This window comes from Tenrec ecaudatus, chromosome 7 (genome assembly GCF_050624435.1).
Source record: "Tenrec ecaudatus isolate mTenEca1 chromosome 7, mTenEca1.hap1, whole genome shotgun sequence".
NCBI classification, from domain to species: Eukaryota; Metazoa; Chordata; class Mammalia; order Afrosoricida; family Tenrecidae; genus Tenrec; species Tenrec ecaudatus.
Window position 1 is genome coordinate 4,689,576 of NC_134536.1, and position 144,179 is coordinate 4,833,754.

General features: G+C 47.7%; 1 non-coding gene across 1 annotated transcript; it reads left to right on the top strand.

Annotated features, from left to right (window-relative positions):
* The first annotated feature begins 91,984 nt into the window (after positions 1 to 91,984).
* TRNAK-CUU (transfer RNA lysine (anticodon CUU)) lies at positions 91,985 to 92,057 on the top strand. The gene has a single exon. It is a non-coding gene; the product is annotated as a tRNA-Lys (tRNA).
* Positions 92,058 to 144,179: the final 52,122 nt, after the last annotated feature.

The following is a 144,179-nucleotide window of genomic DNA, read 5'->3' on the forward strand; positions in this document are numbered from 1 at the left end:
GGACAACAGGAAGGGTGTGGGGTTACTCAGACAGCCACAGGCTTGTGAGACCACCGGGACTGGTTTTGTGCACCCTTAGTATGAAGTGTAAAGGGGAGCTCCTTCAGCTTCACCGTGTCGGTTCTGCCCACACCCCGTGAAATCGCAGCCAGACACAGCTCTGTCATGAGCAAACTGCAATTCCATCTGGGTCGCCAACTTCGAATCTGTTTAATCCCTTGCTGTTAAAACGCTCCCTTTGCTCGAGTGCTCTCCAGCGGGAGTACATTTCCTTTAGAACCGGCAAGCTTGTCATACGAGAAGTCATAAATGGGTAGGCCTGCTCGTCTCAGAGTTCGTTGGATTTTATTCTGTCTTTTTCGCCCAACTGGTAAGAGAATGGCGGTGGCACTGGCCTCGCTCAGCCCCGGAGCCCCTGCCTTGCACCTCCCGCATCTGCCGATGCCGGGGCGATGGGCTGTCCTCCGCGCCCCCAGACGCCTGAGAGATGGATGAGTCCGGGCCGTGGCAACATCTGTTAGGGAAACAGGTCATTCCTCCGCAGACATGGAAATGGATGCTGTTGACTCAAACAAACGCCTAGCGCGGAACTGGGCCTATAAATCACGTGCGCACTCGTGCCACCAGAGGTCCCAACGGGGGCAGGTGGGCGTCAGTGTCGGCGTGAATGGCACCTTGGCTGCCTTGACTCTCAGCCACTAAAGACAGTTACAAAGTCAGAGCATGCTGGCTAGGGCCGACGTGCCTGCTGTAACCCTGGGGGCCTCAGGAAGACTCTCAAGGAGAGGGATTGTCACAGCGGCTGCGGTGAAGGACAGGACAGCGTCTCCTGGTGTTCAGGGGTCACTCGGCGTAGGCGCTGCCTGATAGGGTCTAACAACCACAACAATCCGGGAAGTAGATGTGCCCCCTGGAAGCTTAGTCCACCTAAGAAAGGGGCCGTTCCTCTCGGGGAGCTGGTGACACCTCAGAATGCCTGGGTCCTCTCAGGAAGGACCCACGCAGGACCTCTCAGGAACTTGATGTCCAATGAGTGTGGCAGACACTTCAGTGCCCACTAAGGGAACTTCGACATACACTGGGCCACAGGGTAGCAAACCTCAGTGGACCCAGGTCAGCCCACGTAGGGCCTCGGAGGGGCGTGGTCTGAGGGGGTGTAGGAGAGTTCCACACACCTTTCTCTGCCCATGAGCCTCAAGACAGTAAAAAGAAAAACAGAACACTAGCCAGTTGAGGTCCCCCACGTGTGTCAGCGTAGACTTGTCCTCTGTATGGTTCCATGCTGCATTTTTGGAAGTAGATCATTGGGCCTGTCTTCAGAGGTACCTCTGAAGACTTGAACCTCCAGCCTTTCAGATGGCCGCCAGCAGGTGGTCCATCTGCACCACTAATCACAATGATGTCTGTCTTACAGCAGTCACACCACCTCCTGACTCTAACAAGCCTGTGGGCTGGGGCACACTGAGAGGGAGGAAATATTCCCAAAGTCACATGACTGAGACCTGGTGGGCCAGGATTTGAACCCCAGCATCTTGGCTCCAAGGCTACCCTCTTAGCTGCTAAGGACATGTCTGTTCCACAAACTGTGATGGTGCCAGAAAAACCACTGCTCCATTATTTGGGACACACTCCATTTCCCTTGACTATTGGTCTGCTGCCCAAGACCTCTTTAGAGTGTGGAAGAATAAATTCCTTTGAAGACTGGGGGGCACCTGACCCAAGCCATGATCTTCTCCATTGCCTCATATGCATGACAAAGTTAGACATGGACTGAGGCAGCCCAAAGAAGAATCCATGCAGTTGCATATGGTGCTGGAGAAGACGGTTGAAAGTACCAAGGACTGCTATTATCATTACGTCTCCGGTATAATGTTTTAGAAAGAGAGCAGGAACCAGCAAGATTTCTAGAGACTTTGCTGTATGCTACAGTCCATCCTTCCATCATGGACACTCTCAGTGCAAGGAGACACCAAAATACTTCACCATGTGGAACCACATAGCCTCAGTAGAGTCCAAGGGCCTGGCAGTGTCGGTCCACTTCACAGTGCAAGCGTCTGGCCTGTGCTCACCTCTCTGTGTGGCTGAGTGGGTTGAGACTGCCCTTAGCATCTTCCCAGGCTGCTCAGGATCAACTGCAGAACAGAATTTTCTATTGTGGATCAGATATCCCGCCATTCTCCCTTCCAATCTGTGAGTGCCTCCGCACAGCACTCAGAGCCTGGGCTCTGCAGCTCTGAATCTACACCTCCAGGTCTCTCTGTGCTTTAGCTTCTTAGCCCACTTGTCCTCTGGCTGCAGAAGTGGAAGTGCTGGAAACAAGTGAAGATTCAAGGATGCTTGAAAGTTGGTGGATGAGCATGCACCCACCTTCACGGAAGCAGCACTCATGCAGAAGCACAAAACCTCGGGCCCAGGAAAACGTGATGAGTCAGTGGAGGTTCCAGGAATAGACTGCAGAATTCCGGATCCTATTACTGTCCTTCATCCCCACTGAAAGATTTCCGTGAGGGCAAAATGACCTCACACGTGTTCTGATCTCAAAAATAATGGTCTTAAATGCTTTCTCCATTCTCCTGGGTGGTAATGAGCAGATCTTTTAGACTCATTTTATTTTTAAATTTGTCATCAGAAAATCAGTGTTGAACTCCTCCTGATATATCCTGTGTGTATGGATATATAACTTTTCTTGCTGCTATTACCCATAAACGCTAGGTGTTAGAGTAGATTCACTAGAGTAGCAAACCAGTGATATATGTTGGTGTGTCCAACTTATTGCAGTCCCTTATACAACAGAACTATATATATAATACATATATAAAAGAATAAATATGGATAGATGGATAGATAGATAGATAGATAGATAGATAGATAGATAGATAGATAGATAAGTAACCAAGTCCAAATCCAGGCATGTATCAAGTCCATGGATTTCTACATTCGACGGTACACTGGACTCTTCCAACTCACATTGATGCTGGGGTTGATAAAGCAAGAGAAGTGGGAAGGCCAAAAGCTGGTAACTTCAAAAGCCAATGAATCCAAGGTCAACCGGTCAGATGGCAGGTGACTGAAGACTCCTAAGGTAGATAGACAATATGGCAGGTGGTTGCCTCAAAGCCAAATAACTAGAGGTCAATGGACCAGCTACAGGATCCTGCAAGGTTTCCACAGCAACTGTTTAAGAGATGGGCCATCCTCCTGACAGAACCTCCTTTCAATTGTATCAGGGCTATAAATTCACCTTAATCTTCTTACAACTGCTTGTCTACTCAAAGTAAATCACCTCATGAAGTTGATGACATTATATTAGGTCACATCATATAGTACTGCTAGGCCTCAACTGGCAAACTGCTGAGAATCCTGTGGCCTAGCCATGTAGACATAAAACTCAATTATCCCCCTCAGGATGTAAAAGGTCCTTCTTTCTGGAGACATGATGGAGAATACTGGAGGGACCAGAAAGCTGCATGTTTGCATTTGGCGAATCAGCAAATTACTCCGCACGACCTTCCATTAGACAGAGAACTTTGGTGAAGGCTGGAAATGGATGTATCTCCACTCCGGTGAAAGAGGACAGCAGGGCAAAGGGGAGGAAAGGGGCGAAGAAAGAGAAAACGGAGCAAGGAGGCTTTGTGGTATAATAATTAAGTGCTCCCTTGCTAAGAGGTCAGCAGCTAAGACCCAGCAGAGGTTTCGCAGGAGGGAAGACCTGATGATGTGCGTCCATTGACCTGTGTGGTTGTTCTTGGTGTGGTTGGATACTGTCAGGTCAGTTCTGATTCACAGCTTCTCACCACACAATATCACAAGCACAGCCGGATCCTGCCCCAACCTCAAATGGTTGCTACATTTAGCCAGTTGTTGCAGCCACTGTCAATCTACCTTCGTGAGAGTCTTTCTTTTCCCCTCCTCTAACTCTCTACTTTATGAAACATCATGGTCTTCTCCAGGAAAAGGTCTTTCCTGCTAATATGCCCAAAGTGAGTGTGTGAACAAGTCTCTCCAACCTCACTTCTAAGGAGCATTGTGGTTATACTAAGACCTTTGTTCAATTTTCTGGTATTTCATGACTTTGTCAATGTACTTTGCTATATTACCAATATGCTATATTTCAAAGGCATCAATTCTTCAGTCTTCTATATTCAGTGTCCGGCTTTCACATGCATATGAGACCGCTGAAAATACCAGTTTCAGCGAGGCACACTTTAGTTCTCAAAGTGACATCTTAACTTTAAAAGGGTCTTTTGCAACAAATTTGCTTAATGCAATATATTGATTTCTTGACTGATGAAGTGAAATTGCTTGGTATGGCTCTTGCAGATATCATCATTGTAGCTCCACCCAGTGACTAGGTAGGGAAATAGGGTGTAGAGCACTGTATTAGGTATGCAAATAAGGTGTACAGCACTGTAAGTCCGGGATTGGTCAGTTTTACAATTTCTTGGAATCTGCGCACCAAGGAAGAAGAGTCACCAGTAGAGCACGTGCAAGATCCCTAATCCCAGTCTGAAGTGCGGAAGAAAGCAGAGGCCCCAAAGAACAAGGCCAAGATCAAGCAGAGGAACTGCCAGACCAGGAACAGTGAGAAAGAACAGTGGTCAGCCTTCCCAGCCCATCGACCAAGGAAGAGACTCTTATGTCCAGGAGTCTGAAGACCAGAGACACACATTGCTGTAGGCAAAAGACAGAATCCTAGAGGTGTTTTTATCCTAGCTTGGAGTAACCTCTTAATTCCCATGAGAGACTCTCATGATCGTGAGTTATCTGTGAGTTCTGTGTAGGCATTGTAGCAAATCTTATCACATCAGGGACGGAGCGTGTCATGGGAAGAACCATTGGTGTCAGAACAGGGTAAACAAAAGTTGAAGGGTGGAGGCATGGCTGACTTGTCTTGTAACGGTCAGCCGTGGGTTAGTGTGGACTTGGAATTTCTTTCTTCCTGCTGGAGCCAGAAGAGGTCGGATGTGGCTTCCATGCCATTTCTCCATTTCTTCACTCTCTAATGTTGCCTGTTGGTCTAGTTGCGAAGATATTTTTTTTCTTTATACTAAGTTGCAATCCGTATTGAAGGCTACAGTCTGTTCTTCAGCAACAATCATTTCAAGCCCTCTTCCCTTTCAGCAAGCCAGGTTGTACCTTCATCTCATTCTTGACCTCATCCTAATAGCACATTCTTCTTCATACAGTCCAGCTTCTCATCTTGTTCGCTCAGCATGCAGATTAAATAACTATGGGGAAAGGATATACCTTGATACACACCTCTCCTGTTTTTTAAATCATCCACTTGCTCCATTTGAAAATTTGCCTTTTGGTCTATGTACAGGCTCTGCCTGAGCAAGACGAAGATCTGAAATTCTCCATTTCTGCACTGTTCCCCATAACTGGTTACGATCCACAGAGTTAAATGCCTTTGTACAGTCAGGAAAACACAAATAAACATCTTTGATATTTTCCATAGTCAGTCACGATTCATCTGACATCAGCAATGCCTTCCTCATTCCACTTCCTCTTCTGATTCTGGATTAAAATCTGTCAGTTTCCTGTCAATGAACTGAATTGCTGCAACCATTTTTGAATTATCATCATTCATATAGTACTTATGTTTGATAAAAATGACATTATTTGATAATGTCCTAGTTCTATTGGATTCCCTTTCTTTGGAATTGGCATATATAAATCTCTTCCAGTCAGTAAACTAGGTAGCTTTCCAAATATCTTGGCATGTATAAGTGAATGCTTTCAGGACTGCATTCCTATGTTGAAACATTTGTTGAAACATCATGATTAACAGGGAAGAGAAACACATGTTGATTGCAGCCTCTGAAACCCTTTGGGGGAAGTTCCACTCTGAGGCATGGGCCACATGAGTTGGAAAGGATTCAACAGCTCCCAACAGAAACAGAAATATAATCCAGGGGAGACCGCCGTAGCAATAGCTGGCCAGTCAAGGAAAGTCGGAAGTCGAGTCAAACACTAAAACATTTAAAGAAGGGTTTTTGATTTTTTTTATTTTTTGCAAGAGCTCATTGAAGGACACGATGGAAAGGTGGGAGAAAACCACTTCCATTCCAGCTCCTTCTCCTGACAGGCCTCAGATTAGGAACAGACAGCCCGGGCACAATCTTATCTCAGAGAGTGAGAGCTTTGAAAACAAAAGAGAAAGACATGCTCTGGGACAGCAGTTCTCAGCACGGGGGTCGCGACCTTTTCACAGGGGTCACCTAAGACCATCAGAAAACACATATTTCCAATGCTCTTAGAAACCAAGACACCGCTCCTCTATCCGTCTCCAGGCAAATCCACCCAAGTGGATACACCCAAGTAAGAGTACCCAGCGTGAAGACTGTTACCCATGCTACACCATGCTTCAAGACAACATTTCACTTATTTGTCATTAGAAATAAATATTTCACAATATATAACTATATATCATTTTGTGATGAATCACTGTGTTTTAATTATGCTCAATTTGTAACAATGAAAAAGGGGAAACCAATTACAAGGATCTACTTTTAACCTCCTCCCTGGGGGATGGAAAACAGAAAAGCGGGTGAAGGGAGTAGCAATGAACATACTTTTATGGTTGGCGGGTCACCACAACATGAGGAATGGTATTAAAGGGTCGTGGCAGTAGGAAGGTTGAGAACCACTGCTCTGGGAGTCTGAGACAGTCCCATGAAGGTTTGAGGATGCTGCCAGCAGTGATGTTTCATCGATGCTCCTCTTCTCAGTCGTTCCTCTTCCATCTATTCCTGCTCATGCCATCCCTTCCCTCTTTCCATGTTCACATGTGTGATGGAAACACAATGTAAATGGAGGGGTGGGAGAAGTTGGGAGAGGCTGAGGACACGCATTCTCTCCCTGATCTCATCTCTGTTGGGACTTGATAAAGAACACCCAGCTACCAAGTTGGAACTCAAGAATACTTGCAATGTGACCTCGATGGAAATGATAAACCAGCCCTAGGAACACCAGGCATGTTAGCAGAGACCCAACGTGGGGTGAGGGAAGGAGGTTTACAGTGCTGCATCACTGTGCTGACTGACAAGAGAAGACCAGATATCCTGTTGCCTTTTGAAAAACTGTTTTGTTGGCATATCATTCGCATGTTGCACAGTTCACTCGTTCAGTCATCTCAAGAAGATTTGTGCAGTTAGCATCACAGTCAATTTCAGAACATTCTCCTCTTTCTCAGAACCATTGCTGTCAGCTCGCATAGCCCTGCCCCTCCCCCCAAGCCCCCCGGCCATACTTCTAAGCACTTATTAATCCAGATGGCATCTCTACAGATTTCTCATCCTGGATTTCATACACAAACCAAAACAAGAAACAAACAAGAGAAAATAATGACCAAAAAAACCAGTAAAATCTCAATCATAAAGAAAGTAGAAAATATCAAAAACTAAAACAATTTTAAAATGGATATAAAAGTGATGATAAGATGTTCAATATGTTTCATAACTATGATTTTATTGGTTGTTTTGAGGATCGGTATGGAAATATTGGGACCAATTTGTAAACAATTCTTTTTTTAATCATTTCATTGGGGGCTCATACAACGCATCACAATCCATACATGCATACGTCGTGTCAAGCACATTTGTACATTTATTGCTCTCATCATTCTCAAAACATTGCTTTCTACTTGAGCCCTTGGTACCAGCTCCTCATTGTTGCCCCTCCCTCATGAACCCTTCATAATTTATAAATTATTATTATTTTGTCAGGTCTTACACTGTCCAATGTCTCCCTTCACCCACATTTCTGTTGTCCATCCCCCAGGGAGGGGGTTATATGTTGATCCTTGTAATTGGTTCCTCCTTTCCACCCCACACTCACAGCACCATCCCAGTATCGCCACTCTCACCACTGGTCCTGAAGGGATCACCTATCCTGGATTCCCTGTGTTTCCAGTTCCTATCTGTGCCACTCTACATCCTCTGGTCTAGCTGGATTTGTAAGGTAGAATTGGGATCATGATAGTGGGGGTTAAGAAGCATTTAAGAACTAGAGGAAAGTTGCATGTTTCATCATTGCTACACTGTACCCTGACTGGCTCATCTCCTCCCCGCGACCCTTCTGTAAGGGGATGTCCAGTTGCCTACAGATGAACTTTGGGTCCCCACTCCGCATTCCCCCTCATTCACAATGATATTATTTTTTGTTCTTTGATGCCTGATACCTCATCCCTTTGACACCTCATGATCGCACAGGCTGGTGTGCTTCTTCCATGTGGGCTTTGTTGCTTCTGAGCTAGATGGCCGCTTGTTTACTACCTTCAAGCCTTTAAGACCCCAGATGCTATATCTTTTGATAGCCGGGCACCATCAGCTTTATTCACCACATTTGCTTATGTACCCATTTGTCTTCAGGCGATTGTACTGGGAAGGTGAGCCTCATGGAATGCCAGCTTAATATAGCAAAGTTGTTGCCTTGAGGGAGTACTTCAGTGGAAGGCTCAATGTTCATCTGCTACCTTAATACTAAGCCTATAAATATATTCACATAGATCTATATCCCCATCATCATATATAAATATATTTACATATGTGCATGCCTGTATTTAGACCTCTATGAATTCCCTTTGCCTCCTAGTTCTTTCTTCTATTTCCTTTTACATTCTTCTTGTCCCACTATCATGTTCAGCCGACATTTGGGTTTCGGTAATTCCTCTCTGTTACATTGCCCTTGATCAAGCCCTATCAGGCCTCTTATACCCTCCTTGCCACTGATTTTGGATCACTTGTTCCCTAGTCCCTGGGTTTGTTAACACCACTTCCTTTCCCCCACCTCCCCCTCTTCCATGTTTCCCCAGAACCATCAGTCCCATTGTTTTCTCCTCCAGATTGTTTATCCAGTCTAACTTATCTAGATAGACATGCAGAGATAATAATATGCACAATACAAGACAGAGTAAACCAAAGCAACAAAAGAAAACAAAACAACAACAGCAACAAAAGCAAAAAATAACCAAAAGAAAGCCTGTAAATAGTTCAAGGTTTGTTTGTTGACCTTTCGGAGTGGTTTCCAGTCCAGTCTGATGAGGTGCCACACCCTGGCCCCAAAGCCTATTTTTGGTACTCCCTCGGGATTTCCTTGCTCTGCTGCCCTTGCTGTTCTGTTGCACGCCCTTAGTGTTTTGCTTCGGTGTAATGGGGTCAGAGCAGGCAAAATTCCCACACTGTGTCTCCAGTGTTGTCCCCTGTAGGACTATTGGTCAGTGAGGGACATCATGTCTCAGCGTGGGGTCGGCCCTATGGTCCTCTCTGTGCATTGGCTGCTCTGAGCGGGGACATCTCCTCAAAGTGTGGTGGGCCAGGATGTGCTCTACTCTCTCTTCCTTCCCCTTCACTTGCTCCCATGTGCTCTGATCAGACAGATCCCTCTCCTTGAGTTGTAACTTCAGTACTGTCCTCTGAAGTAAATTCTTCTGGGGGGAGGGGCAGCTGGCCACATAGTTGGGATTGGGGCCAGCCCCTCAGACCTCTCTACTGGTTCCCTGCTTCATGGCGGCACATTGCATTCATATCTTGGAGCACTGGGTTGAAGTCTGGTTCCTCTTTTCCTATGGAGATATAAAGAACACCTCCCCTTGGGTGGGTGAGTGCCCTGTTTCCCCACTGCCTATTTCTTTTTTTTTCTTTTCCCCCTCCGTATTAGTTGGTCTGGCCCCTGCCATAGTACCTGAACCTCACTCCAAGAATATTTGTATACAGTAGCTTTTTCCTTATGCCCTTTTGCATTTTTTAAAGTTTACCTCAGTGGACTCATATTGTTGCACACAATTCTTTTTTTTAACGTTTTATTAGGGGCTCATACAACTCTTATCACAGTCCATACATATACATACATCAATTGTATAAAGCACATCTGTACATTCTTTGCCCTAATCATTTTCTTTTCTTTCTTTCTTTTTTTTTCTTTTTCCCTTTTCTTTTTTTACATTTTATTAGGGACTCATACAACTCTTATCACAATCCATACATATACATACATCAATTGTATAAAGCGCATCCATACATTCCCCGCCCCCAATCATTCTCAAAGCGTTTGCTCTCCACTTAAGCCCTTTGCATCAGGTCCTCTTTTTTTTGCCCCTCCCTCCCCGCTCCCCCCTCCCTCATGTGCCCTTTGTAATTTATACATCGTTATTTTGTCATATCTTGCTCTATCCGGAGTCTCCCTTCCCCCCCTTCTCTGCCGTCCCTCTCCCAGGGAGGAGGTCACATGTGGATCCCTGTAATCAGTTCTCCCTTTCCAACCCACTCACCCTACACTCTCCCAGCATCGCCCCTCACACCCTTGGTCCTGAAGGTATCATCCACCCTGGATTCCCTGTGCCTCCAGCCCTCATATGTACCAGTTGTATACAATTCTTAATGCACATACCAAAATCCTAAAATGACATATGGATACAATTCTTTTCTAAATTCCAGTGGCTTTCCAGCTTTAAATTTAGAGGCAATTTTCCTTTCAGAAAATATCAAGTACCAGTATCTACAAATGTTGATAAGCTTATTCCATCCTAAATCCCACTAATTCACAATTTAATGTGTCACGCATACTACATATTCGATTTTCACAGCACATAACAAAGTTGTCCAAAAAAGTGGACTCCTGTGACCAAAGGTGTTACCGAATGCACACAGCTGTGAGGAGAGTCATGATGAAGGAACAGTTCCCAGATACAATTCTACTAAAAACAACATGGAAACCATTTAAAATATTCAAGTTGTACAAATGCAGGACAGTGACTCTAAATTGCCAGGCAGTATGCTTTGTATGAGGGATACAAAAACTGCCCCCATCCCATAGAATGTCACACTGATTGACACCCAGGACAGTTGATTCTTCCCACAATCCAAAAAAAAAAAAAGCAGTAAATGAGTTCCCATCTTTAAAAGGGTGGGGGAGCATGTATATTTTCCAAAAAATGATATAAAGCAGGATTTTGTCCTTTTTAAAAAATGTTTCTAGTGCTACTGAAAAACTTGCATTCCCGACCTAATTGATAGAAAAACATTCCTGTGGGTTGTGCAAGAAGGGCGAGAACACGCCCATTCATAAGATGTGGCAGGTCAGCATTCTTCAGGCTTGGCTTCTTTTTCTCCTGCTCCATCAGCGCTGCCCTTTGCTGGTTTTCATTTCTCCTTTTGGGGTGCATAACTCTTCAGTTCTTGGGTAGCCACTTATGCCTGTTTTTCCTTTATTTCCCCTTTGACTTGAACTTTTGGGCTGGAGATGGATCCTTTCCTGCTTCTTTGTTTGGTTTCATCTCCACCCTTGAAGGTGGACGTTTCATCACCAACCTCGCTGACCATGGAGCTGACCTTCCTTTGGGGTGTCCTGGCTGGGGTGGGGGGTTTTTGCTTGATACCTGTGGACTGCAGCTTGCTGAGAGCTTTTGAGAAGATGGGTTGCCTGGCTGCTGCCGTTCGCAGGTGTGACATTTTAACCTTACTGCATCTTCCATATTGACTTTACAGTGCTCTCTGTCCAACAGCAAGGCTGCTCACAGCCCTGCACTGTGGTCAGAGGGGATTCACCGGAGGCTTAATCCAGTCACCTGGGGGCCCTGAAAACGGATGTAGGCCTTCCCTACTCCTTCATAGCTTTCCACAAGCCGGTGCTGAGAAGTTAAGCTGAGATAGCATTCCCTCCTCCAGATTTAGGTTTTATTATGTAAAATCACACAGGCTGGCATATTTCTTCAATATGGACTTAATTGATGCCTCATTTATATGGTGTTTGTTTTAAGATAAGGCTTTACCATAGTGAATGAAGGGGGGAGTGCAGAGTGGAGACCCAAAGCCCATTTGTCGGCCACTGGAGATCCCCTCACAGAGGGGTCTAGGGGAGGAGATAGGTCAGTCAGGGTGCGATGTAGCACCGATGAAGAATACAGCTTTCCTCTAGTTCCTAAATGCTTCCTCCCCCCTCCCCAACTATCATGATCCGAATTCTACCTTGCAAGACTGGATAGAGCAGAGGTTATACATGGGTGCATATGGGAGATGGAGGCACAGGGAATCCAGGGTGGATGATACCTTCAGGACCAGGGGTGTGAGGGGCGATACTGGGAGAGTAGAAGGTGAGTGGGTTGGAAAGGGGGAATCGATTACAAGAATCTACATGTGACCTCCTCCCTGGGGGACAGACAACATAGAAGGGGGTGAAAGGAGACACCGGATAGGGCAAGATATGACAAAATAATAATTATAAATTATCAAGGGCCCATGAGGGAGGGAGAGCGGGGAGGGAGGGGGAAAAAAAAGAGGACTTGATACAAAGGGCTTAAGTGGAGAGCAAATGCTTTGAAAATGATGAGGACAAAGAATGTACAGATGTGCTTTATACAATTGATGTATGTATATGTGTGGATTGTGATAAGAGTTGTATGAGCCCCTAATAAAATGTTATTAAAAAAAAAGACCTGACTCAGATGATCTTCTTTCTGATAGCCAGGCACCATCTGATTCCTTCAGCACACGTTGCTATGGCGCCCGTATCTTCAGAAAGTAGACTTAGCAAAAGTTTGCCAGGGAGGAGCCCAAGTTTTCCTTCCTAGGGATTGTTGGTCTAGCACCCCTGCTGAGTCAATACTGGGTGTTTTTAAAGTGCCCATTTCTAAAGTGCCCATGAATATCTGGAGGACTTCATCTCCTTAAAGCTAACTATTCCTCCCGACACTTGTTGTGCTTTATTGATTTTCTAATAAATAACCTCGTTATAGACAGTGCAAAGATGCATGTTAACCTAGTACCCAGTAAATTACCGCAGCTTCCTAATTGCTGTGGTTTTTAGCTGCTATTGAGTTGCTATCAGCTCTGCCTGCCCATACACAGGATGACACGCTACCCAGCCCTGTGCCACACTCATGATAGGATGCAGATCAGAGCACGGGGACCCACCGAGTTTTCCTTGATGGATTCCCGGAAGTCGACCACAGCCTTTGTTCTCAGTCTGTCTTAGCCCGGAAGCTCTGCTGAGACCCACTCTTCAACACAGCAACACCCAACCCTCCACACAGGGACCTGGGGCGGGCTGGGGGCTGGATAGGGGTCCTCTGGCCACCAGGCGAACTCAGCTCACCTCTGTGGAAAGAAATAATTCTGCTACTGAGCCATCAACGCCCTCAATGTCTGTGAGAAGAAGGAGGAGGTGAAAAAGAAGAATTACCACCCTCGAGACCAACTGGGCTCATTGCAACCCCATATGAGATTTCCGAAGCTACACATCCTTTCGGGAGCAGACATCCTTGTCTTTCTCAAGAGAAGCTGCTGGGCTCAGACTGCTGACCTTGACTTAGCTGTCCAGCGCTTACCTCACTCACTAGGTCTCCTTACAATGTCTAATAAACGTAACATAAATGAATGAAGCCTGATAGAGAGAGTCCCGGTGGCACTGTGGATTGGACATTGATTGGGCTGCTAACCTCAAGGGTGGTAGTTCCAATCAACCAGCCCAGGAGAAAGATGGGGATATATCTGCACCTGTACAGATTTATAGTCTCAGAAATCCTACATAGTGTTGTGCGACACGGAATCGACTCAGTGATATGGGTTGGGTTTGGAAGAAACAGAAGAGATAAGCCAGCATTCCCCCAAATTGTATTACAATAGAACTCTAAGACCAAAACCAAATTCATTGCTCTCAAGCTGATTCTGACTCATGGTAACCATAGAGTGCAGAGTAGAGCTGACCCATGGGTTTCCAAGGCCGTATGTGACCTTTCCAGAGCAGACTGCCTCCTCTTTCTCCTATGAGGTGACTGGTAGATTTGAACCTCTGACCATTCAGTTTGCATGGGCTGCTCAATGCAACTCTAGTTCTAAGTAATTTGATGAGGAAATAGAGCTATAAAGACAAATGTAGATATAACCCCCTCCCTCGGGGATGGACAACAGAAAAGTGGGTAAAGGGAGACATCGGACAGTGTCAGACATGAAAAATAATAATAATTTATAAATTATCAAGGGTTCACCAGGGAGGGAGGATGGGGGAGGGAGGGGGAAAATGAGGAGCTGAAACCAAGGACTCAAGTAGAAAGCAAATGTTTTGAGAATGATGAGGGCAACAAATGTACAAATGTGCTTGACACAATGGATATATGGATTGTGATAAGAGTTGTACAAGCCCCCCCCACAAAATGAATGTCTTTTTAAAAAAAGACAAATGTAGAAACAATAAAATATCAACAAAGCTACACACACACTGCTAGTTGCCAACGTATTCAGGAAACTCAACCTGTTTTCTCTCCCTTTTAACAACATACAAGAGCTAACTGAGATATTAAAGTCTTTAAGTGGTCCAGCACAAAAGAAACCTATTTGATTCTGTTTATCCTGATACATTCTAAATGAACCCTCTTTCTGCATGACATCTATTAGCACCCGTTGGTGTGACATGCTGAGCTATAGTCCTTCATCCGTTCCACAAACATTAATAGGCTACTCCTTTTGTAGAAGCCAAGAAATCAAATGATCTGTCGCACTGGGCAAACACAAGGCCTCTTCAAAGTGTGGAAGAGCAAAGATGTCGCTTTGGGGACTCGAGTGTGTCTGACCCAAACCATGACACTTTCCATCTTCTCAGAGACACATGAAAGCTGGACACTGAGAAAGGAAGACCGAAGAAGAGCAGATGTATTTGAATACTGGTGCTGGGGAAGAACCTTGAAAATGCCATGAGCCTCCAGAAGGACAAACATGTCTGTCTCGGAAGAAGAGCCAGAATGCCCCCTAAGGGCAAAGATGGTGAGACTGTGTCTTACGTACTTTGTGCATGTTGTCGAGCAAGGGACTTCCCTGGAGATGGGCATGATGCTTGGTAAGGCCGAGGGGCAGTGAGAGAGAGGGAGGCCTTCGACAAGCTGGATGGACACAGTGGCTGCAGCATGGGCTCCCACAGAAGGACAGTGTGCAGAGGGCACGGGGACAGCGGTGTTTTCTTTCTGTTGTCCTTGCGATCGCTATGAGTCAGAACCGACTGGACAGCACCTAACAACAACAAGCCTTTTGCCAAGAAGACAACTAAGAACAATGTTTTAAAAAGAGAGAGTAGACTCGCAGGCGAGGGCTAAAGATTCGCATGAGACCCATGGTGTCAAAAGAATAATCCAACCACCCGTAGGACGCAGGCGTGCTTACGTAAGAATCTGGAGAGCACAGCAGAGGCCAACGTGGTGAGGGAAGTTCAGCCACACACTGCTCTGGCCAGTGCAGGTCACAAGCTGCCTGCCCCTTCTAAGCACCTCGCTGCGAAGCCGGTGTTTTCTGAGATGCTCCATCCCTCAAAGTAAAACGTGTCTTAATTCTCTTTAGGCAAAGATCCCAAATCTCATCAATCCCCTTCAAGTGCAAAGGAAAATGTGTTCACACTATGGAAAATCCTGGTCTTGCCACTTAAAAGCAAGCATGGGCCACCTGGAGAAGTTACAGACTTGGCTGTCTCCTGTTATGGGATTTACTGCCTTCTAACTGTGGTCGGTTAAGTCGCGTGAGACCGGCGCTTGGACTAGAGCACATCTGGAACTCCATGCCAGACCTTTAACTACGACTGTGCAAGGATGCAGAGTAATAGCAAAGAGCGCACACTTGTGTGTGCGTGCGTGCGCATGTGTGTGAAGATCAGTCTGATATTAAATGTCAGATCCCAAAGTAACTCCCGCTTTTATGAAGGGAATGCACGGAACAGGGGGAAGATGCCTATGACAATTATCACTCCGTCCCGGTTTATGTATTGGGTACAATTTTCACTTTATTGTATCTATTACACTCCAGTACAGCAATTTCCACTTCCCCAAAGCAATCATTGAGAAGGCCCAATTTATAGTCAGAACCCAAATGTCAGAGTCCTCATTCTCTTAAATGGTGTCAGAGCCCTGAACCTTTGCATTTGAAATCCTCTCTTATTTAAATTCCACCAAATCAGGACAACCATTGCGGTTGCCCCCGGGGTTTAAAGACTCTGCACTCTACTCTTCCCACTTGATTCAACGGGGACCTCAAAAAGCTTCGGTGGATGCTTGTGAAAAGGCTATCCCATGAAATGCTGTGCTCTGCAGGCTTGGAAATAACCAGATCCCGTGCAAGCAGAGTGAAACTCATCTGCTCAAGTTGCCAAGTCGATTCAGGCTCTTGGTAACCCCTGATAGGAATTCTGAGAGCTGACAGCATTATTTTTCTCTCTCCCTGGGAATGGCTGATGGATGTCATCCACCCTCCTTGGGGTTAGTGGCCAATGCCTGAGACGCAGAACCACCAGGACTCAATGCAGGACAGAATCTACTGAGTCTATTAGGCTCCTGGTGTTCAGCTTTGGAAAGGACCGCACTGCTGAGAGTGCTAAAGCAGAACATGGTCACTCGCCTGTGTGATAACAAGAACATCAGGAGGGCACTTGAGTCTTATTTGTGTGTGTGTGTGTACAGGTGTGTGTACAAATACACATGCATAGACCCCAGCTGAACATCGGGGTTCTGGTCCAATAGCCAATGAATCCATTGTAAGTCAATTGGGATGTAGGTCAAATCTCTCGCAAGTTTTCATTATTTTTGTCTTTCATTATCTCAGTCTTTATAACTCTGACCTCTATTTGTCTCTGAAGGTTGGAAACATTATAGGTAAAGTTACCAGTCAAAAAAATGAACTCCCACGAAGAGGCAGATGACATTGGCATGTTTGTCAGTTGGGATAATAATTCCGCTTCTGGAAGGTTCTGGATTGTCTAAATTACTCCTGGGAATGGGAAAGTTTCTTCTACTCAGAAAATCAGGGCGAGTCATATGTAATTTCCTTTGCCTTTTTTCTTTATATGTTTTACAGTAACACCTCGGGTTTCCGGAATCAGCCTATGTCGTTGCTGTTAGCTGCCATCAAGTCAATTCCGACTCATAGTGACTCTGTGCACAACAAAAGGAAACGCTGCCCAGTCCTGCTCTAGCCTCAAGATTATTCTATCTGCTTAGGACCTTTATCAAACTGACCAGTGTTTGGGGCCACATGTTCAACCCCCTAAAGCCCTTAATTAATTTAGGAATGGCTCCAACGAATCATTTCACTATAAATTTATGTCCTCCTCTTCTTCCTCCGCCTCCTCATCTTCCTCTTCCTGTTCTTCTTCTGCATTTCTTTTCTCTTCAAAATCCATTAGGTCTCAATCTGTCGCTTCCCCTTCTTTCTGATCTATGCATTATTCCACACTGGCATGTCAAGTTCTAAATTCAAGGTTCTTGCCATATGGATGCTTTTCCCACCAGGTGATCCTGCTCGAACATTTGGAGTATGTCCCAAAACTTGGTGATTCTTTTCCGAACTCCATATGGAAAACAAACTCACTGCCATCATGTCAATTCTGACCAATAGTGACCTTACAGAAGAGGATAGAACTTCCCTTATGGATTTCTGAGCCTGTAACTCCTCCTCAGAGTGGAAAGTCTCCTTTGTCTCCTGAGCAAAGGCTGGTAGTTTCGAACTGCTGGCCTTCTAAACCACTGACCTTATGGTTAGCCACCCAATGCTCAGCAACTACACCACCAGTACGCTCCTTACAAATATAGACATATATATAGCACACACACACACTAGATAGTAACACACACAAAGATAGATACATACATACATAGATCAATCGATAGAAGATAGATAGATAGATAGATAGATAGATAGATAGATAGATAGATAGATAGATAGAGACCATCATTATATAAACTCCTGTACAACCTTCCAAGACTAGGGCCAGCTGTGATTTGTTCCAGAGCCTCCTTGTTGCTGTCACTGCTGGCTGCCAATGAGCCAGATCTTGCCTCACAGTGGCACCATGCGTGCACGACAGAATTGGACTTTTGAGATGCATAGGGTTTTTACTGTATATTTTCGAAAGTAGATCACCAGGCCTTTTTTCCTACTCTATCTCTGCCTGGAAGTACCATTCATACCTGCTTAAATATCAGAGCAACGTACAAGCCTGAACTGACTGACAAGTAGTGGCTGTGAAAGAGATGGGTTGGCCAGGAATTGAACCTAGGTCTCCTGCATGGAAGGAAGGAGAATATTCTATCCACTGACCTACCAGTGACCCCTAAGGTCTCCTTACCCAACAACAAAACACACACATACTCCAGATCCCAGGATGCCTGCTGCCAGTCACACACAGCCTGCATCGACTTATCCAGAGTTCTATCTTGTCACTCATCCTGATGCACTAACTAGTGTCTACATGCAAATGGCCCCCTTGACCACTAAGGTGAGGAAGCTGAGCTTCAGGCATCAGACGACATAGATTCTGCTGCTTCTTATGCGTGCACTTAGGGATCCATGGAGAACATTCTTTGAGTAAATCTTACTTAAGATGGCTGATAATCAGCTAGATGAACCTAGGCGCTACATGAGACGTCCTTGAAGTGTTGCGGGACAAAGATGTCACTGTGAGAAAAAGGTGTGCCTGAACCCCGCCATGGTGTTTGCAATCACCTCACATGCGTGCCAAAGCTGGGCCTCGAATGAGGAAGAACTAAGAGGAATCGGTGCGTTTGAACTAAGGTGCTGGCAGCAACTATTGAAAAGACCATGGACTGCTGGAAGAACAAACACGTGTGTCTTGGAAGGAGTATAAGAAGGCCCCTTAGAAGTGAGGATGGTGAGACTTCATCTCATTTTGGACATGCCACCAGGAGAGACCAGTCCATGGAAAAGGAAGACCCCTCCCCCAACCTACCCACCCACCCACAAGGAGATGGACTGACACGGGGGCTGAAAAGTGGACTCAAGCGTGAAAACAATCGTGAGGATGGCACAGGCCCGGGCACAAATGACCCAACGCCACGTAACAACTTGGGTGGTCAGATGAGGCTTTCTGCTCCCAAAAAGAGTGAGTCCCAGAAACCAGAGAGACGGAGTTCTTCTCTGCCTTATAAGGTCATATGAGTCAGGAGAAACTCAGTGGCAGTGGGTTGGATTGTTGTCTATGTCCAAAAAAATCATTTGGTTAGTAGCTCCACTACAAAGGGCATTTTCAAAATGTGTGTGCACAACATACCATCCCTTTTAGCAGCCAGCGCTTCCAAAACCGGGCTTGGAGGGGGTCTTTATTTCTCATAGAAAGGCTGGGCGTGTTCTGCAGAGTCTGGAAGATGTGTTGTTCATCTCCCCGCGAAGCTCTACAAGGAGCCCTGGTGATACCGTGAGACAAGCAGTGAGATGCTAACTGCAATGTCAGGGGTCCAAGTCCACCAGCCCCTCTGTGGCTGATCTCTTAAAGATTTCGTCTTGGAAACCCTAGGGAGCAGCTCCACACTGTCCTAGAAGGTCTCTACAAGTTGGAGCAGACTTAACAGCCAGGGGTTTGGTTCTCAGAGTTGACTGTGTTCCTGCCAGAAGGCAGAGTGAGGGACTGTCATGTGTACAGTAGCATCAGCCCCCCTGACCCTGTCTCCATGGCTGAGCTCATTCCTGCTCAGGGAATGTTTGATTTGATGCCTTGTGAAGGAGAACCAGAAAAAAATTTTTAAAAAAACAACAGCAAATTTCCAGAATATTCCTTCATTGTTAGCATTTCCTCCTCCAGCCCTATTGTTAATCTTCCATGTACCAGACCCTTGCCCTCAGTAAAATCCAGGTAATTAGAATGATTCTAACTCACTGGTCTTTCTTGCCAGCTGAACACACATTTTACATTCCTCTCTGAGCTTCATCAACCTGAAAAAGCCATTAAAAGCCAGTGGTTCCCCTGGTGAGGAGGTAAACCTGCAAGTCTTTTTACAAAACCTCTAACTTCCGTTACTGCACAAGCCATCCTTTATCTGCACAAGACTCCTTTCCTCTCCCCCAAATGTTTGCATCCCAGCATAAGACCTCCCTGTCACAACCAAGCAGCTTTGAAAGGTAGAAATGGAGTCAACTTCCTTGATCAGGTAAACGCAATGTATGACATCACAGGTGCCTGGATATCATTTCTGAGAAGTTGGAAAATCTTGATAAAAATCAAAGGAAACTCACAATTATATGAACGTGAGGAGGTGGGGAATACACCCAGCAAAACTAGATATAGAATTATTTTTAAAGGGAGTAAATGAATTGCCCAAAGATAAGTGAATGCCACACATTCGGTGCTTGTAAGTGCTAGGTAATAACATGAAGATTGATATTTGGATGAGTCCCCTGTCCTATTGTTCTTTGGCAGAATCCTGTGCCACCAGGCATGACCTCGTCTGGTAGAACTGGCATGGAGAGCAAACTTCCTTTTCTGTGAAATGGGATGTGTTTCATTGTCCAGCGTCCCTGGCTTCTTTCACGGAGTGCATGATGCGTTTTACCTCGTAGGAGCTTAGACCAAGTCCATAATTTAGCTCAAAGACAGAATTGACCTTTGATGGAGAGACCTCCCTTTAATCTCTAAATTGATCACTCTCTGCATTGAATTTCAAAGGGAAGAACCGTGTTCATCACAGCCCTGTTCACAATCGCAAGAAGATGAAACAACCCCAGTGCCCATCAGTGCACCTGGCTCAAAACCCATGATGAAACCACAAAGCACCTGATAGCATGGACCGACCTGGAGAACACTGGTGTGCGTGAAATGAGTCCACCGCAAAAGGATAAATATTGCATGTGACCACTGTTATAAAGAAGGGAGGGGGAGGAGTATAAAACAAGTCAAAGACTTTCATACCAAAAAGACCAGGCGTTGGTGCCCCAGCAGAGCAGGGCCAGGGAGGGAAGACCAAGCAATAGGCCGGAGGGCTGATGGGTGTTCCCTTGGGTGAAAGGGAGGACAGTGATCCACAAGGGAGAGGAGAAAAAGCAGGGGACAAATCTTCTGCACAAGACCTCTTTATTTAAATTGTTCAACAGCCAAGATGTCATATTGAGAACTAAGTTGCACCTGACCTAAGGCATGATCTTTTCTTTTCTTTTCTTTTTTTATCATTTTATTAGGGGCTCATACAACTCTTTACACAATCCAGCAGATTTTTTTTCTGGCTTTTTTTCGGGTACCCCCTCATACATATATGAGTGTGTAAGTGTGTTTATGTGAGTGTGTGTGTGTCCTGGTTTTGTTTCTCTAAAATACTCAGACCAACACAATACTTCACAAACCCTTCATGTCAAATTGCACAGCTGTGAAGTGGAAAGTCAGCAGTTCAAACCTCCGAGCGGCTCCATGAGAGAAAGATGAGACAGCCCGCTTCTGTGAAGACTACAGCCTTGGCATCTCTATGGGGCAGTTCTACTGGGTCCTCTATGGTCATTAGGAGGCAGAATCAAGTTGGAGCAAGAAATGAGCCTGCCCTGATGTCTTTATGGTTCATTGATACATCAAATAGTTTCTCTTTTGCCTGGAAGGAAGAGAATGTGGAGCATCCAACAAGATTTAGTTCATACGCTCCAGGGAGATCTGGTTAGCGTTCTTCATTACTCCCACCCTTACTGCTCTCGCCGGGCATAATACTTCAGTCTCATTCCTGAGTGGAAACAGAAGTTGCAAAGAAATCCTGAGCAAAGTCACTTACAAAGACAAAGACCATGAACATCCTTGTTCCCACCGATTCAATCACTTGTGCAAAACCCAAGGAGCTTCACGAACTCAAATCAGACTGTGCACAATTAATGACCAGAAACTCCAATTTCATGTTAATTGGTTTTAATTAAAAATGCTTTTCCCCCTATGCTTATCTACAAGGGCTTATTGTCAGTGTACCAGCAATCTAATCTTTGAATTCCCTGCATCATAAGCTTTACCTTTGAAGTATAACAATAAGACCAATCTCAGAACAGCCCCGAATGGCCCATTAAGGAGCAGGGAAGGAGCTGGTTAGAGGACACAAAGAAGGGTCACAAAAACATGAACTGTACAATGATGCACGGAGATCTTGTGCCACCCAAGGCACAAGAAACTCATTTCAAAGCCGGAGTCAAATTCTCGATTCGAAGAACACAGCAACAACAACAAAACTGGCCCACACTTTCCAAGGTGGTTCCTGCTTTTACCAAGTCACATTATTGGAACGTCAACACCAAACCAAAACATGACTGTCCGGTCACTTCTTTCTGATGGCGACCCTGTGTGCTGCAGGGTAGAAGCGATCGACAGATTATCTAGGCTGTAATCTTTATGTCAGAAGATTGCCATGGATTGATTTCTTCCGATGCCACTGGTGGCTTTGAACAGTCAACCTTTCAGTTGGTCATCTGGTACAATCCACTTGTGCCTCCCAGAGACATCGGAGATCCAGAAGTCATTGTTGCCCTTGTTGTAAGAAGCCCTGGAGTCTGTTGCAATTCACAGCAGCCCGGTGTTCAACAGAATGAAGCGCTGCCCTGCCCTGCACCAGCCCCACAGTTGCTGGCTTCTTGCCCCATTCCCACAAGCCCTGTGTCAAAGCACCTCATGGAAGATCTTCCTCCTTCTCACTGACATGATGTCATTCTCCAGGGACTGGGCCCTCCTGATCACGTGTCCAAAGGACCTGAGACGAAATCTCATCATCTGAGCTTTTAAAGAGATACTCTGGGTGTACTTTTTCAAAGACAGATTGACTTTTTCTGGCAGTCCACGGCACCCAGAAATTTGAAGGTTATAAATGGAGAGAATTCTATCAGCTGTCAAACTACATGGAACCCCGGCAGCAGAGTTGGTTAAGCACAAGGTCAGTGGTTCAAAACAACCGTCACTCCCCAGTAGAGAGACAAGGTTCTCTGTTCCAGTAAAGATTTACAGCCTTGGATAATAAATAGCATAAGGAACAATTCTACTATGTCCTATAGGGTTGCCATAAGTCAGAAGCAAAACAATGACTGGTTTGAGCTTTCTTTTTTTCAGACTCTGAAATGCACCACCTTTAAGGATGGGAAGCATCTATTTCTGGCCATCGGGGAAGCAGAGATCCACTTAGTAATATTAAAAAATGACCAAATAGGTACTGCTGGGTATAAGAAGCAATTTGGTCAAATCAAAGTCAACAGTACAGAAAGGATTTAGCCAATAAACTCAAGCTATCTCTCCCCACTGCCTTCATGGACTTTGTGCAAGCAACCAGAAATAGACAAAAAGATAGTCTCAGTTGAAATGGTATTTTATAAACATCGTTCTTTGTGAAATTTTCACCGGGATCCATTTCCAGGAAGGACAGCAGAAAGCATCCAAGTGGGGTCTCTCATTTGATTGGAGGTGTTAAACGCCGATGTTCTCACACCCTAACGAAGCCCCGGCTGTCTTCTACACCCCAAACAGTCACCTGCACTCCAGCCAAACACTTCCTGCGCTCGGGTTTCTGTGCATCCGCTTCACTGTATGGTGTCTCTGCACGCTCCAGCAGCTCAGCCTTACCAGGGGAACTAGTTTTCCCTTGAGCACTCAAGTAATGATTCTTCGAAGGCAACAGCTGTGCGCGGATAAAGCCTCGATATTTCTGTGGAAGCTACAGTTGTTTAGAAGGTCAGTCATCAGATGGGACTCATTTTTCACTGGTGACAAAGGTGGTGCCAAGGTCTTTTCAATTTGTATGGAATTAGACTGGTTTTTCAGAACCACAAATGCAGTTTTCTTTATATATATGGAAAGATTTATTCCTTTAAAAGCTCATGAAACATCGATCAAGCAGCAGAGTTTTAATGAGATTTGTAAAATAAATGATAAAGCAAAAGGTATGGTTGTTTGTAAAGTAGGCCCTTATTAAGGAGCAATATTATTATAGAATTTACTCTTTAGTACACTGGAATTATTAAAATTAATGAACTATTAGGTCTGTTAGGCGGGAGGTGGAGGTAACAGAGAGGCCTAAAACAGCAGTTTTCCACGGTGTGTTTGTGTGTTAGTTCAAGGACATCTACGATAGCAAAGCATCGTCACCTTTACCCGTTTGAAGGGAGCACTGAGCAGGTAAGTGGGTATGCCATACCAACGCTGCTCTCTGTGTGCATATTTCCTTTCTTATGCAGATATTAATTTTTGTTTGTTTGTGTTCTGGGGGTTGTCCTACGAACTCCATGACAGTGCTCTATGAAGCACAAACATTCTTCGTTTCCATTATGCTCAAATGACCTTTTGAGGCCACAGCTAAGAACCCAGTGGGGCACCCACGAGAGGGATAACTGAAGAACATAGGAGGGTGCAAGGCTTCTAAACTGACCCTATGGAGTGTGGGTTTAAATATCTCTGTGAATATGCTAAACACTATTGAATTGGACACAATTGGGTTTCATCTCAAAAGTGTTGTTTTAAAAATTAGATTCCTGGAAATGCCTATCTCTGAAGAACTGACTTCCCATTCCTATTTAGGGTGCATGGGTGCATCTCACAGTACATCTTTGGCCATAGGCCTAAGCAGGGGAGACAGGGAAGAGTTTGTCCTTGGAAGGCAGACTCTTCCATTAGTAGCCCGGCTTTCTCAAAAGCAATGACTGCAGGATCTGTATGACAGAGTGTTCACAAATGTTGTCTACAGCCAATTTGTTGTTGTTTGGTGTTGCCGTTGCTAGGGGCCATCAAGTCTGTTCTGATGCATTTCAAGCTTCACGTACAACAGAACAAAACAATACCCCATCCTGCCCGTCTTCACGATTGTATTTAGGCTTGCGCTCGCCGTTGCTGTCCACCCCGTTCGCGATCCAAGATGATCTTCCGCTTTTCACCGAGCCTGTTTCACAAAGCATGATGGCCTCCTCCACGACTGGTTCCACCTGGTAACATGTCTTAAGTATATTAAATGACATTTTACCATTCTCATCCCTAAGGAAATTTTGGCTGTACTTCTTCCCGGGTAGATTTGTTGGCTGTATCACTGGGAAGAGAAGGTGCAGAAGTTCAATATCATTAGCCAAAACAAGGCCAGGGCTGACTGTGAGACAGACCATCAGTTGTCCCTATGTAAATTTAGGTTAAAGCTGAAGAAAATTAAACCAACTCCATGAGAACCGAGATAGAACATTGTGAATATCATAGCTGAATTCCAAGAGCCCCTCAAGGATAGGTTTGACTCATTGGACACTAATGATGGAAGACCTGATCTTTGTGGGAGGACATCATGAGATCATACATCAAGAAAACACAAGGTCATTGAAAAGACGGGGAAGAAAGAAAAGATCAAAGTGAACATCAGAGAAACTCTGAAACTTGCTCTTGATCACAGAAAAACAGCTAAAGCAAATGGAAGAAATGACAAAGAGAGTTGAAAGGAGAGTTGAAAGGAGAATTTCAAAGGGTACCTGAGAAGACAAAGTAAATAATTATAATTAAATGTGCAAAAACCTAAAGTTAAAAACCAAAAAGGAAGGGTATGCCCAGCATAGCTTAACTTGAAAAAATTGAAGGAAAATTCAAGCCTCAGGTTGCAACGCGCAGGGGCTTCCTACTCCGATAAACAGTCACCGTCGCAGAAACGCAATTCTACCCTTTCCTATATGGTCTCTATGAGTCAGTGTCCACTAGAGAGCAGTGAGTTATGGGCAAAACACTGGGCAATGCACGAAGTATTCAAATAAGATGGAAGGTATACATTGAGTCGCTATATCAAAAAGAATTAGTCAACATTCAACAGTCCCAAGAGATCGCATATAATCAAGAACCAGTGGTACTGAAGGAAGAAGTCCAAGCTACTCTCAAGGCATTGGCCAAAAATAAGGATTCAGAAATTGATAGGATACTGATTGAAATGTTGTGAAAGATGACTCACCAGAATGCAGAAATTATTGAGCCATGTCATCAATGTTAGATGAGATACAATTTTGCTGATGATCATTCACCAATGGTTGCAGCTGTTCATTGAGAGGAAGCTGCCAGAAATTCAGACCAGATTCCGAAGAGGACCTGCAACAAAGAGTACCATTGCTAAAATCAGATGGATCTTGACTCGAAGCAGGGAACACCAGGAAAAATGTTTACATGAGTCTTATTGATTATCCAGAGACTTTTGACTTTGTGGGTCATAACCAACTCTAGGTACCATTGAGAAGAACAGCAATTCCATAGCACTTTGTTGTGTTCGTGTGGAACCTGTGTGTGGATCCAGAGGCAGCCATACAAATAGAACAAGGGTGTCCTGCTTGGCTTAAAATCAGGATAAGCATGCATCAGATTTGTATCATTTCACCATACTTATTCACCCTGTATGCTGAGCAAATAATCCAAGAATCTAAACTATAGGAAGAAGAAGAACACAGCATCAGGATTAGAGGAAGGCTTATTAACAAGCTGCAATATGCAGATGGCATGGCCTTGCTTGCTGAAAGTGAGGTGGACTTGAAGCACTTACTGATGAAGGTCAAGAATTTAAGCCTTCAGTATGTATTGCAATTTAATATAAATGGAACCAAATTTCTCATATCTAGACCAAAAGGAAACATCGTGACAGCAGAGAAAGTTGCATATTGCTTAGCTCCACAAGCAATGCTCATGGAAATAGCAAAGAAATCGAATGACACATCGCATTGGGTAAATCTGCTGCACAAGATTCCTTTCAAGTGTTGAAGAGCAAGGTTGTCACTTTGAGGAATAAATTGTGCCTGACCCAAAACACGGAATTTTCAATTGCCTCATATGTATGTAAAAGTTGCACATTGAATAATGAAGACCAAAAAGGAGTTGATGCATGTGAAGCATCATGCTGGCAAATAAATACATAAATGGAAAGTACCGTGAACTGCCAAAAGAACAAATAACTCTGTCTTGGAAGAAGTACAGTCAGAATGCTCCAAGAAGTGAGAACGGCAAGACTTCATCTCGTGTTTTGGACATATCATCAGGAGAGATCAGTCCCTGGAAACAGACATGTTTGGTAAAGTGGAGGGACAGAAGAAAAGAGGAGGATTCGTGATGTAATAGATTGACACTAGGGCTTCCACAATAGGCTCAAAAACATAGGGACAATTACAAGGCTGACTTGGGAATGGGTGGTGTTTTAGTCTATTGTACATATGGTCTCCATGAGTTGGCACTAACTCAAAGTCACCTACCAAAAACAACAGCCAATGCCATCATTCACACGCATCAAATTCTATCCTTCTTGTTAATTGTCCACTTTCACATACACATGAGGTCACTGAACATACTAAGGCTTAGGTCAGGTACCTCTTATTTCTTTAATGAGGTCTGTGCAGCACAAGACAGTCAACTCTTTAGCTGGCCAACCTCGAGACCTATACATCTCCCTTTGCATTTCTCTATGTTTCCTTGTTTGACTCACCTAACACGAGATTGTCATTTCTCCTCCAGGCCACACAATCCCAGGTCTTTCCTAAAGCATTCAGCCAGGAGTCTCATTCATCAGCTTCAAAGCTAGCTCTGAGTCAGTCATTTTTGCAAGATGCCTCATCTTTGCCTGGTTCCATCACTATGTCTCTCGATATTCTGTGAATTGTGAACAAATCATAAAGCAAACCAGCTTGCCTCTCATGCACTATATAAAATGTGCTAGATTATAAAAACGATATATGGTTAAAAAGGAAATAAAGGGCTGGTTTTAAATATATACACACAAGGAATAACAAAGATCAGGAGTGCGGCAGGAAAACAGAAAGCACGGGGTAAATGCCAGAGTCCCCCTTTCTACTGCTTGATGTGCGGCTACTGTTGTCGATTAATCCTTGCTTTAACCATCCATTTATGCCCAGTAATTAAGCCAGTGCCTAAATAGCCAAGATCTTCCCCTGGGCAGGTGTCTATGTTTCCATTCCAAAGTGGCTGGAGCCCTTTTAGTTCTGCTTCCTCCTAAGAGTTGCAGTTTGGGGAACCCACAGGTGCAGGTCTAACCTGTCTTGTAGGGTCTCTGTAAGTCACAATCAACTTGATGGCAGTGATTATATGTTCTTTTGTTTTGCTGTAAATTTGCTTTCAACTTTATTTTTCTTGTTCGACCATTGGATACCGCAGTGTTAGTTAGCATCTCCCAGGTACTGCCTGTGGTCCCTCCTCTTCATTTGTGCACCATTTACTCTAGTTATCATGACAGTCAAGATCCATTACCTGCACCAGCACACTTCCCCTGGTTGCCAGTGGCACCAGACGTGGAAATGGGCAGGTGGCCACCTCAATTTCCAACCCAGGGAAGCCATCCCAGCAAAATCGTTCCTCTCTTGAGGTGCAAGCATAGATTGATTGCTGGTGATTAGAAAGCAGATCCTAGCCCTCTCCTTTCAGCACATGGGAAACCAGCACCCGACACTGCTCAATAGTTCAGAGGCAGTGTGATCAGCTACTCACAATGATGCCCAGACTTGCCAGGAACTGTTTCCCAGATGATGCAGTCACTGAGTCTCCAATGAACCTTGTCTCCATTCTGCACCCTAGTTGCTTTTGAGTGACGGAATATGATGTGGCCCGTGAATGTCTCACTGCTTGGGTTATAAAGCACGTTCTGTGGTCAGAAGCAATGTGGCATGTTATATGATGGCCAATAGACACTCAGAAAATCTAACGATGATGACTACTGGCAGAGTGTGCTAAGTCAGGAACACAGAGTCATTCTAAAACAAGTGCCTACTCTGCTGAAGGAAACAGCACAATGGAAAAGACCCAATTAAAATCAACCTATTACTAGATCTGAGTGTGGATGCATGGTAGTCTCATTACTATCTGCTGACGTGTGTGTGTGTGTGTGTGTGTGTAGCTTAATTTTGCCACTTATGAAAGAAAAGAGCTACTTCATTTTAATGTTAATTATGATTTTCCTAAAAATTATTAAACTTGCACATTTTTCAAGGGTTTATTGTCAATTTAAGTTTGGCTCCTTTTGGGAGTTGCTTGTTTCCACATATTTGCCCATTTCTTCACTGGGTTGATTTTCTTCTTAACAACTTGTGAGAGTCCTCCGTGGGTTCGCAATAATAATCTTCATCGATCTTTTGAAGTCCTCTGCAGAGGTGGCTGTATCTGTTTACCTGCCGCAGTCAGCAAAACAAGGAGTCTCGGCAGGGTAGCGGTCATGTATTGGGCTGTAGACCATAAGACCAGAAGTTCAAAACCACCAACCAGCATGAGGGAAAGATGGAACTTTCTACTCCCTTTAAGAGTGACCTTCTCTGTATATGTATATATATACCATATTAAATGAAGGGGGAAGTGCAGAGTGGAGACCCAAGGCCCAAGTGTCGGCCAATGGAGATCCCCTCATAGAGGGGTTTAGGAGAGGAGATGGGTTAATTAGGGTGTGAGGTAGTATCGATGAAGAACACAGCTTTCCCCCAGATCCTGGATGCTTCCTTCCCCCAACTACCATGATCCGAATTCTACCTTGCAGGGCTGGATAGGACAGAGGCTGTACACTGGTACATATGAGGGTTGGAGGTACAGGGAATCCAGGGTGGATGATACCTTCAGGACCAAGGGTGTGAGGGACGATGCTGGGAGAGTGGAGGGTGAGTGGGTTGGAAAGGGGGAACTGATTACAAGGATCCACATGTGACCTCTTCCCTGGGAGAGGGACAGCAGAGAAGGGGGAAAGGGAGACTCCGGATAGGGCAAGATATGACAAAATAACGATGTATAAATTACCAAGGGCACATGAGGGAGGGGGGAAAGGGGAGGGAGGGGGAAAAAAAGAGGACCTGATGCAAGGGGCTTAAGTGGAGAGCAAATGCTTTGAGAATGATTGGGGCAGGGAATGTGTGGATGTGCTTTATACAATTGATGTATGTATATGTATGGATGGTGATAAGAGTTGTATGGGTCCCTAATAAAATGTAAAAAAAGAAAAGAGGAGAAAAAAATGATTAGGGCAGGGACTGTACAGATGTGCTTTATACAATTGATGTATGTATATGTATGAACTGTGATAAGAATTGTATGAGCCCCTAATAAATTGTTAAAATTAAAAAAAAAAAAAGAGTGACCTTCTCAGAACCTCGCAGGGCAGTTTCACCCAGTCCTATCGGGAGCTACGCGTTGGCACCAACTCGATGGCGGTGCGCTTGTTCTGGGGTCCTAACAGTTGACATCTCGGGTGCTAACTAAAAGGTTTCTGGGTCAAACCTACCCAGTGGCTCTGCAGAAGAATGGCCTGCTGAGCTGCTTCCACCAAGAATGCAACCAGGGTCGCCGTGTGGGGAAGCAGTCTGTCACACGGTGTGCTCGACGTCAGAACAAACTTGACAGCACCGTGCCCCAACAGCAGCAGGCTACATTCCAGCCCTTGCCTGACCGACCAAGTCTGAATCTCAGAACTTATCTACAGTGCCCGAGAAAGAGGGGTTTTCCAGAAGTGAGTAAACTATGGATCTCGAGACGGTAAGATTGTCCTGCGTGATCTACGATAGGCCCTAGAGGCAATCACAGATATGGCAGAAAGACACGGAAGGAGATTTGACACAGGCTCAAGCAGAAGGGGAGGCAGTGTGGAAATAGAGAAGAGCTAGCTTTGAAGGTGGTGGCTGTGACGTCTGACGTGACTTAACCACAGCCAAGGAATGCAGCAAGCCTGGCCACTAAAGGGGCCATGAATGGTTTGTCCCCTAGGCCTTCTAGAGGGAGTGCAGCCCTCTAGGCATTTTAACCCTGTCATACTGCCTTTTCACTTCAGGTATCCACAACTACCAAGAGAAGAAATGTCTTCATTCAAAGCCATGGAACATATAATGACTTGTAACAACAGCCAAAGAAACCCATGTACCCTTCCACCAGTGACATGTGAGGGTCACTATTGTTGATGTGCCCTGGAGTCAGTTCTGCCTCATAGCAGCAGAATAAAACACTTCCCTCCTAAGTGTTATATTTGAGCAGAACCAAACACTTCCCTCAAAGCCTCCTCCTAACTGTTATATTTGAGCCCATTGCTGCAGCCGCTGTGTCAGTCCATCTGGACGAAGGTCTTCCTCTTTTTCACTGCCCTTCTCCTTTACCAGAGCACGGGGTCCTTCCCAGGGCGGGGCTCTCCTGGCAACATACCCAAAGTATGTGAGACAGAGGCTTGCCACTCCCAGCCCTAAGGAGTATCCTATCTGTACTTCCAGGACAGATGCATTTGTACCTTACATTATCCATGGCTCTTCCAATGTCCTTCCCAGCACCATCATCCCAAGGCATCATGTCCTCAGTCTTCGCGTTCCTGTAGTTATCCATATTGATCAAAGCTTAATATTATTGGATTTTAAAACCTCTTCCAGTACAATGGATGTTAAAAAGACTTTCAATTATATTTAAATGTATATTTCTACAATTACACCTGAAACTGAGTGTCTTCTTATATGAATATTGGCTAGTCAGGGTTGGGTTTTTTTTGTAAATTATTCATCTTTTTTCAGATTATTTATTTTTCTTTCTTGAATTCGTAGAGGATTTTTAGATATGAAAGTTAATACTTTATTGTATGCTATGCTAACACTTTTTCCTAGTTTTTGTGAACTGGCAAAAATGGTCATTCAACTGTTATTTGAGCAAAATCCAGTTAAGAAGAGCACATTTGTATCTACTGCTGGATTTAAATATTGATTCCATCAAACTTGGAAACTGTTTTGTCTAACTTTAGAGAAAATGCTAAGAAATAAACCAAGAATTAGCTATGGGGAATGATAATTGCGATTGTAAAAGAAAACAATGATCCTTTATTAGAAAATAAATATGGCCGCTTTTTAAATCTTTTCTCCAAGAAGAACAATTTCTAATGAGGCTCCCATGTCCACAAAGATCTATAGCCTCTGAAACCCCGTGTAAGCTTGCCAAGAGTCAGGATCAACTCAATGGTTGCAGGGTGGTTGTTTGGGTTCAAAAATACACCAGGATTTTTTTTTTTGCTAGTTATAAGAGTAAAACAGAAGGAATAAATGAAAGAAAATAAACCATATAGAAAACACCTTGTAGACCACTTTAGCCACCATCTACAGCTCCCTAAAATGTGGTTACAGCAGAAATTACTGACTCTTCCTCTTTTAGTCTCACCAAAGTCACAAAATGGGATACCCATCGACTATGCCCATGTTCTTCACCCCATGATTCAAATTGACTGAGGTCTTCAAAAGTTCTACAAGTTACTTTATAAAATACTATTATGGTGTTCATTAAAGTTTTTGAATGATCAGTAAAGTTTCCATATGAAATGTCCTCTGTTACTAAGAACTGAATTTTAAAATGTAAAAAGAAGTGAGAAAAAATGACAATAAACAATAACTTTGCCCACTAAATAAATAGAAGGCATGTAATTAGCCAATTTAACTGTAACATCCACAAAACAAAAAGGAGCTATCACCCAGTTCATCAAACAACCACACGCGAGATAGTTCGGTCCCCTAAAGTGTTCAGACGTGGGTGTTGATGAAGTTCTGGATTGACTATACATGCAATAAGCTGAGGACCTCCAGAGGAATAAACTAATCAATATTAGAAGAAATACAAGCGGAATGTTCCTTAGACAGAAAGATGGAGAGAGTTTGCCTGGCTTCCTTCAACACATCAACAGGAAAGACCGATCACTGGAAAGGAACACCATGTTTGAGAAGCGGAGGGAAAATGAAACAAGGAAGGCCCTCAGGAGATGAACTGATGCAACAGCCACAGCAATGGAGTCCAACAGAGCTTCATGAAAATTTCACAGGATCAGAGAACTTTTTCACTCTGTTCCATACAAGGACATCGTGAAACCGTCAACTTGATGGCAACTGACAGCAATGACACATAAATGACATTTTAAGAAGCAACTATTTTTGTGTCTAACAAGTAACACTATAATAAACCAGCCATGGATTGCATTGAGCACTGATCATTGTCCCATGCTTGGTATCTTACTGGGTTCCCTAGAAAAGCAACACTGATGAAATGTTGCGGGGGAGGGGGGGTTAGTTGTAGAAGTCACGGGTCAGATGTCAGTCTGGAGACTTCTCCTGACTGGTGTAGCTGCATGGAGTTGGTTCATGAACCCAAGATGATCTTGATAGATGGCAGAATTTATGGGCAAATGAATCCAAGGTGGGCAGAAGAGATAACAGGCAGCTGTTGACTCTGAGGATTGGCTGGTGATATGGCAGACGGTGGACTCCTGTCCAAAGACCTTGAGGGTGACCAAAAGGGTGACCAGAAGTGGGATCCAGACACAGCAAAAAGCAAGCAGTCTTTACCACGGTGTCTACTGATCCTGGAAGCACACTATCTCCTCAAGGAGGTCTCATCACAGAGGATTACCAGGTCTCAACTTCTAAACCAGTGAGAATCCTGGCATCGCCAAATTGATGTAAAACCTGAGCGCTCACGCTTGGTCCGAGATCAGCACTCATAAGACCTAACATAGGTTAAAAATCTCCATTGAGATTTCTTGATAAATGTGGACCACTTGGCTCCCGGAAGAACGGGAAGGAAAGTTGCCTCTGAGTATAAGTGCACCTCCTCTTACACAAGAGTTTTATTCCGCAAACTCGCTGTCATGGAGTTGCTTCCAACTCATAGCAGCCCATGTGGGATTTTGAGATTGCGGCTCTTTACAGGAATAGAGTGGCTGGGGGTTTCAAACGGCTGGCCTTGCAGGGAGAAGACTACCACACAATCACTGGGAAAGGTTTCTGTAAAGCAGGTTGTTCTCAATCAAACCCTATTTTGCATGCACCTGAGATGGTGCCAAATAAAGATACATTACAGCAAATCCTCTTAAAACAAAGTGTCCTTGGTGAATAACAATCGCTCTTCAATTAATCCGTATGGTCAATTTGGGTTTTCTGAAGGTAGGACAAATCCTGGAAAGCTATGGCAGCTCACACGGGATGTTTGACAGTGAAGGGGGAAAGGATCAGCCAGCCTCGGGTGTGGCTTTGGACCCTGCCCTCTGGGATGGCGCTAGAGGTGAGCACCTTTGACAGCCACATTCACCGAGAACACCCTTGGGAAACGTCAGCAGGGTTCGGCGATTCTACCTGCAGCAGAGAAAGTTAGAGACTAACTTTCTCACTGTCTTAAAAAGTATACAGACTAGGAACAATGTTTACAGCTAAACATGAAAAAAAGAAAGAAAACATAATCGCAGCTATGTACAGAGTAAAATATGGACAAATAATGCAGACAAATCATACAGTGAAAGCAATTGGCTACAGTGGTGAGATTATGGCCAAAATATGTTTCAGCTTAAAATTTACATTACTATTGTCATAATACTGAGGATCCCTGCTGGCATGGTGGGCTGCTAACCACACACCAGTTCAAACCCTCCAGCCCATCCTAAAGAGAAAGCTGAAGCTTTCTACTTCTGTAAAGACAAGGGATGTTCTACCCTGTCCTCGAGGGTCCCTATGAGCCAGAATTGAGTCCGCACCAGTGAGTTTGGTTTGGGTTTTGTCATGATACTAGACTGTAATGCACCATGCTCTACTTGCATAGGATATGAAAACATGTTGCTGTTATTGTTTCATTGGTTTTGGCTTCCTTTGTTGTTTTATTTGGCTTTGTCTGGTTTTGCACTTATTAATGTATCTGCATGTCTATCTAGATAAGATAGGTGGGATAAATAATTCAGAGATGAAAAGAATGGAACCACTGTTTCCAGGGGGATACGGGAGAAGGAAAGGTGGGAGAAAGGAGCATAGAGGTAGTGGGGAGGGGGGACCAATCCAGAGACAAGGGAAAAATAAGTGAACTAAAATCAATGGAAGGAAGGTTGTAGGATGCCTAGTGGGGATCAATCAAGGGCAACGTAGCAGCGAGGAATTACTAAACCCGAATGAAGACCTAACATGATGGTAGGACAAGAGGGAAGTAAAAAGGAGATAGAGGAAAGAACCAAGAAGCAAAGGACATTTATAGAGGCCTAAATATAGGCATGTACATATTTATATATATACATATATATAATGAGAGGGAAATAAAACTATGTATTAATATCTATATGTTAAGAATTAAGGTTGCAGATTAACATTGGGCCTCAACTCAAGTACTCCCTTAACTCAAGAACACTTTGCTCACCTTCCCAACACAATTGCTGAAGACAAAATGGGTGCATAAGCAAAGGTGGTGAAGAAAATTGATGGTGCCTGGCTATCAAAAGATATAGCATCTGGGGTCTTAAAGACTTGAAGATAAACAAGTGGCCATCTAGCTCAGAAGCAACAAAGCCCACATGGAAGAAGCACACCATCCTGTGTGATCATGAGGTGTTGATGGGATCAGGTATCAGGCATCTGAGACCCAGAATGAAACCATACCCAAGGTGAATGGGGTGGGGGTGAGGAGGATGGAGTGGAGATCCAATGCCCATCTGTAGACTATCGGACATCACCTCGAAGAGGGGTCACAGGGAAGAGATGAGCCAGTCACGGTGCAGTATAACACTGATGAAACACACAACCTTTCTCTAGCTCTTTGGTGCTTCCTTCACCCCACTATAATGACCTCAATTCCACCTTATAAATTGGATTAGACCAGAGCATGCACACTGCTACACAGATAAGAGCCTGTGACACAGAGAATCCAGGATAGCTAAACCCTTCAGGGCCAATTAGGAGAGTAGAGAACCAGGAGGATTTGGGAAGGGGAGGGGAAGAAAGGGGGATTCGATCACAAGGATCAACCTAGAATCCCCTCCCAGGGGGACAAATAATGGAAAAGTGGGTGAGGGGTGACAATGTAAAATATGGAAAAAATAATCTACAACTTATCAGGAGTTCATGAGGGAGAGTGGGCAAGGGAGGGAGGGGAAGAAAAGGGGAGATGATATCAGGGGCTCAAGTGGGAAGAGAATATTTTGAAACTGACGATGCCAGCATATGTGCAAATGTGCTTGACACATTGGATGAATGTATGGATTGTGATAAAAGATGTAAGGGCCCCTAATAAAAATATTTTTTAATTTTTTAAATAGTGCAATGTTGTATGTGATATATAAGGAGCCCTGGTGACACTGTGGGGTGGAAATTGAACTGGTAACTACAAGGTCAACAGCTTAAATGCACCAGCTGCTCCATGGGAGGGGGGGGGAAAAGAGGCTATCTGCACCTGTAACAATTACAGGCTCTGAACCCAGCATAGGTTTGCTCTGAGCCTGAATTGACTAGACACTGGATTATATAGCATATAATATGAAAAGAAAATGAAGCCAGTGAATCTGTATAAACACAGGCAGTCATGGACCAGATAATGAACAGGAACAGAGAAAGGGCTCCCTAATCTTTTTCCAGGAGTCCCTGGGTGATATCAATTAAGGGCTTAACTACTGGCTCAAAAATGGAAGGTTTGTAGCCACTCACGGATGTCTTGGAAGAGAAGTCTGATGTTCTGCTTCATGGGGTACCAGGTTTGCAATCAACTCAACGCAACTAAGAAGCACCCCAGCCCTCTCCCTACCTCACTCTTCTATGCTACAACTCCACCCCCGTCAGCCTCAAAGGAATAGTCTTCTTCTCTTGGCTAGCTAGGGATATTATTCAATAACATTTGTTGATGGAACAGTACTAGTTAACCACCTTCTGTATGCCGCTGGTCTCTGCACTTGTGAGCTTCCATGAAACGAGTTCCAACTCATAGTACAACTATGGACACCATAACAAAACAGTGCTCAGTCCTGTGCCACCCTCGTAACTATGGCTACGGTTCAGTCCATTGTTGTCAAAATTTTGTCAGTCCATCTCCTCGACGGTCTTATTCTTTTCATTGACCCTCCACTTTACCAAGTATGATGTCCTTCTCCAGAAACTGGTCTCTCCTGATAACCTGTCCATACAAGAGACAAAGTTTGTCAGCGTCACATCTAAGAAGTCTTCTGGCTGCACTTCTTTGAAGACCAAAAAAAATTGTTCTTCTGACACCTCGTGGCACTTTCAATATTCTTCACCAACATCATACTTCAAATGCATCGATTCTTCTCTGGTCTTGCCCACTCAGTGCCCAGCTTTCACATGTATATGAGGCTGTTGAAAATAACAAAGCTCGGGTCAGGCACACATTCGACTTTACAGTGACACCTTTGCTCTTTAATATCGGGGTTGGAGTCAACTGAAGGCCAACTAGTTGGTTGCTATAATACAGTCCATTGAGTGGTGAGGTCAATATAACACAGGCCATGTTCAAACCCAAAACTCAGAGGCTGGACATCAATGAAGTTTCCAAGGATCACAAGATCTAAATGAAGCTGTCAAGTCCTGACATGAGCTTCAGAAGGAACACAGGAAAGGAGATGCTCAGCAGAGAGCGAAGTCTGTGAGAAACCATGGCCAGGAGATGACCTGAGAGTGAGCATGAAGACAAAGCAGCACAGGTCATGTGAGCTCCGAGTAGATGCCCCAAAGAGCAGGGAGTGTTGGGACATGAGATTGGAGAGGTCAGAATAGGGTAGGGATATAGAAGACCTTGGATGTCACGGTAGATGACTAGAACTTTCTTCATGGTAGGGACAAGCTTTGAGGAGTTGGAAAGCAATTGAGTAATATGCTTAGATATGTGTGTTCTGAAGGCCTCTAGCACTTTTTCTGTTTCTACAGATGGTCAGACATAAGGAGAGTGATCGTAATGATAGCATTTTTAAAACAATAGGCAACTGCTCAAAACCCATTACCCTCACGTAGATTCTGATGCATCGCATCCCTACAGAACAGAGGAGAACTGCCCAGCAGATGATCTCTGATGGAAGCAGACTGCTTCATCTTTTTCCCATGTCAATATGACAAAGACTTTTTCTAATTATGGAAGTGGACATCAGGAGACATTATGAAATAACGTGATCCAGACAATTATTCTTAGATTATAGTCATGTACATGGTCCAGAAGTCTAAAGGTACAAGATGAACATCAGTGGAAAGTGAGCCTTCCTTCCACCATGGCAAAGACCATTGATTCTAGTTTCTTAGGGATTGTGTTTGTCTGGCTTGACTAGAGAAACAAATCCTGAGACACTCATATGTGTGTAATAGAGAACTTTATGTCAAAGAGGAATTTACAGATTTGTATTGAACATATTGGCTAATATTGGACTTATGGACTTGATCTGGACTGGGTCAGGATGTTTTCTTGATTTATAATCTGGATTGACTTGAGGAACAAATTCAGAGATGCTTGTCTCTGGATCTGTTTCTCTAGTCAGCCTGAACTAACACAGGGATCAATTGTTAAATTCTGTATGAATTTTTAAAAATTATGCAGATGGTGGCCTAGTAAGGCACCACTTGGTCACTTTTTCACATAGTATCTCTAAGAAGTAACTGCCCACACTAAGACATGAAGGACTAGATCGTGCTTATTATCAAGTGCTTTGATTGTCTTCTCGTTGATGGGCTCTTGATTTGATTGACTCTTCTGCTACCAGAAAGAGAGTTCGGCAATACAAAACCATGTGCACATGCTGTTTTGAGTAAGTTTGAGGCATGTGTGTAGGATAAATTCCTAGTAGTTGAAAGTGCAAAATTCTTTGTTCCTAAGGAAGTATCGGTAATTTTCACGGTGACAGATCTTGCACACTTGGTACAGTAACGCACTCACTGCCATCAACTTGATTCCAACTCAGAACCGCTCTATGGAACAACAGAGAACTGTGCCTGTGGGCTTCCAAGACCGTACCTTTTCATGGAGGTACAAAGCCTCATCTTTCTCCCATAGAAAGTAGTTTCCAATTGTTGATCTTAGAATGGGAAGTCTGACACGTAGTATACTATGCCACCAGGGGTCCTGGGAAAAGTGAAGGGTCATTGAACAAGAGTATTTCGTGTATTGAAAATGCAGCTTTCCCGTGGGTGCAGGACATAATATATATAAGATTCAAAATATGGGTTAATATATCAATAAAACTAATCCAAAAAAAAAAACTTGACCATTGGTTACCATGGGTGAAGAAGGAAGAGTTTTAGCTCAGGGGGCATTGAGTTTATGTTAATGGTGGTGGGAAAATTTGGAAAAGGATGTCAATAATGAATAAACCCACCAAGAGTATAATAAATGGCACTGAATGATACATGGAGAAGTTGTTGAATTCGAGAGTGTTTTGTTGCGTGTATTTTTACCACAATTAAAAATAATAATTACAGTAATAACAAGGACTACACGGAAGAAGAAAGTGTCCTAAAATTGATTTGGTAATAATTGTACAAATCTTGATATGCTAGAACTACTGAATTGTATGATATGCGAATGAAGTGCCAATAAAATTGTTTAAAAAATAAAACTTCCCATCAGGTATGATTAAAAATGTGTTTGTATGTCAATTGACTATCTCGTCAACAAAACAGCTCCCAGTCAACAGTGAACTATTAGGAGCTGCACTCTGTGGACTTCTGACTGCGCAGGGGCTCAGTGTCTCTGCTCCCACCTGGTTTGGGGGTTCACAGTAGTTTTATTTCCGGCCCCCATTTCCTCTGTGGAGCCCTCACAGTCCAGCCTTCACTCCAGGCCCCTCACCACCACACCTCTCATGGTTCTTCTTCCTGCTCCAGCTCTATGGTGGTTGCTTCACTTATTCTCTCCTTCCTTTTGCTTTTGTTTTAAAATCCCTATCTGTGAACTGGCCACAGTTTTAGTCTGCTTTACAAAAACATTGTATTTTTATCCCAATTTTTCTTGTTTGGTTTTGCTTATGAATTATCCTAAATATATAGTATAACAGAACACCTGCTAGCTCAACATCCTGCGCAAGCACGATCCATGGTGGCCACGTTCATCCTGTGGCTTCCAAGTGGCATTCCTTTATGCTTCTTTCTCATGGCGTCTTCGCATCAGCATGTGTCCTCGTCTCTTCCGTTACTGCCACCACCGCCACCCTGACCAGACCAAGTGGTTATAAAAGTTCATTCTGAGGAAGGGCTCAGGGATCAGCTAGTTGGAATTCACCTGATGATAGAACATGATACACATATTTTACTTCTTGTATTTCCCCAGAGCAATGAGACGTACAACAAATCCTTTCCTGGAAGCATGGCCACTCTTGGTGTGTTCTCATTCATCCCATCTTCCTTGATTTCCATGTATCCTAAAAAGGGAAGGGCGGCTCCTTTTCCCTGAAGGTACAGGGTCCTTATATTTGCCCTGTGGTAGTTATAATCTGTTGTCAATATCAGAGGGTTAAGCTCAAAGGAATGGTATTTAGCCTGTCAATCATGTCTCAGCTTGATGACTTCATTTGGAGACACTAAGGAGATAAACAGCTCGCTGGAGACATAACTCAGATTCACTCACTGTGAGACATCCCTTGTTGAGAAGACACATAGAGAGAGGCTGATGGAGCTAGAACTCTGGAGCCAGAAGATCCACATGGAGACCCCTGCCAGCAATGAGTTGCTTACACCACCACTGGATCCATAAGACCTTCCACACACTGGCCTGTGATCTTCCTGCATTCAACGTCATTGCATGCATTTTGTGAGTCTCAAGAGGACTTTATAGATTGGTATCGGACATCTGGGCTAATATCAGACTTATGGATTTGATCCGGACTGGGCTGGGATGTTTTCCCCTATACAATTACTCTTTTATGTAAAGCTCTTTCTTATACACATATGAGTGTCCATGAGTTTGTTTCTCTAGTCCACCTGGACTGACACTTGCCCCTTCAGCACTTCTCATACCTTGGAGGACTCATAGTGACATTTTAGAAAAGGGTAGATAAAACTGCCCATGAGTTTCTGAAACGGAAAATCTTCCTCCCGAGGCTGGTGGTTTCAAACCGATGACCTTGCATCACCACTGTCCCAGAGATCCAAGAATCCTGTGGAGTCCTCTTTCTCACCTATACCTTCCTCAATACACATAATGGGAAATGCCACAAAACCACACCTGTGCTCTTCTCCTCTCTGATGCCTTGATATGATCCCCACAGAAGACCAGGACACACCTTAGGTATCCCATCCCTTCATACAAAGAAGCCCCCCTTCAGCCTTCACAAGTCTTCTTACCTAACTGCCATCTAACAAACACCGAGGTAGAGTCCATGAAATGCTGGATGTTAGTAGGTGACCTCGTGAATTTGTATTTAAAAGGGAAAAATGGAAATCCTGTCTTCTAGTACTTCAGATAAGACTCGGGGGACTAAGCAGGGCTTGCTTTGAGCTGGCAAAACCTGAAATGACCAAAGGCCTTTGGATGGGTTGCCTAACCCACAGAAGTCAGCAGCTGAATCTCAACAGAGCCATGCAGGATCAAAATATGGTCCTGGAGCCAGCATTGTACTTTGGTTTGGAATCTAAGCCCCAGGCGGCAGCTGTTCTGACCCCATGCCTAGGATGGAGTCTTTCCCACAAATGGTCCTCACAGCTGGGAGTTTCAAACAGGCTCTTCTTTCAAAGCAGTTGTTCCCTGAAGCATTTGTCTTGTCTGCCGGGGATTCCAGAGCTCTGACCAGCAGGGTTGAAGTCAGTCTGCAGTGGCCTGAAGAGTCGAAGCCCAGACCAGCTGCCCACCGAGGCCAGCAGGACTCTGCAGCCTGGCCCAAACAAAACCGATGTCCCTGCAGCTGTCCACCAGAAGCCCAGCAGGATCTCAACATCATTCCCTCTCTGTTTAAAAAGAAGAAAAAAACTTCCTTTCTGTGCTAATGTGGGAGACACAGTAGTTATATCTCCCTTGTGTAACTGAGAGCCAGCATTCCACAGACTCTACCTCTGTGTTTGTGAAGTGAGGGAAGAATGGACCGAGTTAGGTCCAAAGACCCGCGAAGGTCAGAAGGGGACTTCCTTGTATTGAGTGATGGAGTCAGGTGTTTCCTTGTCTCCAGTGGGGATCATACAATGGCAACAGAGAGAAGGAGAGAAAGCTGGGGGGGGGGGGGGTCCTTGTGGTGATTCCTGCTCTCTCTATTGAGAAGGAATAGGTGATATTTCTGGATCCCTGCAGGCCTTCTTAGGGGCCTGGTGGTATAGTGCTTATAAGTTGGGCTCATATCCTTGCTGATCTACAAGGTCAGCAGTTTGAAACCATGTTCCCTCTGAGGTAGGAAGAGGGGGCTTTCTACTCCTGTAAAGAGTTACAGTGGCAGAAACCTGCAGGGAGCAGTTCTGCTCTGTCCTGTGGGATTCCTAGGAGTCAGTATTGACTCGAGGTCATCAAGTAGGGCTTTGTTGTTGCTACGGTTGTTTGGTCAGCCTCCAAGGCATAAGAGGTGTGGCAGAGGCAAATACAACCAACGATCCCTTCTCTCTCTCTCTGTAGAGGAAAGGGGCCTCCCTACCCTTTTGAGGATACACGGACATCAAGGAAGATGGGGTGAATGAGAACTCACCACGACTGGCCACTTCCGGTTTAGCCAGCTCAAAGCAAGCCATCCTCAATCCACACAGGGTCTTATCAGAAGTACCAGAAGCGAAGATTTCACTTTCCTGCTTTTGAACATAAACTCACCATGCCGCCTACTGTGCAATGCAGTGTCTCTGGGCACAGAGGTGGCTAGTGAAGCAGTTGCCTACTAATGGAAAGGCCGGCAGCTCTAACCCACCCAGAGACGCCGCTGAAGGACATTTCTGGTGGTCTACCTCGAGAACCCAGTCGCTGAAACCCCTCTGACACATGGAATTGCCAGGAATCATCATCAACGTCCAGTCAACTGGCTAAAAAAATCCAAACACCCAAACTCACTGTCATCGAGTCAATGCCAACTCACAATGACCCTACACGACAGGGTAGAACTGCCCCTGTGGGTTTCTGAGACTGTAACTCTTTACAGGAGTAGAAAGCCTCATATATCTCTCTCAGAGCAGCTGGTAGTTTCAAACTGCCGACCTTACAGTGAGCAGCCCAGTGAGTTACCACTCCACTCCCAGGGCTATGCTATGGAAAATTGATTGTTCATTATGCCCGGGTATTGCAATCCACTCTTAACTTAAGGATCTAGAACTCCCCTACCTGGCTGTTCCCATCACGATCAGATCAGTAGACCTGATGAAGACAGGTGTGCATTGACTAATGACTGCCATACCTTCTGTGAAACAGGACAACCTTATTGGTTTGAACGTTGTGATAGTTAGATTTTATATCAACTTGGCGGCCCCTGTGTGGAGGTAGGGGTCAAGTCCAGTCTCTCCACCAGGTAGTAACCTAGTGATGCTGTGTGTGTGCATGTGGGGGCAGGGGTTGCTAATGAGAGACACTGAGAACTTCTCTCCCTTGCACCTCTTCCCCTTCTTTTCTGTTGGGATTCTGTGTCCTGCTCCAGGTGCTGCCAAGTGGCCTCCCATCCCTGGGAGCTTCGAGCACCCTGCTAGGCTCAGTCAAGTTCTTTTTTATACTCAGAGGAGTCCCATTGGTTTTGCTGTGTGAACACCATCTACAAGCCCTATGGGGTCTGTGCTGTTGCTCCTGTTGTTGAATCTGTGGAGAGGGCTGGGAGGACAGGCTATCTGAGAGGCGTTGGCAGGATGAAGCCAGAAGACAAAGCAGAACAGGCCCAGTCTAAGCAGCAGGAACAACTCTTACCCTGCTGCTGCCACCCTCCTGCCTAGGGGACACCGCCGGAGAGCCCACACCCAGACCGTGTCCTCTGCCTCATGGCACTCCAGCTGCGGTCCACTGTTCTAAGAGTCTGGGTCTAGGGACTTCGAAGCCATTGGGATTTGGGATTTTAAAGCCATTAATAAACAAAATATGTTCTTACATTCTTTGGACATTTTTCCAGCAAAGAAAGATCCATCCCTGGAGAAAGACATTGTGCTTGGTAAATTGGAGGTGCCGAGAGAAAGAGGAAAACCCTCACGGAGATGGATTGATACAGTGGCTGAAACAACAGGCTCCAATATAGGAGCAAGTATGGGGACTGAGCAGCAGGACGGGGCAGGATTTCGTTCTGTTGTGCACAGGGTCACTATGCATGGAAAACTGACCCAACAGCATCAAGCAATGACAGCAATAAACCAAAACCAAAGACAGGCTGTTTTCCTTTAAGGCCAAAACCTCCCCAGACCATTGAAATACACACGACGGGACGCTGCCCAGATGTGAAGCCACCCACACCCGTGTGCACACGTGATCAACAAAGACGCCGCGTGATTGATTACCAGAGTGGAAAAGAGCAAAGAGCGGGATATTATGCGAGGGATTTTGGATGATCAGCTATTTCGACACAAAGGAAGAAGGAGGTCCTTGATTAGGTGAGCCCTGATAATTAAGGGTGACCTTCACAGAAGGGGACTTGTTCATTGTATCCAACAGTTAATAACAAGATGCTGTCGAGACGGAAGAGGATGCATGGTAAGCAAAATCAGCCACCTAGCCCAGGAAGCCCCACAAATTGGGAACTCCACTTTGGCTCATTTAATTTGATGAGAGCCAGCTAATCATCTGCATTTTTCTTTCCATGGGTCTAATGTTGTTTTCTTCTTGTTGTTGTTCTTGCTTTTCCAGGCTCTTCGAAGGCATTCTTTTTATAGTACTGCTCACTCAATCCCTTAGGAGTGTTTTTAGTATATCTGGTATTACCTTGGGTTGCTAACTGCAAGGTCAGCAGTTCAAGTCCACCAGCCACTTTGAGGGAGAACGATGTGGTGATCTGCTGTGGAGATTTTTACAGACTCCGCTATGCAAAGGGAAAGTTCCGCTCTGTCCTCTGGGGTCACTTTGAGTCAGGCTGGACTTCACAGCAGTGGGTTTACTCAATCTCTGACCTCTTAACGTTTTAGGCTAATCTGAGCTTGACTCCTGATGTTAAATTCCCTTCTCAGTTGAAAAAGAAAAAAATCAACAACAACAACAACAAAACAATCCTGAAGATGTGTTTAGGGATCAGAAAAATGTATAGATGTGCTTACAGAGAAAACAAAACAAACAGAAAAGACAGGACGCTCCTGAAGCATTTTAAAGTAGTATTTCTAGAACTCAGAGGAATAAGATTTGAAGGCGAATCGTCTTACTGACATCCTCTCAGCACCAAAGAAAGACCTTCGAAACCAACTCCAGAAATAAGCTACTAATTATCTTTGAGCAAGGAAAGCAAATCTATGCAGAGGACACAGTTCTTTTGTTGTCCATTTTTCTGGAACAAACAGGGAGGGGGAGAAAACAACCCTCCCGTTTGGCAGCCTCGGTACCTTTCCTGTAAATCCAGAAGATCCCGTTTCTTTCCCCTTGTGAGGAAGCGTGTGGGCAACATGGGGTACGAGTTCTGCCTCTCCCGCCATGCCTGCGAATTTCTCCAGCGAGGCCACGTGCGGCTCAGTGGCTGCCAAGTCAGCTGCCCTTGCTGGTGAAGGACATGAGGCCTGGGTCTGTGCCCCCTCCTAACTGGGGAGGATGGTGGGTGGGCAGCTCAGCCCTGACACCAGACACTGGACACGGAATTCCCAAAGAATTCCGGACTGTCCTGTGTTGCAGAGCCCTGCCTCCCTTGAGTGTCGGCCGTAAGGACTCACGGACTTCCTTCCAACACCGGGACAGGATGGAAGGCAAGAAGGGTTGGTTCGGAGATGGCAGGTGGGGCTTCCCCTCTGTTCCTCAGAAGGCTGGCTTGGGGGAAAGCCAGCAGCCAGCAGCCATGTGGTAAGGATGCCCTGCAGAGAGCCCTCTTCGTGAATGAGCTTGAGAAAGGGTCTCCTGCAGTCTGCCTACTGTGGGAGAGCCCAGAGCCAGTGCCCCTGGGCTGACCCAAAGGACAAGGACCACTTCAGCCAAACCCCTAGTGTTGATTGTGATCAGGTGCCATCAAGTCACTTCCAACTCATAGCGAACTTATGCACAACAGAAGGAGACACCTGTTCTGCGCCGTCCTCCCAGTGGTTCCTGGGCTTGCATCCTTCCTTGGATCCACTGTGTCCATCCATCTCTCGGAGGGTCTTTCTTTGTCGCTGCCCTTCCGTTTGACCAAGCATGGTGTCCTCCGAGACTGGTCTCTCCTGACAATATGTTCAAAGTATGTCAGAGGAAGTCTTGCCACCCTTGCCTCTAAGGAGCACTCTGGCCGTACTTCTTCCAACGTAGATTGGTTTATCCCTTTAGCAGTCCATGGTACGTTCAATATTCTTCCCCAGCACCACACTTCAAATGCATCGATTCTTCACTCCCTTTATCAGTGTTCAACTTTCACATGCCTACGAGGCAATTGAAGATGCCAAGGCTTGGGCCAGGTGCACCTGAGCCCTCACAGTCACATCCTTGCTTTTAAACACTCTACAAAGGTCTTGTGCAGCAGATTTCCCTAATGCCACACATCGTTTGGTCTCCTGACAGCTGCTTCCATGAGCATTGATTGTGGAGCCTAGCGAGACAAAATCCCTGACAAGGTCAACTTTTTCTCCATTTATCTTGATGTCACCCATTGGTCCAGTGGTGAGGGTTTGGGTCTCCTTCACGTCGAGTCATAATCCACACTGACAGTTGTCATCATTTGCTGATAAAACCTTCCAGGCAAAGTCTCAGGCTCAAGGATTGGGACTTCAGTGTGTCCTCTGGGGGCCTACCGTTCAATCTAGTGCCATGATACATTCTCTTCTACTCTTGTCCATGAAGCCAGAGTCTTGCTGATATCAGGGGTGCTGCCTTCCTGGGCTCCCATCGCATTCCCGAACACAACACCCACATACTCTGCGTGGCAGCTAAGGAGAACAGAAGAACACCAGTATTGTAGGTATGTCCCTTGGGTGCCAGACACTTAATAAATGTAACCTCTGCCATGCTTGCAGCAATCCTCCGAGGTGGGCCTCTGTGTCTGTACTTAACAAGCAGGGACAAGAATCAATTCACTTTCACCCTCGAGGTAGGGATGGAGAAGAAGTGAGAATCTGGGGAGGGTCAGCATGCTCTTCCCTCTGACTACGCTGGCCTCCTGTGCAGGTATGAGGATGTAAGGAAACTTACATTCCAAGACAAGGACGTGGAGGCCCAGGAGCACAGGTGGAGAGCAAGCCTTTGTCCTCGGGCAAGTCAATTGATCTCCTCTGTGTATCAGGTGGGCAATGGAACCTAGCCCTGGTTTGTGAGAGATGGAAGGACCCACTCCCTGGATGGACTAAACAGTTGGAGAGATTGCCTGCTACCCAAAAGGTCAAAGGCACCTCAGAAGAAAAGTCTGATGGGCTCCTTGGGAAGGACCAGCCGGGTGGAAAGCCTGTGGAGCACATCTGTCTTTGGAAGGCCCAGGGGTAGGCTGAGTGGCAACTGCCCTGATGAAGGCGCAGTCTCAGCCCTCACAAAAATGACAGTGCTTTTTGGTCTTTGTTTACCCTCCTGCCTGTCGCAGAAGAAGCCTAACTAAAGCCCATAAATTCTGTGACTTTCCAAAGATCGTTGAAAAACCTACTCAAAGTTATATTGGTTTTTGTTGCGATTTGCTATTTCTTTTCCTGTGTATTGGTTTTTGTTTGTGATTTGTTATTTTTTCCCTGCATTTTGCGTTCACTCTGCAATGAAGTCAAAGCAAAATGCCAGCAGTCAGAGTGCCCAGCCATCCAGCTGCGTTGACCAATGTAAACTCTTAAGAGTAATAGATATTTTCAACCCACAGACACACAAAAAGAACACATTTTGCTCCTGTTGAGTTAAGACAAATAATGGCAGTGTTTTGGCAAGTAGACTCTGGAGAAATGATAGCTAGTATATAGATAGATAATAGATAAATAGGTGTAGTTAGCCAGACCTACACTAGATAGATACATAGATAATAGAAATAGCTGAACAAAATAGATTAGATAACTAGATAGATAGATAGATAAACAGGAGGAGCAGAATTAAAAGCTAGATTTTTCTCACCAATAGTTAGAAGCAATTATAAAATGAACATAAAGCAATAACACTTTGGAGCCTGAAGCATTACTATATTTCCTCATGGCTCCATCCCATCCCACTTGACCCAACATTATTGGTGAGGAAGCAGAAGCAATGAGCACTAAATGGCTGTCCCATTCATGTAGAAAGGAGGTAGGTAGCCTACGGTATATGGAATCTGTCACCACTACCTGCTAGGCAGCCTTTCCACTTCCTGATTTCATGTTCACTCTCTTAGGTAAACTGAGGCCCATTTGTAGGCACTCACGTTGCACTACCAATGTGTATGCACTCACACCGCAGTGCTTTGTTCCAGAGCGACATCTTGTTCTTCTTCCTCCACATGTGGCTCCACCAAGGACTCCCGTGAAGGAACGGAGAGTAAATCGTCTCGGTTTTATGAGTCATGCCTCCTCTGTTGCGACTACACACAGCTCCTGTTGTGAACCCCAAAGCAACCCATAAAGCAAGAGACCCACGTGATTAACAAAAGCGGGTGTCCAGCCAGACTCCCCTGCAGGTGGTGGTTGGCCAACACTCCCCCAGCCTGCTCAGAGGGGCAGTTATCTGCAAAGGAGGTACCGCCACACACGTTCAGATGGGGTTCCAGTCTCAAGGATAAGACCCCGGTTAAGTGATTGGAGTTTCAATTTAAGAAGAATATTGAAAGAGAGCCGTGGGAAGAAACTCAACACAGAGAGCCCTAGAGAAATGCTGTGCCAACACCTGTGCCCATCACCACTGAACTAGGATTCGAACGGAGTTCACTGAGAGGTCACTGGTAGCCTCATAAGAGGATGACTTACAAAGCGACAGCGATGTGGAAGGTGGTCATCAGTGGATGGAGATCCAAGTACCTGAAAAACAAACCAGGGACTCTAGGGGGATGGGGACCTGGATGAGAAGTTGACATCTGTGGGCAAACTTCCTCTGAGCAGCAGACCTTGGAAAGACATCGTCACCACCACCGTCTGTATCCTCCTCATCATCAATATTTTATAAAAGCATCCTTTGTTGAGACATTAAGCCCTATTGCATGAGTTTTCACAATAGTATGCAGAGGTCAGGTTGTGGTCTTGATGATATGTTAATTTGAAGATATGTTAGAGTGTAGGGGTGGTATCCAATCTGTCAATCAGTTCACAGCCCAATGGTGCCTCTTGGTGAGTGTGGCCATCTCATAAGGAGAGTCCTGGGAATGTCCTCTCTCTCTCTATTGTCACTCTCCCACCAGCCTGTGATCTTCCTGCATTCTGCAGCACTGCATGTGACTGCGGGAGTCTAAAGAGGGACCTGCGGACTAAAATCAGACTTGTGGTCTTGAGCTGAGCAGCGCTGGGATGTCTTCTCGACATATAATTACATCTTGATATCAAGGTCTTCTAACACATAGGAGTGTCACTGGATTTATTTCCCTGGTCGACCCAGCCTGACACATCTACATCCAAAGCCAGGTCTCCAGGCATCCAAAGACTTGTCTCAACCAGGAAAGAGAAACGGTTACTCCTTCAGTTTTCAATGTAGTCTATGAAGGCAGTCCTAAAACACCCAAGACCAAAATTCCTTCTGTCCATCTGGCCCATCACAAGCAGTTTATAAAAAGCTCTAGATACAAAGCGACAGCAACGGCTCCACCCTTGCCAGCTCTGCTTTGAGAGGTGAAGGGCCAATGCTTGTGACCTGAGCTGATCTAATTCATGGGAAGATCGCCAGCCACTGCATGTCAATGCGCATGTACAGCCCTCATCTGGGTCACGAGCCATCCATGGCTCTTGTGTCTGTGCATGCATGTGCATGCGTGTTTGTTAGGTTCGGATGGGTTTTCCCTCAGCCAAGAGATGGCTAAAAGCCAAGCAGGAGGGCACTGGGGCACACCCTGGCATGCTCTCCTGCCTTGTAAACAGACCGGGTACAAAACAGCATCTGCTCTCCAAACAATCACAGAGACACAATGGAATTCCACTTACAAGCAAAACTTTAAAAGCACTGCCTGGAATTTACAAGGGTTTCCTCAGTCAAGCAAAACTATTTTAAGGGCCATTGATCTTCTGAGCAGCTATCAATGGTTACAAATGGATGGTGGCAGTGAGCAAACAAGAAGCACACCTTGTTTGTCATCAGGGGGCTTTTATTTCAATGGGATGCCTTTTGGGATTAGCAAACACCCGGTGATATCTCAGAGATTAATGAGTCCCTCCTTGTCCGAGCCTTCTCTCCACCTGGGTGTAGCCACCCTCCACCTCCTCGCTTCCCACAGCCCAGAGGGGGCTGTAGGAGGGCATGAGACACATCAGGTGCTGGATGAAGGGGGCATAGCGGGTGCTGCTTCTGACCGACGCATCCCTTTCTCCACATCCCAGCTCTCTGCACCGAGTGCACCACTTGAAAAAGAGATAACCACGAAAGAAGGTTTGCTGAGCAAGAGAAGTCAAAATGTTGACTCTGATTCAGAGTGAAACTCTGTTAAGGAAGCAATAGCCTTAGTCATTGCGATGTGCTCGCAGAAAAACTCATCCCCACCAGTCCCATCTCTCACGATTGAGGGCCAACTGCTTCACAGTGTGTGAATGGTTGCATGTGGCCCCACCAGGCAGTTTGCTGGGGCTTAGCTATGAAACATATTTTCAGAGAAAGATTAGACTTTTGATTGGACTGAGAAGTGCAGAGTCATTGATGATGTGGACTTAACGGGGGTGATGTTTCGTGTTAGAAGACCTCTCCCCAAATTTCTGAGGGAGGAAAGAGGGAGAAAATAGTACTCTGATAGATGGAAGCCATAATAGGTTTTTTACATGAATTCAAGCTTGAAACAATAAATGCCGGATCTGGTTTGTTTTCCTGTCCCTCCTTTTATTAGTAGGGAAATGACTAGCATCTGCCAGAAGAAGAAACAAATCTGGAAGAAGTACAGCCAGAATGATCGTTAGACATCAGGACGGAACGACTGTACCTCATCTCCTTGGGACTTGTGATCCAGAGGGACCAGTCCCTAGAGAAGGACAGCATGCTTGATCGAGAGTCAGTGACAGAGAGGAAGCCTGTCCATGAGGTGAATGGACAGTGGCTGCAACAACGGGCTCAAACACAGAGTGAAGCTGGCACAGAGCGAGGCCGTGCTTCATCCCACCGTGCATAGCACGCTCCGCATAGGAGCCCCCTCGATGGCACCTGACAACTGTCAGCACAGCACCGTGCCAATCCTGCATGGAAGTCCAAGTGATGCTTTCGATGCGTGACGGCGAGAACAGACGAGAGAGACGTGAGAAAAGGAGGAAGAAGGAAGGCCGCAAACGTGTCGGTCACCACCCAGTCGGCGCCGACTGTGGTGACCTTAAATGTAAACACTGTGCAGCATCTTCTGGATGTCGCTTCGTTAGCGTCTTCGTCCGGCCATCCATTCTGAGGGCTTCCTCCACTTCCGCTGCTGGAGCTCTCCTTGACCAGCCAGGTGTGCTTCCTGGATGATGCGTTCAAGTTGGAACCATGTTGTCTTCAGGTGAGCGCGTGTGAAGGTCCAGCCCCCTGATAAGTGGCCCCTAAGGAACCCATTTCCTCCCCGTGCCCTTTACGAGCAAAGGCAAGCTGGTGTAAATGGAAGGAATCCTTATACTACAGAGTTGCCAAGGGCAGGTCTGCTGCGAGATACTCTCCCCTCAGAGAGTGAAAACACCAACTTTTTCAGGGCTCTGTTGTCCCTCCAGCTGCCTTCCCGCCCACCCTTCACCCTCCGCCCAGCCCAGACATCAGGATACCGCTCAGCCTGCTGCGAATAAGGAACAGCCCGTGAGGGCAATCGTTCTTCCACCTAGCTTCAAGGCATGAGACCTTAGCCTTTCTAAATGGGGACGTTTTCAGACTCATCTGATTAGCAAGGAAAGCATGCACAAAAGCAAATGGGTGGTAGAATGAACTCTCAAGTACCTTCCGACAGCTTCAACAAGGACCCACCCAGAGGTCGGCTTACCTCATCTGCGACCCTGCTGCTGCTGCTGCTGGTTGGTGTTGTTGGCGGTCGCACTGATTGCAGCTCACAGAGACCCTTCAGGACACAATCGGGCTGCAAGTCTGGGCTGTAATCTTCATGGAACAGATCACTTTTCTCTCCTGGAGTCACTGGTGGGTTCGAACCCCCGACCTTTTGGTTAGCACCTGAGCACTTAACCATTGCACCTCCAGGGATCCTTGAACCTTGCTGACTCCCTATGTCTGTGGGATTTCACCATAATGGCTCCTTTCTGCTTGCTGGCCTATAGTTACCTCACTTCTGCTGTGGGACCCCTTGAGCCAATGGGATGTTAGCCAGTGTGACACATAGCAGAGGCTTGAAACTCAACTTGTGTCCCCTGTCATCTCCCTGAGAACATGTCTGAATAAAACTGAAGAGGACAGGCATGGTGAGGTCCACTCAAGGCCATCCCAGACCACCTGACAGCCATAGAAACAAGTCAAACTGACAGGAGATCTGTAGGCCCACCTCACTAAGCAATGCACAGTGGAGAACAATAAGCGCCTACTGATCTACCCATCCATGCTTCATAGTGGTCCTCATTGTGTGGTTATAGATACCCGGGGAAAATATGGATCTCAAATAAGTGCAAGCAATATTTAATTATAATGCCATTTCACATTCCCAATAATCCCTTGAAGTCTCCGGACTCTGGGCAAAGGGTTAATACGCTTGATTATTAGATGAAAGGTTGGAAGTTCGAGTCTTCCCAGGGCACCTCAGAAGAAAAGTCTGGCAATCTACTTCTGAAAGATCAGCCCCTGAAACCCGACAGAGCACAGTAGTACTCTGACACACATGGGATCACCATAAATCCAAATCTAACTCGTAATAATTCTTAAGCAATGACATGGTGGTCATGTCAACTTCAAGGTCAGCAGTTCAAAACCACTGGTCCACTCCGAAAAGGAAAGAAGAGGCTCTCGGCTCCCATAAAGAGTTACAGTCTTGGAAACCCATAGGGGAAGTTCTCCCCTGTCCTATAGGGCAGCTATAGATCAGAATCTGCTGGATGGCAGAGAGGTTTTTTTGGGTGTTTTTTGTTGTTTCCTAAAATAAATCTTACTGATGTTCATGTTCCAAGTAGTCTCATACATGGATGTGTGTTTTCTGCTTGTTTGAATCAGGCTCTTCATATTATGAGTCACCTCCTGGGATTGATTGATATGTCTGTGTACTCGGTTGGGTTATCAAGAGAAGCAAAGCCAGTGACTCTAACGTAAGTATAAGAGGGCCCTGCACATAAAGAAGTAACTGCCGCCCCTGGAGACAGACACAGAGTCCCTGCAAGGGTGAAGGTGAAGGGTACGAGAGGAAGGGAGGGGATCTCTGTGTCTCATATAAAGGCTGCGCCTCTGTGTGTCAGGCTGTGCCCTCATTGTCAGCATGAACTCTGCCCCTCCCCAGGTGCAAGTTGACATAAAATCTCACTCCCGCCGGACGTCTTCCCCATCTTTCTAATCTAGGGCTCCTTGTCACACGTCCACTTGCTATTCTTCTTGCACGAGCCTGGTGGGAGCATCTCATTACAGCTGTTTGGTGTTGTATACCTGATGTTAATGCTTTAAAACTTGAGAACTTGTATGTGCTTTTTGCTATTTCAGCTTATTTTCACGTATAGTGGTTTATATCCTTCCTCTCTGTCAATGATGGATTTGTGAATCTATATGCAATCTGTCATTTTTTCAGGAAAAAAACTGGTAATGCTACCATCTCTAGGGTATTTACTTTTCCCAGAATCCAGGGGGCACCACGTACCTGTGGTCACTCTTGACCTTGTGGGGAGAACTGACTGAATGTGACATTCACCTTCCATGCCACTGCCTGCCCAGGGCCCAGGCTGGTCTAGATATTTGATTTCAAGGTCACCTTTGCTTCTTGTTCAACACCGCTCCTGCGGTCTCAGATGCCTGTTCTTTGACGGTTTCTATCTGTACTCCGATACTCCCCTGGAGTTCAGAAACCTATTCCAAACCGTAGCATTGTCACCCACAGACCCATAACCTAGTATTGTTACTCAAATGTCCCTTCAGACGACCTATGTTGCAATGAAGCCAAAGGCACACATCCCAGCCCACAAAAGGGGGTTGTCAATATGGAAATGAGTGATCTAGAAAGGTGCTGAAAGATCCCACGCAGGGAGGGGCAGTAAACAGAGAGTGTCTTCCTAGAGAAAGTGAGAAAGAAATTCCTTGTCTGACTTACAGTCTGAGGTGCTCAGAGCTGACAAACGTCCACAGAACAGAACTGTCTCTGGACCAAGAACACGCTGTTGTGCAACATGGCTGCATAAACAAAGACAGAAATAAGCCTTGTTCTTACAACATCGTTTAGTTTAGGAGCTGTTTTATATCTAAAGAGAAATCATTCAACATTAATATCTCAGAGCTGCCGATGGTCGAAGGATAGTTACTGCATGAATGCTTACAGAGGGATAAGGCGTGGACGGCCCCATGTGATCGGTGTTGGATTTTAAAGGCCTCCATCCACAGCACAGCAGTGAGAAACTGAGTCGGTGCGACAAGTGACTCACTGAAGGGCCTTTGGTGACAGACTTGGGACCAGAGCCAAGACACTGGCTAGCCTCCATTTCCTGACACTTTCCACTGCACGGCCTTGAAGGTTAGTAGAAAGGGCGACTTGATTACATTATCCTAGATGGGAAAGACCTCTTGGCCTCCAGAAACTCAAAATAGAGAAGCACCAACCAAGTAAAGTAATAAACCTTAAAGAGAAGCACAGTTTCCCTGGACAACAGTGACAAAAAAGGGCCAAGCAAATTGGACGAGGGCAGAAACCCTAAGAGGAGGTGGCCATCACGTTTTATTAATGACCGACCAAAAGCAAAACGAGAAAGCTCGGCAGGTGAGTTTCCTACAGGTGTGACATCAAGATATTGGAAATCAGCAACATCTGGCACCATCCTTACCCCTTTTGCTCTTTTAATAATTAAAAAAAAAACCCTCCAAACTCACTGCCATCAAGTCAATTCCAACTCACAGTGACCCTCTAGGCCCCATTATTTAGGATCACTATGTGTTAGAATCTACCAGATGGCATAGGTTTCTAATGATAGAAAGGAACAAGTCATTTGTGTGACTAAAGAAGGGTCCTCAGTCCTAGAATCTGTATCTAACCAAAGGATTATCTTCGATGCCATGACATTTTTTCTGCCTGGATATTCCCAAATTCGGGAGGAACCCAGGGACCCAGCAGCTTCCCTCTGAGTATGTACACCATGACTGGGCCCTAAATCCACTCAACTCTCCAGTTTTCTGCTCAAACTAGAAGGCAGACCAGATTTGCCCAGTAGGATTTCCCTGGAGCTTTCTGGAACCTCCTAGTAATTGTGAGCCTAGGGAACAAGTCTGCATCCAAGTATGCAAAGAGGTGGCTAACCAGGCCCGGTCTCAATAGCCTGTGCCCTCACAGTGACAAAGAACCATCAACCTGGTATTTTGCAGGGAGGAGAGACGGGGCCTAACGGATGGCTAGCTCCATTGGGGGAGAAGAAAGTGACCAGTGTAGAAACACAGGACAGCCTAGAGACGCTCTCACCTGTCTGTACTCTCACCTGTCCACATCCTTTTCTGTGTGGACCCCTGGGGTTCTGTAGACCCCATATTCACCTAGATGCTAAGCTTAGATAGCACGTGCTGAGCTCCCCACGCCCTTGGGAGAATGCCTCAGTCTAGCAACCGGACAATTTTGATTTGATAAATCTTGTGTTAGTCTGTGTCAACTTCACAGACACTGGATTACGTAACTACCACAGATTATAGGAACAGAAAAACAAAGACCCCCCCGCCCCCTGAAGTTGCATCAGTCTGAGAAACCGCTGGACCCAAACCTACAATAGTGCACAGCCAAGGACAGTCAATGTCATGTTTGTGCCATTGCGAGTGGTCCTGGTGGCACTACAGGTTCCATGTTGCACTGCTCACTGCAAAGTCAGCTGTTCAAACCCACCAGGATCTCCAGGGGAGAAGATGAGACCATCTGCTCTCGGAAAGATCTGCAGTCCCAGAAGCTCCGGAAATGGTGCTGTGAGCTGAAATCAACTCGATGTCAGTGGGCTTGAGTTTCTTTGGGGCCACTGATCCGGTCACCAGTCTTCCTTATTCAACTAAACTCCAAACGCCAGCCCCCACCACCTGTCCATACCTGGCAATGTGACCCTGTTTGGAAATAGGATGTTTGAAGATGTTACCACATGATGAGGTCATGCTGGGGCAAGGTCAGCTGTAACTCACGAGGACATTGTCCTTAAAAGAGATGAAGAAGCAGAGGGAGTGAGAGGGGGCAGTCTTGTGACAACAGAGGCAGAAGTGGGAGTGGTTCATTTACAAGCCAAGGACGACCAAGGATCACTAGCTTCCTCCAGAAGCAAAGAGAGGCCCAGAGCAAGCTATTCCTCAGCGCTCCAAGAAGGACTTCAAGCGTCTAACTCCCAGCACGGTGAGACCTTAAATATGTGTTCTGAAATGCCACCCACTTGAGGAACTTTCTTCTGGAAGACCAGGAGACCATTTCCTTTTAGATGTCTAAGACACTTCCCGAAAGAAAACACACAAACACACAGAGAGAGAGAGAGAAAAAAATAGATTCAGGAAGCCTGCCTGCAAAGCAGAGCACAGACCCCAGGAAAACCAGACCCAAACATGGAACACGTCACTGAGAAACACACCTTTCCGGGTTTGTGATCTGCATGCTGCTACAAATTAGAAGAGTCCAAACCATCAGAGATGCTGCACCGGAACGCAAGCCTGGCTGGTGACTGGTTGTCCAGAGGGCCCCTGCCAGCGAGTTTGTGCACCGGTGGAATTGCACCCACAGAAATGCAGGGCCTCACCCACATCCAAGTACACAGACACCGGTCGGATTGTTTCCCATGCATCCTCCTGGAAGTCCCGTATGCTCCGTGGGCAAATCAGGAACTCAATTTAATCCTTCAGCTCAGCGTCTACCCAAACTGTTCTTTCTTTGACCCTTGGGATGTCACCGCTGGACCAGAAAGAAGACTCGTTGAGTCTCTGAGCCCTGCCCATGTCTTTAAAGAGAGGCGAGAAGGTGACACGAGTCCCAGTGCTTTGTCCTGCAGGTGGAACCTGGGCTACGGTCCTGAGCAGGATATGTTCTTCTAAGGGCCCAACCCTTGACACCCACAAAGCCACGCGACGGTCAGAGCCAAGGGGTTGCTCAGCCTGGTCTGAGGCTTGACCCTTTCCCCCTGACATGGTGCATCTCTGACCCTCTGATGAAGTGGCTCTACAACGTGACGGGTCTGAGTGGAACAGAACAAGGCATGCTGGCCCTCAGGCTGTTGGGGACACAGCTGTGGTCCAGCTCAGGAGGACTGCACATGAGCAAACTGATCAGGAACAAACCACAGCGGCTCTCCACAGGGCTTTGCAGATCCCACCCGGCCTTTGTCTGTGCCTGTCCCTCTCTTTGTGACGTCCCTCCCCTTCCTCTTTCTGGGCTGCCTTGCTCTCCACGGTTCTGCTTCCTCCAGGAACTGCTGACAGCTGAGAAAGACTTCAGAACTCCCTGAACAACTAAACAATCTCATCCCACCCTTCCTGAAGCCCGCGAGGATGTTTGTAAGAATGCAAACAGCCCAGGGAGGGGTCAGGAAGTGAAATGAGGCAGGCCCGCTCCGTGGCGTCCGAAAACACTGCTGCGAAGTTCTGCTGTTGTTTGGACGGTGAACAGAGAACAGCCCCTCCCAGGTTATCACTCAGAGAAATGACCTCGGGAAGGTCGCTGCCAGCCTCAGCGCCCCACCCCCTCCGGGAGGAGACAAAGAATGGGGGGCGGTGGCAAGAATCGCTGCTCACCAAGGATCTGGCAAAAGAGAAACGAGGAAAAATTTAGAACACACCTCGCTAACTCTCTTAAAGATTGCAGATTGCCAAATGCTTTGCCTGCTGAACTAGTGGAAGCTTACCTATTCTGGAAGTGTTATAAAACTTTCCCTGCCTTGAAACTAAGGGTAACAACGAAATATGGCGTATGTAGAGCACAGCCTGGCTGTAGTCAGCATCAGAGAGGACCCTGGGAGGGAAAGAAGCCGGCTGAGTACAGGGTGGTGGAAGACTGACGTAAGTGGCCCCTGTTAGAGAAAGCCCAGAGGGGGGTGATGGAGATGACAGGGTGGATGGCCCCATTCAGGAGCTCAATGATGCCTCACACGTCATCTAGGTGAATATATGAATTCTGATCGGGATCCAGACCCTCTCCATGAGCGGCACTATGCACATCAAGAGGTGGGCTCAGTGAGGATGGGGCGGTGAGAGGAAGCTTCCAGAGAAGGACCGTGTTCCCTCGCCCAGCCGACAGCTACAGGTATTGACCCAGGCTTGCGACATCGGACCGTGTAGCGTCATGGGCATGCCCACTTGGAGGTGTCTTGTGAAGACGGATGGCATCGCAGTTTTGTGACTTTTACTCAGTGCAGGCCTTAGTGGCCCCGTGGTAAAATTCCCACCCTCTGGGTAGGAGGACTGAGCTTCACCACACCCCATGCCCCTTCTGTGCAGGCCTGCCCTTCCGTCAGCAGGAGCTGGCGTGTTTCCTACAGTGCTGAGCACGCTTCAGCAGAGCTCCCAGACTAAGATAAACTGAGGACAAAGGCCTGGAGATCCACTTTGGAAAATTAGCCAGTGGGAGCCCTTTGCCATAGGAGGCCACAGGCAGAGTGAAAAATAAAATGCAAAATCATAAAACAAGACCAGACTGAGGTTCCACTTCTTGGTGAAACCGCTCCCCTTTAGCCCACCCCCCCACCACCCACCACCCTGGAACCATAAATAGGCTTCCAAACTGAAATCAAATAACCCAAGAGAACATCTTTCAGCCAAGCAGTGGACACACTGTCACGGGGACCATGCAGCCAGGAGGCCATTATTTCAGCCACTGGATCAATCCACCTCTTGCAAGATCTTTCTCTTTTTTGATGGTCCTCTACTTTCTCAAGTGTGATGACCTTCTTTGGGGACTGGTCTCTCCAGACAACATATTTGGAGTATATAAGACAAAGCCTCACCATCCTTGTCCCTAAGGAGCACTCTGGCCATACGTCTTCTGAGACAGATCAGTTGGTTTTTTTAGCAGTCAGTCCAAGGTACTTTGGAGACTCCAGCACCACAAGTTCAAATTGCACCCTCGGACGGTCAAGAAGGACCAAAGACTCGGGCTATGACTCCCCTCTGCCATGGCCTCTGATTCTTGGGGGAGCCGAGCTCCCCTCCCCAGCCCCCACTTCCACTCAGGAGATGCATAGCCCATTTTCTCACTCGGCTCTCTTCCCAGGCACTTCCCAGACATGACCAGAGATCATCTGCCTCCACATGAAAGATTTTCCCCAGAAAACCACATGATCAGAAACAGAGAGGCAGGGTGGCATTGGTCTTCGTTCTGGCCCCAGCCTGCTGACAAAGGCGCAATGTCCGTGTCCAGGCTCACCCTCTACTGACAAGCCTGGGGGCCTGTGCTCATCACAATTTCAGCTCCTCGGGTCCTCGCTTTCTGTAACGTAGGAAACGTGAAGCAGAAAATCTCCAACCCCAAATATCCAGCATGCCGTGAAAGAATGCTCTGTAGAAATAAAAGAGCTTGAGGATTTTTTTTAATACTCAATAGGCTCTCACGAAGATGGTGTCAAAGAATCCTTGGACATATTGAGGCCAGAGCGTTTTTAGACACGCCAGCCTTAGAATGTGCCGTGGGGGAGAAGTTTTCCGCTTTAAACACTGGGCCAGTTCCTCTTTTTAAACCGAGTTCTGAAAATGCCGTCTATTTTCCTGTAAGCGTTACTCATCTTCCCCCCTCGGGCCACGTTCACAATAGTCGAGCTTGGTAGGGAGAGGGGAGAAATGACCCCAAGTTCAACATCTTGAGCTGACTTTTTGAGCTCACCATACATCATCTGTTCATCATGAAATTCTAACCCAAATGACCACTAATGAGCTTCACCTTCTGCAGCTTCCTCGGACAGCACGCATGCTCCATGATTCAGTCCATTGGAACCCAGGCTCAAGTTCACGTTGATGTCATTGATCTTCTGCTGAGCCTGCTGCATGGATTTATGTACCCATCCCAAATTATTAATTTCTATTAAGAAGCGGGGGAGGTCTCTTCGGGCTTTCTAATCACCTCCTGTGATCCAATCAAGGCAGAGGAACTCCTTCACGTATCAACGTCTGCATGTTCTCGTCCCATCGGCCACATTCCTAGCTGCCATCCATCAGATTCCATGATATGCTTTGGACCATATAAATTCATTTTTTATTTTTCCAGATTGCTTCAAGTTAATCCCTAAGGATTTCTAAGGGTCGCCTGAGTTGGTGCCTACACAAACCTGCCAATACAAAGCAGCAAGGTATCTGTTAGAATCCATGAGGGACGTGGAGGCAGGAGGCTGGTGTACACCCTCCTCTGAAAGGAAAAATGGAAAAGAGGAAAATGGATCTTGAGCATGCTTCATTTCGCCTCACCCCTCTTCCATGTCCTTCTCTATGAAATGAGTACCAATAGCCCTGGCATAGGGGATGGATAGGGGGCACTAGCATAACTGGGCACCTCTCACATAATACAGACTAGACAGTGAGGGGCTTGGAATCTGAGAGAAGGAGAGAGAGGAGGAGGGAAGAAAGGGAGCTAACATTTATGAAGCTCTTACCAAGCAAACCCTCTACGAAACCGTTCGCAGGGACCATCTCATTAAGATCTCCTGATGATCCCATGGGGTAGCTAGCATCATTAGCTTCCCCTGACAAACGCTCTCTGCAGCATGCAGAGTTGGCGAGCACACCCCCTCCCTCACACGGCTGGCAAGCGACAGATCAGAGAAACAAACTCCAGGGCCCAAGTGAAACTGCTAGGGTCTGCTCAGAGGGGACCCTTCCAGCTCTCCGCAGTGCAAGCACGACAACACTGGTCTTCTTCAGATACAAGAGGAACAGACGTTGTTAGGCAGGAGAGTCTTACGTTTCCACACATATATATGTTATCTACACGTATACAGGCATGTACAGATAGGTATATGTGTGTCTAGCTCTTTTCTCCTATCTGATAATGGCGAGAATGGAACAAAGGGGTGAACATAATGCTTCTGAATTAAAAAGCAAATGCTAAGAAGTAAAATGTATATATGTAATCACAAATGCTTTAAAGGCCAGGAGTAATTGGCAGGGAGTTTTTTTAAAAAGGAGGTAGATGAAGAAGCTCGGGGGATAGAAGATGGAGAAAATGAATGTTTCAGGGCGCACCTGGCATGTGTATGAAGGGCACTGAGAAGGACACACACAGGGAGAGAGACGTCGAAGACTTCTTTTTCTGTGCATTAAGCATGCTCTCTGCCTCCCTCTGCTAATTTCCTGGATGGAAGTTGTAGAGAAAACACAGAGCCAGTGATACCTGTGTACTCAATTCCAGGTTATTTTACAGTCTTAATGATCTCCAGCCAGTTTGGAGTTGGTGTCTGTGTTTTTTGGGGCCTTGACCTTATATTCAACCAAGCCTATAGCTTCACTATTCATACGGAACTACTGGGAATGATACAACGGAGTGTGAGGCAGGGGCTTTGGTTGTTGGGTGGGTGGGTGCTATCAAGCCAGTTCTGACCCACGGCGACCCCATGAGCAACAGAACCAAACACTGCGCTGTCCTCTCAATTATTCCTTTTCCCGTAGCCCATTCTTGCAGCCACTGGGTCGATCCTTTTTGTTGAAGACCTTCCTCTCTTTCCTGCCCCTCGACTTTACCAAGCATGATGTCCTTCTCCCGGAATTGGTCTCTCCTGACAGCAGGTCCAAAGCACATGAGTCGGAGCCTCAATGTTCTGGCTTCTGAGGAGCTCTCTGGCTGGATCTCTCCCAGACAGATGTGTTTGTCCTTTGGGCAGTACTTTCGGCAAGTGGCTCTTCGGAAGGGTAGCCAGAGGTTGGAAGGACAGTAGCTCAGCCACAATGTCTTAGGTTATATAAATAACATTCTGGGAAGAAACAGCACCCCGTTTTCAGAGGCCTCAGAAAGCAAAAATATATTTTCCACTCACACGAAGTCTGATGGATCCTGCAAAATGTCATGTGTGCTGATGGAAGGGCCTCACCCTCCATGATCCCAAAACAAACCCAACCCACCACCACCGAGTCAGCTCCCACTCACAGCCCCCCGAAGGGGCAGAGGAGTACAGCTCCAGAGGCTTTCCCGGCGGCAATCTTCACAGAAGCGGCCCACAACAGCTTTCTCCTGGGGAGTGACTGGTAGATCACCAATTGGTAGATCACCAGTCACCAACCTGTCGGGTAGCAGAGGAGTGCTTTAACCACTGTGCCACTGTGGGCTCGGGAAGTGGCACAGGATCCCAGGGACTGGCAATCTCCTGGCACCCACATCGCAACACCCACAAGTAGCATCATCTATGGGTCCTTAAGAACTCAGGCCGGCTCCACCCAGCTGCAAAGCTGGCTGAGGAAGCTCTCTTCCTCTGGAAAGATGAAAGGCGCTGGAGCCATTGTTGGAGCTGATGGAGACCAGAGGCTCAGAATTCAACAGAAAGCACACCATTGGGACGCTGTACTTCCTGCACGGTTCCGTCTGGTGTTAGCTCCCTTCACAGGGAATCCTAAACCACGTCTCAGCAGCCTGCAAGCTCACCATTCATTGCTCAGTGGCTTAGGCTGGGGTCTCTAGCGAAGTGAACCAAGATGCTCACAGATACCTGTCTCCTTACTGAAGTATTCTCTCTGAAAGTGGGGGAGAGCCGGGCACCAGCGCACTTGGCCTAGCCCTCAGTCCTGATAGATCGATATGCCAGAGGCTTTGGGAAGCTGGCAGCTTCTGGGAGACTTGTCATCAAGCCTGTTTGAAGCTACTTGGACAGCTGGATTCCTGTTATTAACTTGAGAAACTCCCAGGACATGCCAAGACACGGAGCAGAGACAAGAAGGCGCTTGAATCACGGGCTCAGCTTGCCACTGATACGGTGTAAACACTGAACACCAGAGAGGCTGAGACTCGCTGCTGACAAGGAAGAACAGAGGCTCCAGGTAGAATCCAAGGGAACGCAGAGTACTACGGACGCTGCCCTGGAGAAAAGTGAGGGCAAGTCGATAGTCGCTGGGGCTGCAGGTCCCGTCCTCCAGCATGCGGAGTGGATGTACACGCGTGCCAATGGGGCGGTGTGTTGCCCTCGTTTGGAACACATCACGGAAGGTTAAAGATGAAAGCAGAATGCCGCTGTCATGCCCAACTCATGGTGATCCCTGTGTGCTGGTTCTGGCCTGAGCACAGTCTGTTAGCAGACTTTACCCACAGGCCTTGGGCAGTGGTGCATGGCTGGTTGCTGCCGTCTCTGGAATGAGATGTGGTCAAAGGCTCAGCTCCCCTCGCCCCCTCCCTCATCCAGATCAGCTACCCTCACACAGGCACCTGCAATCCAGTCAGTCGCCCCACTCAGCCCTCTGTATTGGAGTCCTGGCTGAGGCAGTTTGGGCCACTTTAACTAAGTCCCTTCCATCCCTCACCTTTCCCTCTCCCCCTCCCTTCACCCAGCCCATGATCCACAGGGGGCTGGGAGCCTTTTGCTGGGGAGTCTATCAAGCCCCGCCTGCATTTTATCTAGCTGCCCCTCACCTGGTGGTGCTCCAGGCTGCAAGCAGAACACTGGGCCAGGTTGGAGTTAACACCGTGAGTGAATCAGAGCTTGGCTGTTCTCAGTTTCCCTCATTGTCTGATTGACCACCTCACCACACCCACTTGCTCCACCTAAATCCCAGGGGTCCTCAAACTATGGCCCGCGGGCCACATGCCGCCCAATGAGGACATTTATCCGGTCCGCCGGGTGTTTTTGCCACTGCCTGTCCTGCTTAGCAGCCAACTCGTCCTGGGCCCAGAGGGATTTGTTCGTAGTTTTTTTTAAAAAACTATAGTCCGGCCCTTCAGTGGTCTGAGGGACAGTGAACTGGCCCCCTGTTTTAAAAGCTTGAGGACCCCCGATTTAGACCTAATTTCAAATACCTGCGCAAAATCATCACTACAGTGTGTCCGTGTGCATCAGTCGAACAGATCAGAAAAGAGGGAAATGCATGTCATAATATCCTGAAAGTACACAAATGGCTAAGAAGCTGGTTTACAGTTCAGTTTGAGGGCGCGAGGTGCAAGGATGATTTTCCTCTTGAGAAGGTTACCCAAAGTGCTTCCTAGTTTGAGATCCTTGCTTTGGTGGGTCCTGATCTCGTCCCTAAATGTGCTCTCTAAAAAAACATATTTAGGTTCACCTCTCACTGAGCTTCTGGTATGTACTTTTAGATGTATGGAGGAAAAAGGTAAATGTTTACCAGGGAGCATGCTGATTTTATTTTTCCTTTCAATCAATCATTTACTGGACAAATATTTACACAGCATTTACCATGTGCCAGACACACTTGTGAGTCCTCAGAACAGAGGGCTGAGCAAGGTACCTGCAGACCCTGAAGTCCTTGAGTCCAGGGAGGGGAGCCACGGTGATCAAAGACAGACCGAAGTAAATGATTACAACTGGTCAGTGTGGTCAAAGGGAACTCAGCCAACTGTAGTCAACAATCAACTCGGAAGGTCAAAGAAGTGTTATCTGCAGAACCACCATCTTCACTGAGATCCCAAACCAAACAAAAGCCAAACCTGTGGCCAGCAAATCTATCCCTCCTCGTCTGCTCGGAAGGACCAAGCAGAACTGCTCGGTAGGGCTCGGAGACTGTAATCTTCATGGAAGCAGCCTGCCACGTTTTTCTGGCCTGGAGTTCAAACCATGGCTGGTGAGTTCAAAGCATCAACCCTTTGGTTATCAGCCGAGAGTTTTAACCGCTTCTCTACCACAGCACCTCAAGATCTAAATCAGGGGAACCTTTTTTTTTCCTCCCAAAGGCCATTTGGAAAATTTCCACATCATTTTCCTGGGTCACACTGATCACCTTTTTAATGAGGTCACCCCTAATGTGAGGGTCGGAAACGCAACTCTTTGGGGAGGCACTGGATGCGAGGTCGTCTTGATCATTTCATGGGCATTGCACAACCTGGGGCTCAGGAGTCCCTCACTCATGATCTAAAGCAGCGAGTCTCAACCTGTGGGTCACGACCCCTTTGGGGGTTGAACAACCCTTCCCCAGGGGTTGCCCAATTCATAATAGTAGCAAAATGACAGTGATGAAGTAGCAATAAAAATAACACAACCTGAGGAACTGTCTTAAACACGAGGAACTGTCTTAAACAGTCGTGGCATTAGGAAGGTTGAGAATCACTGATCTAAAGGGAGAATAAGAGTTAACTTGGTAAAGACTAGTAGGAGCCTTGGTGGTGCCGTGGTTAGCATTGGGCTGTAATTCTCATGGTTGACAGTTCCAAACGACCACCACCACCACCAGCTCTGCAGGAGAAAGGTCGGGCTTTCTACTCTCATACATAGAGTCTCAGAAACCCACAGGGGGTCACTATGAGTCAGCATTCACTCGATGGCAGTGAGTTTGGTTTGGGTTTGGGGGTGAAGAAGACCTGGCTGGAGTAATGAGCTGTCTACCTGGCGCAGCTCAAGGTTAGATAGGGAGGAGCCTAACATTAGATAGGAAGGGCCATAAAGGGCACGGTGCTTCTGTGAACAGGGGCAAAACAAACCGAAAGGGGAGGGTGAGGGGCCTGCGGAGCTTGAAGACTGCATCCCACGGTGCTGAGTTGTGCTTGTGCGAATGCTGAAATCGGGCATGTTCTCAGCAAGGGCAGAACTAACGGTGAGGAATGGACGCGCCTTCTCAACAACAACAAACGTCACACAGATTACATTTAAAACCATGTCTCCAACTGGCCATGGCTTACCATCACCCACGTTTCCATCCTGGCTTGCAACTTGTCTTCCTTCACCTAAAGTACGACTTGGAACTGCGTAGTCTTGCCTGCGTCTGCTGTTCCCTCCCACGGCCCATTGTCCTTTCCGAGGCAGGTGATCTCATTTGGGCACATCTTAGCATGTGCCATTTCTGTGTCATTGACTGTCCAGTGGCTTTCCACGATGCTTACATAAACCATGAAATGTTGAGCATGACCTGGAAGGCCACACCCAGTGTTCCCCATGGCTACCTCCCCAAATCCACTCTTGGCTTACACTCTTCACTTGATCGCTCTGGGGGTCAGCTATCTTGCCCTGCTCAGAGCTTTGCTCTTGCTCTCTGTCTTCCTGGGAAGACCCCCTTCCCAGCCCTGCCCCAGCCCTGCATGTTCTCCTCCCTCATGTCTCCATTCCATCAGCTCTTCAGAGAGGTCTTGCCTGACCACCACAACCTGCCCAGCCACCCGTCCCCATTACTGTCTCCTCACACTGCCTCCCATTAACACTTAACACCACCCCAAATCAGAATATATATTTCCATGTATCTGCTTATTTTGTTTCCCTATTAACCTCTAAGTTCTGGGAAAGTAGTAACATCTGTCTTAAATGGAAATGTGTCCTAGAAGTAGAGGAATGTCTAATGTTGAGTAAAGACTTACTTCATATGTCTAGGGCAGTGGTTCTTAATCTTCCTAATGCCGCAACCCTTTAATACAGTTCCTCATGTTGTGGTGACCCCGTGTGTGGGCGTATCTGCATGTGGACAGACCCTCCTGGAGACGGATAGAGGAGCAGTGTCTCAGTTCCTAAGACCATTCGAAATATGGTCATAGGCAACTTCTGTGAAATGACCCCAGGTTGAGAACCAATAGTCTAGGGTGAACACATTTTTTTAAACAAATTATTGCTAATGGGTCCTGGTGGTGTAGTGGGCTGTACATTGGGCTGCTAACTAAGAGGTAGGCAGTTCAAAACCACCAGCCACTTACACGGGAGAAAAATGAGGCTTTCTACTCCCGTAGAGTTATCATCTTGGAAACCCAGAGTCCGTTCCACTCCATCCTATAGGGTTGCGATGAGTCAGAATGGACTTGACGGCAGTCAGGTTGGTTTTGGGAATGGGCCTGGAAGGAGTGCTGATGGAGTTTTGGGTAAGATGGACTGTCGTCAAAGGGCATTGGTTAAAACCCACTAGCTACCACAAGAGAGAAGGAGGGGCTGTCTCAGAAACTCTAAATAAGATCATTGTGAGTCAGAATCAGCTAGAGGGTGGTGGGTTTGGGTCTTTGGTTCATGAGACTCCAGAAGACCCTGGGTAGTAGAAATGGTCACGGGCTTCATTGTTACCTGGAAAGGTCAGGGGTTCAACCCCATCCAAAGGCAGCTCCAAAGAAAAGCCTGGTGATCTACTGCCAATGGTCATAAGCTTCTAAAGCCTGTGGAGCAGTTGTACTCTGCGCACACAGGGTCAGCAAGACTTGGAATCAACTCCCCGACAATTGACAACCCCAACAGCAACAACAGGATTTTTCTTTGAGTTGCATCTGCATAGGGAACACCATGTTCTAAAAGGCATGCCACGTCTTTTGAGGTAGGCTGAAAGGGTGGAAGTAGAGCTAGAGGCTGACTCGGCCACCCATTCCTTCTTGCTACAGCAGGTGTGGAGTTCTATCGGATAAAGAGATCATTTGAGAGCCTTAGGAAGGGATGCGAGGCTGGGCCACAAAGGACTGAAGGATGAGCAATGTGGAAGAGATCTCAGAGGGCCAGGAAGCCAGGTCACATGGGGCCTTTGGGCCACGTGATGGAGAGGGACCTGTAATCTAAGGACACAGGAAAGCCCGTGCAGCAGTTTGGAGAATGGATTCAGATCATCCAACATGTGTCTTCGGTGCCTGTCTCCCTGCTGTCAGTACATCTCTGCTTCATGGAAACCCCAGAGGACAGAGTAGAATTGCTCAGGCATTTCCAAGACTGCACATCTTTAGAGGTGTAGAAAGCCTCACCTTTCTTCCGCGGTTTCAAATCATTGGCCTTGTGATTAGCAAGCCCAGCGTGCACCCCACTGCACCACCAGGACTTGGTGAAGATAAAGAGCTGAATTACAAGATGATGATTAAAAAGCTGTTTCACATGATAATCAAAGAAAAGATTGAAGCTGTCATGGGTTTCGCTTTTCATGGATCCACAATCAACATTCATGAAAGCAGAATTCAAGAAGTCAAAGAACATAGTGCATTGAGCAACTTGACTGCAAAATACCTCTTTGAAGGGTTAATAAGAAAAGATGTCATCAATGTGTACGAGATAGGCCAGGGTACTTTTAATTGCCATATACGCATGAGAATGTTGGACAATGAACAAGGAAGGCCACAGAAGAAGTGATACATCCTGGATTATGGTGCTAGCAATGAACATTGAAAGTACCACGGACTACCAGAAAAACAAATAAAACTTTCTTTGGAGAAGAACAGTCAGAATACTCCTTGGAAGCAAGGATGGCATGGCTTCGTCTTACTTAGCACAGGAAGGACTAGTCCCTGGAAAAGGACTTTACCAGTCCCTTGGTAGAGCAGAGGATCAATGAAAAAGAAAACAATTCTCAATAAGATGGATTGACACCACACCCTAACAGCAATGGCGCGGGTGGTGTGTGACTGGGCAGTGTTGTCTTCCGTTGTATACAGGGTTGCCATGAGTAGGATCCAATTCAAGGGCATCTAACAACAACATCAGAATCCTATCAATGCGGTGGTGAGGAAGATAGATAGGAATGGATGAAAACTGATACACGTGAGAGGAATTCCGTATATTTAGGAACTGAAATCCTCAGAACTTGGGAAAGGAAAGGAGGAATAGGTTCTGGTCACCGTATCGTGGTACAATTAACTGGGTAGGAAATCCAGGCGGAGGAACAACCTTGGGCAATGTCACGGGCTCAGTTTCGAGCATGATGAAATGCAAGTGGAAAGATCAAGTGAGTAATTAGCCAATATGCACCTGGGTGTCCAAGAAGCAAGATTGGTCTAGTAACATAAGTGGTAGGATCACTGGAGAAGGAACGATGCCCGTAGACAGCCACAGGCATAAATGTGGCTGAGACCTTCCAGCGAGAGAGTGAACAGGAGAAGAGACCTAAGAGAAACATGTGCAACAACACAAGATTCAACCGCCTGGTAGAAGAAGATGCATCAGGGGAGGAGATAGGAGAAGGAAGTGGGAAGAGCAGAAGGGTCTGGTGTAGAAAAAGCCAATGGGAAGAAAGAGGAAGAGAGATCAAGCTTGTTACGTGCAGCTGAGAGAGTAAAAGGGGACTGAAATTTGATTGTTACGAATGAAGTGGCATTGTTGGGTGCCAGTGAGGCGATTCCATTTCATAACCAACCCTTAGGGTTGTCAGGGCTGTTGTCTTCCCATGAGCCTCTCCCAGGTCTTTCTCCTACAGAGCCACGGGGTGGGGTCACACTGCCCACTTTTTAATCAGCAAGGCAAGTGCTTACCTGTTGTACCACCACGATTCCTTCCATTGGAACAATATGCAGATGTCCAGTAAACTTAGCGAGGATTATTGTGTTGATATCTCTATTGCACGGCTTGAATCCAGAGCAGAAGGCACCGAGAAGTAAATAGGAAATTTAAAATTTGAGCTAGTCGTCATATAAACTTCTTTCAAGGAATCTGATTGTGGAAGAGATAAAATGGGATGTTAGGCCGGGTTGTCTAGAGAAGCAAATCCAGTGATACTCATCTTTGCAACTTCGCCGCTTCTTGATATAAAGATAGAGCTAAGAAGTAATTATTTATCAAAAAGGCAGCCCAGCGCAGTCCAACGGAAGCCCATAAGCTCAGTGATAGTCCATAAGCACTTCAGACCCACAAAGCTGCATCCCAGTGACGCGGAATGGTGAATCAGGAAGCAGAAAAATCACATGAAGTCACATGAAACCCAGGTCTGTGGAAACATGGCAGGGCACCGGCAGCTCTTGGGCTGGAGTGACTCATATGTGGCCACCCCTCCAAGCAGGCAGGGAGGCAGAAGGACAGAGAGAGAGCATTTCCCAAAGTCCCTAACTCTTATACAAATATCTTATGAAAACAAGAAAGTGTCATTAGGCTTTTTGACAAGTTTCACTCCACCCCAAGCCAAGAGTATAGCTGATAGAGTGGCTAACCTCTACCACTGTACCTGAAAGGCAGAAGAGAGAGCTGGGGAGACATTTCTTCTAGAAAGTTACTAGAAGGTTGAGAATATCTAAACAATGAGAAGAAGGGAAAATGCAAATCTGGAAAGGACAATCGATGCTGAGATGATTCGCAGAGATGGAAGCAGATACCATCAAGAATGCATATAAGAACTAGACGCTGCTGGAAGGACCAGCTCCTAAAAGTGCCATAGGACGGGACGAAGAGGGGGTGTGAGCATGTCCGGGTGTATTGGTTTGGTGGCAGGAAGTTGATGAGTTCGGTACAAGGGCTTTCTATTTCCCTGAGAAGAATCTGGGCCTTCCTCTGAGAAAGAGGATGTCATGAAGGCTTTAGTTTTGGCAAAAGTGGATGCTTATGAAGTGGTCCTTGGGAACACAGAAGGACTTCTGGCTCTGAGAACTGCTGAGAAGAGGGGAGATCCTACTCAAGGCTGGTGCACATGAAGTGGTCCGGGTGCCTGTCTACCCTGATGTGTTTGTTATGTGCATAGAAATACAGCCTGGGGGGCCTTGATCCTGGAAAAAGTGAGGGGCAATTATGATTAAATGCAAGAGTGGGCTAGGAAGAATAGGAAGGTCAATGCACCAAGGGGGCAGGCCAGCAAGTATTGAGTAGCTGGTGGTCAACCATCAAGTTGAAGGCAGCCCACGAGATGGCAGGATTCCACATGGAAAGGAAGACGACATCGTGACTTGACATTCACCTTGATAAATTTGGAAGGAATCCCAGTGGCATGACGGGTTATACATCGGGCTGCTAAGCAAAACTGTTGGCAGTTCAAGTACGCCAGCCACTGTGTGGGAGAAAGATGAGGCTTTCTGCTTCCACAAGGAGTTACCTCCTTGGAGATCCCAGGGAGCGTGTGGAGATCCCGGGGAGCGAGTGGAGATCCCGGGGAGCGAGTGGAGATCCCGAGGAGCGATTCTACTCTGTTTGACAGACTTGCTAGTAATCGACTGGATGACAGAGGGCTTTGTTCTAATTGATCAATTTTCTACTTGAACTGGAAAGGCAGGATTTGGAAGCATGCCTTGAATCTAAGTTCTCTGTCTAGTAAGACATATTCATAGAATCCAAGGAGTACGAAGTTTCTTTGCCTACCAAAGACATTGGTAGAACAAGGCCAGCGATCAATCATCACGGTGGGTGCCAATAAATCAGTTTCTACTCAAGGTGATGCTGGTGACAGAGTAGAGCTGGCCCAGGGGGACTTATTGGCAGTGGTCTTTCCAGAAGATCACCAGGTAGTTCTCCTTAAGAGCTACTGAGTGACTTTGAACCACCGTCCACCCTGCTCCCTGGACTGGGGTTGGGGGGTGGGAGCAAGCCAGAGAAAAGGTGAAAGGGGGAGGGCAAGGAAGGAGCAGAGAGGCAGAAAGACAGTGGCTGCAGCTTGGGGTGGGAACTGGAAGGGGTGAACGGTGTGATTTCCTGCTAAGGTGGCTGCAGCCACATGTTAAAAGAGGCTGACAGCTGTGAAGTGGAAATGTCACTAGCAAGAAAGAGGGTGCACTTTCCTTGCGAGTTAAATGAATGGAAACTCAAGGAGAGAATCTCCTTCTTCATTCCAAGGAAGGTAACACAACAGAGAGGGGCCACCCAGGAAGGCGCCCCACCCCCATTCACTTACCCCACTCCTGAGGCTCACTTTCAGAAAATATTGAAGTATGTAGAGCCATCAATAGCTCCTGAACTTTGGGTGTCACTGGAGGGAATTCTGATTTGTGTCTTTTCCATCCCAGGCCCCTGGGGCTTGGAGGGGGTTGGATACTTAGAATGGTAGCCATTTGTGGGAAGCCAAGCCGACTGGAGCAGGCCACGACTGGAGTTTAAAGTGGAGAAACAGGTTCTCTGAAATGATTCATGTGTGCTGTATGTACTAAAAGGAGGAAGGGAACTTCAGACTTAATAAGAAAATGAGTTATGTTCCCAGGAAACCAACCCTCTACTCTCAGTTACACATAACCAGCCAGCCTGAGGAAGTAGCGTGGAGAAAACCAGCCCACAGGAAGAAGGTGTAGCTGGGTGTGTAAGCATCCCATGTGGCTCTCCTCCCCAGCAACAGATTCTGTGCTCAGCGGCCTGCTCACACACTGAAAGCGTGGGTGTAAGTAGTGCAGGCTCCGGCCCTGGACAAATGGAGCTTCCAATTCCCTTCCTCTGCTGATCACGGCGCGGGTCAAGCTGCTGAACAAGACGGCTTCCAAGTGTTGAAAAGCAAGAAGGTAACTTTGAAGACTGAGGTGAGCCTGACCCAAGCCCTGGTATTTTTAACGCCCCCATAGGCATGTGAAAGTTGGACAGGGACTAAGGAAGGTGGAGGGAGAATCGACGCATTTGAACGGTTTTGCTGGTGAAGAATATGGAAAGTCCCGTGGACGGCCAAAAGAACTAACAAAGCTGTCTTGGAAGGGCGCCCAGCATGCTCCTTAAAGGAAAGCACGGTAAGACTTCATCGCACATACTCTGGACCTGTTGTCCGGAGAGACATCATGCTTGGTAAAGCGGAGGGGCAGCGGCAAAGAGGAAGGACATCAAGGAGATGGACTGACACCATGGCTGCGACAATGGACTCAAACATAGGAGCAGTTGAGGATGGGGCAGGACCAAGCAGTGTTTCCTTCGGTCGGTCATAGAGTCACCATGGATCAGAACAGACTCTAAGGCATCTAGCGACTTATCCTCCCAGAGGAGCCCTGGTATCCTGGTGGTTACACTTTGGGTTGTTAACCTCAAGGCCAGCTGTTTCAATCTACCAGGTGCTCCTTGAGAGAAAAACAAGGCTTTCTACTCCCATAGAGTTGCAGACTCGGAAACCCCCATGGTCTGTTCTACCCTGTCCCATAGGGTTGTTATGAGTCAGAATGAAGTTGGTGGCAGTGAGGGGAGGGGAGTGTGTGGTCACCAACAGCCCCCGGATGGCACCCACAGTTTGCTCTCAGCTCTTAACCCAAAGGCTGGAGATTCAAACCCACCTAGAGGGGCTGCAGAAGAAAGATGGAAAACCAAGATGCAGTTCTAGTTCATGACACCTGGGGGGGACGGGGACTATAGGAGTTGGGTTTGCTTTTCTCTGTCTTCTTTACTTTCTTTTGTTCATTCGTCAGAGTCCTTAGGTGAAGCACATGACTAAAGCACTCTATTGCTAACTGGGAGCTGGAGTGTACACAAGGAGTCCCTCAGAAGAGAGGCCTGGAGATCTGCTTCTGGGAAATCAGCGTCGAGAACTCCATGCAGCACCGCTCCATTCTGATGAGCCGGAATCAACTCGACAGCAACTGCTCTTTGCCTTTTGTTTTGATTTATTACACAGAAGAGCAGGCCCAAGCGTTTTGCTTAACAGTTTTATGGGCACATAATCCACATACCATACAATTCATGACTTCAGTCATATCAAGAAGAGTTGTACAAGCAGACACCCAGTCTTGATGGTGTTCTTGAGAAAGAGCTGGGTGGAGGAATCAGCATGTGAGAAAATGTTGAAATAGGAAGTCCCCGCTTCACAAAGCCAGATGGAGGCTCTGTGACTCCTCAGCTCAGAGATTCTGTGCCTCCGTGACTCCGTAGTTCTAGGTCTCCGTGGACAGATGGCTCAGCTTCCAAGCTTTGAAGCTCCGTGTTCCCCTGGCTCCGTGGCTGAGGGCCCCGTGGTTCAATGGCTCCCTGTCTCCATGGTTTCATGACTAGATGGCTCCACGGCTTGATGACTCTGTGGCTTGATGGCATTGGAGAGTAGTTCTCTGTGCTGTCATCAGTTGGCATGCCCTCGCTGCCACGGGGTGCTGACGCAGCTGCATTAAGAGAGCCCTGGCTAGGATCACCTGAAACATCCAGAGGGGCGAATTGGGATCCTTCAGTTAGAGACCTACATGTGAGGGGACCAGGAATGGTCTATGAGTGCGGGCCCCAACCTGCTCTGCCCGAACCTGAGCATTAAATACGCACCCAGTGAGGAGAGCAAGAGCTAGACGGAGACTCGGGAGGTTGTTAGGAGTATGTGCTGAACTTGCCATCGGTCACATGCACATGACACTCAGGCTGGTCCAGAAACAGGCGCATGACTATGTTTGAGAATTAATCTTTTAAATCCTCATCACAAGCCCACAGGCGCTCGGGGAAGACTGAGCACTCGGAACGCGAGAATCCCCTGTCCTCACGCCCTGGGAAGTCCTCATTGGCAACCATCCTTCCCCGCTCAAGAAGAAACACCCGCGCCTTTCTCAGGCCACTCCTCCAGCAGCCTGTGCTGCCAAATTGCATGGTGAGTGCTCCTTCCTGGCCGCATGCGCAGTGCTCGCTTCTGGCCGCATGCGCAGTGTTCGCTTCCTTGAGGAGGTTACGATTCTTTGAACACAAAGAAGGTAGTTACTCACAGAGTCTTCCTACAGGCTTGTTGATAGCTCGCAAGCAGGTTGTTGTGGGAGCAGCAAGGGGGCTGCATGGCCATGGCAATCAAGCACACAATCACTTCCCGGTCCGGAGGGTGCAGAAGACGCCATGGAGCTATCAGCATGCGGACACACCACCTTCCAGCTCAGTAGGAGCTCAGATCAGTGGAGAGATGGAGAGACCTGAAAGGAAGAAAGGATGCGGACCCCTGGGTATTACAGACAAAGCACAGCCACTCACAGGAGGCTGCCACAGAGAGGCCAACTTGGAGAGGAACCAGGAGCATTGTTCTCCGCTGACATTCCCCTGCTCCTTGCCTCCACACGGAATTCTTCCCTCCTGAAGGGGAGGGCCAAGGGGCCCAGAGGCATTGAGGGTTAGACAGTGTGCTCCTAATCCTCAGGTCAGCAGTTCAAATGCACCAACTGCGTTGTGAGACTGTCGGCTCCCGTAAAGACACACAGGCTCAGAAACCCTAAGAAGCAGTGGAGGGCGAGGGGGGTAGGCATGGGAAGGGGGCACAGAACCACAGACAAGCTCAGTCTGTGCCAAGCAGTCCCCACTTCTCACTCTGGCTTCCCTTGGAGACCTGCTTGACAAGGACATGTTTCCACATAGACCATTCTGACCAGGATGCTGTTCCGCACAGCACATGCTGACCGGGGGCCTGCAGCTGAAGCTGTGTCTTCACACAGCACATGCTGACCGGGATGCGGCTCCACACAGAGCACCCTGGCCAGTACCCGTCTCACGCAGAACATCAGAGGAGGGTGTGCTGCTGCCGCAAAGAACATGCTCCCCAGGCCGTGGCTCCACACAGAATGTCCTGTCGCCGGGCTTTATGGCAGGGCTTGCTTCCAGGACACGCTGCACATGCCCGTGCCCGGTGGCACCCTATAAACAACACACAGACCATTCAGGTTCAAACGAGGCCTGTGTGTCCAGTTGTGTTCTGTGATACTCGTTTCCCAAACCACAGTGGCCACTCAATGCCTCCTTCCCTGCTCAGAGCCACCCACGGTGGACGCACGCGATGTTTGTCTAACCCGACAGAGAGGGCCTGGAGGACCAGAGATGTAAGCAGATGGTCCAAGGCTGCACAGTCTCAAGTGGTCAAACAGAGAGGAAGGCCTGCTGCTTCCAAGTCAGAGCTCATTCCATGACACTGCATCTCCAAACTGCAATTCAGTTTGTCTTCTGATAACTAGATTGACGGGAATCACGGAATTGGGTTGTTCCGCCTTGGTTCTGTCTTTGGATGCCCATCCGACCAGACTCTTCACTGATATCTTTAGCCAAATTCTCTGCATAGGAGCCCGGGCTCGATACTGCCAGAAGCCACATCAAGCTGAGGGCCAGCCCAATGGGATGCCAGTCCAGTGGTCCCAGTGAATGAAGCACCCTTTTGAAATGACACAAGTATTTGGGGTTGAGTTGTTTCTCACCCAGAAACACATTTCCAAGTCCTAAACCCATACCTTGTTTGGAAATAGGCCCTTTGCGGATACAGAGACCTTCAAATGCCACAACCTGTGTATGGTGGAAACATGTCAGAGAGAGGAAACTCAAATATTTCCCACTAATAAAGTCCTAGTGGCTCAATGGGCTATTCACTGGACTTCTAACTGAGAGGCCAGGGGTTCAGAGTCGTCAGCCACTTGGAGGGAAAAAGATGAGACAGTCTGGACCTGTAAAGTCCCTAATTCATAACGACCCTTTAAGATAGAGTAGAACTGCTCTTGTGGGTTTCCAAGACTGTCCATATTTATGAGTAGAAAGCTTCATCTTTCTTCCAAGGTGCAGCAAGTGGGTTGAAACTGACAGCCTTGTGGTTAGCAGCCTCATGCCTCACCCACTATACCACCAGGGCTCCTCATGGGAAGACTGTCAGGGGCGGAGAGCTCATGAGACCTGGAGAAACAAGGCAATCGCCCCAAGTCTCTGCTCTTACACCGGTTTCCCTGTAGGTGAGGTGACATGAGGTCACAGTGAGTGGAGGGTGTAGGGGTCCTGAACTAGTGTGACCCTGTTCTTGGGAAAGAGGTACAGAGGCTGGGAGGGAAGACAGCCATGCAGCAACAGAGGCAGAGATCAGAGTGATGCGGCCACAAGCCAAGGGCACCAAGGATCGTCCGCCGCCACAGAAACCAGGAGAGTAACATGAGGCAGATTCCTTCCTGAGAACCTCAGAAGGAATCCATCTGACTCCACGGATCCCAGCTACCTGACTGTGAGATGTGACACTTTCGTTGTTTCGAGCCACCTGGTGTGTGGCGCTTTGTTCCGGCAGTTCTGGGACACCAATACACCTGGGAGTTTACGCCCCAGCAAGGTGCAGGCTCTCCACGGCCCCTCTCTCATATCCAGTTCCATCCCTCACACCACGCGACACTGGGAGCTGCCGTGTCCAAACCCCATCTGTCTGGTTTGGCACTCTGGTGGTGACCCCAGAGACTCTGTCCCGGAAGGCACTGCTGAATTAGAATGCCAACACCCTGCTCCCACCCCGCGATGTGCTAGTTAAGAGAAAAATCCTCTTGAGCCACTGAGCCAAATATCACCCCTCCCATCTTTGAACTCTGGCAATGGCACCTTCATGCTCGGCTTCTTCGGATGGGTTAGGGGTCAGGGACAAGGGCACAGATTGGTTCTGAGGGTCTTTTAAGGGTCCTGAGACATGAAAGGTCTGTTTCCATGGGAAATGTCTGGAATTGTTTCACAAGAACACGTTTCCTTGTAAACCAATTCTCTGAAGACAGCATTTGTTCTCTGGGAGGGGGGTGGAGTCACCGAGCTCCCTCGTCCAAAGGACCTTACAGCAAGGTGCTTCCCCAAGGAGAGCGCAGGGTCAATGTCCGTCTCATTTCGCCCACCTCACTGAGACCCTATGCAAACAGCTTCCCCATAAGCGGAAAATGCCTTTGCCAGCCTTTAGCCCTCTGGTGTCCAGTCACCACCCACCTCCTGAGGAAACCGCAGCTCAGGTCACTGGAAGTTTCCTGGCAGAATGATCCAGAACATTATCAACAGCATAGGCCAAGGCGGGTAATGCTCAATTTATGCATTTGCCATTTGCTAGCCCGCTCGCTCCAGTGGGAGGGCAAAGTGCAAACTACAGTGTGAGTGTACTGCAGGGCTCACACACACTCCAGGACAAGCGGAGGTCAGGGGACGATGATCCTGCACGTGGGTAGAGGGTACGTCTTATGACCAGCCGAGGGCCACAGAGCACACACAGAAGCCAGACCCCGAGCACTTCCTCCGTAAGTCAGTGCCCATCCAGTCTCCCCACTAGCTGCAAACCCGTGGGAGCCAACCAGAACTTCTCTGTAGGTTTTTCAAAGGTGGAGTTTTTATTTGGAATTAGATCACCAAGTCTTTCTTCCGAGGTGCCTGTGGCAGACTCAAATCACCCTCCTTTCTGTTTGCAGCCGAACCCGTTCGCCCATTTGTGCCCCATGGGACTTCTGCTGTGCTCCCCTTTGTGGGGAGGAGACCTGCACCCGACTCAGGCGCTCGGAAAACAGGCAGCAGGAAAAGCAGAAAGACAGAAATATATCGAAATCAAACGCTCAGGGTGACAGCGATGACGGTGTGCGGAAGACCATCCACGTGCCCCACACAGGGTGGAGGGTTTGACAAACCAAAACCAAACCCACTGCCATCAAGCCCACGCTGACTCACAGTCACCCAACAGGACGGGGTAGAAGTGCCTCTGTGAGTTTCAGAGAGTGTGTTTGGTCGCAGCGGAAAGTCCCATCTTTCTCCCTTGGAGAAGCTGGTGGTTCTGAATGGCTGACCAACACTGCCCTGCCAGCCATGCCCAGTCCCCAACGGAAGTCTTACCCCAGTACTGGGGGATGTAAGATTTACTATCTAAATAAATAAGTGTTAATATGGCACTTTAAAAGGTAAATCAAATGCCTCCCTAAGCATCGGTCAAATTCAATGTCACCAAATACACATATTTTCCCGTGCTTGATAAAACTTTATTTCACAAAGTGATGTCTTCCATACTTAAATGTATTCCTGACCAGAGCTATTCTTAGGACCAACACCAAAATGCTTGCTAAAGAAAAACATAGGCATCGATACAGGCTTTTAATGTGTTTGGGTGTTTTTAAGATTTGGAAAGTAACGTTTATGCGTCCTAGAAGGAAACGTCATGGTATTTCCAATCTCCTGCTGTGCATGGAAAGCTGGACATCGAATCAGAAGAGCGGAGAAGACGCGCGCAGGCATCACGGACGCTAACAGGACAGTCGATCTGCCTCGGAGACGCACAGCCAGAGAGCTCCTCGGAGACAAAGTTGGCGAGACTTCATCCCACCTGCTTCGGACGTGTTGTCAGGAGAGGCCAGTCCCTGGAGAAGGACATCATGCTTGGTAAAGTGGAGGGGCAGCAAGAAAGAGGAAGTCTCACAAGCACAGACGGACAGAGTGGCGGCAACAATGGGCTCAAGCATGAGAACAATTGGGAGGCTGGCGCAGGACCAGGCAGGGTTCTGTTCTGTTGTGCACGGGATCACTATGGGCCAGAACCGACTTGATAGCACCTAACAACAAAAGGAAAACAGTGTCTGAATGAACGCTAAGGGTCAACGACTGCCAGGTATCTTGGTGGCCCTGGGGTCTCAGGGTAAGAGGGCTCTCTGAAGCACGAGACGTCCTGGATGGGAACGGTGGAGGAAGAGTGTGGTTTATTATGGCGACGTCGATCCAATGCCCTGGGTCTCTTATTCCTCCAGCAAAGACCTTTTTTGGTCAAAAGAGCATCATGCTTGACCCCCAAGTTTGGCTGGCAATTTACTGAAGAGATCCGTAACCTTAGGGTTACTCTGCATGTTGACCAATTTGCTGGGTCCCAGGCCGCATCCTGGAAGGCCACCCTAGCTTCTGAGTCCTGCTGGCTGCAGGAGTCCCTGAGCCTCTGGCATCCCTCCCATGCCAGTCATGCTTCCAGGGAAACTGCCAGGCATTCCAGCCGAGAAAAGGCCCTGCTACCCTCAAGCCTCTTCCCTGCTCTCGTCCCATTGATGTTCTTCCCCAGCCTTCTCCCTTCTCTCGACTCTGGGATCTCACACTTCACTTTCTGTGCTGCGATTCTCTGGTGGCCCCGTTGAGTGGCTTTCAGCATGCCACTAGCTCGTCAGCATAGTCGTCTGCCAGGAGGAGCAAGGGCAAGGGGCGCTTCTTCCATGTGGCCGCAGCGTCTGAGTGCTCTCCATGCCCACTCATAAACCCAGCCCGGCCTGTTCCCTGGCTCTGTCACAGGCTCAGACGGCCTCCATGGGCTTTGGTAAGGGGATGGAGACACTGGCTCTCTTTTCAAACAGATGGCCAAGCGAGGACACAGCGTGATGGCATTGGTGAAAAGTCCACAGCTCTGTGTGGTCACCATGGTGTAGGGCAGCCACCTTCATATCATTCTCATGGCCTGCCACCTCTTCAGTTGTCCCCACTGTTTCCTCTCCCCTTCCCAAGGGGCATCAGTCTCTGGCTCCATCACGCCTCCACTGTCCAGTTCTAAGTCACGTCCCCCATTGGTGGTTGGCTCATCTGGCTTCACGTTTCCCTCCAGCTTCTTATCATCTGCTTTTCCATGTCGTTTTCTTCGGACTTCACTTTCTGAGGAGGAGCCCTGGTGGCAGAGAGGTGACGTGTTGGGCTGCTAACTGCGAGGTCAGCGGCTCGAAGCCACCAACTGCTCCACGGAGTTAAACAAGGCTCGCCCTAAACAGCCACGGTCTCCGAGACCCCCAGGGCCAGTTCTACCCTGTCCTATAGGGTCGCTGAGTCGGCACTGACTCGATGGCAGCGAGCTAGGTTTGGGGGTAGCTTTCTGAGTATCGGGGAGCAGTTGGCCCCCTGTGATCCCAACCCGCTCCCTCAGGAAGTGCATTTCCTGCTGCACAGAATGCTCGGGGCCTGCTGGCACATCTTTCGGAAGGATCACGGTTCATTCACTTCCTGGTGGTCCGTGATCTGCAGGCAGCAGGAGGCGGGGTGTGACTGAGGAGGGTGTGGCCCGATGGCAGCATGCCTGGGGCTGGTGGGATCACACCACTGACCTTTCGGTTAGCCCAGCGATATTTAGACCAGTGCTTCTCAACTTTCTTCATGATACAGTTCCTCATGTGGTGGTGGCCCCCTAACCATAAAATTATTTTCAATGCTACTTTATAACTGTAAGTTTGCTACTGTTGTGCAGGATGTATTAGGTATGCAGGATGTAATAGGTATGCAGGATGTATTAGGCGACCCCTGTGAAAGCGTCGCTCAACCCCCAAAGGGGTTTCAACCCACAGGTTGAGAACTGCTGGTTTAGACCCCCTTTGTCCCCAGAGCTCCTTGGTGACACACACAAAAAAACTCAACTGCCATGGATTCAACCCCAACTCACAGTGACCCTACAGGACAAGAGAGAGCTCTCCTGAGAGCTTCTAAAACTGTTTACTGGACTAGAAAGCCCCATCTTTCTCTGAGGAGTGGCTGGTGGGTTTGAACTGCTGACTTAGCAGCCCTAAGGCTACCTTAAAAAGGGGACTGGGGGTGGGGAGGGTGGGGAGACAGTTACCATCAAGCTGACCCCAACTCCGGGGGGCTGCTGTGAGTCACAGCAGAGCCATGCTACAGAGGGTTTGCAGTGACTGAGTTCTCAGAAGTGGGTCACCCGGTCTTTCTTCGGAGGCTCCTGAATCTACTCCAGGCCCTGATCTCCTGTTAGTAGACATCATTCATGTCACCCGTCTGCACCACCCAGGACTCATTAAGGCTCCCCTAACAAAAGGCCTGCTCTGCCAGGAACGCCCTTGTTTTGCCACCAGCGATACAGAGTCACCTCCCAAAGTGGAAGCCGCAGGCCCTCCGTCATCCACCGGCGACACCCATCCAGACACATCCCAGACTCTCCTTGGCACATCAACTGAGCTGCACCACTTGTGGACAAGATGCTCTGTGGGATCACCACCGGCACCCCAGCACTGCTGAGGTCATAAGCGCCCTCAAAACCAAACTCACTGCCATCCAGTCCATTCCACACCACAGCGACCCTGGAGGCCAGAGCAGAACTGCCCCTGTGGCTCCGGAGACTGTGACTCCTCATGGGAGTCCTACGCCCTGCTCTAAGCCGGTGCCAATGCATAGCGGCCCGGTGTGTTTCTGCCACTGTGTGTTTCTCAGACTGCGATGCTGGGGGAGCAGTCAGCCTCGTCTTTCGCCCAGGCAGTAGCCGGTGGTTTCAAACTACTGACCTTGCAGTTAGCAGCCCAGTGCCTCACGCACTACACCACCAGGGCTCCTCATTTAAATTCTGCCCTTTGCTAACACAGGAACCCCAATGGAACAGTGTCGAACAGCTCCACCGCCAGTCCAAAAGACAGCGCTTTGAACCCACCCCAGGGAGCAAGGCGGGGCAATCTGCTTCTGTAAAGACTGACAGCCTTAGAAACCCGGTGGGGGCATGTGGTCGTTACACAATCTCTTGTCAATTTGAGACTTAAGAGTGAAGGGGTGGAGTCTAGCCAGTCAATCAGGTTGCAGTTCGATGACCTCATTTGGAGCCGCTTAGGAAATAAACAGCTCACTGGAAGCCAGAGAAGCTCACTCCCTGTGCGACATTTCTGTTGACAAGACACAAAGAGCTAGGCTAGAGCTCTGGGACTCTAAGGAGCCACTTAGAGACCTGCCAGCGCTGAGATGCTCACACCACCACTGGATCCATAAGACCTTCCACCCACTGGCCTGTGATCTTCCTGCATTTGGCATCATTGCATGTGCTGTGTGAGTCTGAAGAGGACTCTATAGAGTGGCATCAGACATATGGGCTAATATTGGACTTATGGACTTGATCTGGACTGGGCTGGGGTGTTTTCTCAATATTCAACTGCTCTTGCATATAAAGCTCTTTCTTATACACATATGAGAGTCTATGAATTTGTTTCTCTGATCTACCTGGACTAACACAGGGCAGGTCTCTTCGAGGGTCTCTGTGGGCCACTATCCACTCCAGGGCAATGAGTGGGAAGGCCAAACTAGAAAAGCCTGACACAGCCATGCTGCATCCGCTGGCGAGCTGCTTACACAGGCGCCTATAGAATTCGGGTCGAATCCGATCGGCACTTGCCTCTGAGTGCTGTTTAAGAAAGGAATTCACCAAGCAACCAGTATAGCTAAGACTGTGTGGGCCACCCTTTATTTACAAAGTCCAGTCCAATCATGCTTCCTGGCTCATTAAAGAGTGGCCTAAAGACCCCTGCCTAGGACTGTGTGTGTCCTCCGACATCAGAATGCGTTGGATTCTGCACAGCAACCCAGCATTTGGTTTGCTTGTGAAATTCCTCAGAAAGACACCAAGGCTGTTTTTGTTCTGAAAATCTATCCGAGGGTCTCACATGGGAGAAAGACCTTGGGGCTGGAGAAGCAGCCACACTGGCCGAACCACTCAGGCAGCCACATGGAAGGGGGTCGATATTCTGGTTCAGAGAAGGTAGCTGAGGCAGGGGGATGGACCCCATGAGAGCCCTAATCACAAAACATGGGGGAATGTGCATCAGGGTCCCCAGCACACGCAAGGAGTCCCCCTCTGTTTGCACTGAGTGATGGGAAATGCCCTTGAGTTTCCACCAACTGTTCACAGCTCCCTTCCGAGCTCCAGCACAGTGATATTTCCCCTAACCTTTTCCACAAACATGGCGTGAGTGCCAGCCTGCCTGGCTGGAAAACGGCACTTAGGAAAGACAGGCTAGCAGGGGAATTATGCCTGAGCCTTCCACAAATGGATCTAATCCCATGATCCTCAAACATAACGAACACAAATTAAACCAGAGGCTTCTGCAGAAGCGAGCTTACGGCCATCGCAAGGCCCGGGAGGCTGGCTGGTGACTCAGCAAGGGAGGGCCAGGGCTGTGTCAGTGGCTCAGCTACAGCTTCCTGGAGGGAGGAGGCAAGGGGACAGGGCCTGCTCCAACCTTCTCGTCACCATCAGGCCTCTTCAAGGGCATGGAATGTTCTGGAAATGAAACCTACACACGTATGGGAGCAGAGGTCAGTCAGTCAGATCCAATCTCCTCCCTCCCCCAAGTGGTGTCCTCAAAACTTCCTGCATCCAGAGATGGCTTAGGCTCCCAGTCCACCCCTCAGAGCCCCATTTCACGTCTTCACTCAGCTGGCTCAGGGGCGCTGCTCATGAGTCCATTATCAGGAGTGCCCCTCCCTCGGTCAGCTTGCACTGCCAAGAGTGCTAAGTCCCACATAGAGGACTCTATAGCGTGGCATCAGACATATGGGCTAATATTGGACTTATGGACTTGATCTGGACTGGGCTAGGATGTTTTCTCAATATTCAACTGCTCTTGCATATAAAGCTCTTTCTTATACACATATGAAAGTCTATGAATTTGTTTCTCTAGTCTACCTGGACTAACACAGTGAGCTATTTATTTCCTAAGTGGCATATGTCTGATGCCACTCTATAGAGTCCTCTATGTGGGAGGGCACGGTCGGAAACCACCAGGCTGGTCCCCCAGGTCCATCTCTGAGAGGATCTGCAGTAGTCGCTTCCTCCTTAGAAAGGGTGCAGGTGGGCTAAGGAGGAGCATCCCTGACTCGCCACTGCTCCAGCATTACCACGACCAGGTTAAAGTCTAGGGGAGTGGGTGTGTGTGTGTGTGTAAACATACGTAACAAAAAGTCACCATTCTCACAATTTTCAGGTGAGCAACTCAATGTTGCTGTTGTTTGAGCACCCTAATGGTTATGTGTTGGGCTTCTGGCCACAAGGTTGGAAGTTTGAAACCACCAGCTGCTCTGTGGGAGAAATTTGAGGCATCTTTTTTTAAAATCATTTTATTAGGGGCTCATACAACTCCTATCACAATCCATATATACATCAATTGCATAAAGCACATTTGTACACTCGTTACCCTCGTCATTCTCAAAGCATTTTCTCTCCACCCAAGCCCCTGGCACCAGCTCCTCATTTTCCCCTCCCTCCCCACTCCCACTTCCCTCACGAACCCTTGATAATTTATAAATTATTATTTTGTCATATCTTACACTGTACGGCATCTCGCTTCACCCACTTTTCTGCTGTCTGTCCCCCAGGAAGGAAGTTATATGTAGATACTTGCAATCGGTTCCCCCTTTCTACCCCACCCTCCCTCCACCCTCTGGTATCACCACTCTCACAACTGATCCTAAAGGGATTATCCATCCTGGATTCCCTGTGTTTCCAGTTCCTATCTGTACCAGTGTACATCCTCTGGTCTAGCCAGATTTGTAAGGTAGAATTGGGATCATGATAGTAGGTGGGGAGGAAGCATTTAGAAACTAGAAGAAAGTTGTATATTTCATTATTGCGACACTGCACCCTGACTGGCTCGTCTCCTCCCCACGACCCTTCCAAGGGGATGTCCAGTTGCCTACAGATGGACTTTGGGTCCCCACTCTGTACTCCCCCTCATTTACAATGATATGACTTTTTGTTTTTTGATGCCTGATACCTGATTCCTTTGACACCTCATGATCACACAGTTTGGTGTGCTTCTTCCATGTAGGCTTTGTTGCGTCTCAGCTAGATGGTCACTTGTTTACCTTTAAGCCTTTAAGATCCCAGGCCTCCTACACCCTCCTCACCACCGATTTGGGTCACTTGTTCCTTTGTCCCTAGGTTTGTTAATACCACTACCTTCCCCCGACCTCCCCATTTCCCATGTCCCTCTGAAAATGTCAGTCCTGTTGTTTTCTCCTCCAAATTGTTCATCCAGTCCATCTTATTTAGACAGACCGGCAGAGATAATAACATGCACAAAAAACAAGACAGAACAAAACCAAACAACAAAAGAAAGCAAAACAACAAAAGGCAATGACAAAAACAAACAAAAAAACCACAACAATAAAAAGCAAATAACAAAAACAAAGAAAACACAGCACAACAACAACAAAAAAGAAACGCTTGTAGTTAGTTCAAGGACTGTTTGTTGGCCTTTAGGAGTATTTTCTGGTTGAGTCTGATGGAGTGCCAAGCCCTGGCCCCAAAGTCTACTTTTGGTATTCCCTGGGGACTTTGTTGCTCTGTTCCCCTTGCTGTTCTGTTGCACGCCCTTAGTGTTTTGCCTTAGTGTGGAGGGATCAGATCAGGCAGAATTCCCACACTGTGTCTCCAGTGTAGTCCCCTGTAGGGTTATGGGTCAGTGAGGGATGTTGTGTCTCATAGTGGGGCCCGCTATATGGTCTTCTCTGTGGATTGGCTGCTCTGAGCAGGTATATCGTCCTCAAGACTTGGTGAGCCAGGATGTGCTCCACTCTCTCTTCCTCCCCCTTCATTTGTTCCCATGTGCTCTGATCAGACATGTCCCTCCCCCAGAGCTGCAGCTTCAACGCTGTCCTCTGAAATAAATTCTTCTGTGGGGAGGGGCAGGTGTCCACGTAGTTGGGGTTGGGGCTGGCCCCTCAGACCTCTCCACTGGTTCCCTTCTCCATGCCGGCATGTTGCATTCGCATCTTGGAGCACTGAGGCTATCGAATCCTATAAAGATTTCCCATCTTGGAAACCCACACGGGCCCTTCTACTCCCTTGTTATGAATTGGAATCAACTCAATGGCAGTGAGTTTGGTGTTGATTGTTGCTGTTGGTGGTGGTGGTGGTGGTGGTGGTAGGTGCTGTTGAGTCAGGTCTAACCCATAGTGAGCCCATGTACAACAGAGGAAACACTGCCACGTCCCGTGTGGCCTCACAAATTTTCCCATGCCTGGGCTCACTGATGCAGCCACTGGGCCCAACCAGCTCGCTGAGGGCCTTCCGCTCTTTCCCCACCCAAGTTGACCAACATGATGTCCTTCCCCATGGATCCAGCCAATAGCAATTACTGTATTCACCCTGTGCTGCCAACCCAGCCATCTGTTTCCCAAGCATTTTCACTCTGCTGGCAGGATCTCTGCATGCACTCTGTAACCACGACTACTCTCAGCCCCTTGCCCAGGCTCCTCTGTGTGCCCACTCCAGAGGCTCCCTGCAGTGGGTTCTCACCCTGCCTGCCCTCACCTCTGGGCCTGGATTACCTCACGGGGGTACCTCGGAGCCCTCGTGGTGCAGCCCAGTCAGCACGTGACTGCAACTGCTAACCGAAGGTCGGGGATTTGAACCCACCCCCACTCTCCGCAGGAGAAAGATGTGGTATTCTGCCGTGGGTCCCAGGGATTGGCCATGAGTGGAAATGGACACATTAACAATCACCACCTTTTTAAGGTCCATCCTTGCAGTGCTGTGAGTCAGAACCCTGAGCCTGTTGATCCATTCACCTGTTGATGGGCACCTGACTGTTTCCAGCCGTTGACCATTGAGAATGGAGGTGCCAGGGAATGAGTGCACCAGGAGCTGATTGAACCTTTGCCTCCAAGTCTTGAAAGGGTGCCTAGGAGTGGAATTGCCAGGTCAGATGATCATCTTACAGTAGCTCCTGTGGTACTGTGAGTGAGGCATTGGGCTGATAACCACAAGACTGGCAGTTCAAACCCACCAGTGGTTCCAAGGATGAAACACAAGGCTATCTGCTCCCTGAAAGATTTATGATCTCAGAACAGGATCACTGAACGTCAGAATAGGCTGGCTGGCAGTGGGTAGGGTAGCCAGTGTGTTTAACTATTGGAGATACTCCCTAGAGTGTGAAGTGTTTTGAAGAAAATGCTACAGCAACAGGTTGACATAGGTGATGTGCCTTCCCTTCTGGTGGAGTTGCCACTAGCTGGTTACACTCGGGAAAGGGCTTCTCCTCCATTGTAAGATCCATCTTCTGAGTGATGAGGTCCAAGCCAATTACAAGAGGCTGCAGGTGATCAAGAGATGGCGATCCAGGCCCACGGGAGCCCTGAGATGGACTAACGGAAGCCAAGAGCATCTTCAAATGGCACCATCATCCCAGTAACAAGTACTCAGATGGGACCCTGCCAGAGCAGCCCCCAGGACACATCCCAGGCCAGACAGATGGCTCCACAGGCCCTTGGAGTCCCACATGCCCTGAGAATTGGTCTCACACCAGCTACATCTTTCTCAGGAATAGACTCCTAAATGATACTTCTGACTTGAGATTCTAGGACACGCTTCCCCATGGAGTAGTTGGAATGGGACAGCTGAGCCACCACCAAACACCAAAAAACAGAAGTTCCTCTCAACTCCACCCATAGTACTTCCGCAGCTGGAATCTTGGCCAGTGCAACAGAAAGAAGTCCACTGGTGAGTTCCAACCACCAGTCTGTGGGTGGCTGCCAACTCTAAACCACAGAGCCCCGGCCACTTTGGGTAAAAACCAGGGCTCACAAAATGCAGAATTCCTTGGGAGTCCAGGCTCTCTCTCCTTCACACCCATAGGAATCAGAGGTCTGGGAAAGGTGTGTGTGGTTTTCCATGCACCAGAAAACAACCACGTCCATTGCCATGGCTGGGTGGATTCCAGCCGAAGGCCCTGCCCCCAATATGTGTCAGAGGAGAGGACAGCTGAGCTTCATAGGGCTGTCAGGGCTGGTTTTCTGAAAATGGATCACTGACCTATCATCGAGTTACCTTTGGACAGTCTTGGGCCTTCAATCTTTCAGGTAGCAGCCGAGCCTACTGACTCCTTGTGTCAGCCAGGGACTCTCCTCCTGAGCCCAGTTTCCCAGAACGTAATGAATATAGGAGTTGGTGGGCCTCAGTTAGGTAACTGGAAGCAGAGAGGAGAGCCCACAAGGCCACACCTGGCAACCTACAGGAGCAAGAAAGGGTGGGCTCTCCATCAGGACCCCTGGGACATGGGTGTCCTGGAGATGGAGGGTGGGAAGGAGCCACCCCAATGCATGTGCCCAGGAGCCCTGCCCCAAAAGAGAGGCCTACTACCCAGGAGCCGCAGGGGGTGAAGGATCTGAAGAAGGGTTTGCATCACAGGTGAGGCTTTGTTCCAGGTATCTGTGTCAGTCTGCCACTGTGCGAGTCGTGCACACATACATTCCAGGTGCATAATCCAACTGCATTTCGGATGCCTTCCATTGTTGGTCCTGCCAGTCTTCTTCGGGGAAGAATTCCCCACTGAGGACTGATGAGGGTCAGCATGCCTCTGGGCAGCGCCTGGTAGGTCACATGGTCATTGACATCTTGATCAGCTCTGGGGCAGCATGTGTCAGGCTGTGTGGACACTCCTTATCCCCTGAGGCTCTGGTAGGTGGGGGTGAGGTGCACTGGGATCTGGTGAGGGACCTTCAGATCCCAACTGAGAGGGGTTTCGGGAATGGGAAGCAGCATGCGGCTTCTCTCCTGCTCCTGCCAACACCTTCGTGAACAAGGGAGCACTCAAGAGAAGACACAGCAAGAGTTGTGATGAGGAAGCACATCTCCTGAGACTCTGTGGGCTCAGTATTGTCTCAGGGTGAGGAGACATCCCCCAGTCTGCTGTCTCCTGCAGAAACAGGGCTGTGGGTAGGCTGTGGGGCCAGGTGGGAAGGTGGTATGGAAGTTGTGTTAGGCATGGTTCTCTATAGAAACAAAACCAGGACCCTTATGAATATATATGAATATATAGAGATAGATAGGTTTTACAGTAAGAAGGAATGTAACAGCTAATTAGTCCACAGCAGTGCAGAAAGGTCAGTTCAACTCACGTTCATGAAACACTTAATATACTGAAAGTCCTTAGACTCATGTGGGCTGTCAGTCCAAGATCAAGGAAGCAGACAGCAGAGTTCTGCCCTCAGGTGAGGCAGGCAGAGTCTGCCCGCAGGTAGCAAACAGCAGGGTGGGTCAGCAACAGTCAGTATCTCGGCAGCTTAGGCAGGCCAGGGATGGGATATCAAACTGAAGCAATGCGAGGCAACAGGATTCACCAACCTCAAGTCAAGTGATGTACACACCAGCAATGTGGCAAAGCAGGTTTCAATGGAGTCTCAAGCTCTAGTGACATGATCCACGGGTTGACTTGGCCCACAGGTAGTGTAGCTCACAAGTTGAAGCAGAGAACTAGCTAAAGCCGCCACACACTGGTCCAATCACCAAAGAGCAAGAGAGAGGGGCCGGGCCTTGCAGAGCCATTTATCTCTTTGTCCTCCAATCAAACTGCCACCGGATTAATTCCACATGTTCTTATTGGCCAGGTTGGCACAATAAACCTAACTATCACAGAAATCAAGTCTGCATCGGTGGGGAGGGGCTGCCTAGGCCCCCAAGAGAAAGGCAATAAGGTGAGTCTGCAGAGTCCCTCCGTGGGCTGCATCTTGAGGATTGTGACCTAAGCCATCACACTAGCCTAGTTACCTCAGCCTCTTTGTTACAGTGTCAATGTCAATGCAAGCCCAGGAAAATCTGTGACAATAATCTCACATGGTGTTCACCAGCGTGCAGAGAAGCAGCGAATGGCACAAATGTTGTCATGGAAAGTGGTTCTGGTTGATATTATTGACCACTAACCTGACACTTCCCATTCAAGGTGACCTTATGGTCAGTGGAACAAAACGTTCCTCGGTCCTACACCACCCTCATGGCAAGGCCCAAGCCATGATCATGTCATACACAAGTGAAAGCTGGACAATGGACAGAGAAGTCCAGAAAATAACTGGTGCTGTTGAACTACAGTAATGGCAAATAATGTTAACCAGATCGTGGATTGCCAAAGAATATGTGTATCTGTCTGGGAAGAAGTACAGCCAGAATGCTCATTGGAAAGAAAAATGGGGAGACTTCACCTCATGTATTTTAGATATGTCATCAAGAGGGAGAGTCCTGGATGGGCATATTGCTTATAAGGTAAATGGAAAAGAGGAAAACCCTCAATGGTCACAGATTGACAGTAGTTGCAGCGATAGGGTCAAAGATAGCAATTGTTGAGGATGTTGCAGGACCCCATAGTGTTTTATTCTGTTGTACATCGGGTCACTGTGAGTCAGAACTAACTGCCTGGCAACTGACAGCAGCAATCCCAGATAGAGATACATACATACATAAATACATACATACAATTATAGATGATAGATCATTTTATACAAAGTTTTATATATAATTTTAATTATATATTATTTCAAATAATTTTTATGATATATATGCTTTGTGTGTGTGTGTGTGCATCTTGCTGTTTGTTAGGTGTTGTCACGTCAGGTCTGACCCATAGCAGCCCTACACACAGCAAATGAAACTCTGCCTGGCTCTTCTATTTGAGCCCGTTGGTGCACCCGCTGTGTCAATCCATCTCGTTGAGAGCCTTCCTCTCTTCCACTGCCCTTCTACTCTACCAAGCACAGTGTCCTTCCCCAGGGGCTAGTTTCTCCTGACATCATGATCAAAACACATGAGATGAAGTTTCTCCTTTCTTGCCTCTACTTCTTCCAAGACAGATCTTCTTGTTCTTCTGACAGTCCACGGTACTTTCAATGGTCTTCCCCAGCACCATCATTCAAGCGCATCGATGCTTCTTCAGTCTTCCTCATTCAATGTCCTGCTTTCACAGGCACATGAGCAGGAGACGATGGAAAATACCATGATTTGAGTCATTAGCACCTTCGTCCTCAAAGTGGCGCCCTTGTTTTTCGATGCTCCAAAGAGATCTTATGCAGCAGAGTATCCCAACGCCAGGGACTTTTGGTCTCCTGACTGCTGCTTCCATGAGCACTGATTGTGGAACCAAACAAGACAAACTTATTTTGCTTTTTTTGACATTGAGTCGTAATTCATACTGAAGGCGGCAATCCCTGATCTTCATTAGCTTCTTCTGCTTTCAACCAGAAACTGGATTACATATGTCTATATAGGCATCGGCATCTATGTTAATAGATATAATACATATATGTCAGCATATATAGTCCTCTCAATAAGTATGGGAGTGATAATATGTGTAGCATGTAACTAATATGTTTGAAAAAGTAAAATTTCCACTCATAACTGAGCCTGTCTTTAAATGTTAAGCGTCAAAGACTATGCCCTGAAAGCTTCTATTTACATAAAGAAAAAAAAACAGATATTAATGGTTAAACCATCGTCTCTCCTTTTCTCTGTGAGATGGGTGGCCAATGGTGACCCACAATGTGGGATGGAAGCCTCGCGGGCAGTGGGTTGAGCACAATGCTGGTGGCATCATGGGGAGACGAGGAGAACTGCAGCTCCGCTTGATGCAGCTCCTGGTGCTGAGCAGTCTGGGGAGACATTGTCGAAAAGGTGTGCCTTTGGCTAAGTCTTGGTTATGGTTGTAAGTATCAGTGAGTCAATTCCAAGCCCTGCGTGCTCAGGGACCACAGAACAACACACTGCATGGCCCACGAGCCTCCTTACAACCATGATGCTGGGCTACGTATAATTTCACCAAAATAAAAATATGCTGCTGCTGTTGTTGTTGTTGTTGTGAGGTGCTAGAGAGTCAGTTCTGACTCATCACACCCTAGGAGCCAGCCTGGGCTGGCACCATCCTCACAATTGGTGGGTTTGAGCTCACTGTTGGTGACCACTGTGTCAATCCATTTGTTGGAGGTCTTCCTTGTTTCCATTGCCCTTCAACTTTCTCAAAGCTGCTGTTGGGAGGGACCATTCTTCAGTGGCAGAGGGGGAGGAGATGGAGGTGCAGCAGGAACTTTTCTTTCAATTTTATTTGAGCATGAAAACAAATTATTTTCACCCCGGAGTCCCTCATGCTTAGGATCCAGGCTATCCCTAACTAAATACCAGACTAAACGTGTCTATGGGAACCTTACTAGGTCCATTAGCAGTAGGGTAATCTCTCAACTGTTGCCCTATTTTTTGCCAAGTTACAATATTTACAGTCCCGTCCTCATTAAACCAAGGATTAACCACAAAATCTAAAAATGTCTCTGATCTTTGGTAGCTTACTTTTGTTTCTCTGGCTTTTAACATATTTTGAAGCATATTTACATACATACATTTACTAGAAATCTGTCCCATAATTTATTACTCCCAACTTTTCACCACTTACCCTTAATTTTCTCTATAAAGATTTATGGCCCAGCTAGCTCAGTCGGTAGAGCACGAGACTCTTAATCTCAGGGTCGTGGGTTCGAGCCCCACGTTGGGCGCCATTAATGCGGGGGATTAGACCAGCTATCCCGCATCAAGCTGGGTTCGAAATGAGGCGTGCGGATGAAAGGAAAAGAAAGAGATATATACAAAGCATGTGATCAGGAGGACTTCAATCTGATGGACTGAAGTACCGAGTATATTCGAAGCTTGGTTTTTATACTCTTCTTACATGGGATTGGTTACAAAACAAACATCAACGAACTTAAAAAACATTCTTAAATTCTTATCTATGCAAATGTTACTTAACTAGTCACACTTTCTTAACGTTTGAATAATAAAAGCACTATGTTCTAAGACAATCACACGGATATGCAAGATTTAAAAGAGATCGTAAATAACTGAGTTATCCCTCAATGTTTTTAGCAGCAAGTTCACAAATAACAGTCATTTTGCAATGCTTTTGTCTGCCAAGTCACAGAGGCACAGGGGACTAAATAGTCACCCATTAGTAAACACCTTGATCAGCGGATGCCTCCTACACCATTCAGTCCAATGTGACCCATAGCGACCAGAACAAAACACTGCCTGCTCCTGCATCATCCTTCACAATCGGTCCTATTCTGGGGCCCACGGTTGCAGCCCCAATGTCAAGCCATCTCACTGCAGGTCTTCCTCCTTCTCAGTGTCCTTCTACTGCACCAATACATAAATAAATAATACGTATTTATTAAAATAGGAGTCCATCTACATAATATTTAAGTACACCCAGATTTCTCCGGCATGCCAGGCTAGGAGATATTCTGCAGAAAGAAGTCTGACAAACATCTTTGCAACTGTGCCCAGGAGGTTTCTGGAACATCTGATTGCTGCTCAACAAATAGCCTTTTAGTAAATTAAGTGCAAATGAATCAGAAGCTTATGGATCATGTTTTAGCTGAAACAAAGGATACAACATTTATAAGAAAAGGTGTTTGGCAAGCTCATTTCAGTTTGTTGAACCCAAGCATTTGAAAAATAGTTTGATTAATTTTGCCAACTGTCAGCCCTGCCAATTTTCTGCTGTCCCTAAGTATAACTAGCATTTTTACAGATTGAATTTCCCATCCATGTTTCTGAATGTTCCTGGCCAGTCCACAGATAATTATTTGGAGTGCTTTGTACTCTTCATTCTTTGAAAATTAATCCAATGTCAGACTAACTTTTGCAATTTTACAGTTCACAATATCCCTTCAAAATGACATGAAGGTGAGTCAGAAAGTATCCCTACCACATCCTAGCAAACTTTATTAAAATATGAGGCTATTATTTCTGAACACATCCTCCCTCCATGTCTGTACCCTTCTGAACTCTGTGTTTCATTCTCTCTAGCCCTTCCTCCAGAGAAGTCTGCACATTTTGGTTTTCACCACATCAAACCGACAGTCTGGCATCTGCCAGGGACTTGAGTCATATTCCTTGCCAGTGCTCTTTGAGTTTGGGGAACAAACATAAGTCTTAAAGGTGAGACCAGGGCTTTAAGGTGGATGGGGTAAGATTCTCCAATAAAATTCTCAGAGGAGAGTCCTTGTGGTTCTCAAAGAATAAGCAGGGGTCGAGTCACAATAGGAAAAAATATCAGCACAACTTCCCTAGCCTGTTTCACTCCCATGTACCTTTCCATTTTCTTAAAAGGTCTTCATAATGAGCCTTCGGGATCATCCATGTCGCTGTCGATTGGTGGTGGCCACGGTGTCGGGACCATTGAGTCCGTGCAAACTTATGGGGACCCTACACACAAGAGAACAAAACCCTGGCCCACCGCGGGCCAGCCGTACAAGCATTGTTATAGTGAAGCTCATAGATGCAGTCACGGTGTCCATCCATCTCTTGAGAGTTTCTCTTTTTTGTTGTAAATTGACCTCTAGAGATCCCCCCCCCCCCCCAAATCCCCATAGCTTTCTGGGCTATCTCTCCACCTTGAATAAAACTGACCCAGAGGATCCCCTCCGCAGCCATGACTTTGACTTGACCCTATCTTTGAAGGCGCCCTAACGATAGCACTGAGACAAGTTAGAATGGGGAGGAGGAGGCTACAGCCGTCCGCTGATCACAGAGATGTGTGCGAACATGCTCCACGTGGAATCAACCGCCGAGCGTATGAACTGGAAGCCCAGGGGCAATGCTTTTTCACTGACCCTTGTGGTTTGGGTTGGCTATGTTGCGTCAGCTCCCAATCACGGAAACCCTATGTGCATGGAGTGGAATGGTTCCTTAGGGTTTTTTTTCTCTTTCTTGCTTTAATAAATCATTTTATTGTGGACTCTTACAGCTCTTATAACAATCCATACATCAATTATATCAACCACCTTTGTACATATGTTGCCATCATCATTTTCAAATACATTCTTTCTACTTGAGCCCTTGGTATCAGCTCCTCCTTTTCCTCCTCCCTCCCCCACCCTCGTGAACCCTTGATAATTTATCAATTATTTTTATTTTCATATTTTACACCATCTGTTGCCTCTCTTCACCCACGTTTCTGTTGCTCATCCTCCTGGAGTGTGTGTGTGGGAGGGGTAGGTGTTGTAGGTCAATCGTTGTGATCAGTTCCCCCTTTCTCTCCCCTCCCTCCCGCACCTTTTCCCCTATCCGCGTGGTATCGCTATTCTCATTTTGGTCCTGAGGGGGTGTCTGTTCTGGAGCCCGTGTGCTGAGAGCTCTGGGTTGTGGCGCCGTGTATGCTCTGGTCTAGTCAGATCTGGAAGGCAGACCTGGGCCGTGACGGTCGCGGAGAGGCAGCGCTGAAGGGCTGGAGGAAAGCTGTGTGGTTCTTCAGTGCGGTACAGCACCGTGCTCTCTTTCTTTCTTTAAGCAGCTGCATTGGCACTTCTTCCACACAGTCCCAGCATGTCAACAAGAGCTGTATAGTCATTACCACGAGCAACCTCAGAACATCTTCTTCTTACTTGTTCTCATTGTTCTTAGTGCAATTTTTTAAATTGTGGCAGGAATATACACAGCACCGCATATTCCAATCCAACACCTTCTGCGTGGTAACCCAGTGCCGGTGATTGTACGCTTGGTGCTGTGCAACTGGTATCGGCCCCTTTCCCCCAGTGATTCCAGCAACAACATAAACTCGATGTCCCCTGGGTAAGATCTCTTCTTCCTTTGCCCATGGTAACCACCGGTCAGCTCTGCTTTCTTTCCTTCTTTCTTTTTCAGTACTTTTCTTGATATAAAATTTACACATGATATACTTCCATAGTGAAGTAGCTTTTAAAAAAGATATATACATCATCACAGTCTGTTCTCATGCTCCCTCCCCCTTCCCACATTCACTCCTGTTCCCAATTCCCCTTCCCCGTCTTCACCCCAGCTCCCAGCAGTGCGCTGCCTCAGTTATTGTCTATGCAGTCCCTAGGATTTTGGAGCCAATCACCAGGTCTTCTCTTCCACAGAGCCCTGGGGTGGGTGAGGGGGGTGGGGAGGCCTTCAGGCAAGCTTCGAACTGCCCACTTTTCAGTTAGTGGGAGATTGCAAACCACTTGGGCCACCAAGACCCCTTGCAATGCTATTATTTAACTTATTTCTCACAGCATAACTCCTTGAGAAGTAGAGACATCCCCTTCTTCAAATAAAATAACTAAGAAAGATTAGACTTCTCCAAAGCTACATAACCAGATAGAAAACAATTCTGACTCATGAGCAGAGTGGAACTGAGCAGAGTGAGTTTCCGCAATTGTAATTCTTCACGGGAGTAGAAAGCCTCATCTCTCAACATCACTAGGATTCCTGGCACAAACCAAACACCAAACTCACTGCCAATGAGTTAATTCTGACTCACAGTGACTCTATACGACACAGTAGAACTCCCCCGTGGGTTTCCAAAACAGTGTATCCTTACCAGAGCAGACGCCCTCACCTGTCTCCTACAGAATGGCCAGTGGTTTCAAACTTAAAAATCCAGCTCTCCAGGTTCCAAATCTACACCAGAACCAAGCTGTGCTGAGCTGCATGCTTGTTCTCGCTCCAGGCTTCCAAGTGCGGGACACTTGCTGGAAGAGTGATTGCCTTAAACACAAATGGAACAGACCCGCTCCAGGCTCAGGCTTCAAGACTCTGATCTCCAGCCAGGCTTCATGATACGCTCTGACCCTGCTCCTCTTTGCATCCACCTACTCTTTCAGAAATATGTTCTCTCCGCTTGTGTCCTTTCTATACAAATAGCATGACACACCATTCTAAACCGGGCATAAATCGAAAGGCATCAAAGGTAAGAATAGACATGCGAAGAAAGTCACCCAAATGCCAGCCACGAATTGAGCAGTGCTCTCAACCCAGACATGTTCCACTGTCAACCCACAGATACGCTAAATTGCACCGGCTCTGTACACAGACCGAATGATGAAGCGACAAGTCCGTCTTTTGCAACACCTCCCAATTTAGCATTCCGGCATTTAATTACTGTTGTGTTTACACCCCACTTCTAAATCATTAATAAAGATGTTTAATAGAACTGAATGTAACACCCATCTGTGTGTACAACACCTTTCTGAGTTTTTTTCCCCTAAATGTGACCACATCCCTGCCCCCAACATATGCACAGTGCAAGCATTAAAACCCTGTTTTCTGTTTGGGGGCCATGAGGTGATTCAGACTCATTGAGACCCCATGTGGTCATAGGCTGTGGTCTTCACAGCCACCTCTAGTCTGTCTTCTGCATGGTGGTGGCTTATGCGTTGCTCCGAGGCTAGCAGCTGCGCCACCGGTGTTTCCAGTGGGATCACTTAGGGGAGAAGTTCTCAGGAGAACTGCCAGGCTAAAATCGACTAGGAAAAAGGATCTAGTGATCTACTTCCAAAAGAATGGCCGCAGAACCACTTATGAAGAGCAACCGAGTAATTTCAGATATAGTGCCAGAAGATGCGTTCATCGGGAGGCACTGAACATCCAACTTGAGAAGTGCTGTCTCTGCTCTGCTCGAAACAAGGTAGACCTTAATGATGTGGCACAGTGAAGCTTCGGGAAACTTCATTTGCTGATAGGACACAACTCAAAGTGAGAAGTCTACCCAAGCATCCATTAAACATCAGAATGGGGATATGCCAAGTATGACTCTAGGAACATTAGCAGTCATAAAAATGAAATGGAATTCATAAACATCAGTGACCTACACATTAGTAAGCTGAAATGTACTGGTATTGGCCATTTTTAACCAGGTAATCGCGTGGTCTACAATGCCAGGAATAAAACATTAAGATAGAATGTCATCACATTCGTTGCCAAAAAGAACTCTTCAAGATCCATCCTGACGTACAGTGCTGTCAGTAATAGGATAATAGCCCTCCCCCTATAAAGGAGCCCCATTAAAACAACTACTACTCACATTTATTACTAATGCTGAAGACCCGAGTCTTGAAGATTTGTACCAACTTCTCAGAGTGGAAATTGATCAAACATGCAATCGAGATGCATTGATGAATACTTATGTTGAAATGTAAAAGTGAGAGAAAAAGAAGGATCCACAGAGGGAAAAAATGACCTTGGTGATAGAAATGACACCAAAGATGGCATGATGGGAATTTGTGAGATTAAGGATGGATTCATTGTAAATACCCTTTTGTCAACAAAATAAACAGCAACTATGCACATGGAGCTCACTGGGTGGAAGACACAGAAATCAAATGGACTGTACCAATGGAAAGAGACCATGGAGAAATGCAAACGCATCAGTTAGAACAAGTCCAGCGGCCAACTGTGGACTATACCATTACCTGCTCGTCTTCTCCTTCAAATTGAAGCTGAAGAAAATCACATCAAAGTCCACAAAAGCCAAAATACAATCTTGAGTACATCTGATCTGAAAATAAGAGAAGATTTCAAGAACAAGTTTGACATATTGCATACTTATGACTGAAAGACAGAGATGCCGTGAGATGACATCATGCATCAAGAAAGCAGAAGGATATTTAAAAAGAAAGAAAAGACCGAAATGGACATTGGGCGATATTTTGGATCTCATTCGAGAATAGAAGATTGTATAATGTAAGGGTGTTTACCTCTTCCATGGGCCGCTCGAGACAAAGGGAAGTATTCTAATGAAATGTAGACGATCTGCAGATGGACAACCAAAAGAAAAGAACACGTTCAGCGTTTTCCAAGAAGAAAGGATAGAAGAAAAACAGAAACCTTCAGACACAATATTGAAGGGTTCAGTGGTCAGAAGCCCCTGTGGCAGAGTGGGCTACACACTGGGCTGCTAGCTGAGAGGCAAGCGTTCGAACTCACCAGCCTCTCCTGGGGAGAAAGATGAGGCTCTGCCCCGATAATGATGTGCAGTCTCAGAAACCCTAGGGAGCACTTCAGTCTGTCCTATAAGGTGGCGATGAGACAGAATAGACTCCACGCACTGAATGAGTAACACAGGAAGCATCAACAGAAGAGAGAAGGAACACACAGAGTGACTTGCTGAGAAAGTCGGTCCACATTCCATCCTTTAAGGAGGTAGCAGAGCACCAAGAATTGGCAGTACTACAGGGAGAAGCTCAATCTGCCCAGAAGGCATTGGCAATAACCAAGGCTCTAGGAGTTGATAAAGTAGCCATGTAAATATTTCAACAAATTAGTTCAGCATTCACTAATCACACCGAGAAATCTGGAAGAAAGATGCCAGATCAATTGACTGGAAGAGACCCTTATTTGTGCTCATTCCCAAGAGAGGTCAGCATATAGAAATTATTGAAAGATACCATTCATATCACAGGCAAGTAAAATTTCAGTGACGTTAATTCGGTAATGGTTGCAGCCTCACATCAGCAGAGAAGTGCCAGGATTCCGAAGAGGCCTGGGAGACGGATGTCATTGCTGACATCAGATGCATCTGGGCTCAAAGCAGAGAACGCCAGGAAGAAGTCGACTGTGTTTTATTGACCACACAGAGGCAACTGACTGTGCGAATCCTAGTGACCTACAGACAACAGTGCAGTGGGAATGCCCATGACTTGTGCTCATGCAGAACTTGTACACAGACCAAGAGACAGTCACGGGAACCGAACAAAGGACTTAAAACCAGGAAAGGCATTAGTCAAAGTCATATTCTTTTGCCATATGTATTCAATCTGTGTGCCAAACAAATAATCTGAGATGCTGGGGTTAATGAAGAAGAGCATGACCTCCAAGATTGGAGGAGAGCTCACTATCAACCTTTGATATGCAGATAACACAGTCTTGCTTGATGAACAAGGCCTGGAAACCCTTATGGATGAAGAACAAAATCCTCTCTAAAACCTCAAGTTTCTGCCCAAGGTATCATTTGGGTGAATGAATGAAGCTCTCAGAGATAAAGGCTTATGCCAAAGGTTTAGGAAGGTTTATTGCTTGTAGGACATAGCAAATGATGACTGGCCGTCAGTGATGTATTAAATTCCAAGCTAGAAACTGGAGATTGGGAATACAACCCTTGCTACCAATGCATTGGTAGTGCGTTTAAGAGGAGTAAGTCAGAGATCACAATTCTGCAGCACACGGGAATGCCTCTCCCTTCCCACCAATCTCAAAACCAACACTCAGAGCAGAGAAGGCCCTCTCTTCTGTAAGGCAACAGCCACGTTCCAGTAAAACGCACACACCATGGATGCAGATAGTGTAAAATTTTGTCTCGAAAGGCAAGTTACGGTCCTTGGAAAGACTTGAACCGGATCCTTTAGAAGTCTGGGATTTCACAGAGTCTAAGCAAGTATTTTCAACTCCCTGAATTCTAACTGAAAATATATACCTTATATACTCCAGTATAAGCCAACTCCACTATCAGCCGAGACACCTACTTTTACCACAAAAACTGCATAAAAATTGTGCTGAAAAACTCAGCTTATACACAAACATATATGGCATATCTTTGGCCAGCGATCACTGATGACATCATTGCCACATTAATTTGTTTTAAAGAAGACCTACAGGAAAAGGAATACATTAGAACACGTAAGCATGATAATAGAAATGTGCTACTTAGCATACAAACAAGAAGGTGTCCAAGGATTGCGAGTGCCCACAAAGATCAGCACTAGTCATTCCCCGAGGGCCAGGAAAGAGCTTCCCCATCAAAGACAAAGGCCCGGGGATGCTGGCTTTTCTCCTAGAGCTTAGCTTCCAAGGACTGCTGCAACCAAAAACCACAATTTGGGTGGCTTGTAAGGGTCCTGGAGTTCATACTCAGGGGTTGACAGAGCGGTACTCTCTTCAAAGGCTACGGGGAGAAATTTTCCATGCTCGTCCAGCTTCTAGGGCCTCCATACATTTCTTGAGGTTTCTTCGTTTATCGATGTACCCTGTGTGTGCCTCGGTCTCACCCCACTCAGGTGAAACTATAGCCAAATCTACTCTGGCTTGACCCCTTGTTATCCCCGTGAATAACATCTAAAGAGCCTATTTCCAAACAAGGTCATAGCCACAGCTACTGGGATAGGACTTGACTTCAACATCTCTTTGGGAGAACAAAATACAGCTGAAACCAATCTTCATGTCAAGCAGTAAGTTGGATGTGATAGTTAAGGTGTTGTGTGTCAACTTGGCTAGACTAGGATTCTCAGTGATTGGCAGTGATTAAACTTAGCAATCCCCCATAATGAGAGATCGCACAATGGAATCACCTCCATAATGAGATCTTCTATAGGCAGCCAATCAATTGAAAAACACATTTCCTCGGGTCTATGACTTGCTTCCAGTATAAGTATACGCTGTGGAAAAGCTCACTTGCTTCTTGCTGTGTCTGGATCCTGCATCTGGCTCATCAGCCTCAGATTCTTTGGACTTGAGCCAGCAGCCTACCATATTGCCTACTGATCCTGGGAGTCATCAGCAGCCTACTGCCTCACTGACTGACCCTGGATTTATTAGCCTTTGCAGCCAAAAGCCTGCAATCTTCCTGCTCATATTGGGCCCATCAACCCTTGAAGCTGTATGAGTCTGGAGAAACCTCCTGTCTAATGTCTGACCCATGGACTTGGACTTTCTCACACTTGGAACTGCTTCTGCAACTGTGTGAGTCATTTTCTTGAAATATATGTATGTATGTATGTATGTATGTATGTATGTATGTATATATATATTTTTTTACTGGGTTTTCTTCTCTAGGGAACCCAGCCCAAGACTCTGGAGGACTTGTTTCCAGAGAATGTCCTGAAGGCACTGGGTCCCCTGGCCAATGATGGTTCATGTTGTTCCCTAATCTCATCCTAGCTCCTCGGTGGATCCCATCACATCCATCAGGCCCTGCCATTGCCTGAGAAGGTAAGCTGTTTCACCAGATGTGAAAGACACTTCTGTGGAGAGGTAGCTTCAGCTGGGCCTTTGCCTGTTCACATCACCCTGACACAGTGCTGAAGGTCTATCCTTGACTTCCCCTAACAGACCTGCTCTGTGGATCCAAAACAGAACCTCACTCCCACCTGTCTTCTGGCCTGAGCACACTGCTCTGCTCACTGAGGTCCAGACTCCCCACATCGTCCTTCTCTCCTCCAGTGGAAACAAGCATCTAGAGCATCTGAAGCATCATGGACGTCTGTCTCCACCCTTCCTGGAATCACAGGCCTTTAGGAGCCATCACGTCATCATCCACACTTTCAAAGATGCAATGTCCACACACAGGCCATGGGGGGGAGCAGGTGATGGTGCTGCCAATAGTGGCAACAAGACCCGGGTCCACCTACCCACAGTGCAGATTCACAGCCAGCTCCCAAAGAAATGGTGCCTGAGGACTGTGTGCATATCCCCGTGTGAGTGGCAGAATCAACTCGAATCCTAGTCCGGCCAAGCTGACACACAACACCTTAAGAATCACTAGGCGTGTTTATGTAGTTATGTTGCTGCTGAGATCCATCCAGTTCATTCTGAATCATATGGCAGCCCCGTGAGCAAGCAGAACGGCTAGTTCATCTTTAAGAAGCCAGGCTCCAGGTCTCCCTCCCGCAGAGATAGCCACTGGATGTGTTAGAGCTGCCAACCATTCGGTTTGCAGCCGAGAGCTTAGCCGCTATGCCCGCAGAGTGCGCTTCCTCTCAAGACAGAGTGCTCTCAGTCTTGACTTCAGTCCTGCTCTCACTGTCTGTCTGTCTGTGAGCCGAGCAACAGCCCCCAGCCCCCATCTAATCCTGGCTCAGCTCCTATTGTGGAAGCCTCCTTTGGTTGACCTTGAACAAACCCAAGTTGCCCTAACTTCCTGGAAGGCTGGATCCAACCCCACACAGAAGTATGAGACCTGCCCACCCAGCGAGCTCCCTAGGAAAACAAAAAACAAAAACTGGGCAGATGTCTCTCTTCAGAGCCATGTGTCCACCAGCCCCCATGACCGTAGCTGATTCAATTCCACAGACATCTCATCAAAGTCCTCTCATAAGATATCCTGCAGCCAGAAGCTTCCATGAAATGAGACACACTCACTCACTGCCATCGAGTCAATTCTGATTCACTGGGACCCTGTAGCACTGGGTGAACTGCCCCTGTGGGCTTCTGAGACTGTTAGCTCCTTACAGGAGTAGCAAGCCCCAACTGTCTCCATGGGAGCGGCTGTCCGTTTGAACTACTGACCTTGTGGTTAGCAACTCAATGTGTAGCCACCATGAAAGAGGCATAGAAACACTCCCCCCTCCCCACCCCCAAAAAGACCAATTGAAATAGCATTTCCAATCTAAGGTATTTCAAAGCTTTGGTGTTTTAGTAGCTATCTGCTTCCTCCCGATTTCCTTAGAGTTGCAAGTCAAGGTAGCTAAGCCCCATACCTTCCTGGCCAGGTGTCCAGAGGGACTCCAAGTTTCCTTCAGGAAAGCGGAACTTCTGTGAGGGTCTGCGCTGATCAAAGGCTTGGCTGCCGTGCTGATGTATTTCCAGAGGGAAATGTGCAGGAGAAGGAAGGAAGTAGAGCATGCCAGTGTGGAATAACAACCACACCCCTGCTCCATGTCCCTGAGTCCTAGGAGCAGACAGGCATGTCTACTGAGACTTCGGGCCATGGGTTCTGTGTGGGGTGTTCAAACCCCCAGACACTTGCTCCGGGCGTTTCTCAGAGAGCTCAGAAATCTGACAGTCTTGAGTACCTCTAGTCCTGCCCCTGAGCAAGGAAGTTGTAAGGCAGGATAAATGGGGCATTTTCTCCTTGGTCCAAGACATCTCCCCGCCAACAGAGGGGCCCCTACCTCAACATCAAGGATCACTGGGCTCTGCAGAAACACTTTCAGCTCAGAAAACCCACCAGCTGTGAATTTCTGATGCTGACGGGAAAGAATCGGGGTAACGAACGTGTTCTTCTGATTGATCACTCACTCTCTCGCAGCCATCCAGTTGATGCCAACTCATCGTGATCCTAGAGGATAGGGTAGAACTGCCCCTGGGAATTTCCGAGACAGTAACACTTTACGGGAGCAGAGAGCCTCATCTTTCTCCCTCAGAGTGACTGGTAGTTTCGAACTGCTGACCTTATGGTTAGCAAGCCAAATGGTAAACAGCTACGAACCAGGGCTCTGTCAGAATTAACCTAATCAAAATCAAACTCACTGCCCTCAAGTTGATGGCCACCTCACATGGACCCTATAGGATGGGTTAGAATGGCTCCTGTCAGTTTCTGACACTGTAACTCTTTGTGGGAAGAGAAAGCCTTGTCTTGCCCCCCAAGGACTGGCTAGTAGTTTCAAGCTGCTGATCTTGCAGTTAGCAGCCCAATGTGACCACTGTGCCACCAGGGCACCACCACAGTCCGTGAGGTAGGTCTCCACCTTCTTTGGGGTTTACAGGAAATTACTCTCGCCATGCAGTCAGCAAGAGCAAACATGGTTTGGGTGGTAGTTGGGGTGGGGGCTGTTCATTTGTTTGTTTATTTGTTTTACATTTTAGCAGAATCAGAACTTGCCTCGCTTTGTGCAGCCCTGTATGAGGGCACGCCTTATTGCAGCCGTGGTAAGAGAATGTTAAAGCAAGGACGCCGCTGCAGCCTGCAGCCCGGCCCTGCCTGTCTCAGAGGACAGGATTTGCCAACTGCTGCGAGGTGGCAATGAAATCCCATGACTTTTCCTGCCTGAGGAACAAAGCACACAAATCCTCGGATTGCCAGAGACTTATCCCAGGCCCTAGGCCATCCGCCCTTCGCTCTGGGCCCCAATCCTTCAATGTTGTTGGGAGGCTCCGTGTGCATGAGGAGGGCCCTGGTCCACATCCAGAGAAAAGCTTCCCAATTCAAGGGCACCTAGTTCCCAGGGACTCTGCTCCACGTACAGGACACTTCTCATCCACTGCTCGCTCTGGGCCCTTTTGTCGTCTCCCAGCACCTGGAGGAGGACGCCATGCTTGGCAGAGGAGGGGCAGTGACACAGAAGGCCCCGGAAGAGATGGATGGACACTGTGGCGGGGCTTCATTGTAGGTGCATAAGGGTCGCGATGGGTCGAAGCTGACTGGTGGCCCCTAACAGCAGCACCCCAGTGGAGGACAGCATTCTGTTGTGGTCCCCAGAGTTTTCCTGGGTGAATTTCCAGCCATCGATCTCGGTGCCTTCCTTCCTAGCCCGCCTTAGTCTGGAAGCTCTGCTGGAAGCTTCCCACCCCTGGTGACCACCCTGCTGGCACTGGGAATACCAAGGGCCTCACTCCCAGCACCCCGCCAGCAGACAGGCCTGGGGGAAGTGTGCAGCTAGACCTTCACAGAAAACGTGACCCCCCCCCCCCCCTGAAGGTCAGAGTAGGGAATGTCAAGGCTCCCAGCCCAGTGGTTTAGTGATGAGGAGTCTGTGAGCCAAGCCCCTGGGCCAGTCTGCGCCACAGGCCCGCGCACAGGAACCAGGTCCAAATGTCTCTGTGCCCCTGGATCTGAGACTCTGCTCTCGACTCTCATGCAAATGAGATCTTTCAAGTGGTCTCAGAGTTGGTACGGGACCAAGTAGGAGATTATTTTTCTTCCATGGCTCAAAGCTTGGAAATTAAACAAACTCTGAGCTGATAGACTTAAAGACCAAAACCAAAATCTGTACAGAGGGAAAGGTGGGGTGACGGCACTCAAGGATGCCAGGCATTTTTAGAATGAGAAGGTTTTTTTAAATTTGAAGGGACCATAGGGATTCGCCTGATGGCATCGTGGTTACGCATTGGGCTGCAATCCACCTGGTTAGTGTTTCTGAGCCAGCAGCAGCCCATGGGGAGAAAGGCTGGGCTTTCTATTCCCATAAACGATTATGGCTCAGAAACCCACAGGGGGTAGCTATGACTCAGCAACGACTGGAGGGCCGTGAACTTGAGTTATAGAGATTGCAAATTCAGCTTCTGCAGTTTATAGCTCAAGATGCCAACGTCCAGTTCTCTGAAGCGAATCTTCTTGGCTGAGAAACAGCAATATTCGTCCTGGGACCCACGTCCACTGCAAACTCCACGCTGTCATCTCCTCTGTGATCTGGTGCTCCAACAAGAGAGATACCCCGTCTGAGCTCAGATCTCAGACTCTCTGAGTCATGGCTCTGTTCTCTCGGGAGTAATGTAGTTACAGATGCATCTCTTCCTATCCAGTACTTTTTAAGCAAATGTGGTATGTACTGCAGCCCTAGGCATCGCTGTTGTTGCTCTCGTTAGATGCTGTCCAGTTGCTTCCGACCCACGGTGACCCCACGCACAGTAGGATGAAACATTGTCTTCCTGACAGTCATGGTCAAGCCTCAGTCCATTGTTGCAGTTGCTGCACCAATCCATCTCCTTGAGGAGGCTCCTCTTCATCACTTTCTCGTTAGCCAGGATGCTAGTCTTCCTCAGGGACTAGTCTCTCCTGAGAGCAGGTCCCCAACACCGGAGATGGAGTCTTGCCGCCCTCGCGTCTAAGGAGCCTCCTGGAAGTACTTCCTTCAAGAAAGACTTTCTTCTTCGGGCGGCCCATGGCTCTTTCAGTGTTCTTCACCCACGCTGCAAGTCAAAGGCGTCGCTGCTTCTGCCTTCTTCCTTAGCTGCGGTCCGACTTTTGCATAAACACGGGCAACTGAAAAGAACGTGGCGTGTTGCCATCAGCCAGCATTACAAACTCGACTGTGGCAGATGCAGTCGGTTACAATGCAATCATGGATCATTTGATCTCCTTTTTGACTCTTTTTTAAAATTTGTTCTAGTTTTTAATATTTCCTGCTTTTTCTTGATTGAGTTTTCCCTCTGGTTTATTTGCATATTGTTGTTGGGCTTCCCCACCCCCAATATATTTGCTGAGTTTTGCTTGTTTGTTTTGTATCTTTTCCAGGAGAGGCAGCTCTGCAGAGACGATGACTGGAGACAGGCTCGGTGGGGAAATGGGTTGCTAATAATGAATACAAAGAGAACGCGGTCTAGAACTGATTGGCATGAAGGTTATGCAACTCTTTACGAGTGAGCTACAGAAGTGCATGGTGTGTGGATTGCATCTCTATAAAAACAATTTTTAAAAAGAAATAAAGGTTGCTACAGGCCTTTGGCTAATTTCCAGAGTTCCAAAGATAAAATAAAAACCCCTTGGCTTGGGCCAGGCCTCCCTCCACCTCAGAGCCACATCTCTGCTTTTCCACGAACTGGAGACGTCCTGTGCAGCAGAAGCAGATGGATTACGTACATGCTCGTCCCCCCCTAGTGAACCTGGTGAGACCACCACTGCAGTCCTGTCCTTATCACGGGGACACTCGGGCTGCCTTGTGAGAGAGCTAAACACAAATCGTATACCTGACTGCATGAAAAAGCAGTACTCCCCCAAAAGGCTGCCATGTCGATGGACTGTCCTACTGTCCATTTCGCAGCCAGGCTCTAGTGATAAGCGATGACGCCGTGGAGGGGGAAACTGGGGGAAGGGTTGGTGGGCATCTCTGTGATTTCCTACAACTTTTACTGGAAGGAACCCTCTGTGTCACCTTCGTGTCAAGGTTATGATTCTCTGACGTTGTTTTTTCCCTAGCATCCAAATCCATTTCCACGCTGACTGCTTCTGCAGAGCAGAGAAGAGCCGGCTGCATGAGTCTGGGTAGACTAGAGAAATAAATCCATAAACATGCACATGTGTATAAGAAAGAGCTTTTCTACAAGAGCAATTGTATATTGAGAAAACAACCCAGCCCAGTCTAAATCAAGTCCATAAATCCGATATTAGCCCATATGTCTGATACCAATCTATGAAGTTCTGTTCAGGCTCACAAAACGCAGGCAATGATGCCAAAGGCAGGAAGATCACAAGCCAGCGGGTGGGAAGTCTCGTGGATCCAGTGGAGTTGTAAGCATCTCAGCACTGTTAGGGCTCTCCATGTGATTTCTCCTGCTCCAGAGGTCTGGCTCCATCAACCTCTCCCCAGGTGTCTCTCCAAAGGGATGTCTTGCAGGAAGTGAGCAGAGAGTGTGTCTCTCACCTCAAAGGAAGAAATACAGGAGTTCCCAGAATCCTCAGGAGAAGGCCATGCCCACACAGAGGCCTCACTGGCTATATCTTGATTGACAGGCTAGACTCCACCCCTACACTCTTAATCCTCAAAATGACACCAGATTGCATAACTACCACACCGGCTCTGGCCACACACCTAGGCTTGTGCAGGGCACTGGTACAGACATAGGTGCTTTATGGGGCGCATGCCCAGGGGAAGCGGGCTCCATGGAGAATAGGACTTAGAGGTCAGGGTAGTGGTTGGGGCCCCAGGACTGACCAGGAAGCACTGGTAGGCTGTGCTTCAAGGAAGCGGGTGAGAAGCCTGGCAGAGAGAGAAGGAGCGCTTCAACTGCGGCATGGCAAGAGTTAACGGAATTCTGGAAGAAAGCAAAGCGAAGAAACAGCAACAACGTTTTCAGATGCCTGTGAGCAGACAGTCTTCCTCCACAGGCAAGACGGGTAAGGTTTCAGAGTTGCTTCCAGACTAAGACAATCTAGGAAGAAAGGCCTGCCAATCAAATTCCCAAAATCCAACTGGCAAAAGCCCAATGGGCCATGGCTGGCCATGGCTATGTTGCCTGCAAGGTTGCTGTCAGTCAGGCAAGGGCAGCAGCTGACACAAGACTCACCAACCCTAAGGTCCTGTGGGGAGCAGGTGGCACAGATCGCCCTTTTGATGGGGTTTGCCTCATCCCAAACCCAGGGCCGGCCCCTGCAGCTCATGAAATGCAGTTCCTCAAAGCGTCTCTTCAGAATGAACAGGGACCTCACCCTGAAATCACAGTTGAGTGCTGGCTCACCCATTACTGGGTCACATCACCTCCCTCCAGCACCCTCCCGGCCCCCCAGAGGCATCCACATCCGGGAGCTGGTCCATGTGCCATTTCATGTCCACCCCATCTTGCCATGCAGCCTGCTGACTCCCGGAGCGTAATTAGTCCTGAGCTCAGGGAAAAGATTTATCTTCCACTGGGGAGAGTCTATCAAATGCCTCTTCCAATAGAACTCATTTAAGAGAGGGCGAAAAATACTCCCAGAGGACAATTAATACGTTCTCCATCTCCAAGCAATTCCCAGCAGGTAGTACAGCCACCGAGCCAGACCCTCCTCTCTCCAGCTGGCCGCGCTGACACAGAGTTCTGAACGTCACAGCCCGTAGCCCGCAGACTCCAGTGGTGCCCAGGACATGATCCTGGGAAGCCGCTGTCTCTCTCCAGACCCAGCACACATCCCTGGGCTGCTCTGTGCTGGCCACCAATTATGGAGCAGCAGAGTTTAGTGGGAGCATCCTGAGCAAAGCAGCCAAGGCACCCGGGCCCGTGTCTGGTTGCTAAGTCAGATCGTAAAGGGCTGCTCACCCCCCTCATGGTGGAAACAGACAGCTGTGGTCGGGGGGTGGGGGTGGTTCCCCTGGCCACAGAGAACCCTCATCCCTGGTAAGGAAAATGAGCAGAGCAAAGAGGAGCCACTCTGTGTATCAGGGACAGAGCCTTGCCTACAGTCTGTCCCTCCGTTTCTGGGACCTGGGGGAAAAGGATTCTGCACTGCAGCCTCTGTCCCATATCACACCTTCCCTTCTGTCACCCTGGCCCCTCACTCATGCCCCCCTACCCCCAGCCTTCTCCAGACAGGGAGGGAAAGAAGAGATGTCCCCTCCTTGGGAATTCATCACCGCCAGGTCAGCAGTGTGAAACCACCAGCCGCTCCTTGGGATAAAGATGAGGCTCCCTACTCCCGTAAAGAGTGACAGTCTTGGAGACACACAGGGACAGTTCTACCCTGTCCTCCACTTAATACCCTGGATTGACTCAGTGTCTGGGCCCCTGGCCCCAGCAGCTCCTCCTGTGGAAATTCCAACCTCCCCCACCCACTCAGGCTCTGGTGGAACCCTGACCAGAATAATAGGACCAGAGGCCCACTTGGCCCCTTGGCCCCCAATTTTTTTTTTTTTTTTTTTTTTTTAGGAAACAGAGATGACATGGGAAAGCTACAGCTGGTCACCACCTGTGTTCTTTGTCCTGATGGTTGTTGCCATCGGCTGCCACCAAGTCAAGTCGAGCCCGTGGTGGTGGCGTCGGGTGAAGAGAAGGGGTGCCCCATGGGGTTTCCTAGGCTGGTGTATTTACTGGAATGCACCTCCACGTCTTCTCTCCGCACGAGTGGCTGGTGGGTCAGAGCTGCTGGCCTTTCTGTTAGCAGCAGAGCATGGAACCACTGGGGCACCCTCAGTCCAGGCATTGTCCTCATGATCCATGGTGGGCATGGACCATGGAGGACCCAGGTCTGTAACATCCTGTCCACAGAATCGGGCTCAGCCTCTTTTCCCCCCTTCCAGATGCCTGGGCTGGCCCAGCATCTAAACCCAGCATGCATCAGAGGCTGACCCCGGCCAGGGATTCCTCTCAAGCCACAGATAGGTTTTCTGACACCTGTTAGCGTGTTGTGTTTAGAGACCCATCAACTTTTAGGGCGGGGGGGAGGGGATCCTTGTGATCAATGACCTGCGCATTATACATTAGGCTGCGAACTGCAACCTCGGCGATTTGAAATCACCAGCGCTTCCACTGGGGAAGAACAAGGCTGTCTACTCCTGTTGTGATTCACAGCCTGGGAAACGCACAGAGGTGGTTCTGCCCTGCGCTGTCAGGTCACCGTGAGTTGGAATCAACTTGATGGCAGCAAGTTTGGTTGGGGTTTGAGCATGGGTCCTGAATTCTACCCACAAGGTAGCAAGAGCATGACAAAGCAAAACAGTCCCCAATGAGACCTGTTGGTGGGGGGGTGGTGTGGGGGGGGGAGACAGGGGGTTGGAGAGAAGAGAAGGGCTTCCAAGGTGATTCAACCACTCCCTGGACCTCCCCAGCCCTGACTCGTTGACCTTTCGGACCCCACAGGTAGTCTTTAGAGGGACCTACAGCCAGGATGTCCTTCATTCATGTTCCGACATCTTAAGCTATAAAGAGCCACGTCTATAAGACCTTTTAGCAATGGCTTATCTGTGGGGCGTTCAGACACCTGAGACACTTTCCCTGGGAGGTTCTGAGCTCAGAGAAGTCTGAAGGTAAGCAGACACACTTCAGTTAGAGATTCAAGGCTCAAACCCGCCCAGGGGTGTCATCAGTGACCTTGAAGACAGTGACCCCTTGTCCTGATTGCACACACCATTGTCAGTCCCACCACCTGAATCACTCAACCCCATCCTCACCCCCTGCCCCCGGCAACACTAGAAGAACAGGCCACGTGGAGCTGGCCCCAAACCAGAGGCCTTGTGCTCTGGATAGTTGAGTCTGGTTTTAATCTAAGAAAACATTTGGCAAAATCTACAAGGGGGTACACACACAGACAAACACACACACACAAACAGGAATTTTTTTCAAAGCTATGTATTTAATTTTTTTTACAAAACAACCTTATCACCTTCAAAGTACTTTCCATTACACTTAATACATTTATCAAATCTGCGATTCCATTCTTGGAAACTCTTTTCAAACTCATGTTTGGATGGCTGACAGCACCTCCCTCGTTTTTAACTCACCTCTTCTATGTCACCAAATGGCTCTTTTTTTCATCCCCCCTTTCATTTTCGGAAACAAAAAGAAGTCGCATGAAGCCAGATCAGGTGAGTGGGGCAAAAGAAGCATGCTAGACATCCAGAACAAGGTTTGTCATCAATCGACATTTCACCTTTTTTTGAAACAAGAAAGCCCCTTGAACACTTGAGTTTTTCCCATAGAGCTGTCCTTGTAAGCTGTTTAACATCACTACAGTTTCTGTGGCATTTTTCCTGAGCAGGAAACAAAATTTCACAGCCACGTGCTATTCTCTTAAATCAGCCATCACAAAAAAAAAAAAAAAAAGAGGTCTGAGTGAAGCTGCCTTCACGAAAAATTCACTGTGACCAGAGAGAACCTTCCCACTGGATACACTAACTCAGAGTGAGTTGCTCAATGCTTGCCTAGTGGGAAAAATGCATACTTCAAAAGCTCCACCCAGTGAAGCTTTTTCTGGTTTGGGGGAGTACTGCCTCATACTTTCCCAAAAAATCAGTCCCTGAAGCCCTATGGAGCACAATTATACTCTGATGCCATTGACTCAATAGCAACAGTTTTATTTGTGTACACACATATATGTATACATACATACACAGACCTATGTATGCCCAGGGAGATAGGGCTTTCTACTCCCATAAAGATTATAGTTTCAGAAACCACAGGGGCAGTTCTGCCCTGTCCTGTAGGGTTCCTATGCATCGCTCATGTTCAATGACAGTGAGTTTGAGTTTTGAGTATCTACACCCACACATGACTTTACACATTAAAAAGCAGGGAGACTGATCAGTGGTCATGATCAAAGAAGAAACTACTCAGGGTTTGTCTTAACTTTGGTTCCCAGTTACAATAGTAATTTGTAACAGTGAGAGTAATTTGAATAGTAATTTGAATCTACTACCCAAAACACAGCCCACCCTCAAGAAGAGTAGCAAGGTGACCCAGGGCAAATGCTACTCGTGCTGGAAGTGGGTGTCAGACATCCAAACTTCAGTTGCCTCACCCTGGATGTCCCTTGCTTTTATATTTAGGGCACTTCTGAAGTCTTTGGTGCATGCTAAATCTTATGCACAATGCTGAAACAGTTGGTGGAGTTTTACATGACTATTACAGTACCATTCCATTTTCCTATCCAGGATCAATCCCCAATAACACAATCAACAAGGAAACGTGCTGATGTCCTCAAGTTGAGGGAGTAAATTCCACCTGGGCTTAGTGACCCAAAACCACGGATATGACCCTTTCGGAAAGCAAATAAAAACTGGGTAGCATTAAACTAGTGGATCACAGAGCCGATGGATCCCTCCTCTGTGTTTACTTTGGGGAGTCATGCAAGTCTGAAACTTGTAGCAATCCTAACTGATTGCACCTTAATGTCTTCTGAAGGAATGAGATGGAAATCTCTTAGACAACCAACAGGCATCTTTGCCGAGCCCAAACACTACCCGCTGAAGTTAGGATGATATGGATGGGTAAGAAGCTAAGGCGTTTGGGGGTTTGTTTGTTTGTTTGTTTGTGTTTTGCATTAAAACCCACTGTCAGCAAGTCAATTTTGACTCATGGTGACCCCAGATTTTGAAGTTGCATATCTTTACAGGAGCAGACAGCCTCTCTTTCTCCCGAAGAGTATCTTCTGAGTTAGAACCACCAAACTTGCAGTGAAAGAACCAACACTGACCTGAAAGCACCACTGGGGCTGTGTAAGGCCCCCAGGATAAGATCTGCAGACTTATTCTGGACTTTGCGGGGGGGGGGGGGGGCGCAGGGGGAGAAGGAAAGCTTTGCAATGCTGTGCTTACTTTAGACTCAGGCCCAGCAGACCCTCTGTCTTTCGTGTGACCCCTTCTGCAGAGCAGAGAAGCTCTGTGGTGAGGATTGGTTCATTCGGGATCTCAGCCCCACAGGGCAGAAAGCGCCCACGCCACTGAGAACTCGGATCCCCAGGAAGGAACTCGGGGCTGGAAGGGGCATTTGGAGGCGTTGGCTCATCCAAGCCCCACCCTCCTCCTGCCCGGTGCTTGGGCCCTTCTGAAGCATCTGGTCCTAGGCAGCCAACCCTCATCTCCTGCTGACCCCATTCCCAGCCGGAATCAACCTTGCCACCTCACTCCCAGTTGCTGCCCTTGATTGTCTAGAAAAGGTGCCCTCGCCTTGACTCCGGCACATGAACACAGTACAAGGTTCAGTATTTGCCAGCATATTAAAAAAAATTTTTTTTACTCTGCCACCCAGTCGATTCTGACCCACAGTGACCCATCAGACAGAACAGGGCTACCCCTGTGGGTTTCTGAGGCTGTGGCTCTTCCCAGGAGTAGAAAGTGCCGCTTTCTCCCTCGGCACAGCTGGTGGTTTTAACTGCTGACCTTGCAGTTCACAGCCCAGTGCTTAACCGAAGGTGCTCCCAGGCCTCCCACTTGCAGTGAAAGAACGATTCCAGGTGCTCAGGAATGCCCAGCACAAGACAAGAGCCTGGCCTTTGAAGCAGCAGCGGTGAGCACTGGCACTCCACCGTCCTTCTGCCAGCCTCCCATCAGCTCCCTCTCATGAAAAGCCCTGAGTGCCACAATGGGACTCCTCCCCGCAGGGGGTTCACTGCCTGGTGTTTTGCTTTGATTTGGGTTTTGTTTTTTTCCAGAAATGGACTACCAGGTCCTTTCTTCCAAGGTGACTCTGGATAGAAATCAGGATTGCCTGCTCACCCTCTGCACACGGAGGGGACCCTCCCACCCCACCCCGAAGGTCCTGCCATATTGCTGCTGCTTTGCAAAACAGAAGACAGATGTTCCAACTCCCTGAAGATCTCTTGGTGAGTCAGTGCTGAGCCAAGAGTACTGGGGTCCCGGCACGTTATGCTGTCCCTCAGCTGGGGTCTGAAGCCCCTGGGGCGCTGGCAGGAGGGTCTGTTCCAGTTCTTCTCCCTGTAGACGATGACTGAAGAGCCTGGTGGATCCAGAACATCATGCCCCCCTCTGGTACCTCGCTTCCTGCCCCCACCCCTGCCTTCCTTCCCTGGTAGCACTTGTTTGGGGAAGCGGGGAAGAAAGCGAGGCTGGTATACAAACACCAGCACCCAAATCCTCGGCCTGGCTCCTAGCCACATGAGCTTCAGCTCCTTGGAACCTCATCGCCTCAGAAAGCACGGCGTGCGGGTGCAGGGAACAGACCTGGAGCAGAGGGAAGCACCCCCACCTTCCCGCCCCCCGGCATCCCATCCAGAGTATGGCTTGCAGCAGATGGATGTAGGTGCAGCTGGGGGGCTGGACCCCAGGCCTGCCGGGCCGCCCTGGCCAAGACCACCAGGAGCTGGTGGCTCCATTAGCCAGGGCCTCCTGCTCTCCCCAGCAATTACAACATTGCCTTTTTGCCCATGTCAGGGAAAAGCGAGGCCATTTAGAAAGCCAGTTGAATAAACTGATGAGCCCAATGGACTGGAACTGCAAAACAGATCGCAAGTTGGTGTCAGTGAAGCCCGGAGGGAGAGACAGAAGAAATATGTTGAAGACCGCGGTGCCTGGCGTGGCTCGTGGGAAGAAACACCCCTGGAGGAGAGGGGCATGAGCTGGGAGGACACGGGCCTCCTTCCTTGCGTTTCCCATTAGCCAGCATGGCCATGGCAGCCCCATCAATTTCACTTTGGGATGTCTGGAGCACTGCCAAGGCCAAGGCGTGCACCTCCCATATGCCCGCCCGGTACCCAGCTGCACTCAGTGGGGAAGCGGGCAGGCTCTGGTCAGACCCTGACTCCAATTTATTACTCGATTCAGAGAACTCTCCCTCCTGCCCTTGCAGCCAGGGCACATCTTCCAGGAGACTCGCCTTACACGCCCCACACCTGAGTAATTGTTTTTCTTGGTTCACTTAGCTCTCACCTGGCCAAATTCCCACCCATCCTATCTATCACCCGCAGGCTGTCAGCGCTGGGAGCCAAACAGCTCAGTCACCATCCTCCCTCCTGCCTGTGCTCCGCCCAGCCCTCCAGGGGGCCAAGGAGACAGAGGAGGGCGGCTGTTGGGGGAAGGCCATGGTCAGTGGAGAGGCAAGGATGGGGCTCACCAACCCTTCACCACCATCCCCCTCCTTACACACACACACACACACACACACACACACACACACACACACACACACACACCGTAGTCCACTCCTGAGTTTTTCCCCATCTGTTCTACTGGCATATAATCCCCACATCATACAATTCAATAGTTGAACCACGTCAAGAAGCATTATGGTCATCTCCACAATTGTACTCTAGTTATCAGCTCCCCACCTCCCCTCAAGCTCCCTGCGAGAGCACCAAGGAACCAGGACTCCAGTTACTCTTTCTATAGAGGTTCTTATCCTGAATTTCACATGCAGAAAGCATTAAAACAAACAAGCAAAAATAACAACAATAACAAAGTGAAATAGATAAAAGCCACAATTTAAAATATAAACTAGAAAATGTATATGGATCATCAGCAAAAGAAACTGAGCCTTGCTGGAATTGCATTTGACAGCTATCTGAAAGGTGGGCTGTTCAAAGCCCACCACCACCACCACCACCACCCAGCAACTGCAGGAGGAAAGAGCTGACCACTTGCCCCCATGCAGATGATAGCCAAGAATCCCTAGGGGTCCGTCCTGCTCAGTCACATGGGAGGAGGTCTACATGTGGGAAACCTGCCCCTACCTTTTCTAACCTGAAAAAGCCCCTGCGCCAGCAGCACCCTGACAGGGGCTTTGTCCAACCCGTGGCAGTGTCTACCTCATGAAGACATAGCCAGTCCTCATGGGCCAGTGCACATCCAGTAGGGCTGGGCCTTCTCTCAAGAACTGGGGCTCTGGGTGGGGTTGTCTTCCCGCAGGGTTTTAAATATCTTTCCTAGAAGATGGGGCTTGTCAAGGACTTTGATTTGCTTGCTTCGGTTCACAGAAGCAGCAGTCGGGCAATCAGATGACATATTACAGAACCCCACCATGCATCCATTCTTCTTGGACACCCTTGCCAAGAAATCCAACTACACATTGCCTGAGGCAGATCTGCGCAAGCTCTCTTTAAAGTGTGGAAGAGTGAGACTGTCTCTGACCAGAAAGGTACGCCTGCCCCCATGCTTGTGAAAGTTGGACGGTGAATAAGAGAAGCCAAAAAGGAAGTGCTGCCTCTCCTCACCCCTAGCTGGAGTCCCTGCCCCAGCCCTGGCCCCCTCCCCGCTCCCTCCCCCCTAGCCTTGCAGGAGGTGCCAGGTACCTGCTTAAAAAAAAAATCAGTGGGTTCAAGCAAATAGATCTGAATTTCAACACCAAAAGCGGAGAATAACTACCACGTCATTGAACTCCTGGTTTTCTGAGGCGATTTAGCACAACAGCTTGACAAATCTATAAAAAGTGTATTGATCCACAAGTGATGAATTTTCAGTTGTTGTCTCTGGTGACAAGCACTTGCATGCATCAAATCATGACCAAGGCCAGGAGGCTGTGCAAATAGAGAACAAGGCCGCAGGACCCCATCGGGAGTGAGCTGCTTCTGTAGACTCCAACTGACCTCTGGGTACCAGGGCTCAGCTGAAGGTAGCAGCTTCGAGAACCCATGGAAATGGAATTGAAAGGTCACGAAATGTCCCCATGAACTCTTGGAAGCTGCCTTGTATGTTCATGGGATGTGTCTTCATTTTGACCATCTCCAGTCAATTCGCTCGCCATCAGCGGGTACTGCTGGGACACAAACACACGCGAGTAGTAGAAAGAACAGGAATTTGTTTTCACCCCATTCGGAAGGCTTGGATTCAGGCACCGCTCTAGGGGGATGGATGGCTGCAGTGGGTGGCAGGTGGGTGGGTGGGTAGGTGGTGTTGTTATCTGCCCTGGAGTGGGTTCAGATGTTTGGTGGCCCTGCGTGTGCAGAGTCGAAGCACCTCACAGAGTTTCCCAGGCTATGACCACTTGGGAGCAGAGTTCCGGACCTTTCTCCCAAGGAACCTCTGGGTGTGTTCACAGCACCAACCTTTTGGCTGGTGATCAAGCACTTAAAAATATTTGAGCCTTCCAGAGAAGTATAGATAAATGAGATATTATATAGATAGACATGGGTGATAGATGATAGATAGATAGATAGATAAATTCTCACAGCCACTGAGTCAATAGTGACTCAAAGCAACCCTCTAGGACAGGGTAGAACTGCCTCTGTGAGTGTCTAAGACTGTGTGTTACAGGGGTAGAAAGCCCTGTCTTTCTCCCAAGGAGTGGCTGGTGGTTTCCAACTGCTGACCTTGCAGATCCCAGCCCAACTCAAAACCACTATGCCAGCAGGATAGATAGATAGATAGATAGATAGATAGATAGATAGATAGATAGATAGATAGATAGATAGATAGATAATGTTCTTGAGAAAAACCAATGCCAAGCAGGAAAATCAACCAAGTGTGATTCTGGCGGCAAGGTGACGGTCCTTGTTTGGGTGGTCAGCAAAGTCGGGGAGGGGAATGAGTGAAAGAAGTGCTGGGCCACACTAGGCCAGGGACAGTGTCAAGTAGAGGGAGGAACTGGCACAAAGACTTTGAGTCAAGAGTGAGCACGGCCCTTGTACTGGTCAGAGGTGGATCAAGAGTACTCACAAGCAGCTTCTGCTCTTGTCAGGGGCCATCAAGTTGGTTCCAAGTCCTGACCGCCCTGTGCACAACAGGAGGAAACACTGCCTGGCCTTACGCCATCCTCACTGTGGCAATGTAGCTCCTTGTTGCAGCTACTGTGTCGATCTATCTCCTTGATGGTCTTCTATTCCGTTGCCCTTCTACCGTCAGAAACACGATGTCCTGTTCCACAGGCTGATCTCTCCTGACAACATGGTCAAAGTGCCTGAGACCAAGTTCCGCCATCCTTGCTTCTCAGGAGTGTTCTGACTGTACTTCTTCCAAGGCATGTCTGTTTGTTCTTCTGGCAGTCCATGGTACTTGGAATATTCTTTGCTAGCGCCGTCTTTCAAAGGCATCGATTGTTCTTGGTCTTCTTTATTCAATGTCCAACTTTCACATGCATGTGAGGTCATTGAAAACACCACGCTTTGGGTCAGGCGCAACTTCATCCTCAAAGTCACTGCCTGCTTTTCAATACTCTAAAGAGGTGTTATGCTTCCCATGGTGCCACAGCCTCACATGGACCTTTGGGGAGTACTTGTTGGGGGTCACAGCTGCAGAGCAGCGCTCTGTTCCTTCTCCCAGTCGTGGCCCGGGAGTGGGGGTGGGTGGGCGGGTGGCTGGCCCCAGGAGGCCACTTGATGCCCAAGTCCTGGACCCACAGCACCTTGGAGGTCTACCTCTGGACACACCTCCTCCTGTGAGCCTCAGGGCCATCAGCCTCCGGCAGTCTTGGCCAAGCAGGGAGCAGCTGCATTGGGGGCGAGGATGAAGCTTCAGGCTATGGCTCCAGGGTCCTCCCCAGCTCGGTCCCGTCACTTACACCCTTAGGAGCCACGTGGAAACGATTTTGAAACTGCCCTCACCATCGTGGTCTCCGCCAGTTCTACTTACCACATCTGGTTTCATTCCTCAGCATGTGGACCGGCCAGAAAACACACTGTGGTTTGGATCCACCAGATCCCCGCAGTCCAGGGCTGCCAGCTTGCAGGGCTCCAGAGGGAGTGACCTGACTCCCTCCACCCAGGCCGTCTGCTCTTCCCGCCCTGCCCAGCCCTGCCTCGCCCAGGAGTCAAAGTTGCCTGGGTGGCCAGCTTCCCACGCCCGCCCTGCCTTTGTTCTCAGAGCTGATCAGCTCAGGCTAAGCAGACTCACAGCGGCCACCCTTTGCATGGTGACCTGTGTCCCCGAGCCCCTGGCAAGCCGCCGTGCCAGGTGGGTGGAGACAAGGAAAACATCTGGCTTTCTCATCTGGCCCCTCAGAGGCCCTAAGAGGAGGGCATGGAGTTCTAGCTGGCTGAGCAGTTTGGTAAACGGGGCCCATTCCAGAGTCACGGGTCCAGGGGGTGCCAATGATCATTGTCCAGCAGACCTGTGACCTCCTCCCTGAGCCTGTCCATTCCAGGCTCAGGTTATCAATATCTCTCTCTCTCTCTCTCTCTCTCTCTCTCTCTCTCTCTCTCTCTCTCTCTCTCTCTCTCTCTCTTTCTGTCTGTCTGCCTTCAGCATCAACACTAGATCTGCACAGGTTTTGGCTGTGTGTCTGAGAATCTGCCTTCTGTCTATCTATCCAGGAGTCTGTCTGTAAGTCCGTCTGCTTCTTTGCTTGTTCATTTCCAGGACATGCAGGTGCACAGCCAGGTTCTACTCCATCTCCATAACCCAGATCTGCTGGTTCTTTCTTTATCAACAAAATAAGGGTGTTGGGCTTTTGTTATAAAAGGAATGAAAAAGACCCTAATAAAATGTTTTAAAAAAAGAACCTCCAAATAAAATAAATAAATAAAATTTAAAAGGGATGAAAAAATTAAAATAAATAAAAGGGATGAAAAATGTCCATAAAATCCCAGAGGGAAATTACTTATTTATATACACACACACACACACACACACAGTGTCAGGTGCCATCGAGTCGGCTCGCACCCATTGCCACCCTACACACAACAGAAAGAAACTGCCCAGTCCTGCGCCATCCTCCTCACAATTGTCCTGCCAATGCCTGAGGTCATTCATTGATGCAGCCATGTGTCGCTCGATCACGTCTAAGGCCTCCCTCGTTTGCTGTGGGGTCTCCAAGACTAAATTAGCATGGGCACAGACAGCCTCAACTTTCTCCCCCAAGAACAGCCGGTGGGATTGAGCCCCGCCCTGTGTTTGGCAGTCCAATGCCTAACCCTCAGCACCACCAGGGCTCCTTACACACTGCTACGTCTCATGGAAAATACCAGCCGTACTGGTCTGATGGAGACCCATAGAATGCCACAAATGACGGCCGGAGACTCCCCGCCAGCCTGGAACAGAGCCTGCCTGAGATCCACATACAGCCCAACAGCAGACAGGCCTGTAGGGTGAAGAATCACACAGGGGTGAACATGTTACCAAGTGTCAAGTCTGCTAAAAAATGCTCCGTGGTCAGCAAGCCCAGCCCCCTGAATTAAATGCCCAGAGGCGCCCCACTCTGCAAGTCAGCCTCCTGCCCCAAAGTGCTCGGCTGCACGTGCTCTGTGAGTTGGGAAGCCCATTACTGTTTCGTGCTCTGGCTCCTGGTTCTGCTGCTGCTGCCCCTTGGGTGTTATCGCTGTCTGCTGGACGCAGGAGGCTCACCCCTGCACAGGGATCTCAGGTCCAGAGGACACGCTCCACTCCTGGCTCTTGCTGGTAATTAGATCCCCTCCTGGCTGCCTCTCAGGGAGCTTTTGAGAAACATCATTTTATTTGGGGCTCCTACAGCTCTTATCCACACATACAACCATTGTGTCAGCACATTTGTACATTTGCTGCCATCATCATTTTCAAAACATTTTCTTTCTACTTGAGTCCTTGGTATCGGCTCCTCATTTTTTCCCTCCCTCCCTCAAAAGCCCTTGATCACTTATAAATTGTTATTATTTTTTCATGTATTACACTGACCGATGTCTCCCTTCACCCACTTTTCTGTTGCCTGTCCCCCAGGGAGGGGTTTATAGATCATTGTGATCAGTTCAGGGGGCTAATTTTATTTTTTTTTTAACAAAGGAGAGCTCCATGCGACAGAATCCTGTTTACAATTACTCACAGGTGAATCCTATCAGCATCTTCCCCTAAGGTCTTACTAGACGCCTGCAGGGAAAGGTCATTTGGTGAGAGTTAGAGACATTAGTTGGAAGAGCCACAGAAAACAACCCCCTACCCCTGCACTTCTCCAAGACATCATGCTTAGAAAGCATGGTCGAGACAGCCAAGGTATCTCAGACACTGCTCAGAGTAAATTCTCATTTATGGAGAGAGAGGGGGAAAGAGGACGTCTACGGGAAAGCAGACTTAGCACCTCCCCTAGTTGCACCCTCAAGATCGAAAGAGGACCTATAGGTTTGACAAGGCCCCCGACCCCCTCAGACCTCCGTCCACAATACCCGCCTCTCAGCTGTTTGTTACAGGAAGGAGACAAAAGGTGAACTAAAAAGGGTTCTCCCCGTGTGGCCAGGTCCCTACCCATCCTCGTGTGACAATCAGAAGTGCATCCTGCCTAATGAGAAGCCCTCAGCGCCCCTAGGGCTTTCCGGGCTGCAGCCAAACTAGGAGCCCAGACAGATGTCAGTGCCAAGAAGGCAACGTGATTCATCACCCCATCTCCCGATCCCACTTCCCCCTCACGTCCCCCTGTCTCCGCCTCTTGCACTGGTTCTACGGTCAGGACAACCTGCCATTGCCAATGACGGGCCTGTTGCTTACCAGGTGAGTCCTGGGTTTATGAAGCTGCTGTGATACTGCTGAGGCGGGGAGAGCAGACCTTTTCATTTCTATGATAATGTGCCCTGCGGTCGTCTTTCTATCACGCTGAATAATCTAGGCGACAGGTTTCATTATTTTGGTGTCACACCTTATGTCAATCCCCGTCCGAGCGCACGGCTCATGGGAAAGGTCAGCGCTGTCCAGGAAACCTTCTGTTCCATCCCAGGATTGCTCGTCCTCACCCCTGGCCCTGAGACGCCACACGCTCGCTGGGGTGGATATCTGTCAGTGACAGGACTGGACAAAAGGGATCTTCTGGGCCACGTTTCAGTCAATACCATATCACTGTACAAGGCCAGAGTGTCCCACATCACTGTGTGTTCCTCCCCTAACCCTTTGTGTGTTTCAGAAGATGGTAACTTGCAAGAGGGACACCCTGAGGAAAAGCACTGAACTAGTGGCAGCTGAGGTGACTGAAATCCCACTCAGGGGACAAATAGGATGTGTCATCCATCGGATCTGAGTATGACTCCCCTTAGTCAAAGCACCCTGGAGCATGACTACCCTTCATCAAAGCACCCTTCTTGTTCACACGGGATGCCGTCCTCCTCTCCTTTGCATCTGTGTTCTGGAAAACTTGGATTCCAGGCCCAGTCATTCTGTGTTTCCATCCTATCTGACAGAATCGAGTTGGCTGTGACCCATGTCAGCCCCACGCATGTTAGAGAAGGACTGGGCTCTGTAGAGGTTTCGGTGATGTCAGCCCCACGCATGTTAGAGAAGGACTGGGCTCTGTAGAGGTTTCGGTGGGGGGCTTTCCAGAAGCTGAGTATCAGACTTTTCTCTTGTGTGTCTCTGGGTAGACTTGAACCCCTAACCTTTCAGTGAACAGCCAAGCATATTCACCATTTACATCACCCAGGAGTATTTGCCCTGCTCCCAACCCCATAGGTTTCTGTGGCATGTCCAAGGGCCTGGATGGTGCTTTTGTTGAGGTGTTGTGTTGTTCATACCTCCCTGCAACAGCGGAAGTGTGGAGGTTAGTCCTCCGTGGAATCCACTTGCCTAAGGATCCCAGCTATGTTAGTTAGGGTCTGTGTCAGGCTGGGCCAGGAGTCTCAAGAACTTTGGCAGTTAAGGCCTCCCCCATAATGTGGCCTAACATAATGCAATTGCCTTCATTGTGGGCCCTACTGTAAGCATCCAAGCAGCTGAAGGAGGACTAGGAAAAGTGTGACCCCCTAAATCAAGCCACAGCACTGACACAATGGGAGGAAGTTTCATCAGGGTTGTGGCCTACTCCTATATAAGATGATGCTTGTGGAAGACATCTATCCTGCTGGTCCAGAGCCTGCATTGGTCTCACTGACCTCTAGTTTTAATAACTTGAGCCAACGGCCCGCCACACGGGCTGATCACCCTTGGGGCTATCAGTGGGCCGCCATATTGCCTGCCAATCTTAGATTCATTTTTAGCCATGTGTTGGACCTGCTGACCTTGGATTTGTTCGCCCCTGGGCTTCCTAATCCCAGCTCTGTGGACCCGGGCACTTACAGGAGCCAGGAAAGCCTCCGGGTGAACATCTAACCCCTGAGCTGGCACCGGCTGCAGCGCGACAGCTTCCACAGCTGTGTTAGCCACTCTCTTGGTGTGAAAGCCTTTCTTTATATGCACGGATAGGTACCGCTGGTCTGGCTTCCCTAGAGAGCCCAGCCTAACACACCGCCTGCTTTAGCAACTTTTGCACGCCTGCTCTGTGCACACATAGGAATGTATTCTCCTCCAAGGCCATTCGCTTCTGACATGCGCTGAGCCCCAAAACCTGCCACCCACATCCCAGTGTTCTTGTCCTTCCTCCTTGCCATCTGAGCACATAGCTCAGGTTAATCTCAGAGCCTCTCTGGGGAGGGAGATGCATGACTCTCATTCTTCCTAGCAATGGGGTTTGCAAAGGCTTTGAATGACCTCGGATTTTAGAGTTATGGGCAAAAGGAGAAAATAAAGAAAAGGCGATCGCGAGACCAATTTATAGAAGGAAAGAAAACTGCAGCCCAGGCAGGGAAAAACAACCTTCTTTACCCATCGGATGTAGAACAATCCTGGAACTCCTACCTGAATCTCTGAAATGATACCCAAGCCCATGTGTTTACATCCCAATTACTCATCCCCATGGCAACCAGGTGTGTTTGACTGACATACTAAATATAATAAAGACACAAAAGAAAGAGAAAAATTGCCAAGATAGAGATCTCTGCGTGTAGGCTGTTTGTCTGGATGGGAATTTAATGAGCTTTTAAGCCTTTGAGGGATTGGTTTTTACTGGGGTAACTTCTGGACTGCTAGCTACAAAGAAGGCAGCTCAAACCCATCAGCCACTCCTCAGTAGAAAGAGGAGGCATCCTGCTTCCATAAAGATTACAGCCTCAGGACCCACGCAGGGTAATTCTCTCTGTCCTAAGGGGTCATTCTGAGTCAGAATTGATGGCAATCGATTTTATTCTAGAAGAAGGTGATGCATTGGTTAAGCATTCAACTGCTAATCAAGCCCAATGGATGGAGCCCATGGGGTTGGGGCGGGGGCGGAGAGGAATCTGTCAGTGTATTTCTGTGAAGATTATGGTCTCAGAGCCCTATGAGGTCATTCTACTCTGTCCTATAGGTGTGCTGTAAATTGGACTCAGCTTGAGGGCAGTAGGTTATATTTACTGTAGTTTTCATTTCCATAACATGCCTGGACCAAGCCCTCTTAGACTCTTCAGGTATCAGACTCACCCAGAAGAGTTGTTAAGTCAGATGGCTGGGCATCACCTGCATCACTTCTGATTCAGTCAGCATGGGTTTTCTCCTGAGAAGCGGCTGGCAACTGGGCACATCCCCCTGAGACATCACAAGAAGAAGGCTGGTCTGAAGACCCTCAGCGGTCACTGTCACAGCAATCTGCTGTGTCCTACTTCAGAGTCTGGATTCATTGTCGTGTTCTTCTTCCAGTTGGTGCTCAACACTCTAGAATTCAAGGTAACAAGATCACCTTTAAGCCAAGAAAAATGTTGTACTGACAATATTCTAAATGATCTTGGACAGACTTACTACAGATTTAATTTAGGTTTAACAGGAAAGTTTTTGCATGTTAATTAAGCACCAATTGATTGTTAAAACATGCCCACTGAGGATTAACCCTGAAGTAGACATGGACTTCTGGCATATCGGTTAAGTATGGTGCTTAGCAAGTAGCAACATGCTGTCTCCTTAGAGAGAAGTCAAATGACTGTGGGAGAACCATCATTTTCAAGCATCAAGATTCTCCTTTCCAAGTTCTGCTGAGGCACCACAGCCAACGGGCTTGTTTGGAGAGTAAACATTTTAAATAGTTTCCATCTCTGGGCCCATTGACCCAGTTGCTCATTTCCCAATGGTGTGTTTTCTACTTTGGGGTTTGGTTGTTGTTGCGGCTTTGTTTTAACTTTCTGTCAGGAATCGTGTGCGGGGTTATAGGGCGAATCTGTTTCCCGTTGTACATTTCATACACATTTTGTTTCAGGCCACAACGTACAGTCGTGTAAACACTGTAGAGGGTCACCCTGTGTCTGCACCAACACTGACAATGAGTCTGGAGTGTATGTGCCCCACAGGATTTTCAAATGACCGAGTTTTCCAACATAGACTGTCATGCCCTTCTGCTGAGGTGCAGTTTTCTTTGGATGCGGTATACACTCAACTCCACAGCCAAAACCAGTTTACTTCCTTCCAAATTCCCTGAATGCTTCACTCACATTTGTCCAACAGCTTTGTCATGTCCACTCATGTGGTGAACCCATAGGTCTGCCATGGAGAGGTCCCACTCTAGAGCAGTGGTTGAGGGACTAGGTCCCAGATGGAGGATACACAACATGTGGCCCAATTATAGTAGGCGAAAAAAACCTAAATAACCCCCCAAAAATATTGTATCCAATCAGAAATATAAAACTAAGACCAAAACCAAAAACCTGCCATTGAGCCAACGCTGACTCATCGTGCCGCCCAGTGCGCCTAGACTGTCACTGTGTACAGGAGAGGGAGTGCAGTCTGTCTCCCGTGGAGCTCCTGGCACAGTTTTGAACTGCCAGACATGCAGACTGCAGCCCAGTGCTTAACCACTACGCCACCAGGGCCAACACAGCAGACAATTAAACAACCAAGTAAAACAGGTTACAATCACCTTCTGTTTTGGATGGATTTATGCCCACCCCCCAACCTCAGACCTTAACTTCCCTGTGGGTAGTAATAATCCCATTTTGGAGTGGGTTGTGCTTGTTCTGTTAATGAGACAGATTAGTGTGAGGCTTGTCTTGCTGTCAATCTCTTTTGAGATAGGAAAGGGATTAAAGAAGTCATCCAGAGAAGCAGAGATGGGGGAAGATTAGCACCCAGTCACCTGGAGATCTCCAGGGAAGCAGGAAACACTGAAAAGAGAAGTACTCACAGAGTAGGAACACCTTTTCCTAGAGCGGGAGCCCTGTGTGCAGGCTGACGGCTCCTAAACTCTGATTTTAAAATTTTCAATTTGTTAATGCTACCTATCTGGGGTACTTCTGTTATAACAGCACTAGGTAACTAAGACAAGTCCTCAATGACATGGCAGGGTTGTACGTGCATTAGGGGTTGGGCAATTGGGAGAGCTGGCGTTGAAAGCTGGAATCAGCGAGCAAAATGTTAGTGATGGGTAGAGAAAGACTTCTGACTTGGGGCTGAGTGGAAGAAAATTGGAGGGGAGGGAAATCACTTTAGACCAGGCATCCTCAAACTATAGCCCGCGGGCCACATGCGGCCTGCCGAGGACATTTATCCAGGCCACCGGGTGATTTTGCCCCGTTTGTTTCTTTACTTCAAAATATGATATGTGCAATGTGCATAGGAATTTGTTCATAGTTTTTTTTAAAAAACAATAGTCCAGCCCTCCAACAGGTCTGAGGGACAGGGAACTGGCCCCCTGTTTAAAATGTTTGCGGACCCCTACTTCAGACAATCAGCATGATTAAGACATGGTTGAGAAATCAGAAAAAGAGAGGTGAAGATAGAGGTACTCATTGACTCCATCAAGGAAAAGACAGAATCTCATCAACCTCCCGGGAGACTAGGGGGATCTGCAAGGGTAGCCTGTTAACCCTAAAATATCTGCATCGTCCTACTCTGAGTCTTAGGGCGACCTTCTCTTTGCCTGCAGAAATCATCCAAATATTTCTGAGGTCTAAAACTGAGACGTAAGAGGACAACACATTTGGATCCAGTATTTTTGGTAAAACCAGGGGTATATTATCGCCCCTCATTCTGAGTTTCTGAGCAAGTAGTCCCACAGCTTGTAAGAGTGAAAAACAGACAAAGCTAAGAGCATCACACAGCACAGCATCACCCAGAAACCAACATGATAAAACCAGCATCCAAAATAACACAGACTTAGAGGAAGAACAAAAACACCAAGAACATCACTCAAATAAAGGTGCGGGGGAGCGGTGCGGGGAGGGACCAAATACAAGCACAGCAAAATGACAGCCACAAACCTTCATATCTCAATAAGGACACTAAAAATCAATGGAATAAATGCATCAATCAAAAGACTGGATTAGAAAATAAGACTCATCTGTGTGTTACCTACAAGAGACACACAGTAAACTCAAAAATAGAAACAAACCAAAAATCAAAGGACAGAGAAAAATCCAACAAGCCAGTGGCAACTATAAAAGGACAGGAGTGTTAACACTAATCTCTGATCAAATCGACTCCGAGGCAGAAACATAATGAGAGACACAAATGGACACCACTTAGTGATTCAAGAAACGACGCGCCAGGAATGCATGACTTTAACGAACATACAAGCACCTAAGTAAGGACCCTCAAGATACATCAATCAAATTCTCACATAGTTGTAAACAGAAATAAACAGTTTGACAGTAATAGTAGGAGACGTCAACACACACTTCTCAAAAGAAAAGAAAAAAGGCAGATCATCAGGAAAGAAACTCAATAAAATAAAATAACAAACAGAAGAGCTAAACTATACAATCAACAAACTGAACCTCCTAGACATATACAGAAACCTCCACCCAACAATTCGGTATAAATTCTTCTCTAGAGCAGACAGCACATACTCAAAAAAGCTAAAACATATTGAGATCCTACAATCCATTTTCTCAGATAACAATGCTCTGGAAATCAATAATAGAAAGAATAAAAAAATAAAGACAGACACATGAAGATTGAGTAACATAGTAAATAAAGATGACTGCATTTCATGAGGGAGGGAGGGGAAAATGAGGCGCTGATACCAAGGGCTCAGGTAGAAAGAAAATGTTTTGAGAATGATGATGGCAACAAATGTACAAATGTGCTTGACACAATGGATGGATGGATGGATTGTGATAAGAGTTGTACGAGCCCCCAATAAAATGACTTTTTAAAAGATGACTGGGTAATAGATCAAATAAAGAATAAGATTTAGAAATTATTTGAAACAAAAATGATAGTATATCATCCCAAAATCTTTGGGATACAGCAAATGCAGTTATCAGAGGACAACTTATAGCAACCAACATGCACACATGAAAAAAGAGAAATACAAAATCAACACCTTAACACAACACCTCCAACATCTACAAGGGGAACCACATAAAGCCCCCAACAATAGAATAAGAGAAATCACATAGAGCTGAAATAAATGAACTGGAAAACAGACAAACAATGGGAAAAGTCAACAAGACAAGAAGTTGGATTTTGGAAAGGATTAACAAAATTTACAAACCACTGAAAAATTTAACAAAGAAAACGAAGATACAGATGACCACTTAGAGATGAAAAGGGTGGCGTCACAACAAATCCAAACGGGAAAAAAAGAATAATAACATACTACTATGAAGGGCTATAAACTCCGGCAAGTTTGAGAATCTAGAAGAAAGGTCAAACACTGAAAAATACATCATTTACTCAAATTAACACAGAGATGTTAAAAAAAAAAAACACCTTGGCAGAAGAAGAAATGCAGATCATCAAGAACATTGCAACCAAGCGAAGTCCAGAACCAGAAGATTTCACAGAGGAATCCCACCAATTATTCAGGGAAGAACTGTCACCAATTCTACACGGACTATTCTAGAATTTCCAAAACTCATGCTTTGAAAGGAGCATGAGCCTGATACCCCAACTTGACCCATGCAGACACTAAACTACAGACCAATATTCTCATGAACTTAGATGCAAAACTTTTCAACAGAATTCTGGCCAGTAGAATCCAACATAACAAAATAATAATGCATTAGGACCTATTGTGATTCATATCAGGGACGCAAGATTGTTTCAATATCTGAAAAGCAATGAGGTACAGAGCCTGCCTAGTGCCCCTGACCCATAGGCTGTTGTTAGCAGGTGCCGCCATATTGGCTCTGAATCATAGTCACCTTTGTGCGCAACAGAACAAAACACCGCTCAGTCCCGTGCCACCTTTTGAGCCCATTGTTGCAACCACTATGCTGATCCATCTCATTGAGGGCCTGCATCTTTTTTGCTGCCCCTCCAACTTTGCCAAACACGATGTCCTCCTCCGGGGACTGGTCTCTCCTGACCACATGTCCAAAGTACATGAGATGAAGTCTCACCATCCTTGCCCCTAAGGAGCATGCTGGCTGTACTTCTTCCAAAAGAAATGTCTTTGTTATTTTGGCAGCCCTTGGTACTTGCAATATTTTTGCCAACACCATAATTCAAATGCATCAATTTTTCTTCTGCCTTTCCTATTCAATATCCAACTTTTATATGTGTATGAGGCTATTGAAAACACCATGGCTTGGGTCAGGCGCACCTTAGTCCTCAAAGTAACCTCCCTTCTTTTCAGCACTCTAAAGAGGTCTCTTGCAGCAGATTTACCCAGATTTACCCAATGCAATGCATAGTTTGAGCTCTTGACTGCTGCTTCCGTGATCATTGATTGTGATCCAAGAAAGACAAAATCCTTGAGGAATTCGCCCTTCTCTCCATTTATCATGATGAGATCTCTTGGTCCAGTTGTGAGGATATGGATCTTCTTGACATTGAGTTGTAAGCCAGACTGAAGACTGAGATCTTTGTCTTCTTCAGCAGCTGCTTCAAGTCAGCCTCACTTTCAACAAGCAAAGTTGTGTCATCTGCATGCCGCAGGTTAATAAGCTTTCCTTCAGGCCTGTTGCCACGTTCTTCTTCATATAACCAAGCTTCTCTGATGATTTGCTCAGCATACAGATGGAATAAGTATGGTGAGAAAATATGACACTGCTACACACCGCTCTTGGTTTTCAACCATGCAGTATTCCCAAGGGAAGCCCTGGTAGAAGACAGCAAAACCAGCATCAAAACCTAGCTGTCTGATTGCAAAGGGAGTTTGCACACATGTTATGCCTTCTCCCAAGAAAATAAGGTCCCAAGAAGGCCATGGGGAAAAGATGGGGTTTTCTACTCCCATAAAGAGTGAAAGTTTCAGAATCCCACATGGGGAAGTTCTACTCTGTCCTATAAGGTTGTTATGAGTTGGTCGACTGGATGGTAGTGGGTTTTTGAAACATTTTTGTAGGTCATAAAAGTACCTAGAAAAAAATAAGTCATTTGGTAGAAATGTATCTCACTGTGTCCTTTCAATCATAGGAAATTGTCATGGCTAGCTATTCTCTCCCAGTCAACTGATAATATAAGAACATCCTCCAGCACTTTTGCTCTCTCAGGAGTATGAGCGGAGAGGCATCTGCCTCGTCTCCATTCCCTGTAGGTCGGTCCGTGTGTGTGAAGAGGAAAACACAAGTGAGCTGTGAGAAGCTGCGAGTCCTTTCTCCCTGGGAACCAAGGCTGAAGAATGAAAGCAAACTCTTTGTAAATGAGCTTCCCACTTGTCGTGGTTCACTTCTGGGGTTGCCTCCCCCGCAGGCCCTCGGGTCACCAGAGAAGACCCTGTCCATATGTTGGGCCAATGGGCTCAGCCAACAAGGTCAGCTTCTGGAGGAAAGGGACACGGGTTCATGTCCACTCATGTGCCAGTCTCATCCAGGTTTTTCCTATAAATAACAAAGTTGACACCCATCTGAAGTCTGTAGACCTTCCTCCATTCGTCCGGGGTTCGGAAAGAGGTGGAGATAGGAGTCTCCCTTGAAAGTCCTCCAGTGCCGTCACACTGAGGAAGACCATCTTAAGATCATCAGCCCATTTAGCTCTGAGTTCAGAACTGACAGGAGGTGACAACAGTTCCCTGGGGAACTCCCCCAACATCCTCTAAAGAAGACTCCAAATATACAGCCCTGCCTCAAAGTAAGCAGAGCTCTCCAGGCTGACAGTTGTCGACTTGGTTCCATATGTCCTGAGACCTAGGGTTGGTCCTCCCCCTTCCTTCTCGCCAATTCTTCCCTCTTTATGCAGAGGAGGTGGCTTCCTAGTGAGCACCCCCCCCACTCCCCGGGGGGCGTGCCTATTGTTAGCAGGCCTGACAGCAGCCTGGAAATGGCACTGACTACTTAATCACGAGTTTCTGAGACACCCGGCGAGCAGCAGTGTCTCAGAGAGCCAGATGGTGGTAAACTGTTTTCCTGGTTACCTTTAAAAAGAAGACACAAGCCAATCTACACCCAGCGAGCGGGGAAGAACAAGGACCCCCTAAGTCACCGCAGCCTGACCAGCTCCATCTGCTGCTCCACAGCCTGCCAGGAGGGCTGACATCTCTATCCAGGGGGCTGCTCCTCCTCCGGCCGAGCCCTTCTTGGCTGTCGATTCCATCCCAACTCATGGTGACCCCTGTGTGCCGAGTAGAATGGCTCCGTCCAGTTGCCAAGGCTGGGACCATTTGGGAGCAGACTGGCAGGCCTGCCTCCCAAGCCACCTCAGGCGGGTCCAACCATCAACCTTTGGGGTCATTCTCAAATCACTTGGCCATTTGTGCCAACCAGAGATTCCCTCCTTCCAAATTAATGCCTCCAACTTTGAGGAGGGTCCCGTAGCTTCCCAAGTCATCCCTCCTAACTCTCAAATGTTTCCTTGTTGGCTGGTTCCTTTCCTCAACCGGAAACACGCTCACGTGTCTCCCATCCAAAGGGAAGTAGAAAGAAAAGCCACGACCTGCCTCCATCCTCAAGCTGCTACCTGCTCTTCTCCCCAAACCCTACTTACTCTTCAGTGTGGTCTGGATACCCCCACCACCCAACCCCCGCTGCACTGACGCTGTTCTCTGATGCCCTCTGAGTGCGGCTTCTTTCCAGCCCTGACTCTCTCTCTCCACGTCTTGACAGGATGTAGCACTCATCTTGACTCCATCCTTCCTAAAATCCTCTTCACCCGAGGCTTTGACACAGAAACAGCCTCGGCTCCCCTCCCCACTCTCTGTGGCTCTTGGACTTACTCCCCAGGGCTTTGTCCTCGCCCCTCTTTTCTTCTCATTCCTACTTCGTTTGAAGGTGAGCTCATTGCTCTTCTGGGCACAAGGACACCAACACATCCGCTCTTCCTCTCTATTCTAAACATTAGACCTTGAACAAGGAAGCCCGAAGAAGAATCGACGTACCTGGCGAAGAATACTGAAAGTACCATCAACTGCTGGAAGAACAACCAGATCTGTCTTGGGAGAAGGATGGCCAGAGTGCTCCTCAGAGGCCAGGATAACAAGGGTTGGTGTTACACACTTGGGATGTGTTGCCAGGAAAGCCCCATCCCCAGGGAAGGACATCGTGCCTGGTAAAGTGGCGGGCACTGAGAAGGAGGAAGGCCCTCAACAAGATGGACTGGCACACAGCTCCAGCTGTGGCCTCAAGCATGGAAACAGTGATGAGACAGTACCAAATCAGGCAGTGTCTGTCACTGTCGCGTATGGGCACTGTGGGTCAGAACCAACTCAATGGGACCAAATACAGCAACAGTATTGACTCTATGGCTTCTAACAATAACAACAGCCTTCTGACTTCAACCCATATTTCCAAACGGACACTTCATACAAAAGCCCCTCAGAACAAAATTCACTATTTGCTACCCTTTTATTCTTGAGACAAAATATCATAGCACCCCCTCCCTGCCCCTCAAAATAAATAAACATGTTTCATTGACCCCCTCGTGACCTGTTTTGTGTCTGATGGTCTCTCCGTTAATGTCTTAAAAAGGCAAAAGCGAAACCTCCTGATGTCTGAGGGACTTCAAGCTTTTTACAGGGTTCTCCACCCTGTTTATCTGTGTGGAAGCAGACAGCCTGGTCTTCTCCCGCGGAGCCTCCGGTGGGGTTTGAAGAGCTGATCTGGTGGGTTAGCAGCCCAACATGGAGACTGAATCTTCCCAGGTGGCATTTGAAGAAATAAACTCCCTGCCCCCCATTTAGTTTATTGTCCCTCAATGTTAAAGTGACGTTTACTGCGCTATTGACTACTTGCCATGGGGATGTCTGCAGATGTTTTATGGGACAACAAAGGGAGAGAGAAGGTTAAGGTGGGAAGCTACTGAAGTTCATTATTTCAGGTGTCACCACAATGACCTTGTGACTAGCAGTCTAATGCCTACCCCTCCGTGCCACAAGGGCTCCTTGAGGGAGGAGCTTCCAAAAGACAGAGCTCACTGCCGTGGAGTCGATTCTGACCCAGCAACCGGGATAGGGCTTCCCAGCTGCAGATCTTGATGGGAGCAGATAGTCCGCTTTCTAGGTTTGAACCTCCACCATGTTGTTAGTAGTCCAACCCTTACCCAGTGGGATGCCAAAAAGGGGGAGTGGGGTGGTGGGACAATGAGGTGCATTTGTGGGGCGAGAAGTCCCATAGCTGGTTTCCGGAAATGTGGTGATGTGTATGTATGCTGTGTAAATGTGTGGGACTCTCTCTCACTTCGGGCCCAAAAGAGGGCTGTTGGCCCGGGAGCTCTTGTCAATCAAGACATCAGTCGCTTGCACCCCACCAGCCGTTCCACAGAGGAAAGACGAGAAAGACGGAGTCCATGCAGATGGACACCCTGTGGAGGAGCTTCCTTCTGTCCCATGTGAGAGTCTCTCAAGGGTCAGAATCAATCAACAGCAGTGCCTATCCGCCATCAATGTCCAGCATCCACCATGTCTTCCTCCTTCTATATTCAAAGTCATCTTTCATTTCCCACCTTCTCCCCACCCCAATTTCCTGGTAGAGTGTATTCATCTTCTCTTACAGAGACTATAATCTGATTCTTAGCTCTATTGACGCTCATGTCTTAACAAACCATGCCAGATTCAGTGGCATAAAAGAGTAACCATGTTATCATGATCACAAATCCCACGGGGCCTCAGGTAGGAAGATCCGAAGACTGAGGTAAACTGGTGGTTGGGAGTGAGGGCAGTTGCCTCAATACTCACTAACTCATTGTCTGCGGGCTGACCCTGGGTGTCACCTGGAAGGCCTACTCGGTCTTTTCCGTGGCTAGTTGCGCTTCCTCCCAGCATGGCCGCTGGCTCTGAAAGTAAGCATTTTACAGAGGACTGGGAGGGGCCCTTAGAGCCATCCATGGCCTGTTCTCATCAGTCACATCTGCTACAGTTACAAGCCCACCCAACGCAAAGAGGGGGAGCACTGGCATCTTTGAATTGGAGATATGGTAATGTCATGTTGGAAGCAGCGTTTGTGGGACAGGGCCTACTTTCTATGTTAGAATGCTTCTTTATAAGGCACCTAACCTTTCAACCGAACGTCCTTCATCTCCCTGCCAAGACTGTGTCTCACTTTTGTTTCAGAACCAATGTCCACAATGATACCTCTCCACGGGTGTCCTGCAGCCTGTGAGCTGAGGACTTAGCTCCCCCTTCCCAACCTCCTGCGTGCTCCTGTGTGGTGCTGGCACTGTGATGCCTCCGCCAGCTGGCACAGGTTCTTCCTGGGACAGAGGGCTGGAGGAGAAGGAACTTCCTTCTCCTGCCTGTTCCCCTCCACATCCTGCCAGCAGTGGCCCTCGCACACAGGGGGACCCTTGGTTCCAGTCTTCGATCTCTTTCTGTGCTTCTAGAGACAGCCTAACTAGGTCCTTTGAATGTCCTAGAAGCAGTTAGGCCATGCCATTTCTCAAAGCCAGAGCCCTGTTTCTGCAAAGCCCCTCTCCCTAGCTCCTTAGAAGCCATCTCTTCCCTGGTCCCCCCAGCCCTGAGAGTAGCCCCTGCTTCCACTGGTTGTAATGTTGGGGACTCGCGGTGCTTCTTTTTGACCCTTTCACTTATCCAGTACCTTGAGATGCCCCCTCTGCATTCAACCCTCACTTTTGAAATACCCAACATTACATCCACTGCCCTGAGGAGGGCCTGGCTGGTAAGGTAGGCAAGACCTGTCATTACCTGGCTGTATTCTACCTCTGAAGCCTATGTCCCAAGAATCTCCCCATAAAGCCCTCTGCATTCTTGCCATGAGAACTACCTCTGGCTTCCCCTCCAACAGTAATTCTCTCATGCCTAAATGACTGTGTGCCAGGATCCCTGTGGTACAACAGCTAAGCTCCCAGAAGTTGGAAGTTCAAACTCACACAGTGGCTCTGCAGGAGAAAATTGAAAAGGGCATCGTGGTTGGCAAAGTGGAGCCCGGACAAAGGCAGGGGAGGCCCTCAGGGAGCAATGGACTCGAGCATACTCGTGATCATGAAGCTGGCCAGGGTCCAGGCAGTTTCCTCTGTTATCCATAAGGTTGCCATGAGTCAGAGACAACTCCACCCCCATCATTTATTGGTGATGATTTACTGCATCGGTGTCTGGCATTGGCGATAGACATGTCAGAGAGACTGAGAGGCAGCGTCTTCCCTGGCCTCACCCGCCACACCACAAAGCTGCCTCTGACTTTTCCTGCAGGCGAAGGGAGGGACGAGGATTTTGTTTGTACATTGATTAGGGGGTGGTGTTCTAGACATTGATCTGAGCCACAAAACTTTAGAAATGCTAATCGTACCCATGCCTAACCACAGCTCAAGGTCAAGCCTAGGAGGGGGAGTAGCTATGAACAGTGTAATGGGTTGTTTCCATTACAGCATGATGATTGCACTGAGAATTAATCTTGTCCCTTTGGCTAAGGAAACTATCTGCCTCACTAGATCGAAGGTAATCACCCAGTAAATCTTGTCCACAGTTGTCAGACCTAAGACTGGAGGACTGTAAGCTTGGGTGAGTCTCCTAGCACAGCAGGAGCCTCTCCGAGACCCAGGGAATCTTGATGCCTTCAGGAGAGATGAAGAATGGTTCCCAAACATTCTATTCCAGAAAAGTCATCTTTCAGATTCAGCCTCCCCTTTCTTACCAAAATCCAAACAGACAAGCAGGCCGACCAGAACCAGAACTAATTCTAAAGCTCTCAGGAGTCCATTTGCTCTTGATCTCTCCCCCAGACAGAGAGCATTTCCCTTTCCGGGAGTGTGTTTTCGCTTTGCCTCATTAGGTAACCGGGAAGAAAACCCGCACTGGAGATGGAGCCAGGATGGGGGTGTCGGTGTGAGGAGCGAGCAGAGGCGGCTCACGAGCGCCCAGAATAAACCAGCTCCTGGTCGGACGGCACTCTCGCGGTGTGAGCAGATCCAGGGACTCCCACAGCAGGAGTTGGCGGGTGCTGTGAATTGAACTGTGCCCCCCTAAAATCTGTGCCATCTTGGCTGAGCCAGGATTCTCAGAATTTTGGCAGTTACATAAGCACACAATTTGGTGGTTATGTAATAGTGTATGTGGTAGTTACACAGTCTGGTGCCAACTTGAGACTATTAAGAGTGAAGGGATAGACTTTAGCCTATCAATCAGATCGCAGTTTGATGACCTCATTTGGAATCCAGACGCATTCTTTCTGTTTTGTATTCCTGTTGACAAGTCACATGAAACTGCACTGATGGAACCAGAGCCTGGGAGCTGGAAGAGCCACGTGGAGAACCATGCCAGCACTGAGATGCTTCCACCTCCACTGGGTCCACAAGACTTTCCACCCCATGGCCTGTGATCTTCCTGCATTAGGCATCATTGTATGTGTTCTGTAAGTCTGAAGAGAAATTTTAGACTGATGTTGGGCATATGGGCTAATATCAGACTTATGGACTCGATCTGGACTTGACTGGGATGTTGTCTTAATATACAATTATTATTCTTTATATAAAGCTCTTTCTTATACACATGTGCGTGTCTATGAATTTGTTTCTCTAGTCAACCTGGACTAACACAGTGTAATCGTCTCCCAAGGTGTGACCTGAGTGATCAATGAGTTATAGATGGATCAGGATAGGATGTAACACCCTCACTTGAGTCACAGCCTGTTCCAGAAGTTTCTCTGGGGGTGTGGCCTGCAACACTTTTTATCTTCTAAGAAAGAGAGAACAGGATAGAGAAGTGGGGTGGGATGGGGAGGACAGCAGACCACAATATCACCCAAAACGTAGAGCTGAGAGTGGAGTGCGTCCTGTGGACCTGGTGTCCTTGTGCTTAGAACTTTCTAGACCCAGGGGAAGATTGATGCCAGGACACATAAAGAACTAGGGGCATTGTCCCTTGTCTGATTTCTAGGTGCCAACTCTAGGGGAAGGCTCTCTCTTTCTCAGGGCTCAGAAGGAAGACTCCTGCTCCTGGGGGATCTTCATGTGGCTCAGCATCTCTCTTCCCCAACCTCTGCTGCCTTGTTGCACTTCCTCTACAGTTCCAAAGAGATCGACTGAAAATACACTCTGTTCTCTAAATCATATCCTGCCTCGTGGAAAATGCGCTCACTGCCACTTAAGTCAATTCTAACTCATCGCAACCTTGTAAGACAGGGTAGAACTGCCTCTGTTGGTTTCTGAGACTGTAACTCTTTACCCGGGAATAGAAAGCCCAGTCTTTCTCCTGAGAAGCAGCCGGTGGGTTTGAACTGCTGGCCTGGGGGTAGCAGCCCAGTGATTGATTAGCCATGGTATCACATTAGCATCACAGATCTTATGGCTGACAACACAAAGAATAATTACATCGGCTCACCCTATGGAAAATAAGGAATTATGAAACGTTGAGACCATACAGCCAGAATGGTCCTTAGAAGCCGAGGATGGTGAGACTTTGTCACACATTCTTTGGACATGTTACCAGTAGGGACCAGTCACTTGAAAAGGACAGGGTGCTTGGTAAAGTACAGGGGCAATAAAAAAGATTAATACCTTCGAGAAGATGGATTGTCATGGTGGCTGCAACAATATGACCAAACATTAGAACAATCGCGAGGATGACACAGGACCAGCTAGTGTTTCCTTCTACATGTGGTTGTGATGAGTCAGAATTGGCTGTGCAGTAGCTGACAACAACAGCAACAACACCGAGACCCACGACCTAGTCAAGCTGACACATATTTTGAGGGTACACATATAACAATAATCACATAGCATATACATTAACCTTTTTAACAATCCTGGAGTTGTCTCGTTTTGCACCATGTTTATGTTTTTTAAAATATATCCACCTGTTTAGCTTCATAGCTGTAATTTGTGCAATTGGTATGACGACACCAGAAATGTCTCCACCTGATTGGTGGAGCTGTGGCCTGCCACTCAGAGCAGTGAGCCTGCAGAAGCTACCAAGATATGCAAATGCATTTCAATCACAAACAGTGGACTGCACTGAGATCCCTGACATGCTAACACCGGCGATGACAGTAAATAATGGCTTGACTTATTTTATCTTAAAAACCACGAGTCTATTCTAAGAGTGAAAACCTACAGGCAAGGAGAGAACTGTCTGCAGGGTTTCCATGACGATAAATCTTGAAAGTCTCATCTTTTCCCCACCAAGGAGCTGGTGGGCTTAAACTGCTGACCTGTGGTTAGTAGCCTAATGCATAGCCCATTGTACCACCAGCGCTCCTTCTCAACACATCCCTCCAAAAACCCAGACTCACTGCTACCGGTCAATGCTGACTCACAGCCACACTGGGTGTGAGGGGCCCGTACATTTAGAAATGTGGCAGTGAGGGCTTGTATTGGGGATTTTTCACTGGGAAATAGGCATCGCACTTCTTTGCCAAGGACGTACTTACTGAGAAGAGATTATTTTAAATGATATAAAATGTTCTTTGAGAGCACAGGGATAAATTACAAAGGCAATCCCAAACAATACTACTAAAGCTTCTAACTGGAAAAGCGTGCTAGGAAAACAGCCCTGAATTCACTACATTGTATTCTAGTCAAATGTGTATAAACACAGACCAGCAGCATCTATTTTTATCACTCCAAATAAGATTAAGTAGATACAAAATTTAGTGACAATTTTACTGTGTTTGGTAACTCGGCAGGCATGTAACTGGTTTAATCCTGTTGTCTCACGTTTATAACTATGTTATTCAGGAAGGAGACCCACTAGAAGTATATTTTAATTTTTCTAAGCAATAAAAGGAAGAGTTTAGACAAAGTTCACGATGCGCAAGCCCTAAACAAAGCCACACGTCTTGGGTGGATGTAGAATTTGCATGACACCGGCATCAATCAACCCCTTGCTAACATTCTCTGCTGGGAACATGACAAATCTGCATCGTGATTTTCTAACAACACGAGCAACTGCTTGCAAAAGGAGGGGGAAATGGTCCAACCATGAAAAGGCTCAACCTCCCCTAGGAAATGCAGCCAGTGTCCTCACTGGCTGTCATGGTTGGGGCAGCTAATGCACCCTCATGTTTCACAGAGAGTTATCAGCAGGGTGCCGCCGCGGTTGCTGGTGCTGCGCTCCCTAACAGCGAGGGGTCCTGTGCTTTGCAGGGTGCTCACAGTATCCCTGCCCTCATCCTCTAAGGGCCAATTGCAACCATCCCCTCTTGAGACGACCCAAAATGGGCAAATGGTCCAAGAGGGCAAAGTTGTACCCAAAGAGAATCCCTGTTGTTGTTAGACGCCAGCAACTCTGCTCCAACCCATAGCAACCCGATGCGCAAGTGAACTAAGTCCTGCGCAGCCCCGCACTGGCTTCACAATTCTTCCTGCACCGAGTCTACTGATACAGCCACCGTGTCAATCAGTCCCTCTCTGCAAGGCCCTTCCTCTTTCTCACCACCCCTCCACTTTCCCAAACACAATGTCCTTCTCCAGGGACTGGTCTCTCCTGACAACATGTCCAAAGTAGGGATGGCAAAGTCTTGCCATCCTTGCCTTTAAGGAGCACTCTGGCCTTATTTCTTCCGATGCCCTGCAGTTTCTCCTTTTAGCAGTCCATGATACTTTCCATGTTGTTCTCCAGCACCACAATTCAAATGCACCAACTCCTCTACCGTCTTCCATAGTCAATGCGACTCAAAGTGATCCAGCAGTGCTCTATTATGATCATGGGATTTTTATTGGCGACTTGATCTGGAGGCTCCATTGAAACTTGTCCACCTTGCGTGATGCCATTGATGCTTGAAACAGAAGTCACAGAGCTTCCAGCATCAAACAACACCCCAGCTACCACAGAAGGGCACGAGGACAGACAGGCGGCGACTCGGTTAGCCAACGTCGAGGTTGTGCTTGGGGATTGTGGAGAACTTAGCCAGTGTTCCGCTATTACCCTTCCAGTGTTCCACGCAGTCCTGCTGGAGCCTGGATCAGACCCTCACGCCGCTTCCTTGGGAAGGGCACTCAGAGCATTCCATCACAACCCATCCCGCAGCCTGAGGAACATGAGCACACGTCCTCTTTGTTGAGGTGGACACAGCACTAGGCCCGAGAGAGACGGCGTCCCAGCCTGACCAGTTGCTTTAACCACCTGTGCGCCTACAAACGGGACCAGGAATCCACTGCACACCTGCGCTGCCAGGGCCTCTTGAACTGTTGTTTCCCCTAGAGATGCAAGGCAGGCAGAAACTAGAACCCTTCTTGGTCCCCTCCCGGCTCTCCAGCACAGAGGACTGATTCATCCACCAAACTGCAGGACAAATACCTCACACTTTATGAAGGACCTCCAGGCAAGGAATCCCGAATCAGGGTGACCACTTTGATACATGAAGACTATGCCCCCTCTGAGCAGCCAGCTCCCCCCACATCTGCCTAAAGCTCCTACCCATCTTCCAAAGCTCAGCTCAAAAGCAGCCTGCCTGCTGACGTCATCCTCAGCTCCCTCCTCCACCTCCGCGTTGCCGGTCTCCTGATCCAGCCCACCCAGCAATTGTGTACATACTGGTCCCAGATCGTTTCCCTCCCCACCGCTCCCCCCAAAGTGAAGCTGCTTCAGGGACTCACAAGTGGGAATAAATGGATGATGTTATTGACATTTTATGGAATTGAACATAGCTTTCCATTTTAAGATTACATGATCGTAGGTTCAGTGGTTGTGTTCCTGCTGGTGAAAGCCTCCGAGCCTCTAGAGCAGTCTCAGGTTTCCCAGCAGACACACCCACGGGTGGGAAGACCCAGTCTCCATCAGAAGGAACTCGCCTGCCTCCATGTGCGAAGCTGACGAGCGAGCAGATGTGTGACTCCCACACATTTACTTCCAAGGCTCGCAGTGGCAACAGAAATAATATTCGTTACAGACACACTATTAAGTGACAGTGAGCACTGACCAAATCTCTTGCAAAAGGCCCCTTTAACGGCCCATCAAAAGGCAAAGATGTCACGTTGAAGACTAAAGGGCACCTGACTCAAGCCATGGTATTTCCAGCTGCCCCCTAGGCACGCCGAAGTTGGAAAATGAAGGATGACTGCCAAAGAGTGGCTGCCTGTGGACAATGGTGTTAGTGGAGAACATTCCACGGACTGTGGGCAGTCCGAAGGGCAAGCAAACCTGTCCCCAAAGAATGCTCTTTGGAAGTGAGGGTGGCGAGACTTCAAGCAGAGGGTCAGGGAACAAGAGGAAGGCCTCGAACTTTGACCATGAGCTCACAAGTGGTCACAATTGGGCGGAGGCAAGAGGCCCAGCAGGTGGCATCCTGGTGCACTTAGGCACTAGGAGTTAGAACCAGCCCAGCTACACTAAATCCCAGCGGACTCCCCCTCGGGGGCAGACTCTAGTGGACAGACAAAGCCTGGCAAACGAGCAGGTCTCTCCGTTCCCTACTGCTGGGAGTTCCCCTGCTCATGGAAATATCAGGCGTGGGTGGTATTTATAGAGTACAAAGTTATCCTCTCACATTTCAGAAGGTGAGAAGTCCTGACTCAGGCGTGGTTGCCGGGGAGTGAACTTTATTGTCTCTTTCTGCTTCTAGAAGCTAACAGCAATCCTTCGGGCTCCTGGGCTCGTACGTGCCTCTGTCCTGTGGTCGTCTTCACGTGATGCCTTCCCTATGCATGTGTGCCTGCTGATTCTGTTCTTTGTATAAGGTGCCTCTCAGAAGGCAGCCGGGTTAGGAACCACTCTCTTGTGGAAAGACCTCATTCATCAACAGCTAAAATCCGAACTCACTCCCATGGATGGGAAATCCAATGCGCTGTGAACGTGATGCTGTTGGCTAATAACACTTTTGCAATGAGTCGATGCCAACACAAGGCAGCAACTTTATTACCCGGCAGCATAACACCCACGGGTCCGGAGACCAGGACCTCGACATATACTTTGTGGGACACAATTCAAGCCAGAGAGTAGGTCTTGCCGCTGTTATGATGAGGGAAGAGCAGTGCTCAAAGGCTCAGGAACTCGGCCAGTGGAACAGGCTGGTGAGGAGCTGGGGCTCCGTATTGGGGCTGATGCACGGGGGCTGTGGCTCCCACCACCACGCACTTTCAACAGGAGGCTCAAATGTCTTTGAGCAGTCACCCCATGGCCCCCAAAGCCTCTTCGTGTGCGATGAGCTCTCCAGAAGACACCGGGTCAACCAGGTGAATGATTTAAACACAGTGCCGTGATTTTGTCTTGCTCTGTGCTTAGCTTCGGTCATATTCGGAGATGCTGCCCTTTCCAAGAGCCTTCCATCTGGGTCTTCCCAAGGGCTCTGTGTATTGTTATGCCCTTTCTTTCATAACTGCTCTGTCTGGGAACAATCCTGGCCTAACCTCCAACAACAGAGTCAGAGAAGTGCAAGGTCCATTTCCTGTCCACCCCCAAGCCTGCCAAGAACATGTTTCCAAGGCCCTCACTCTGTTCCCATCCAGCAACCAACAACAGATTATTTTCAAGGTAGGGCTGGGGGTGAGAACTAGAGCACGCCCACCAGGGCAGGGAGAAAGCTGAACTCTGAATGTTGCGTCCGGGGTCAGGGGAGTCTCTCTTCCCAGGAGCAAATACCCCCTGCTGCGATGTCCCTTCGGGTCCCAGTTTCCCCATCTGCAGCTGGGAGAAATATGCAAATATCAAAGAGAGAGAGAGAGAAGCATGCTGAACTTCCCACCAACATTCTTCAGCCTCACCCAAAGGAAACGAAGCAGCTCTTTCTTCCTTACAATTCCAGTGCCCTTTGGGAATCCAGGAATATCTAGATATTAAGCTGGATCCATTCCTAAAATACCAGTCAGTCTTCAAATAAACTTGAGTGTGTTTGTGTGTAATCGGTTGTTCTAAAATGTCTGACGTGACCACCAAAGAGTAGGGAAAACATACGTGTCAGTGCCTGGTTCTGATGCTTCTACTGCCTTTACAGCAGTCTTGAAGATGGTCTCTTTCTCTGAGGCAAGATGAAAATGAATTTGACCTTAGAAATGACACGAATTACATTCGCAATCAAACTCTTTGATCTTTGGCTGCTTAACACACGTGCACAGGAACATGCAACAGAAGCAGAACGATCAGACTTCTACCTCAAAGCAAACAACTGAATTGAACTCAAAAGCAGATTTCTCCACCACCTGCTGCTCCCTCTAAGAGAAGTTGTTAACCTATCACCAGAGTACTTTCATTTGAGTCCTGGGAAAACTCTGTAAACTGACCACATGGTGAATGCACATTGACCGGGAGCTGCCCATTCTACATGGAGCCACACTGACATCGGTATTGTAGCCACAGTGTGTGGCATCCATGGCAGTCCTACCAGAAAACAGAGACTTAGCTCAACAGTGTTGACACCAAAGTCCCCCTGATAAAGCTCACCACGTTCTGCAGGCTGGGCGGTACATCGCCACACAAAGACCACTCAGGCCCACCCAAGTCTACACAAGTGCATGCCTTCTGTGTCCTGAGCCAGAAGGGGAGCCGGGGAGTTCTGGCTGGAGCTCCATCGCTCAAACACCCATCTCCATGCCTTGCTGCTCCAGGCTGACCTCAGTTTCTCCTCTACACACTTGTGCTGCACCCACTATTTCAAGCACAGAACCACCAAGCCTGACTACATATTCCGATAGTCTGAGTCCCATTCCAGGAGCCCTGGAGGTCTAAGGGGTCACACGTTAGGCTGTTCACTGCAGGGTCAGCAGTTTGAAGCCACCAGCTGCTCATCAGGAGAGGGATGAGGCCTCTCCACCCATGAAGCACTCCGTCTGGGAAACCCACAGGGACAGTTCTAGTCCATCTTACACGGTCACTATGAGTCAGCCTTGACTCAATAGCAGTGATGGGGTGGGGGCGGGACTAGAGGACTCCTGGATCCCTGTGCTCTACTCTGTTCTAAAGGGTCACTGTGAATCAGAATCCATTCCGTGACAGTGAGTTTTAGTTTGACTTGAGGCATTTTCTGAGAATCATTCTTGTTTGTTTGCTTGTTTCCAAGAAGGAAAAAACAGAAAGAAGTTGTTAAAATTTTATCCCAAAACTTGTGGAGGGGCAATGATTTATCTGACAAGGGATTAATCTCTAAATTTTATTTTTTAAGTCAACATTTCAAAACAGAAAGACAAACAACCCAATTTTAAAAACGGGCAAAGAACATAGAAAAACACTTCATTCACCAAAGAGACATTCAAAGAAATCAACAAATCCATGAAGAAATTGTTGAGATCATGAACCATTTCCAAACCTGCGGCCATGGAGTCTAAGCCAACTCATAATGACCCTGCCTAGGATTTCGGGGGTTATAAATCTTTACAGGAATAGACAACCTCAACTTTCTCCCATAGGGAAGTTGGTGGGCTTGAACTGATGACCTTGCAGTTAGCAGTCCAAAGCTTACCTAA